The 139,220-nt window shown below is 41.5% G+C and overlaps 17 protein-coding genes and 1 non-coding gene across 38 annotated transcripts in view; 11 read left to right on the top strand and 7 right to left on the bottom strand.

The window, feature by feature from the left end:
- Positions 1–29,750: 29,750 nt before the first annotated feature.
- LOC106752048 (tubulointerstitial nephritis antigen-like) lies at positions 29,751–45,050 on the top strand. Of its 4 annotated transcripts, none has more exons than XM_014633438.1 (8): positions 29,751–29,962; positions 40,882–41,180; positions 41,553–41,616; positions 41,697–41,895; positions 42,619–42,914; positions 43,106–43,305; positions 43,949–44,103; positions 44,458–45,050. In XM_014633438.1, the coding sequence occupies exons 1-8, from the start codon at positions 29,928–29,930 to the stop codon at positions 44,575–44,577; spliced, it is 1,368 nt and encodes a 455-aa protein (XP_014488924.1). In that variant the 5' UTR covers positions 29,751–29,927; the 3' UTR covers positions 44,578–45,050. The 4 variants fall into 4 exon arrangements, with proteins under 4 accessions (XP_014488924.1, XP_014488925.1, XP_014488926.1 ...); XM_014633439.1 differs by having other exon boundaries at positions 29,752–30,096; XM_014633440.1 differs by lacking the exon at positions 29,751–29,962 and adding an exon at positions 30,325–30,534.
- LOC106752049 lies at positions 30,542–48,001 on the bottom strand. Of its 3 annotated transcripts, XR_001375112.1 has the most exons (6): positions 47,542–48,001; positions 46,850–47,034; positions 46,125–46,496; positions 45,542–45,777; positions 31,864–32,047; positions 30,542–30,659 (listed from the first exon to the last, which is right to left on the bottom strand). XR_001375112.1 is itself a non-coding variant. In XM_014633442.1 (5 exons), the coding sequence occupies exons 1-4, from the start codon at positions 47,891–47,893 to the stop codon at positions 45,544–45,546; spliced, it is 1,143 nt and encodes a 380-aa protein (XP_014488928.1). In that variant the 5' UTR covers positions 47,894–48,001; the 3' UTR covers positions 31,677–32,047; positions 45,542–45,543. The 3 variants fall into 3 exon arrangements, 2 of the variants coding, with proteins under 2 accessions (XP_014488928.1, XP_014488927.1); XM_014633442.1 differs by lacking the exon at positions 30,542–30,659 and having other exon boundaries at positions 31,677–32,047; XM_014633441.1 differs by lacking the exons at positions 30,542–30,659; positions 31,864–32,047 and having other exon boundaries at positions 45,496–45,777; positions 47,542–48,000.
- Positions 48,002–49,454: 1,453 nt separating this feature from the next.
- LOC106752075 (60S ribosomal protein L15) lies at positions 49,455–51,582 on the top strand. Its single transcript, XM_014633483.1, has 5 exons — positions 49,455–49,521; positions 49,937–50,117; positions 50,639–50,775; positions 50,980–51,090; positions 51,343–51,582. Exons 2-5 carry the CDS (start codon positions 49,946–49,948, stop codon positions 51,535–51,537), a joined length of 615 nt encoding a protein of 204 aa, XP_014488969.1. The 5' UTR covers positions 49,455–49,521; positions 49,937–49,945; the 3' UTR covers positions 51,538–51,582.
- A 75-nt stretch (positions 51,583–51,657) lies between these two features.
- Positions 51,658–53,321, bottom strand: LOC106752076 (actin-related protein 2/3 complex subunit 3). Its single transcript, XM_014633484.1, has 4 exons — positions 53,183–53,321; positions 52,644–52,820; positions 52,371–52,566; positions 51,658–52,271 (listed from the first exon to the last, which is right to left on the bottom strand). Exons 1-4 carry the CDS (start codon positions 53,186–53,188, stop codon positions 52,117–52,119), a joined length of 534 nt encoding a protein of 177 aa, XP_014488970.1. The 5' UTR covers positions 53,189–53,321; the 3' UTR covers positions 51,658–52,116.
- Positions 53,322–53,757: 436 nt separating this feature from the next.
- On the top strand, positions 53,758–56,098 carry LOC106752008 (kinetochore protein NDC80 homolog). 2 transcript variants are annotated; one of them, XM_014633351.1, is made up of 3 exons: positions 53,758–53,854; positions 53,928–54,202; positions 54,300–56,098. In XM_014633351.1, exons 2-3 carry the CDS (start codon positions 53,974–53,976, stop codon positions 56,003–56,005), a joined length of 1,935 nt encoding a protein of 644 aa, XP_014488837.1. In that variant the 5' UTR covers positions 53,758–53,854; positions 53,928–53,973; the 3' UTR covers positions 56,006–56,098. The 2 variants fall into 2 exon arrangements, with proteins under 2 accessions (XP_014488837.1, XP_014488838.1); XM_014633352.1 differs by having other exon boundaries at positions 53,758–53,858.
- A 3,841-nt stretch (positions 56,099–59,939) lies between these two features.
- LOC106752081 (E3 ubiquitin-protein ligase MSL2) lies at positions 59,940–62,476 on the bottom strand. 4 transcript variants are annotated; one of them, XM_014633490.1, is made up of 4 exons: positions 61,754–62,476; positions 61,151–61,386; positions 60,460–60,660; positions 59,940–60,313 (listed from the first exon to the last, which is right to left on the bottom strand). In XM_014633490.1, exons 1-4 carry the CDS (start codon positions 62,331–62,333, stop codon positions 60,041–60,043), a joined length of 1,290 nt encoding a protein of 429 aa, XP_014488976.1. In that variant the 5' UTR covers positions 62,334–62,476; the 3' UTR covers positions 59,940–60,040. The 4 variants fall into 4 exon arrangements, with proteins under 4 accessions (XP_014488976.1, XP_014488977.1, XP_014488978.1 ...); XM_014633491.1 differs by having other exon boundaries at positions 60,460–60,657; XM_014633492.1 differs by having other exon boundaries at positions 61,223–61,386.
- Positions 62,477–62,562: 86 nt separating this feature from the next.
- On the top strand, positions 62,563–64,668 carry LOC106752080. The gene is made up of 3 exons (XM_014633489.1): positions 62,563–62,662; positions 62,741–63,053; positions 63,339–64,668. The coding sequence occupies exons 2-3, from the start codon at positions 62,824–62,826 to the stop codon at positions 64,450–64,452; spliced, it is 1,344 nt and encodes a 447-aa protein (XP_014488975.1). The 5' UTR covers positions 62,563–62,662; positions 62,741–62,823; the 3' UTR covers positions 64,453–64,668.
- Positions 64,669–64,913: 245 nt separating this feature from the next.
- LOC106752014 (39S ribosomal protein L52, mitochondrial) lies at positions 64,914–66,208 on the top strand. The gene is made up of 4 exons (XM_014633358.1): positions 64,914–65,040; positions 65,229–65,295; positions 65,681–65,813; positions 65,882–66,208. The coding sequence occupies exons 1-4, from the start codon at positions 64,983–64,985 to the stop codon at positions 66,038–66,040; spliced, it is 417 nt and encodes a 138-aa protein (XP_014488844.1). The 5' UTR covers positions 64,914–64,982; the 3' UTR covers positions 66,041–66,208.
- Positions 66,209–67,332: 1,124 nt separating this feature from the next.
- LOC106752057 (limbic system-associated membrane protein-like) lies at positions 67,333–73,485 on the top strand. The gene is made up of 10 exons (XM_014633453.1): positions 67,333–67,498; positions 68,533–68,640; positions 69,304–69,519; positions 69,871–69,992; positions 70,274–70,415; positions 70,947–71,044; positions 71,633–71,935; positions 72,476–72,668; positions 73,088–73,147; positions 73,298–73,485. The coding sequence occupies exons 1-10, from the start codon at positions 67,459–67,461 to the stop codon at positions 73,438–73,440; spliced, it is 1,425 nt and encodes a 474-aa protein (XP_014488939.1). The 5' UTR covers positions 67,333–67,458; the 3' UTR covers positions 73,441–73,485.
- A 956-nt stretch (positions 73,486–74,441) lies between these two features.
- Positions 74,442–85,325, top strand: LOC106752058. 2 transcript variants are annotated; one of them, XM_014633456.1, is made up of 5 exons: positions 74,442–75,614; positions 76,341–76,507; positions 81,744–81,880; positions 82,527–82,703; positions 84,534–85,325. In XM_014633456.1, exons 1-5 carry the CDS (start codon positions 75,525–75,527, stop codon positions 84,689–84,691), a joined length of 729 nt encoding a protein of 242 aa, XP_014488942.1. In that variant the 5' UTR covers positions 74,442–75,524; the 3' UTR covers positions 84,692–85,325. The 2 variants fall into 2 exon arrangements, with proteins under 2 accessions (XP_014488942.1, XP_014488940.1); XM_014633454.1 differs by having other exon boundaries at positions 82,527–82,717.
- Positions 85,326–89,718: 4,393 nt separating this feature from the next.
- Positions 89,719–94,289, bottom strand: LOC106752085 (WD repeat-containing protein CG11141). 3 transcript variants are annotated; one of them, XM_014633498.1, is made up of 10 exons: positions 93,988–94,289; positions 93,195–93,427; positions 92,934–93,089; positions 92,721–92,852; positions 92,483–92,643; positions 92,260–92,395; positions 91,880–92,183; positions 91,647–91,809; positions 90,243–91,093; positions 89,719–90,146 (listed from the first exon to the last, which is right to left on the bottom strand). In XM_014633498.1, exons 2-10 carry the CDS (start codon positions 93,417–93,419, stop codon positions 90,040–90,042), a joined length of 2,235 nt encoding a protein of 744 aa, XP_014488984.1. In that variant the 5' UTR covers positions 93,420–93,427; positions 93,988–94,289; the 3' UTR covers positions 89,719–90,039. The 3 variants fall into 3 exon arrangements, with proteins under 3 accessions (XP_014488984.1, XP_014488983.1, XP_014488985.1); XM_014633497.1 differs by having other exon boundaries at positions 94,032–94,289; XM_014633499.1 differs by having other exon boundaries at positions 94,150–94,289.
- Positions 94,290–94,961: 672 nt separating this feature from the next.
- Positions 94,962–96,237, top strand: LOC106752007 (ATP synthase subunit O, mitochondrial). The gene is made up of 4 exons (XM_014633350.1): positions 94,962–95,072; positions 95,198–95,242; positions 95,466–95,576; positions 95,666–96,237. The coding sequence occupies exons 1-4, from the start codon at positions 95,052–95,054 to the stop codon at positions 96,110–96,112; spliced, it is 624 nt and encodes a 207-aa protein (XP_014488836.1). The 5' UTR covers positions 94,962–95,051; the 3' UTR covers positions 96,113–96,237.
- Positions 96,238–96,991: 754 nt separating this feature from the next.
- On the top strand, positions 96,992–98,664 carry LOC106752072 (60S ribosomal protein L17). Its single transcript, XM_014633479.1, has 5 exons — positions 96,992–97,100; positions 97,367–97,453; positions 97,949–98,108; positions 98,204–98,374; positions 98,461–98,664. The coding sequence occupies exons 2-5, from the start codon at positions 97,373–97,375 to the stop codon at positions 98,604–98,606; spliced, it is 558 nt and encodes a 185-aa protein (XP_014488965.1). The 5' UTR covers positions 96,992–97,100; positions 97,367–97,372; the 3' UTR covers positions 98,607–98,664.
- Positions 98,665–99,178: 514 nt separating this feature from the next.
- On the bottom strand, positions 99,179–121,283 carry LOC106752071 (synaptic vesicle glycoprotein 2B). Its single transcript, XM_014633478.1, has 10 exons — positions 121,098–121,283; positions 104,991–105,233; positions 103,893–103,952; positions 103,725–103,808; positions 103,325–103,649; positions 101,802–101,923; positions 101,489–101,727; positions 100,951–101,395; positions 100,051–100,338; positions 99,179–99,684 (listed from the first exon to the last, which is right to left on the bottom strand). The coding sequence occupies exons 2-10, from the start codon at positions 105,025–105,027 to the stop codon at positions 99,629–99,631; spliced, it is 1,656 nt and encodes a 551-aa protein (XP_014488964.1). The 5' UTR covers positions 105,028–105,233; positions 121,098–121,283; the 3' UTR covers positions 99,179–99,628.
- Positions 106,820–106,892, bottom strand: Trnar-ucg. Its single transcript has one exon. It is a non-coding gene; the product is annotated as a tRNA-Arg (tRNA).
- Positions 121,284–125,726: 4,443 nt separating the features above from the next.
- LOC106752039 lies at positions 125,727–128,627 on the top strand. The gene is made up of 3 exons (XM_014633410.1): positions 125,727–126,377; positions 126,612–127,073; positions 127,146–128,627. The coding sequence occupies exons 1-3, from the start codon at positions 126,135–126,137 to the stop codon at positions 127,263–127,265; spliced, it is 825 nt and encodes a 274-aa protein (XP_014488896.1). The 5' UTR covers positions 125,727–126,134; the 3' UTR covers positions 127,266–128,627.
- LOC106752035 (protein ariadne-1) lies at positions 128,352–135,254 on the bottom strand. Of its 2 annotated transcripts, none has more exons than XM_014633400.1 (8): positions 135,167–135,254; positions 133,522–133,867; positions 133,277–133,450; positions 133,093–133,158; positions 132,792–133,007; positions 132,156–132,713; positions 131,833–132,059; positions 128,352–131,711 (listed from the first exon to the last, which is right to left on the bottom strand). In XM_014633400.1, exons 2-8 carry the CDS (start codon positions 133,729–133,731, stop codon positions 131,630–131,632), a joined length of 1,533 nt encoding a protein of 510 aa, XP_014488886.1. In that variant the 5' UTR covers positions 133,732–133,867; positions 135,167–135,254; the 3' UTR covers positions 128,352–131,629. The 2 variants fall into 2 exon arrangements, with proteins under 2 accessions (XP_014488886.1, XP_014488885.1); XM_014633399.1 differs by lacking the exon at positions 135,167–135,254 and adding an exon at positions 133,974–134,065.
- LOC106752036 (serine/threonine-protein kinase ULK3) overlaps positions 134,784–139,220 on the top strand; it is an 8,026-nt gene continuing 3,589 nt past the window's right edge. For 2 of the 8 annotated variants that reach the window (XM_014633407.1, XM_014633408.1), the window contains exons 1-5: positions 135,975–136,294; positions 136,373–136,635; positions 137,661–137,812; positions 138,803–139,017; positions 139,115–139,220. The exon at positions 139,115–139,220 is cut by the window's right edge. In XM_014633407.1, the coding sequence (XP_014488893.1) occupies positions 136,549–136,635; positions 137,661–137,812; positions 138,803–139,017; positions 139,115–139,220 (560 nt within the window). In that variant the 5' untranslated portion in view covers positions 135,975–136,294; positions 136,373–136,548. Of the gene's footprint in view, positions 134,861–135,168; positions 135,249–135,657; positions 135,746–135,974; positions 136,295–136,372; positions 136,636–137,660; positions 137,813–138,802; positions 139,018–139,114 lie in introns of those variants that run through there. The other 6 variants (XM_014633404.1, XM_014633402.1, XM_014633403.1 and 3 more) reach the window with 6 other exon arrangements.

Here is a 139,220-nt window from a genome sequence, read left to right as displayed (position 1 = left end):
ATTATGCTCCGAAGAAAGATAACATTGCCTGATAAACACGTAGAACTGCGTTTTATCCTTGGAATTATTGTTACATAAGCCGAGAGGATAAGCTTTGTTCACAGCACATTGTACTTTAAAGTAAGCACGTTTTACGTGAGAAATGGGAATAATGCGCGTTTATTGCGCGCAACGGCAACATGTAGTATCCTATATTAGGCGGGATATTTCTCCGGTTTATTTATACGATGCGTGCGCGCGTGTGTGCGTGAGTTAAATTCTTGTCTACAAATTTAACGAACGCTCACGCTTCTAAAACACATTATAAACAGGCCGTTGGGATATTTGTGAAATAACGTTATTCGACACGCAACAATATTTTCTTCGCGTACGAAATGTGCAGGACTGCTGTGTTTGTTTACACTAAATTTAATAGTCCGCATACGTTTCGTTAATTTATTTTATTTCGTACAACGACGAAATTTCCGTTTTATTTATTTGCGTTCTTGATTTCATCGCGCCGGTTGCTTTTACTGTCGCCAGTTAGCTTTAATTCAAGCTGTATTTTAACCGTTTTTAATTTAACACTTCGCCTCTCTCTCTCTCTCTCTCTCTCATTTTCTATATTTTATCACTAGAATCAATTATCTCAGTTAAAGTTAAACGTTGTCAGTGAAATCGATACCATTTCCGATTCGATGTAACAAACGCCGAGCCTCGAAGGATTTTGCGAAGCATATCGTGCGGAATTCTCGTCCTTTTTTTTTCCCAACGTTATGTGCATTATTGCAATACGAGATTGCGTATTTACAAATCGGCTTTTCGAAAAGCGGCTCGCGCGATCGTATCAAGCACAATGCTCTAACGGATTTCGAGCGAGAGCTCGAATATTTATCACCGAGAAATTGCTTTCTCGTTCACTCATCGCGATGTTTCCCGTGAGAGAGAAATACAGTGGATTCACCGTGCGGGAGCACCTCGCCTCTCTTTCTCCGCCATTCTTACATTACGATCATAAGCCACAGGTAAACAATCGCACGATTGTCATATAATACACGACGATCAACGAATTCACGATACCGCTCCATCGTTTATTTTTTACCGTACATTTTGGGAGCGAGCGGAAGGACACAGGCGTCGAAACGTCTTACCAGCGGAAACTCCACTACTGTTATTCACTCGAAGTGGTAGCTCGGTAACAAAGGATACGAACATAAGTGTGGAACTTTCGTCGTACGAGGTCGAACGTACGAGATTTCCGATACGAGAGTCCCGCGCGGATCCCGAAGTTACGAGATGAAGTCGCCGAACATCGTGTACAACCGGTGTTCATCCGCCAGTTTTATCTCCCCCTCGTGTTGTTCTCGTGCGGCGTCCGTGCCGATTGATCAAAATCCGTTGCGGTGTTTATCGGAGACCTACGAAATTCCGCACGACGTGTCGCGTATCGCGTCGCAGATGGAGACAAGTCGTACGCCGCCGTCGCCATCGTCGTCGTCGGCCGGTTAAACGAATATCCCCCTACAGTCTCTCTCTCTCTCTCTCTCTCTCTCTTCTTTTTCTTTCATTCGCCGACTATTCCCTTTTTCGCGAGTAAGTCCGCGCGCCCGCTCTCTAGTTTTCTGGACCACTGGGTCTTAGACAAGCGTGATAGAATATAAAAGCAAAACGTATCTCGATCCCGTGCTCTCTCCTAGATTAAATGTCGAGCCGCGCCGCCCCCCCCCCTCACCCCTCCCCACCTTCCTTCCGTCGTTCTACTTAGCCGTCCATCCACCTACCGCGCGCCAAGTCCTCTTATCTGTCCTGTGTACCGTGGACTTTGCGCCCTGTCGTCCCCTCGCTCCCCTTCTCTTCACTTTCGCCCTTTCCGCGCCTATCCGATTTTCCTCCCTTCGCGGGACGCATCCTCGTGACGCAGCCGCCATGCAACCCAGCTCTCCTCTGCCTCCTTTTTAAAGTCTCAATTATCTCTCTCGCGCGCTCATGCATTCTCGTCATCGCCGTACGTTCCAGACGAGGCGCGCGGGGGTATGTTTTAATAAAAAGTGGAAAAATGAAAAAAAGAAAATGGGAAAGAAAGAGGGATGAAAAGAGAGGGTAGAGAGATGTAAAAAAAAAAGACGAAACATCAGGCGATCGCTCCAGCCAACGTCGTCAACGTTTTCTGGACGCTTAATACTTCCACGGTGAGGGGGCGATTCGTTTCGACGGGATCTTAAAGAACTTTCGAGCCGCGTGGAATTACGGGCGACGCGAGTCGTAGATTAAATTCACTTCCGGGCAGAAGTAATTTTTCGCTTCGCTCAGTGTCCTCGGTTTAATGCAATTTGCACCCTGATTAATACAGAGCGTCGTTTGAACTCGCCGATCGCCAGTGGTACCGCCGACCGGGGACGACGCGAGTTATATATCAATTTCGTCCGAGAAATTATTTATCTCGCGCGCAATTAGTCCTGGCCGACGCCGCACAATTGATAAATGCGTTGTTCCATCCCGCGCGCGTTACCTTGTTAACTCGAAGGGACTCGTTTCAGCGAGACACTACCTACAGTTTGAGAAAAATCTCGCGCGATTTACGCGATCCGTAAGGAAGCTGTTTTTCCTTATTACTAATGGAAACATATTTTTCTGGGAGATAAGTTATATACACGATTCGGCGTTCGTCGGATAAGTCAAGCATTATCTTTTTTTAATAATTCACAAGAACTGCTACTTGTAGAGACGTTCCTACGAATGTTGGCAACTTCTCATAAAAGACAATCACGATAGTTTTTCTATCTTTTTTCAAAAGGGTTTTCTGTGTACGTGTGCGTGTTTACAATTCAGTGAATGCAAGGAGGAACCGGAAACGGGCGATGCAGGAAGACGGGACGCGCGACGACGGTGAAAAATGCGCTGCATCCGAGATTCGCCTTGGGTCCCGAACGAGAAATTTTCTCCGCGGAAACTTTAATTACTTCCTAGGGATTCATTACTCGATGCTAATAGACACGTGTTCAGTTCCCCATTTTTAATTTTTAAAGTTGCACGTCGTGAATATTGAACGTCACGTGCCGAGTGCTTTCTTTTTACGTTTAGAAATATGTTACTGTCCGAAGAATAATTTACGACCTTGTCCAGCGGATAATTTGCGGCGAAACCGCGCGGAACCGGCCGACGAATGCTCGAGCATGGTTTGCGAATTTGATAACGCGGCGGACGAATGTAGGGCATGTCTGCTAGGAAAGTCAAAAATCGATACGGGCAGACTGGTGTGCACACACTTGGCTCGTCTAAAATTATAACTTCCTCCGTCCGAAATTACCAAGTTGAGCAATACAAAATTCGAGGTAGATATGAAGTAGTTTAATTAAATTTTATTTACTAAAAACCGGCTATCTCTAACCTTTTGCTATAAAAGGAAGGAAAAAACTGATATACAAATAGATAAAACAGAGAAGAGAGAGACGGAAAAACTCGGCATCGTAAAAAGTAAGAGGCAACGCATGAGCGACACGAAAACGTTCATCTGTATAAATAATGCAATATGCTTCATGGGGTCTCTTCGAGGGAAAAAAAACTTGCGAGTTCGCCCCGGGCAGTCTCGCAGTTGATGCATTAAAGGCGCTATTGATCGGGAAAGCGCGTGTGTTAAAGGCACGAGCTCGTTATGCGCGGTTCGAATTATCCATATTTCTCTCTCTCGGCTGGGTAATACGAATCGGGACAATCGATAGAATTACATAGCGGCCGGTACCGACGCTTAATATAGATGAGTAACGCAATCAGATAATTAAGTGGCAGTCGCATGACACTGTACAAAGCATGCCGGTCGCCACGTGTTAATAGTGAGTGCGCGTTTACAACACGCGGTCGCCGCGACGCAAACCGACGGGCTTATTGCAGCGGATAAATGATGTGTAATCGTTAGCCTACGGCTCGATATCAGCCGGCGGTCTAACGATTACGGGGCCACCGTTCATTCGCGCGAACGCTAACGTCGGACAGTCCGTGAGCGAGCGAAGTTCATGAGAAAACGATTACGATCCGAAGTGCACGGAACTTGGACATCGTAGTTCGAGAATCGAGCGCGGCCGGCTTTGCAAGCGCGACTATGAGGCGGCGTTGAGGATTGTTGTGTCCGGCGGCGATTAGTTCTTATCGGGATCCAATTCGGGCCCCGAACCGCCCTTCTGCGACGGTGCACCGACGATGGGTTTAACGATCGCATTGCCGGCGGACCGAATACGCGATACTAATCCGCAGGATTACGGTAGGTTTCATTTTTATGGGAATCGAGGATCCACTTTGCGTCACAAATAAGTACGTAATTACCTACTTGACGGCTCGAGAGAGTCCCGGGAAGATGAAAATTCAGAGCTCCCAGCAGAATTTGGCCGCTCTAAGTGGACGCTGTGGTTTTAATCGAATCGGAAGAGACCGGTTCGGTTTGTTCGAAGTATTAAGGTATCGTTAAATTTAATGTGAAAAATATGAGGTCTCAATTTCGAGTCGAATCCGGAGATACTTGCGACGCATGGCGGACCGCGCGGATGGAGTACATCACTCGGTCGCGAAAACATTCTTGAAACTCACGCACTTATAAAGCGTAAATACCTGAAGTGCTTCGTATATTATATTGTGCTTCGTATATTATATTTTCAATCGTAGTGTGAGATGGAATTGCAGCTCGCATGAGACGTTCGACGTACGACGGGCAAGCCGCGGTTGCTCCCTCGGCCGGCGGGCGGCGCAGCTCGCGAAGAAAGGGAAACGATCCGGCCACGTTTATTAATTCCCGACTGTTCGCCCGTGAAATATTGTACACTGCGCATTTGCATACTTCGATAATCCGTTATTCGCCGAAGTGCGGAGTAATAGCAGCGGGCGCGGTGATAGTCCGCATACCGCAAGTCCGATCGATCGATTTTCAATTAGCTTCAATTAGACCGCCATACCCACCGGAAATTTCACCTGGCGAGATTCCGCACGATATACATCCCCCCCTCGGCGGAAGTCAAAGATTGAAAACGCGCGCGGCGAAAGCGACGTCGCTCTCGACGGATAATTGGAGACCCGCGCGAAAAAGCGCTCGTAAGCTCGTTTCTCAAAGCGCGAAACGAGAGCCGTGGAATATCCTCTCCTCTCCCCCCCCCCTCCCCCTCGGCAGGAACAGGACCAAAAAGTTTTACGAGCGAGCATAATGAGCATTTGATATTTCGAGGCGAACGTAACATCTTAGCCGAGAAGTTAAGCGCGATTCCCTGGAATTCGCGCAGCAACATCGCAAAACTGTTACTCTTCGTACGTAGGACGTCGAACTTATTCCAGGTTTCTTTTTTTTTCGGCATACACTTCCGACGCCTGCGATCGCTTCTCGCGTTATTTCCCATTCTGCATTCTTGCTCTTGTTTCCGCCCTTCCAGATTCCACCTGTGGAACTCGCCAAATACGCGCGAGAACAGAGAGACCGATCGATTCGCGGCGTTATCGGCGATCCTATTTTTGGAGATACGTCCGAACGCGGTCGCGAGTGTCTCCTTTTTTTCAGCTATACCGATGCCGCGCTGGAACTTCGCTCCTTTTCCTTCCAACGTTCAGTTGTGCATATCTGTTTCACCCTCACGGCAAAAAGTGCCACCTGAATCGGCTGAAAAGAGGCTATTGTTTCATAACGCTTGAACTTGATTGTCCAAAGTTGTCGCAACAAACGGCCACGACACGCGATTTAGGCTCGTTAGTTGAAGGTAGAACCGTTTGAGCAATCAGCATGATATTAAAGAGCCGATAGAACGGAGAAGGAACGGAGGGGTGTGGGCTAGTTATTCGCAGTTCGACAGAGGGTTGGATGAAGTGGCACACTAGCTGCAGTTCAGATAATGGCAGGCCAAGTTCATTAGCATGGCATGGCCGAGATAGAGTGTGTGTGTGTGTGTGTGTGTGTGTGTAAGAGAGAGAGAGAGAGAGAGTCCTATCATAGTACCCTGTCCCTAGCTTATGGAGACGCCTCCTATATTCGCGGTAATAATGGGTCGCGTCCGGGTCGAACATGACTGGTTCGTCGTTCGCCCGGATTGCACCGCTAAAATATGCTCTGAGCGTTTCCGCAAATGCGCACGAAATCGCGGGATCGTTTTTCAAAGTAAATATCCCCGCCTCTTACCGCATGCGCCGAGAGCTCGCGCAAAAATACGTAGCATGGGATACGCATCGAAAAACAAACCGCTGTTTTGCTTCAATCGCCATCAAGCTTCAAATGGCTTTCGAACTGTCCTCGAGGTGCGTTCGATCGCGAACCGGACTAACCGAATGAGCGAGTTATCGTGATTCGAAATCGTCCGTTTCCAGTTGCTGTTTAACTCTCGCCGCCGCGGATCAGTCGCGGTCATTATCGATCCGCCTATGTCGCGCGGCCAATCACGAGGGGGGGGGGGGGAAGTTTTGAACGGAAAAATCAGTTTGATGGTAAATCAATCTTTACAAGCAAAACTCGCAAAAACGTTTCATTCATGATTGTGAATATTATACGTCAAAAAAGCATGAAAATAAATAAATTAATCACGCTTGATGTATTGCGCGAAAGAACCATTTGTCGCAAAATCGAAATGGGTCCGTGGTAAAAAAAAAAAAAAAACACGTTGTTCTTGTTATGAAAATCGGTCCTTGTGGAAAGTTTTGTGTTGAATTTTCAACAAAGCCGCGTGCTAATGTGATATAACGTGACTGTGTAATTTGAAGATTTTGTGTTGAACTAATATTCAATGTTCTCTCTTTTGTGTTAAAATAACATAATTTATATCTAAGCATACGTTTCGCATGAAGATTACGTAGTTTCCGGGTTATTTCTCTTTGGTAACGGTTGCCATCCGTTAAATCAACACGAAAACTTGAATGGCTTTTTTGTATTCATTTTTGACATACTATTTATGTTACTTCTTAACATATTCACCCTGCGTTAAATCAACGCGAAAACCTGAATAGATCGTTCAGAATATATGAGACATGTCAAATTTAACGCACGATGTTTCGCTGTGTAGACGCGAAGAAGGTTCCTCCGCGCTGTAAGGGTCGAACGGAGAAAGTGCGGCGGCGTTCCAGTTGACGCTTAAAATCCTGCCAAGTTCCATCCAATTTGCAGCATTCCGCGAATCAAATCGGATCTTCGGATCTTTGTAAATGAATTCCGGGGTGAATTGCAACTCGAGTTAGAAACGTTACTCATTCACTCACCCGGTCTCACTCACTCACTTACTTACTCAACTATAATTAGCGTCTCTACTTTCTCGTCGCCTGCTCGTCGTTCGCGCGGCGATACCGTCTAGAAGCCGGTAATTCGCGGATTATTATCGGATGTATGGCGCGCACTACGCGCTTGTCGTTAGATGGAAACTTCCGTGGATGCGATTAATTAACAAGAAGGATGCCTATCCATTACCCTGGCCGGGATTATGACGCACGCGTTCACATGTGTTATTGGTTATTGCGACGCGCTGCGTCTACATACTGTCGTCATGATGTCGGCGGATCCATCCCGCTCGTTTACGACGAGAGATACGTGCACCACGCTCGTATAGCGAGTGATAAATGGTTCGGCCGAGCGTTATAATAGATGCTAAGTTTCACGAGAACTCCATTTTTCACGCGAGAGAGAGAGAGAGAGGTAAAAGCATTCCGGTCGCGGCGAATTTAACGTTCGGCGCTGAAGTTGCCGGTGCCGGTACAAATGCTGCGATAGCCGGCGAGAGAATATCATAAATCGATTGCGATAGACGGAAATAAAATTACGGCGCGACGCGCCTGAATGAATCGCGTTTGGGAGTTTAAAAGGCGGCTGTATACACCGCGTGATATTCCAGCCTCTGCGTACTCGAGTCCCGGCTTCTACGATCGATCTACTTCGCGTCTCGAGTAATAATAATAATTAGCAACTAGACGATTATCGATTTAACCCTGATAGCAATATATCAGGCCAGCGACGCGTTAGTATACACGCGTTTTCTTTCGCTTGACGTTACTTCAGCGTCAAGATCGTCTTATTTTCAGGGTTGCAGAGGAGTTTCGAGGAAAAAGGAAACGAATGAAAATTCAGACCCCGGTAGAATTCGGTGACTTTAAAGAGAAGCTGGTAACGGCTTAAGAAGCAACAAGGATCGATTCGAATGTTCGAGGTATCGAAGTATCACGTGGACGTTAAACTTCAAACGCTGAGAAATTGAGGTCCGAAGCGAGAGAAAAATGTCGACGGTCGGTCTGACAGCTACGTTCGATCGGATAACGCGATTTGCAAAGAACCACGGGATCGGGATTTGATTCCCGGTTGTCCGGAACGACGAAAAGGATTCGACGCGGCGTCCATCGCAACGACGAGCTTCTTAATCGTTCACGCGTGCCTCCGCGTCGCAATATCGTCGCTCGCTCTCCTCCACCCCCTCGGGGCTGTACTTCGAGGCGCACCACCTCACAAAGGGAAACTCCGAACAATACGTTCCATCGGGGCGGAGGGGGTGACACCGTGAATCGTGTCCGGGCGTCTGTTGGACTTTTCCACTTACTGCCTCGCGTTTCTACAGGCTCCCACGAGATGCGACAGCTCGGCTGGTTATAGCGGAGTGGACAGACTCGCCTGTAGCGACGGGCTACGCTGTCGTTCCTGTAAAACGTCGCCGCGGCGCACTGTGTGCTTTGATCTACCGGCGTCGATATCACGCGCCAGGGAACGTTCTCTCTAGCCGTGCCTGTCCGCGTGCACTTTTCGGTCGCAAAGACAGGAAATAAACAATCGACGATGTAGATAAAAAGGAGCCACGGAGAAATGACGTCGGGGGAGAAACGGCCGGACGTCGGCGCGTACCCGTGTTGAAAGAGGAGGGCTTTCGCGCCGTGCGTCGCCGTCCCTGCTCAGCTGGGACCTCCCCCATCGAGCGAAAAATGAATAGTTCAGGATTAAAAGCTGTTTTTGAACTCCCAATACGTTGAAGAATTTCGAATTCGTACGTGGATGAACGTTCGCTCAGCTCCCTCGTCCCCCAATAAATCGAAATTCCCGCTTGGGGAAGAAATTATTAAAATTGTTGAATTGCGGGGATTGAGAGCTGAAAAATAGCTTTTAATTCCGAGCTGTTCGTTTTTCCACGCAGGACCGTCGCTTCATCAAGCTCGCCGCATGCGTCGATACCTTCGGCGCGCTCCCGGCCGCATCGATCTACGCATATTCCGTTCTTTCGAGAGAACGTCACGTTGTCGCGCTGCCAATAATGCGTGAAAGCGCGGCTTAAACACGCCGTCCGACGGAATCGGATCGGTATTGGACGTTTGTGATCAGCACGCTTTTCGTCACTGAAACGCCCGCGCGAAATATTCCCGCTCACAGGGGGAATACGGACGAGCGAGTTGCGCAATTATCGAGGCGATTGAAAGTTCATTTTCTTCTCGTTCCGCGTTTTGCCGCGCGTCACGATGACGCGCGACGAGGAATNAGAAGGGGGGGGGGGGTAGTCAAAGAGGCAGCGGGACCGGGAGATACCCGTTCGTTGAAAGTTTTCGCGGAACGGCGGATATCTTCGGCGGGGATTCCCGGGGAGAAGTTCTCATCCGGAAACACGGATCGAAATATCTCGCGCGAGTGCGCTCGCGCACCCGAGAATGACGCGCCACACTCCAAGTTCCAATTAGCGTTTGTACGTACGTACGTAGAGGAACGTACCATCCGCACGAGTGAACAAAACTCCTCAAAACTTGCAGCTCTCGGCGGGATAATGTCGTATTAATTAGCGCACTTTAGCCGGCGTGCGCGCGCGATCGCTCGGCGGGCGACTCGGGAAAATAAGTCGCGGGCGTTATTGCTAACCGGGAGGAACGTAAATGCAACTTTAATCACTCCGGGAAATCATCTCGCAGCGAAACTTCCGTTTCGAATTCAGATCGCGCGGGATTTAATTTGCCGGATAAGCCGGGCGGTATTAATCTTCCGCGCGCGGGGCTCGCTTTAATCGTTCGCTCTGTGGCGCGGCACGCACGCGAAACGATGTAAGTTAAACTATTCCAATATATCGCGCATTATGTTACACGGAGCGGCCCGACTGGAGCCTCTCGCATGCTCGCCGTGCGCGCGTAAAATCGCGCACTCGGCCGGCCGCGGCCGTTGATTAAAAAGAACGGCAGAGGAGTCCGGGAGACGTCGTCGACGGACGATCTACATCGGAAATGACGAGCAGTCACCGGGCGCGCCGGTGATACCTACTCGTCGAAATATAGGTCTAAAGCTTAACGAAGTATTAACAGCGGAGCACTCTGCGTAAGCCCGGGATATGCGCGATGGCGCATACAGATGCGATGCAAATTAGCGTTTAGTGTAAGCCGCGCTAACTTCACGAGCGACGCGGCACACGCTCTTTCTCCCGATTACCTTTGACCGTATCTTCGATAATGCCCGTTAACATTAAACGGCTTTCCGGATTTGTTAAATTCGTCAGGGGGGTACATGGCCTCGGCAACGTTTTACGGGAATAACCGATCCGAGCGGCGAACATATAAACCTCGTAATCGGGAGTCCTCGATACACGTCAGTGGGCTCTATTTTATCCGCGTAATCGCCCCTGGCCGTCTCTTTTCCTCCCTCCCTCCATTGCTTAAGGAATATCTCGCCCGGATTTCGCGACATTCGCGAAACGCCCGCGGGGACGTTTCACAATCGAGATTTCCGTGTGTATATATGTAGCCGGGCTTTTAATATCTTTAATATACGATAATACCTGCGCGAACATTCGTAACGTATCGAATATTACGATTTCACGCCCAACAATCATAAAGCGTCGATCTGCTGCGTAGTGCACTTTATTTAATTACATTGGCCGATGGGATTATATTGTAGTTTCGATACCGACGGTGTATTACGACTCATTACGTGTACATTTGTCACGTCTGCTTTACAATGGGAAATCCTGAAGTTTACGGGGGGACGTTCGACAAGTTTCCGCGAGATATTCAAATGACGGCGAGCCATTAGCGTAGTTTCACTAATGACATAGTTATCATATGAATACGCGTCACGGAGACTGGGTCAGTCGTGATTTCGGACGTATGTTACATTATACACAGCGCCCATATATACACACGTACACGAACGTTTACTGCAATAGTATTACATTTGCGTAACGCAGGCATGTCTACCCAAGAGCGTCTGACATGTCGTTCCTCGGAACGCTCAGGCGAAAACATTATATAATGCGTTAATTTCTGCGAGAAGCGGTATTGTAATTTCGCGTAACGAACGCGCGAAATTTACAACCAAATTACGCACGCCGTAATTACCCCATTTTTACCGTATATACGCACGCTGTAATTTATTTGAAAATTGTATGACTAATATCCCATGAATAAGAGCGAAAGGAGCGTCCGTCATGTTTATAAATTCGTTCATATTTACATGGGAGCGCGTGATGTCGCATCTTTCGTTTTATTATCCACAAATTACTGACGCGTATGAAGCGATGTTTTATCTCACTTGTGCGACATTGTGCGATAAAACGACCAAACGCGTTACTTTTCTATAAAACAATTCCCATCGATGTTCTCGATTCGGTCATGTAATGTTCTTAATCGTGACGTGAAAACGGGGTTTGTTATTCGTATTATGTGTGAAATCACGTGTCGATGTAGAATTGAGCTTTACTAACGGAAAGGGAGAGAGAGAGAGAGAGAAAGAGGAATCTCGTGCATGTCGTCCACACTCGAAAAATCGCGCGACATGGGAACGAATTGCGCAACGCATAGCTGCAACTCGGTGATATGCAACTACCGAAATACGACTTTGATGTCGTTCGCCTTTGATTTATTTTCGCGTGTACGAATCGATGGCAATGAACTTACGGGGGAAACGCTGAAAACCCGGGCAGGAAATCAGACGGCTGATTGTGCAAGGGGATATTCGGCGGAACGGGAATACCGGCGGCGGTATCGCGGCGGAAGGACGGCTCCGCAGACAACCGGCACCGCCGTAGACAATGGGACTCGTCGAATGCGAGATTGCCGAGTTTGCAGGTAGTACTTCGAGATTGGCTGCTTAATGTATATATAAGAGACAGCGCCAGGAGGTACTTACCGGCACCAACACAAAGAAATCTCCGAGCCGTCAATGTGGGCCGCGGACTATCGCGCTGGCTTGATATTTCGTCACGCGCCCAATACCGTATTTCATGACGTACGCCGCAATTTCTCATTAAAATATATTCGTACATAAATTTTACAATCTCGTATTTTACATAGGAAAATAAACGAAGAACTCTCTCTTTACCCGCATTACATCCCGTATATTTTCGCAACGGAGTCTTTATAATTAATTGTAGTTTATCAGGTACGTTTAACGCATGTATACACACAGAATAAACACAAGAATTTATGCGCATGTGCGTCATTGTTTGTTGAAAATGCGTGAAATTTTTTTGTCCACTGCGTTTACGATACAGATATGTATTATTGCCCCAACAAAGCCATGAATTTACGTCGAAACGAAACACGTACATTGACACGAACAACCAATTTCGGGCTCAATACGATTTTTATTATCTATATACGCGCATAACTTATTGCCTCTGTCGGACAATGCGAGCGGCAGAAACGGCTGCGGCCGGCGGACGGGGAGGGACTGCGCATACGTCGGTATTTCCAATTTCCCAATTGAAAAATAGGATTTCAAAATTTGCCCGACGGACGACATTGTCGAATTAGTCGCGTCTGCGTGTGCCTAGAATAACGGCACTCGATTTCGGCAAACGAGCGCGGGAAAAGCCGGACTAAAGTGATTACGGACGACACAAGTGCGCGCCGTGTGACTTTGCATTCTTGCGTCCGCTAAATTTCCAAAGCGGCGCTACAACAAAGAACGGCCGAAGCACTTTAGATAACATCCATCCCGAAATTACTATGCCAATGTAATAGGGGAATTCTACGTGCGATTCCGCAGCGAGCACGAATTTTACTATCGCTCGATTAATCTAAGTCACGTTGTCAAACAAGTATCCCATTCGCCCGGCTTCACCAGAACTTTAAAATGACACGGACGGGGGCAAACATTTTCCTAGAGCAATTACGAGGAGTTTCTAGGACGTAGATAACCCGGCCGTCGCCCCGCTCAGTCGGGAAGATCTTCCTATTCTGAACTTGGAAAAATGCGTTCGCAATTAAGAAGATTGAGAGAGAAAAAGAAGAGAAGGCCTGGAATCTATATCTAAGGTCGACGAGCGTTCATTGTTTCCCTATGATTGGTACACCGAGTGCAATGAACTTTAACGAATTAATCCTCTAATGATTTCATCATTGATTTCACCGGTAAATTGTTAGTTGCGTTGCGCGAGCTGTGTCGTATTGGTCAAGTAAATTTAGGTACGAGATTATCCAGTTTCGACAATTTTTATATGAATAAAATAAACAATACGCAACGATTTCCACTTTCACATTCAATCAAATTCGTAACTTTCTATGCACGCAGAACGCAATAGAAAAACGAATTTTTTGCATCGAGTTAATAGGAGAGAACAATAGGAGAAAACGGGGTAATACCGGTCACCTCTGTGTCTCGACTATAGTTGGTATTGAATTCAATAAGTTTCTGCCTTCTACGGCAGGTCGAAGGAAGCTTCGGACGAAACACCGCTATCTTAGCATCGTCCACGACTCAGCTGTTGCGAAAAGTTTGTCGCGTGATTTTCTGACATATGGATCGCTGCTAAACAAGCATGATAAGTCGATAAATTCATTCATGCTGAATTATTGCACGATTTTCTGCAATGTCATCAACTCACACAGCGGCGGAAGTGNGAAGGGTGGGGGGGGGGGGGGGAATTTCCGTTAAGGTGGACTCTGTCACCCCGTTCTTCTCCACATAAATATAATAATCGACACAAGTTATCGTTAACTGTTTCAGAACTAACTGCAATTGCCGGAGGATCGTGCGATCGTTCACTGGAAACCCTCGAGGACGCCACGAGTCTGCAACGCCCGCTGCAATCGCGGCTCTCAGATGATAACTGCGCCCGATGTTTGCATCCTCAGCTTTATTAATAACATCCACACAGCGCAGCCGGATGGAAAGACTCCGCATTGACGCGAACAATCGGTCGGCAGTGATAATAGTCTCCATTCAGACGGCGCGTTTAACTTCTAATGTTTGCGCCCAGAGGTTGGTTTAACTTGCAGAGCGCGGAATGCGAAGTTCGGCGCGCGCGAATCGCAGCGGATCCATTCGCGACCGCTCGCTCACGCGTTTGGCTCTCGTGATCCGTCCGCTTTTTCAAATTCGCCTTCGTCGCCACCGGCGCTCACCGGCTTCATCCGGCGGACGTGTCGCGCGACGAGGGGCAAAAAAGCGGACGGCGGAAACGCCCAATCGGAAGGGAAGAAGTTCCCGGGTATTTTTCAGAGACGCGCGAGAGCCCCCGAAAAAGTTTCGCCCGGCGAAGTGCGACGGGGGCGCAACGTNGAGCCGCGCGCATTCTCCCGCGACACGGCCGCTTGTTCCTGACACTGTCCACCGGACAAGGGAGTCGTCGTAGAGCGGAAGAACCGACGCTTTGACACCGCCCGGGGGTAACTCTGTAAACAGCGTACGCGGGACTTTCGCGACGCTGCACTTAGAAGCTGCGCGCCGGAGTTATGCCGGGAGGAAGAGGGAGGCGCGCGAGAGCACGGGCCAAGCGGCGGGGGGAGGAGGAAGGGAGGACCGCCGGTGGAGTTGAGCAAGGTAATGGATGGCTCATAACCGAGTTACTTACGTATCATGAGCTCTACGTCTTACACAACCGCCGCCGCCAGGATCGCGTTGCGGGAAGCCGGTATCCAGCGGCGTCGTCGGGGAGGAGGGAAAAATTCATATTAAAGTTCGCCCCCGCGAGATAATGTCAGTGTTTCATCTTCGTTTCACGTTGNGGGGGGGGGGGGGGGGGGGGGGGGGGGGGTGGTAGGAGAGCGCGCGTTTTATTCCACGCCGACTGCGCACTCGACGCATCACGTTGGGCGGACGACCCTCTAGAATTCCGCGATTTGATGGAGGAGCCCGCGTTTGTCCGTTCTCGAGATCGCTCGAGGTCGCGAGCATCCCGAGGATAGCCGGGCCCGTCGGCGTTGTTACGCTGAGGACACGATATTGCGCAGCAAGAGAGCGCGACTTATGAAACGTACTTATTACTTTCACAGGTTTCAGCCGGCAGCGCGAACTTTCCCCGGATCGATGGCCGCTCGCGATGAATCCGTCAGACTTGATTCGCGACCGTCACTCCTCTTCTCTCCGCGGTGGTCGGATGATTCGCGGGAGGACGCGCGACGATCCATAACGATTTTACGTTTCACGTTTTCCGAGATACCGTCTGCTTATTAAAACTTGTACACTGCGGCGCGTCGGCCGCGCGCGCCATCTATCATTGCCTCGCGTAAAACTTACCCCCGGCTCTCCGCTTTCGGGTAATGTCGCGTCTCGCGAGACGCGAAGTGACCGCGCGCGAAGGGCGCGTGAAAGGAAAGAAGCGAACGATGAAGGAGCGTGGTGCGCGCGCACCTCTAATTACGTCGAGACAATTCCATCGCCGTCCGCCCCGCGGATTTCCCGCTTTCTTTCGAAGAGGTCGGTACATTAAAAGATTGCCGTTTAATTTGCACGGCTGTGAACAAAGTTGCTTCATTAAATGAAGAGGGTCTCCGCTCTCCACCATTACCGACGCGACTTCCGGGCACATGCACACTAAGTGCCTTGTCTCTATGCAACGCGTTCCTTTCCCCCTCCCTCTCTCTCTCTCTCTCTTTCTCTCACCCTCGGCCTTTCCAGGGTCGTCTTCACGGTCGCTACCTCACTTTGCCTTCGCGAGTCGAAACTTTATCTTCCTGTTCAACATTTTTTAGGGACGTCGTGTCAAGTGCACGGCGGCGTCGCAGTTTATACGTCGCCCTCCTCCCACCCCCCTGAAACGCGTGATCACTCCCTCGAGAATGGCTGGGTTCTTCTCCATCTGTTGCAACGGGCGACCCTGTCTCCACGGTGTTTGGGTATGTGTGTGCTGTACGCACACGCACGTAACGCTACTTCCTCATGACATGTCAAAGGTGCACGGCGGCGGCGAGCAGCGGGACGGGGGAAACCGCGGAAACATGGGAGATGGTTTGTGCGAATCCCGGGTTTCGTGTCCGGCTACCTTCTGCGTATCAACCGTCGCGTTCGCGATCTGATTAATGCGCCACGAATAAAATATATCCGTAGAACGCAAGTTCGGGAATATTCGCGCGAGACGTCGCTCTTGTGAGATCGCGTTTAACGCGAATTTTTTATTATTCTTTTATTTATATCCCGATGACGTTCGTGGCGCGCGAAGTACCGAGCTTCACTTTTTTTTTATATATAAATTCCCGCGATATCGCTATATACCTTTCAATATATATGGTAATGCTGAATAAGCATACCGCAGAATTTTCATATTTCGGCTACGTATTACGGTGATGCAATTTACTTTAGTATAATGAACGCCAAACAGTTTTTATAGAACTGATCTGCATCGAGGATAAATGTCATCAATGAATTATGGATTTTTCGAAAAGCGACGCTTCATTTCGAACACTGATAGGACATTGATGTCGGCTCCTATATATCACGTGACAGCTGCAGATACGCAACGAATACGCACGCAATTTGCGCACGCAATAAATGACAATTTGAGTATTATAGAATAATGGCATGCGAAAGTATTTGTAGTCATCTTTTATGTGAACCCTATTATCGCTATTACTTTATTATTATTATCATATTCGGTTCTTTGTAATTATTTTATGTTTTGAGAGAGATGTTTATATTATTAATTTTATATTTAACATGTGAACCGTTAACACTAAATCGAGATTTGCATTTCTTTCGTTACGTTATATACTTTCTTTTGAGGCGCCAGAGTATGTTCTGCCTCGTTTCTTCTCTAAGAGGAATTGTTTCAGGAGCGCGTTTCTTAATTTTAAGTTTCCCCCAAGACGTAAAATTACGTAGGATCAGAAAATGGACGGAGGCAGGAAACTAAACGTTCGCGATACTATTATTGCGGTGATACAGTGTACGCTTTTCTCATCAGCCTCGGCGTCGGCATAGTTACCCCGATCAAGTCATAAAGTATACATAAGTCTTGTGCAGCGAGACTGTTGCTTAGATATTCAGTACGACGCCGGGAGAATTGAACGAACGATCTCTCGTATGGAGTAAACTTGTGAGTGAGCGTAGGTATGCCAAGTCGAAGTATCTCGCTAGGAGGAGATCGAATCATAAATCAATATAACAAATTGGTTGATATGAGAAAATATAACGTTCCACTGGGAAAGAAAAAGGGGATTATCTCTATACCGGTTGACTTTATACTTCGATCCAACATGCAAATGCAGCACTGTTACAATTGCGAGGGAAATAACGTTGTAACAATATCACGTTACGGTAAAGCCGTAACGATATAACGTAACGAAATAACGTTATAACGATAACAACAACAACAAAAAAAGTATTCGCTACCATACATTTCGTTTTAATTCTACGAAAAAGTGAACATTTGTCATCTTGTAAAGAAATCGTCGACGAGTTTTTTGCGCGTTGTGGAATTTTGATAATGACGCGTAATAAAACTGAATATATCAATAGTGAAAAAAGAAAAGATCAACAGACGAGTATTGAGTGAAAAAAAATATGTTTAAGAATATAACAAAGGGAAAGTACCGAGGTGTGACGAGCTACTTCACGGTCGGAAGAATAGATAGCGGGACGCCGTCGAAACTCGATTTCTTAGCAAACCTACTTTGTCTCGAGCTGGAAAAACTATTAACTGGTTGTTAAAGAGACCTCGGCGTACGCACCGACGGCGCAATATAATTTATCGCCTACTATCCGAGAGCTACTTTTTCCACCGCAGCCACCGCTACTACTACCGTTCGCCAAGTTTTTTTCCAGCGGCGCAGGTATGGAATATTAAATCCCCAATATTTCTTCATAACGCAGCGGTACTCCGATCGTAAGTTTCACCCTTTCCCTCGCCGGCACATGCAATTTGTTGAAGTTACTGTAGCATTTCTCGATGGAGGACTCGCGCGCGGCGTACGTTACTAAGTTTCGCTTAGTGCTGTAATTAATCCTGCGAGGCGAACAATTAAGAAAATTATATTCCGTTCGAGTGCGAATAGAGTAGCTGCGCGCGCGAAAGATATGAAATATCCTGTTTGATAAGTAACATATAATTGAAGCGCTATTTTATACAACGGATACTTTTAGAATTTTACATGAAAAAATTCTATTTGATAAGTAATTGAAGTGTTATTTTATGTAACGAATACTTTTTAAATTTTACACCCGAAAATATAGTCGTGTTGTCCTTTTACATTTATTGTTACTTAAGTGTTTGGAAAAAATTTCTAACAGAAAAATTATATCTTTTCGTCGACCCTTTGAACTGAAATAAGCATTGTTGTGATGCTACATAATATATATTATATTAATCGTTATTATTATATTATGAAATATATAAGACAATAATTTATAAAACATACATATAATGCAATAATAAGTTATTGCCAACTATTACATTAAATACAGTCGTAGATTATAACTACGACCGTCCGCTACGCCTCCCCCGCAAATAATATTTTAGTTGTGACAAATGCCTATTGACCTTAATGCCGCACCCTCGTCTCGTGCCTTCTGCCCCGCTCGTTCGTCACAGGGAAAAGAGGAGAAACGAGTTTAGCGAGTGTTACTCCCTAGGAGCGCCGAGGCAGATCCAACATTACGGCGGCTCCGACTCCCATTTTCATACATCAATGGAGACGCTAGCCAAGCGTCGGAGTACCTCCTAATGAAATTAATTTATGCGCCAATAGCGTTAATTATGGCCTGCGCCGGGGGTAATTATTGATTATTTAATCACTCGATCTCCGCCGACGGTAGGCGATGATAACCAATAGACCCGCTTCATCCTCGCTGCGAAAATGACTGATCGTTCGGCGCGGTGACAATAGCAAAAAAAGAAAAAACACGAAACATCGTTTCGCGTCAGCGCTTTCCGCGACTCCGGTGGTCTCTTCGTATCACACGATTCTCGTGCGTATCGCGTTGAGCGTTAACGAGGAAACGCCGAGCGGGTATTTACGAGCGGTATCATCGTATCTCTCGCAAGTAAGGGCGCCGTCGGTTCGCGCCGTGAAAAATACTCCCGCGCGAAGAATGCAATTAGCGAGCTTTAACTTTAAAGGAGAGCGAGGGCCACTAAGACGATCGTTCCATTGAAACAGCCCTCGTAGGTGCCCGCGAATTCAAGCAGCTGGCTCTGGAGCAGCTAGACACATCGCCGCAGCGGTGAGTTGGCATTCGCGGGGAATGGCGGCGTGCCGGGTATTTACTCGGAATAAATGCTGATGGTACCGGACGTCTCTTTCTACTTTCTCTCTCTCTCTCTCTCTCGCTTTTATTCCCCTTTCTTTCTCCGTTCGGGGTGTAACTCGCGAGGCAACAATGTAGCCGAGTAACCCGGCCGTAGAGACGAGATGTAGCGGTAAATCTTTACAATCTTAGCCGGATCTTAATAAGACAACCCTTCGGGCAGTGTTGACGACTACACGCGTGCACGAGAAAACGCTGGAATAAGACGAGCCGTGAGAGAGAAGACGGAACGAGTGTCGGCAGCGAGCGAAGTAGAGAGACCATTTCCCAGGCGAAGGAGCAGAAGCTTTTATCCCGTTAATTTTATGCAGACGGAGCTGGCCCTCCCTTCGATTCGACAGCGGAAGAGGAGAAGAGAGAGAAAGAAAAGGGAGAAAAGAGAGAATAAGAGAGGGAAGAGAGAGAGGGAGGGGGGGGCGGGGGAGAAAAAGTGAAAGAAAAGGGGAAAGGGGAGAACTACGGAAAATGGCTCTAACCGTTAATCCAATTGGCTTTCGCGAGAATTAAGGTCGCTCGTTCTCGCTGTCGCATACACGCACATCTCGCGCACCTACAACGCGACACGACGCGGTGCGACGTTTTTACTTAGGCGATAGTCGTGTTGTAATTAGGTGGCAATTACATGAAACATTTACAAAGGGCGCCAAGCAGAGAACGTATCTCGCGCGGTGAATGTTTTACAAAAGGTGTTACGCCGAAATAATAGCACTATTAATTTCGCCCGGCTATTTTTTTCTAATTGCGTCGGTGGTTTCGCGCGCGAATCGCGCGCTGTAGTTTGCGTCCTAGTTTACGCTGCGAATGTTTTAAAATACCGCGGAGGAGGAGGCGTCGCGCGATAAAATTATGGGGCTTTTCATTGTGGCTCGACGGTGGTGTTGTTCTTGCGATTCGCGCGCTAATAATTTTGTTACAAAAGGTTTCGGCATCGTCATCCGGCGGCGGCGTGACGACGACAAATCCGGGCGATGTTGTAACGCGGCGGGTACGTTCGATACCGTAAAATTCGGGAGGGATTTGCGGGAGTTCCGAGAAATCGCGCGAGATTAAACGACAAACTTTTAATTATTTCGCATTTCACGGCGGAATGTTTAATCAGCAGAAGCGGAACGTACAACCGTGTCGCATGACGTATTGCGCTTTTCATCACGGTTCGCAGCTTGGCGTAATGCGCTCAACTAAACGTAATTACAAATTGCAACGTGTACGTTTTAGNTTTCCCCCCCCCCCCCCCCCATTTTGTTTTCCGCAAGTTACACTTTTATGCACAGCTAAACGCGCTGTCGTCCCGAATGTTATTTACGACGCCGCGGAGACGTTGTCATCCTATTTCCTACAATGTGTCATAACAACAAGTGAAAATGCACCGCATCTAATTGTAATGAAAAAGAGACTTTGCGCGTTTTTTGTTCTCTGTATAAAGACAAGCGCGTCAATAAACGAGTTTCTCCGCAACCTACCTAGCTTTGGTAAAAGAAAGAATAATAATAACAGAATAAATGCATCACCACTACACTACCGATGAGAGTTTCCGAAGTAAAATTTTATTTCTGTCTTCGACCTCACAATTTTCCAACGTTTACATATTCGAAATAATTGCTAAATAACTATTCTAGACTTGATTATTGTGTACATTACATTTCAAATAAATAATAAATGGACAACTTGCTGTTTGAACGTTCAAAAAAGAGACTTAAAAAATGACGATTCAAAATGGAATCTAACGGCTTTAAATAAAGGCCGTAGATTAAGTAGAATCGAAGGAGGTCGGCCTGAATCTTCAGGATATCCAAGTAGTCGTTAAATTTCAAACAGTGAAAAATCGGGGTCTAAAGTAGAAGAAAAATCTCGATTCGGAAGCGTTCTTCTCGGCGGTGTTTCAATGCCTACGTTTATCCTATCCTTTTTTCCAAAAGTTAAGTGATTGCAAAGATAGGACTTTGAAGAGTTTTCCTGACATTCGCGATCGAAGGCAACGAGTTTGTAGATAAATATCTCCTACTTTCAATAAAAAAAAATTCGACTATCGAATGTGCGTACCGTTCCAGATGGGGAAGTTAATTCACTTCTCGATAAGATGAAAACTTCCAAACAACTCGACGAGAGATGTGAGAGCGAGGTTGCGTTTAGCGGAGAAAAGCAGACTCGCGTATACGTCGACTGACTGAATAGGGGCATGACGGAAAAATGTATTGGCAGCCGAAAGTTTGAACGCACGAGCGATCGATCGACGAAACTTTTAAATACCCATTAAAGCCCGTTATAATTCTTTCGTTCTGAATGTAACCGTAAAATCGAGCAAGCTCCCGACTTGTACTCGCAGGTTGCAATTATAATAGCCGATAGTTTTAGCAAAAGTTAAATAAAAATTATTACAAAATGCAGAAACTTATAAAAGCATGTATACTAGGCGCTCCCCCGCTCAAACAATCTCACCTCTTATTCATTTATATGAGCGGGCAAAAAATTAAAAATTGGAAATTATTGTTGAATTGAATGTTTCATTAGTTAAATTAAATATTTATCTTGTTAAATGGCGCGAAACTCTCGTCGGCAAAATGCAGCGCGAAATTTCAGTGCAAAAGCGTCGTACATATCTCAACTAAAATATATCAGCGGCTACCGCATTCTCTGCTCGTGTGTAGTTATAATTGAGATTTCTTTATCATAGTATTCGCGAGCGAGAACGCTCGTTTCCGGCAACCTTTGTTCGCGCAGGGTGCGGTGGAAGAGTGCCGTTATCTCGCGACTGGTAAATTTTCCTGAGTTACAGCCTCGGATCCAGTCGGACCGACCCGTTAATTAGGGACCGAAAGAAGAATTGCCGCGAGACCCGTAAATTAAGAACAATAGGGAGAAATGCGCGGTAGACACGGTCGGGTTACTAGATGGCTGCGAATTTCATCGGCCAGCGCGCATTCCTCGAAAGGGCAATACAAATTAAAAAAAGGGAATGTCGATGAATGCGCCGTGCGCGAACGCGCGGACTACGAGACCGCGAATACATGTATAGCTCGAGAGCGAATAAAAGCGTATTCCAGGCGAAACGACAGCTTTTTTGTGTTTAGCAACGACTGGAAAAAACAACGCCTAATGACAAAAGTATGTAAACCGGACATGCCGTTGATTTTACGTGTACTGCAAAAAATTACGCACGGATTACGAGGATCTGTGTATCGGTAAGCAGTTAAGTTTATATCTATATCAAAAATATATTCGCGTAAATATGGAAACGAATGTTTTATCAAAGGGAAAAATTTGCATAAGAGCGAAACATTACGTACGATGTAATCCGTAAAAACCGTTTTTACTCGAAGCTGAATACGTGATGTTAGTTTTATTAAAATACAAAGGACATAATATTTCTTTCAATGTTATATTCCTACATGTACCTGTTATGTACGTATGTAAAAGCCTGTTTATTCGAGATGTATTTATTCGAGAGAACTTGAAAAAACCCTCCCTAACTTAGTGATCTTTGCGCGCGAGTTTTATTTCACGTTGAATTTCAGTTACAATGCATAAGTTCAGCATTGAAGTTAGATTAGATTATGGGATGGATATTAAATAGAAAAAAAGTTTCTTTAGATTTAATATACGTGTTTGTTTGACTGATGTTTATTTAATGTAAAAAACATTATTTAATAAATAACATTATTTAATATCAAATATCATTTTATTTAAATGAGAATGTTGTTTCATTAAAATAAACCATGTCGTTTCATAGAAAAAACAATATTATTTAGAGGAAATAAGTTTAGTTTTGAACAAAAAATATTTCATTACATATTAAATATTGTTTCATTGAAACAAAGAAGTTCTATGGTAATATTTGAAACAAGGAAGTTCTATGATAATATTTTGATGTTACTTCTTTCAAGTGATTCGCTTGTAACAACTATTGTAATAGTCTGTGAAACAGAATATAGAATAATATATTGCGCTTTGAAAATATACTCACAAATCGCAAATCATGCGTACAAAATCGCAAACCGAAGGCTATGACGCTTTCGACAAGAGAGAAAAAAGAAAATATTCTGTTTCACGGACGATTACACTTTGTCAACAAATGAAGTTCTCGTTCGCGAGAATTTTAATTTTTGAGCGGAACAATAAATATCGCATATCGAATATAGTGGTAATTTCGAGTGAAATGAATGACGTTATAATTGGTCGTATATGAAAATTTCAGAAAATTAATGACCGCGACGATTGTAAAATTTATTACAAGCGAAATACGTGATCGTGAATTTCGCGTATAGTGGTGCAATCCTGATGCGCATTTTATAGTGCTCGGAACAATCAGAGAGACTCACATTAAATATAATAAATAATATGGTTCCGTTGAATAATTCTATATCGTGAACGAGATATAACAAACATCAAAATATTTATAGAGAAAAAAGTTTGTTAAACATTAAGATATTAAAAAAATATTAAGAATAAATATCTTTAAGAAAGAAAAATAAGAGTTATTTATTAAATAATACAAATATCTTAAAATGGCCCTCTGATTATTTTGAGCAGTCCATTTTGATAGACAATTCATATATGTACGTGCAAAACCTAAATGCAATAATGCAAACGTGCAAAAATCTACAAGATACACTGAAAGTAAAAAAATGATCAATATTTTTACCAAATCCTATTCTTTTGTTGATATAACAAAAGGAAGTATTAGCGTAATATGTATATAAGTTAATTATCATTAATACTGTAATAAAGCTTACTACAAAAATTTGTATCATATATTGTATATAGTATATTGGTTTTCCTGACTATAGTTACTTCACTGTGCAATTATGCAAAATACTTTTCTCTCGGTGTAGGTAAATCGCATTGATTTTGTTAAGATCCACGATAAACTTTTTACCGATAAACCCGTACAACGTAATAAATTGTACTAAAATTTTCCTTAATCGATTACTAAATCGGAAAAATCACGCACGACGTCTCCCGATCCGTTCATTCTCGTGCCCGGGACTGTTATAATTGCAAACTCTTAGCTACACACGAACATGTTATTCCCGTGAGATCGCTCAATTTTGCCACTTGATCATTTTCATTCTAATTAATGTTTTCAAGTGCAAAAAACACTTTAAAAATATTTTAAGAAAAAAATAGTATGCCATGTGAAAACTAGAAAGCCGAGAAACGTTCGACGGCCCACCGGAACGGAATGTGGCGAGCTAGGGTTAATTCCAATTAATATATATTTTCTTGGCAATTTTTGAAATGTTCAAAAACGTTAAAGATGAAAATCCGAATAGCCATCATTAGGCGACGCGTCGACGAAGTGCTTCGGTATCTTCCGTTCGTTTATCAACCTAGCATACCATCAACGGGAATCGCGCGCGTCCCCGGGGAGCGTTTAAAGCGCGGCAAAGAATTGTTATTTTTGCACCTGCACCGGCGCTCGGCGTTCCTCGCCGCGTCGGAATTTTCCGTAAAAGGCTCCGCGGTGTCCAACCAAATATTTATCGCGCGATGGCACCCGTGCCACCCGGGGCGAAGCGAAGCACGTGGATTAGATGCCAACGGCCGAATCAGTAAGCTCAAAGTGGGCGGGCCGTACTTTGCTATACTGTAAGCTCAGGATTACGCGCACCGCGAGCGTGAATCAAATGTGCACGGCTAACCGAATGCATCCGCAGTATTAAGTTCGCGCAGTTCGCACAGAACATCGCACGGAATGATAGCTTTTGTGCTCCGACGTAACGATATACCTGTTCAAGGGCTTTCACGACGAGAGTTCTCTCCCGGGAAACGAACGTTACGTCTTACAAGGAAACGCTGGGAGGTGTCCTTCGCCAATTTCGATAAACTTTGAATGTATCGTACTGCAGCTGAAGATAAGAGAGACATGTATTTTCTCGCATGCTCTCTCGACGACACATTCAAGGTCCATCGAGATCAGTGAGCGACACTTCCAAGCGTTTCCTCGTTGGAACAACCCGGTTCCTCAGTTGCGCGAGCGCACGTTGATTTACGAAGTCGATTTTCGACGATTCTTGGTTTATTTCGGACGGGCCTCTCGCATGCTGAAACAGTTGACTCGACAAATGGAGGAAGACGTAATATTGCGCTTACGATGTTTCAAAATTATGGATTTCGAGAGAGAATTATGTGACAGTGTAATAAGAAAGTTCTGCTTGAGATTTCGCGTGTAGATTATTCCAATAAATTTCGCAAAATGTGCAGAATACTCGCTTTCTCTCTCTCTCTCTCTCTCTTTCTCCCTTCTTTCCAGCCCGGAGCAGCTTCGGATGTATCGAGAAACGAGGAAATCGGATGATTTCTCCGTTGAGTAAGTGCGGAAGGCTGCCGGAAGACAAATATTTATCTCCTTTGTAGCTCTGCCCCTTCGACCGCGTGATATATCGAATGGAACTGCCGACGAATATTTTCGGCCAGCATTTCGAATGGAGCATCGAGAGATACTGTCGCGCGCTAAATAAATCGACACCGCGCGAATATTCAGAAACCGCCGGTAGCAAACGCACCGTACGCGCATTCTTGCGCCGACGTATTTATTATGAAAGCTAATTACCGCACCTCTCGAGAGCGAGACAGGCGTGCATGTTTGTAGGGAACGCGGAGTTAATTACACCTTAACCGTATTCAGTATTGTAATAATGTGCGGAAACACCCGGAGGATATTTGCTCGAGTTGCCAAACTACGCGAGTCGGCTAAGTATAATGAAACGCTCTATATCGTGAGATTAGGAGCGAATACCGAAAGCCATTACCCGCGATTCGAGATTATTAAGAGTCCCGGCGCCGTTATTGGAGCCGCGACGTTTACGCGTATGTGCGTGACTGCGGCGCGCCAAAAACGAAACGGTCGGTTAATTATCGGACGCGGACGATAATCGCTCGCGGAGGTCGCGACGCGCGGTAACGAGGCGGCGCTTAATCCGAACGAGATATTAGAGCGATGCGTCATCCGCGGGGTATCGCAACCCTTCGCTCCCCTTCGCAGCTGGATCTAAATTCCCATGAATTCTCTCTCGCGCGCGCGCGAGATAAAGAGACGCGCCCGCAAACAAATGACCCTGGGGGGGATTCTTTTTCCCCGGGTTTTGAGGAGTCGCGGACAAGATGTTGCGGAAGTATCAGGAAGGAAACTTCTCCGGAGAGTGGAAAGAACAACTTACAGATGCCAGGATTCTTCCGAGCCCGACGCGACGCCGGCACAAACGGATCCCTTACAAACGACGAGCGCCCGGGCAACTTTTTGACCGCGGTGTAAAACGAATTCTCGTAACTCGGTGGCGAACTCGCGGAAACCACGTTTCTTCGAGCGCGCGCCGCTGCACGAATAACGCGCGACCTCTCATTTCTAAGGGTATCATCTATTCAGAAGCCGTTAATAAACTTTACGTGTGCGGCCGCTCCGCCCGAGTCATCCGCTTTCCCCGAGGAATTTGCATTTAGAAAACGCAATAGCAAATTCATGCGATATACGGAGTGCTTCGTTCATTTTGCATTAAACTTCACGACCGTGCGGCTTGATTTCTCTCATTTGGGAACGACGACTCTGCGTTGCTCTGGGACACGGGAAGAGGGCGCTCTGGAATTTTACCCAGTCCACCCCCGACCTTTGGATCCACCTGTGCATCTTTATCGTGAGCGTGTAACAAGCGCGATATTATTTATCGAGTACCCCGTGCGGACTCGCGCGCGGCAGCATATTTCACCATTACACTGAGAGAGCCCGAGCGGCGTCCCAGGAATACAAGCGGCCGCAGCCGGCGGGTTTGATCGTCACCCTCTCGTGAACGCCTGACGCTCGCCACTTTTAGCACGCCGCGTGCGAGTACTCGGTCAGATGTCCCTGCATTATTTGTGCCCTGCGGAAGGAGCGAGAGGGCCGGGCCGGAGATCGAGGGAGATGGAACGCGCGGCAACTTCATATACGGATGTACCGGGAGTACATCGATCCGACCGCAGCCCGATTGCCAAACCACCGACTGCAATGCAGCGTCCGCCGCCGGTTGCGTCGGATCCGCAGTTGCACCGGCGTCGGGGATAGTCGGCTGTGCCATGGGAAATTTAATTTCGCCCAGGCTTTACGCTTTACGCTCGAAATGTAACCACCGCAACGATCTCTCGCGTTCGCCGCACTCGTCGCGCGCCTGATATTTCTGCGAGAGAGAGAGAGAGAGGTAAGAGCCTCCTCTCGTCGCGTTCCTCGATCCTCGAAGGAACCGTCCAAGTCGTGACTAGCACGATCGCCTCTCCTCCCTCTTCTCCTCTCCGCACCTTCGAACTTTCGATTCAGTTTAAATGCGGAAGTGCACGCTTGTCTCGGACGATTCTCCCGCAAATATCCGACGGTGCTTCCTCTCGTCTCTGGCTGCCGGCTAACGTTTACCCCGCTTTGTGATGTTCGAACAACTGCTGGCCGCGGGTAAATAGTCCGGAGCGTCCGTTGGAAATCACTCGGCGTTAACTCGAAAGCAGAAGTAGCCGGTATCCGCGAGCGTCATATTCCGGGTTTTACACACACCCGCGATGTTCGTGCTTTCGTTACCGAATTGCAATTCCGCGCGGCTCCTCTAGTCGCGAGTTCACCGCCGAACACGGTAATTCCCGCTTCGATGTTCGATACTCGTTTCAGAATTCCGCTGTAGAAACAATCGAAAAACCGCCGAAAAACTACATTATTATCAGATCGGCGCGAGGCCGACGTTATCTTTCACATCGCCCGCTGGATAAGAGTATTATTGACTCGACCGTTCTAACGAAATTTTATCCCGTATCCTCGATTTTCCGCTACCCATCCAATTCTCTCGCCGCGTATATCGCGTGTACCATTCTATACCAACAAGTTCTCGCTCCCGCTATTCTTCACATGCAAATCGGAGATACATAGTATTGCATTCAATTCGCCGCTCCTCCATTGATCGTTTTTTTTTTCGCTCTCCCCCAGCTAACAAATTTGGTCTCTCTGTACATTTATTTGCCGCCTCCATTATACATTTTACCGTCGCAACGCAGCCGTGAGCGGAATGTAAATTGTATATTTGTACAGTTCTTTAAGTGCACGACGTACAATTGCTGATTAAACCTTGCATACATCGGCAACGACAGGGATTGCATTTAACGGAATTTCGCGAAATCACGAAAGTATAGCGCGGAAGTTAAGACCAAACGTGCAAATTATTACTTGCCTATTGAAAAAGTATCACAATGCAAGAAAATAAAGTGTGAAAGGTTAGTATTATTCCCAATTTATGTGCAATATAATCTCTTTCTTTCTGAGATTTGAATATTTAACAAAAACTTCTCTTAAATTTTTCTTTACAGCGTTTCTACCGAAAAACCACGTATTCCTGCTCGTGTCTTAGGGAGGAGATACATGCTAACAACTACATCATATAAATACTTAGAAATTGGAATCAGTGTAGGACCTGCATCCTACGTGGAACTTGTTCTTGGCGATAATCGAGGCAATCATTTGATATTACCAAATGAAATCTGGAAGGAGATTATACATAGACGTGCACACATCGAACGATATGTGGCGTCATCTCATTCCTCGCCATTATGGATTCGAGATTTGTCGCTGGAATGTCGCATGATGCATGGTGATACCATTATACAGCTTACATTGTTCAACAAGTCATTGTATTTAAAACCGGAAACATTGAATAACTTATCCAATCTTGAGCAGTGTATCGATCATATGTACTCATGGCTATACAAAAATACACATATTGTTAATGCAAAGTTCCCAAAATTTGTATGTATTTTGCAACAAAATGATATTATTCGTAAATGGTACGAGTCCAAAACTACTGACTGGTCTTACGCAGCTAAAGTAATACGCGAAAGTGACGATTTCGACAGCGAGTCTCTCATCGATTGTGAGCTGGCCTTTGGCGTGCGCCTTGAAAGACTTTGTACATTATGTTCTGAATAATTAATAATAAACTATTTTAGATTCCCAAAGATTTTTTTAACTTAATATCCTCCCCCTTACCTTTCCCCATTTAGATTTAAGTAAACACGATATAGGGGCGAGTGCGCTGGAGGGGTGCGGACCTTCGCGCAACTACCGTGGGTCGTCGCGAACGGGTCGCTGGAGGGAGGGTGAGAGGAGGGGGTGCGCGAGGGTATACCGACTGTCGGAGGAGGAGGGGGTACCGACCGCCGAAGGGGGCCCTATTCGGCCGGTAAAAAAAAACAGCGCCTACCGACCGCTGCTGTTCGGTCGGTAAAAAAAATAAAAACAGCGCCAACTGCGCCAGCTGGTCTTTGCTACTCGGCCGGTAAAACAGATTCAATTGAGCCAGAACCGGCCTTTCTCATCTACTGTCGTTATCAAGGCGCGAGATGTGAGTCGGTCCCAAGCAGCGGAACTCTATTAACACTATCGCGCGCGGCTTATCGAGAACCACCGCAACCTGACGGTTCCTTCGCTCGGTGGGCGTGACGGCCGGATTAATCGCGATTCGACGATGAGATCCGCCGCGCGGAAGCCCGTCGTGCGCGAGGTGCAGTGCGATTCGCGGTGCGGTCGATGAAAGAAGGGAAGTACCCTTCCCGCGTGCGAAAGTAAGTGCGAGCAGCCGAAAAACGGAGGATTCGGAGCTTCGTATCGTAAGAGTCAGCGCGTTTCCTACCCGGCGTGCGCGACGCACCAACTTCTTACGAGGGAATCAGCGTGGCACACGGCCGGTCGCAAAGAGGTTGCGAATCTTTTTCTTTTTTTTCATAAATTTCCGTTTCCCGCGTTCGATGGGAGGATCCGTTTTCCAGTCATTCTCAGCTACGTTTTCCTGTCGGATGCGTCGCGATTCCCATTTGAGACTGAGCATACCGCGTGTGACAGCGAAAATCCCTCTCTTCGTATTCCACGTTATAGAATCAAGTCTGTTTTACGCGATTAGAGGAGAAGCACGAAAACTGATGTAAATACGATAAACCGGGAAACCTATGTTTCCCGGCTGTGGAAATCTGAACTCTGCCGGACGGAACGTGAATTTCGTCTACTGGGTACATACGGTAGTTGGAGCGGCAGTTTCCGTTTGCAAGCGCGCTCGGTTGTGTTATTAACGTTGTCTGATCTTTGTGCTGCTTCCTTTCGAAGCTATCTTTTTGTGATAATTAAAGTAAACGAATCAGCGGTAAGTAATTTATTTGACAATGCTATTTTATAGCGTGAGTTTTGAATCTTTTAAATCACTCATGCCAACCTCTATTCACTGTCATTGGGTCGTCAGTCTTGGAGCCTAGTTTGCAGAAGCGACCCCTTAAACATAAAGAGGAAATGGTTATCTGCAAAGATATATGTGATAAATTTCATAAAGCTATCATATATATTTTGATAGGGAAGTGTTGCTGCGGCTTGCATTTAAATTGTGCGTGTAAATCCTAACATTACATCTTCAACAAGGCTCCAAAACCTGAGAACAAAATGGTACGCCTTTTCCCTACGTAAAAGGAAAGAAAAAAAAAAAACAAATAGAGAGACAGTGCGCAGTGCGAACGTGTTAACAATTACGTCGTCCCGTGAACGCTCTCGTCGCGACACGTCCGCACCGCGGAAAAAGCTGGCCGATGGCCGCGCGCGCAGAAATCGAATTATGTCAAAACGGAATGCGTGCGGCGCGGTTTCACAATCACGGGAGTAGCGCGTATGCGTCAGCGTACGACGTAACCCCTGACAAGACGCCGCTCGCATGTAATTCACTTCTCGAGATCGGTATCGCGATTCCGGGCGGAGGCGCGACGGAGCGCGCCGCCAGGTATGTTTGCAATTTGCCGATAATCATCAGCTGGCAGGCATAAGGCGTTAACGAGTGTCCCGCGACGATAATTGAACGATCGTCTCGCCGATCGTGTCGAACGAACGCGACCTATTGTGCGCGCTAATGAAGCCGCGGTGTCGTGGAAATTAATCAGCTTCAAGGCGCGTAAAACGCGGAATTGCTGATCACCGATCGTCGTCGTCATCGATCGCGATTGCGCCGGGATTTGGCTGAAAATATCGGCGTGCTTTAGGGGTTAGACATTGAAATAAGAGTACCAATGCCTCGACATCTAACTTTTCTATTACCTTGATCCTTAAATATACTAAAAGAAAAAGAGAAACGCTACATTCAAGTCAATATATTTACCGAGGAGTGTATTTGGGTGATGGTTTTGCTTGAATTAAATTAATACTATTTGAGAATGTGGCACACTGAAGAAATGAAAGTGCTATATTTAAGTACGCGTTTACACTTGATCCAAGTAAAATAATTATTCCAATAGTTCTTAGCGAATGTTTACTTGAATGTAACACTTTTTTCTTTCAGTGTGCGAATATTAAAATTTTTACTAGAGAATAATCTCAATATTGAATCTATACACTAAATGAAGATATTTTATGTCGAAAGGGCTTAAATATTCGCATTTAACAATAAGAATGTTAGGTTAGAGTTGGGTGCGTATACAGGTATTTCCACTTTTACCTTAAATCGAGCGCGCTTATCGCTTGCCGTTATCATCGACACGGCGCCGTGGAACGGCTGTTGAAGAACACATGGCGATTAAACGCGTCCAATAAATCAGTTTACGATGTTAGAGAGGCGTTGATAAACGGCCGCGGGATGAGGCGCGTGTCGGACACGTGATTCGAATACTTTCTTAGATTGCCTGAAACGATTCAAACGCACGTCAAGGCAACTTCGATCGTCGCTTATCGGCAATAAGCGGGAGGGAAAGAATAGCCTTGTGAGAATAACACGCACATGGGGAGGGTGCGCGTTATTCTCGTACGATATGTTTCGGGAGATTCGTGTGTATCACGAAAGTTTACGGGGAGAAGCCTCAGAATGAGTCCCCCGAACCTGCCAATCTCGCAAGGCGAATGCAAACAACCTATAAATACCTCGGAATTTGGGCCAACTGCGGGCGCATCCACCCGCTGCTCCCCCGCGGTGCGATATGACGCGCGTATTATTTTTAGTATTAACAATTTGCAGAAGAACGCGAATAACCGAACGGTAAACAGGTTTTAAAAAGAGCCGGGGGAAGAGAGAGATTTACAGCTTGCAAAGTGGGAGAGCGGAGCGAAAGAACTCGAGACGTCGTTTATGTCAGATCCGAAATATGCAAAAGAGTCTTACGGACCGAGATTATTACGATGATTCAAAACCGCCGCGCTAATTCGAGGTTCGTCTTCTCTTTTCCCAGACGTGAACATAACGCGATTTTATCGGGTCGCGCGCGCGTTCGCCAAACGTTTTGCCGAAGCGCGAGACTGATCGTCGAAGTCGGCTCTTCAGTTCTGTGACGACAGGAAAGGAGATATCATTGTGGGGAAACGTAACGTGAGGAATATATGTAGCCGCGTAAATACGGACGCGAAAGGCTCGCGCGACCATCATCTTGTCGCGCGCGTGGTGCGAGAGCAATCTTCGCGCGGGCGATTTCGCCGCGTCTGACCACGTGTGACATTTATCGCATCGTCGTCCAGAGACGGCCATAAATCGGCTGGCACGCATCTCGATGTTGACGCGGGAAGATCTTAGAACGATCGCTGTCAGACGCGGGATTCTCCGTTTGAGAGCGATAACCATCTCCTGAGCTCCGAAAGCTCTCTCTCTCTCTCTCTCTTTTTCTATCTCACGCAGGAACAACACACAACGCGAGATTCTTATGTTGTGAAAGTTAATAATAGGGAATGTCACGTTAACAATAATCTCCCCTCCCCTTTCCTCCCGTATGGGTCTTATCAGTCGGAAGTTTGATTCACCCTCCGCGCGTTCCAGCGTCCACGACACTCATTTCCGAGGAGGTTCGACGCGGTTCGAAATCAAAATGGGCTCGACACTATTTTTCCTTTGGAAAAGGCTTGGATGAGGCGGATAGGATTTAATCGTTTCCTCCGTTCTCGCGAGTTCCCTCGGTCGAATTGCAAGGCGCATTTCTCGCCGGCCGTTGAAAAAGCACCGGCGGATCACGCGTGGGTTTTTAAATTGCAACCTCCCGATCTCGCCGAGACGCTTCCCGTCTGTAAAAATAAGCAGTGGCAGAATATAAAGCAGGGGCTCAATGCGACGGACTGTTTGTTTTTCCGATATCCGGTACCGAAATGTTCGAACGCATTCACGTCCGCACCACGGGGGCGAATTCGGTCTCTTCCCGCGGCGATCGCCACCGCCTCGAGACACAACGTTCGGAAAGTTGCATCGGACTCGTTTCATACATTGTAGTGAAAATCACAATAACAGAGGACATCTCGGCGATACTTTCAAGTTAAATTCGACGAACGAAGAAAGTCCCGAGAAGTGAATGTCACTTGGAACTTTTAGTTTTATCCTGAAGTTAAGAGATACAAAAAATAAAGTGGCACTCTTTCTTCGTTTAAACAAAATCATTTAACGTTAGCTCGTTTGATCTCGTTTGTATCAACGTAATTTTGCAAATTAATATCTCGTAATTATAGCAACTGACGACAATGAACTGGTTGGAATTTAAGTTGAATATTTAGGTTGAATTTGACCACCGTCGAGATAGACCGGTCGTCGATTCGACTTTTCACTTTTGACCGGCGAGTTACATAAGTTTCATCTCGAGATCAAGTCTGGATTCGAGATGAGAATTCGCGGGGACGGTGATGCGCAATTTTTTTCCTCGAAAGATAACGCGAGACCTGTGACCGCGAAAGAGGCGAGAGAGAAAGTTTACGCGTGGACAAGCCGGTTGTGTATGTCACCGCGGCATTGATATCGCGTTATGTCATTGCGCTTAGTGAGAGAGCGCCGCTCGATAGCCAGGCCGCCTGCCAAAGGTTACAGAAATGCGCCCTCGCCTCGTGATATCGGATATCTCATCGACTCCTGTTTAACCCCTTGGGTACGGATTTATTTGAGAAAATATTTGCATGTGGAACGGATATAATTTTTGGTTGCTTGGAGTAGTATGTAAAAGCAGTACATTTTACGTAAGAATTTATTTATTTCTAAAATATTGGTGACATATGTAGTATTAAGATGTCTTCAAGTAATTAGAATTGCAAAACAAAAATAAATTAATAACAACGAAATAAAACTAAATGAAATAAATTCAAGCTATAACAAAAAACCAATTGCTAATAATTATGCAGAGTGTGATATTTTTCAAAGCAAGTAGGTAAATGCAGTGCTACTTTGCATTGTTTGCACTGCCACGTAGTCTCTTTCCTAATATTATGCTTATAACAAAGAAATTCTTCGGCAATAGCTAAACGAAAGGAAGTAATGCCTGCCTTGGTTGTGCAGTTGATTATAGAATATAAAACATGAGCATTATAAAAGGCCATATCTATTAGATAAAAAAACATTTTCTTATAACCCTTTACACATTTTCTCATAACTGGAAAGCACGCTAGCAATTGGTCTTGTTGAATGACGTCTCTCAGACGTCAAATGTACCCAAGAGTTTAATTTTTGGTTTGACGTCTTAAACACGTCATCCGCTCCTAGGGGAAAAAAGACGTGAATGACGTGTCTCAGACGTGAAATGTACCCCAAGGGGTTAACGGAAGCAGACCCCCGCCAATATGACTTTCGAGTTTGGTCGCTTCGACAAAACCCACCGTCCTTTCGGTCCTTCGCGCGACAATCCGTGGAAAACTCGCGCCGAACAAGGAACGTCGTCACGTGAAGGTCCCTACGACTCTCCCGACGGTTACAAACGACACCGACGTGGAAAGAGTATACAAATCTGCGACGATAGCGACGAGTTAACGAATTGGGAAAGATGGAGGGGTAAGAAGTGTAGGAGAACGTATGGGGGGAGACTTCGCGAACGACGAGAGGGTCTGAGGAAAAGAACGAGCCCGACACTGGTATCCGAATCTGCATACTCGTCGGAAAGCCGGCGGACCCTTCTCTCCGAGGGGAACGAGAGGACTTCCAGGATCGCGAATAATTCGAAGGACGATCATCGGCCGACGTATACGCGGTGTCCGCGTGTGTAACCGCGCGCGAACCGCGGAGTTGTATGACTCGCGCGTGAATCACCGGAGACGAGTCGACGACGGCAGGATGACGGGACTCCTGCGAATCCCGAAAGGACACTTACCGTGGCTACGTCATCCTTGGTGACACACCACCCTACGATAAGATGTCGGCGAAACCGCCATTCGTTCCTCCGTTTCTTACCTAGCTCGACAGTTCGACGGATGCGCAGCGCGAGAGATTACCGCGCCGGTAGTTGACGCGATGCTCGTGGAATTTAATATGTAATTATGACGGAAAGGCCGCTCTTCTGGCATCAATCAGAGCCACGCGTTGCATTTAATCGCGGCTCCGTCACTCGCATCGCTACGCGCGAGTCACGTGCACGCTCACGTATCCGTCATCGCTGTCGTGTTGTAATATCGATTAGGGAACATGTGGAACTCTTCTCTGATCAGGGAGCGATTCTGGCAAGCGATAAGTGTCATGAACGAAGGTCCTGGAACTTTTCACGGGAAATGACACGAGCACCGCCACGTTAACGGCAATGACCGACTGATGAGTAACGCGGGGCGTCTGTAATAATTTCTCAAAGATACATGTTGCAATCATTTATTTATTTCGTTCTTCTGTAGGAGAGTAAATCCCTTCGGTAAATAACATTGTCGACAAAGTAAGGACAGATTATGCACAAACAAATAGTGACAATATTGTAAAAGATAGAAAAGAAAGAAGATGAGTAGATAAAGTAGGAGCAGAAGAAGTTAAAGAGGACATGAACAGAATGAGCAACTTCTGTAAGAATGAAAGGTTAATAAGAGTCGATAATTGAATGCGATAATTAAAATCTTAGCGGGAAGATCAAATTGTTAATTGTTGGTGTAATGTACCTGCCAGATTTACCTTCCGGACTTTCAACGCACGTGCGTTACACACCGTCGAACGATCCTATTAAAATTCAAATTATCGCGCTTAATATCCAGCGACGGCTTTCATTAACCTTTCACTCCCCACCGGTTCTCGTTACCTTCGGGGATTTCAATATTTTCCTTTCTTTAAATAGTTCGTGCATTCGATTTTTCCCAAATCAGACACGTTCTTCTTCCGGTTATCAGACAGAAATCAAATATTTTGGGAAAGAAAAATGCGAATCTAACGCTCGCCTACCATCGTCCAAGGTCGATTCTTCGGGTGGATCGTTGGATTTAATTACAACGTAAAGTCGATTCGAGCCAGCTATTTCGGGAAGATGACGCGACTTGTTATCAAGTGATATTAAGCAGAAGCAAATTGTTTAACTATTCACGGTCACAACTTGATCGACTCGTTCTTCGAATTCGTTTGCTTTCGTCGAAAAAGTCAGCCGCGATAATAAGCAGAAGCGATAAAGGTTGCATAGCTTTCCGTTGACAGTATTCATTGAGCAATCCCGCTCCTGACGTCACTCTCGTGCAAACGACGTTCAATCGACGTACATAATAATTTCGCGATGTAGTACTAGCGGTACCCCCTTCGCGCTTTTCACGCGGAGGTCGTCGTTAGCGTCCGTTGCATCACTGCAAGCCTTCCTAATGAGGGAACAAAGTTACGTCCGTGTTTTCCTGCTTATCGTAACGTACTACCTCTCTTTTTATAATTATACGTGAACTTTTTTGAATTTTATGGTATTGTTCAACTGTTTTGTGATAAAAAAGGATTGCTTTATATACTACACGAAAAAAAAAAGGAAAAAAAGGGAACAAGGGAGAAGAAAAAAAATATTAACTGGCTAAATTATACAATATATATATCGCAAATTTGTATATCAATGAATGGAAATCACGATTATTGTCGCGATGAGCGGCCAGATACGATTAATTAATCGCTCGAAAATAACAGAAGCGAGGATTCGCGGAAGGTTCCGTCACTACATATCTGATCCTGATCACTAACGAAGGGACGCCACGAGAAAGATGAAAGAGAGCGGACGAGTGAGAGACGGACTAAAAATACATAATCTGTCTGATCTTTCCCGAGGGAGGGATCTCAAATTCACTCTATTTTCAAGGCTGACTTTCAAGTGAGCTCGTTAATTCGGAAGCCCTAGAATAGCCGTGTCTTAACCTTGGTAACCTTAGAAATATCTCTGGAGTCGCGCCAGTTTCTGAAGCGGCCGGTTAAACGAAACTGTCTTCTCCATCAGTGTCAACTCCACTTGTATTAAGTAGCATTAACGTTCCATCGGGTTCTCGCGCGCTCTCTTCCCTCGGTCCCCCGACCAATTTTGCGTTATTTGTCCGTAAACAAGATCGTAAAGGCCCGTCGGAACGGCGAGAAGTAGGTGCCGAGTTCGTCATCAGCCTTGTACAAGTTATTAGCACGACTTGTAACACGGCGGCGCGTAGTCCGATTACGATCAAACGAAAATAGCGAGCTTTCGGGCGGGCACATATTAAAACGAATGTTTCGTCGCAAGCTGAACACGTCGTGTTCCCCTTGCCCCCCCTTCCGTGTAAACGTGCTCGCGATGCCGCACACGGTGTTAGTTGCCCAACACGTCCGGCGACTAGTCCCGATTATCGCGAAACAAATCGAGCTCTCGAGTAATGATGCAACTTTGGGACCGAGTCCAAAAACCACTCCCATAAGTTAGATCATGCGGTGCGGCCGGATGGTTGTTCATATTTTATTACCGATCATAAGGTGCGAAATGCTGGTGAAACTTCCGGCCCTGCAACGACGTCCGGACGATCCGCTCGGTCGCTCGCGCTTCCTCTATCGACACAGGTCGCGAATCCGCGCGCGAAATTTGCGTCTCAATAAGCAGGGACTAAATTAAAGTGAACGATTCTTTTCTTATTCTCTCGATTCTCAGTGTTTTAAGAAACGATCGTGAGATGGGTCACATCGGTGACGTCGCGGGTAATTCAAGCCGGAGCCGGAATTAATCTCGTCACCGTCGTCGGTTGATTCGGGCATCGGTAATTTTTGATCAACGTCGCTCAGCGCGTCACTGGGGGGGGGGGGAAACCCACGAAGTCCGCCCTTATTACGGGGTGCGACGCTGATGTCACGGGTCAGTCGTCGCCGATCCCGCAGATGCACTGAAACGTTGCGCCCGTTGCCTCCTTCTATTCAGCTTGCGAGTGTTTAATTTGAGGTTTACGGTCTTTCCTTTATTTGCTTTCGTCTTCCGCAGCGTTGATTAATATCATCCGTTTTCTTTTCTTTTTCCTTTTGTAAGAATAATCTCAGGGTGACGCTGGGGAGGGTCTATTAGGTTCCCCTAATTTCTTCGGTGGGCATGCATTGTCTCGACAAAATTCTCTCGCAATTCGGAGACCGGAACGATTTCTCCCCGAAAAGTCGCGACACATGAACACAATTTTCCTGAAGTATACAGTTGCTCCGAGAAAAGAAAACTATTATCTATAGAAAAATAAATGCATCCGGCCGTACAACAAGATGGCTGTAATATTTACGGTGAAATTGTATTTCAGAAGATCGCTTTGGTGCTTCGGTGGGTTTCGGTATTGTGACTTTTCAGGGAATTGTCCTACTTTTTCAATATCGGTGCATCTTTTCAGAGATAATGCGCGATGTTCCGCGTTATTCCTTCGCGCGGTATCGTTTTAGATTTTTGCAGCCCGCGGCAAATTAGCGTTGTATCGCGCTGACGAACAGAACGAGACACTGACGGCGCGATGGCGGCTGGAGGGAACCTCCTCGTGACGTCACAGGGAAGACGGGTCAAACGAGCGACCCACTTACGCATTCCCGTGCGGAATATTTGCATTAATTGCTCGCTCCTCAATGAACGCTCTTCAGACTCGTCCCGGCGCGGAGGCCCACGATCGAGGACAGCATAGCGATCCTTTCTCCGTTCGTCTAGAAACAGCTGCCGATGCAACTTCTCGGAAGCATGAAAGGATGAAGAATTACGTGATGCGAAGTGCGTGCGTCGGGCGGGAAGAATTTTGCGTTTGATGTGTTAAAAATACTCGGCGTACTCCAGTTCCAACCCACGTCCTGAGAGACGCCTCGTTCGAATCCCGCGTCAATTTCACCTCGACGGAAATTGCCTTCTCGGAACTTTCCGATATTTTTAATAAGACGTTGCGTAGCTCTATGCCTGGCGTCAAGTTACAGAAATTTGCTTATTAACGAGTAAACACCGCGTTTCCCTTCCTACGGGAAGTTCATTTGGTACAACATTCTCCTATCCTTGTATTTCGATTTAGCGAATTGCTCACGTGCGTATTTCGATTTAATGAAGTACCAACGGCCGGAAAATCGGTATCGTTACGCAAGCACGCGGCCTACCCAGGAAGCTGAAATCACGATCCTCGTTCCAGTCTGGTAAATTCCATCAATATTATAATGCAGCCGATTCGGGTGACACTCGTTTCAGAGTTACGTGATCCGTGATAGACGATCCGGTGTGGACCGATCGTACGTGGACGATCGGATGTTGTTAAGCGCGTCGCCGCTCCGAGAGAGAGGAGGTGACGACTGAACGTCGTCGGCGGAATGGTGTTCCGGCTGAATGAGATCCCTCATCTGTCAAGATTCCTTTTTGCGAGTCTCAAGTCGCTTCAGAACAGAGATATACGCTGATACCTCCGATATGTTCGGGACGTTTGGGGAAAGAGACGTATCTCGAACGTAGCTTGCGAGAATACGCAACGCACAAGATTCGCGGACGGAGGTCTCGTTTAAATATACGCGCGCGTTCGGCGACACAAAAGAACATGAGTGGGATGAATCAAACATTGTCCGCTCGGCGAAACCTCGGCGGAGACGTTGCACAAGTCCCGTGAAGACTTCCATCATCTTCTCGAGAATGCCGAGTGACGAATCGCGCGGCATTTAAACGGCCAAAGCCTTGAAGCCGTTCCAAAGTAGACGGAATGACGCGTCCCGCCGGTCCGCGAGAAACGTCGTGAGCTTGGCAACGTTATTGTTGCCAATTGCCAGCTGTTACCGAATACCGCATACCGGCTGCGCACACCTGGACGAGTTACGCCAACTCGTCGGTGCGTCGCGTCGATTCAAAGTTGCGTCACATTAATACTGAGTACGAGAAATAAACGAGCAAAATTTCAACTCTCAGCCGAAATACATCGCGCGCCACGGATATAAACAAACGGAAATACACGTGCGGTAAAATTTGAAATAAAACACGTTAGCGCAATACACAATAAAATATATTAATTTGCGCGTGTCTTTCTCTTCTTATAAACGTTTTTATTCGATATTTTGAAATATTTCAGGGATATGTGATTCACGCGGATGATGTGATTCTCTAGAATATTGTGGAAATATTTTGACAAATATTGAGAAACATCGAAATTATTTCTGATGATGTTATATGCGTGTGTGTATGTGTATACAACGTTAAAAGCTGCATAGCAGAGAAGGCTATTAAATATCGTTGCAATAACGTTCTTTCAATGATTTCTTGCTCACTGTTTGCGAATCGACGGTGAAAGAAACGAGAGAGAAATCAATCAGAATTAAATAAGCATCGTGACTGCTCCTCACGATTATGCCCAATCCTTTCAGGATGTGGACCGTACACTGCCAGAATTTAGTGTTCATCGCCTGTGTGTTCCTGCCCTGCCTCGTGAGAGGCATTCCGGATTATTCCGGGCTGCCACCGGGGTCATATTGCGTCTCGAGGTATCCTGCGAGCAGATGTTGTCCAGGACGTCAGGATGAATGCAGCGCGCCGATCCTTACGACGCTGTGCTACTGTGACGATTTTTGCGATCGAGAGCGTGAAGAGGACTGCTGTCCGGATTATTGGCAGCACTGCAGAGGCATCGTGCCGAACGTCACGTCGCCACCCGAGGAGCTAAGAAGTGCGTATTGATTACGAAAAAATGAGGTGTAGAAAAAATGTCTAAGACATGAAAAATATTTATTCGATGAATACTAATAACGCTTTATCGATACTAATATACATATTTTTATCCCGAAGGAAGAATTGTCTCGATTAATAAAATATACTTTTTTCCGAAATCCGTAACTTTTCCTGAGAGCAACTGTTGATTCTATTTAAATAAAAAAACTTAGATTCACGTAAAATGCGTTATTAGTACTCACCGAATAAATATTTTTATTCTTTAGATATTATATTTTCCCCTATATGTATATGTATATGTAATATAAAAGCACACGATACACATAATGCAGAAAATATATTTTTTAAGTTCGTTAATGCGTGCTTTCAGGATGCTTCTTCCAAGGGAGAGAGTACAATCATGGACAAACGTTAAGAGTTAACTGTAACACATGGTAATACTTGAGTCGCTCCTTCTGACGCGATGCCGTTGAGACGAGAGGCACAGATCGTCTAAATTTGTTTTATGTCGCAGTAAATGCTCCTCGCTCGGTAAGCGCGCCGAAGTGCTCTGCGAGGAGAACCGATGCTTGATCGAGCAGGAGTTAATGGATGAAGTCAGCTTGCAAGGACCAACCTTGGGATGGCAAGTGGGCAATTATTCCGAATTTTGGGGAAGGACACTGCGCGAAGGGGTGGAGCTACGTCTGGGCACTCTTAATCCGTCACAATCCGTAAGTATTAACACAGAGCCGCCAACGCAATTAATTCGGAAAACTCTCCTTCAAGTTAAAAACTTCACATCCACATCACGTATGTATCTTTGCGAAAACATGAAGATGCCAGAAATAGAATTGCTCGTTCATTGAAGTTGAAGGGTCGAAAAGCAAAAAAAATCGTCGTGTAAATTATCGCAAAAATATTCACAAGGTATTCTCCCGAATGTGTCTTCGTTACTTTGATAAAACGTATGATTATTATTATTATTACTGCTACTATTATTTGAGATCCAAGAGAAGATAAACTTGAGGAATAGTTTAAGATCTTCGTGGCGCGGGGACGGAACTCTCATTATAGCCCGATGAGTTCGAAGTAAGGCAGCCTTGCTCTGAAAACGCCGCGACCGTGTATAGGACGCAAAATTGCCTCGAAAGATTAGGTCAATTGCTCCGCTTGTGCAACTAAGGCTAAAGTTCCACGGCTAAAGTAATCTCTCCTGTACTTCGCTGCGGGGGTTTAATGAATAAGAGAGCGTGTGATCAACGTCGCTCGTGGGTGATGCTCGATCAAGATTGTCGGTCGAGTCTTCCGTCTTTCGCAGCTCGTGCAGCCCGAATGCCGATCTTTCCGAGTCACAAGCAAACCCCTCCTCGTTTCTATCAGCTGACAAATGAAAAAAGGTCTCTTGACCGACAAAACGGAAGTTCTCCGTCCAAAAGTTACCTCTCCGCCCGCAGATGTACAAGATGAACCCAGTGCGACGTATTTACGATCCGGACGCGCTGCCACGGGAATTCGACTCTAGGACACGCTGGCCACGCGACATATCTGACATTCACGATCAAGGATGGTGCGGCGCGTCCTGGGCCGTGTCCACCGCTGACGTCGCGTCCGACCGATTCGCGATCATGAGCAAGGGCGCTGAAGATGTGCAGCTGAGTGCGCAGCATCTGCTTTCTTGCAACAACAGAGGACAGCAAGGTTGCAGGGGCGGATATTTGGATCGTGCTTGGCTCTTCATGAGGAAATTCGGGTAATTTCTTTCAGTTTAGCACTATTGCGCCTATTACTCTCTCTCTCTCTCTCTCTTTTAAAGCTATAATATTCTTTCCGTGTAATTTTTGTCCACATCGTAGATTATATTCCATTTCATTTCATTAAATTACGTGCGAGTGGATGATCTTTTGGTGAGAGCGTGCTTTTAACAAATCGTTCTTGTCCTAGACTGGTGGACAAGGAGTGCTATCCTTGGACCGGTAAGAACGATCAATGCAGATTACACAAACGAAGCAACCTAAAGCTCGCCGGCTGCCGAAAGCCGCCGAACTCCCTGAGACAAGAATTGTACAAGGTCGGGCCGGCTTATCGTCTAGGCAACGAAACTGATATTATGCAGGAGATCCTGACTTCCGGACCTGTGCAAGGTATGTATGCCGCAGTCAGGATTTAAACGATCCTTGATTAAAATTCTGGGATACATGTTATTCGTGTTTAAAATCATTGCGCGCAAATGCAAATGCGTATGGAATATCGAAACATGAATATCTCATGACTGAAGCTTAGAATTATTATATTTATTCGGTAGTTACCGATAGTATATATTTACTTATATGTTAACTTATATATATATAATTTAAAAAAAAAGAAAAAAAAAGATTTTTTTTTTAATTGAGAATAGGTTTTTTTTCTACTGAGAAAACGTACACATTTCTTTAAAACTATACTTTTCATGAAAGTAATCGTTCATTTAAATATATTTAAATGAAAAAAAAATTAGATTTAAGTAAATTTATTATTAGCGCTTACCGAATAAATATTTTTCTCTCAGTGTAGAGACAAACTCAACTGTCTATTCCTGCGTTACTAGAGAACATGGCAAAATTGATGAGAATTTCATATAAAAAAAAGTTGTAATATTCTCCTTGTATTGTTTTTTTTTTTTATTAAATTGAAATACGTACGTATGTGAATAAACTTGTGACTTGTGTAAATGGTTTTGATTACAAAAAATTTCTCTCGTCGTAACTCTTTAGAGAAGTGTATCGAAAGTGTGGAAATTTGTTTCAGCCACCATGAGAGTCTACCAGGACTTCTTTATTTACAAGAACGGAGTGTACAGGCACTCACGGAGCGCGGAATTGCACGACTCGGGTTATCACTCGGTGAGAATAATCGGATGGGGCGAGGAGCCGTCTTATCGCGGTCCGCCACTCAAGTATTGGGTGAGTTTGCGCAACGGCACGTTTATGTAATACCGTGTCCCAATTAAGAAAAAAAGATATTACACCGACACAATATGTAATTACGCGTAATTATCTGTTGTCTGATGCGATACCGATTGTAATTTCTTGTACGATACGAATATCTAAGAACGCTTCTAATCTCTCGGGTGTTCTTCATGCGTATCTTCAGAAACAACACATGCGTATCTTTTGTACAACACTTACGTCTTTACGTCTGTGTGATTTTTACTTTTTCATTTTATTTTCCTTCCCTTTCCGCTCCATTTTATTATTTATTTTCTTTTCCCTTTCTTCTCACAACCGAAGCAATCTTCTTTTCCCTACTTGTTTCAGTTGGTTGCGAACTCCTGGGGACACGATTGGGGTGAGAACGGACTCTTCAGGATCCAAAGGGGAGCGAACGAGTGCGAGATCGAATCGTATGTGCTGGCAGTTTGGGCTAAGACAATATAAAGATCATGAAGATAAAACCAAAGTACTAGAATATCCGATTGTCATAATCACTGTTGGTGCATTTATTGAATCTCTTGGCCGGCCGGTCGATATGCAATGGCCGTGATTGCGCCGTGGACGAGGAGCGATATATCGATGCTGGAAAGTATGTGATCCATGTGCCTCCGTATACGCCTTATTACACGTAAGATCGGGAGGGTCGGGGGGTTGTTCATAGATATTTAATATAAGTACGAACTCGCACCTAATCGAAAGAGCGCCACCGTTATTCCTTCGGCCGCATTATTCGTAGACAACAGTAATCGCTTTGCACGCTCGGAGGTCGATATTTTTCATATATTATGCAAAAGAAAACGGGAAGGAAAACGGAAATCACGCGTCTCTCACGCGTAATATCGCGCGTCAGACAGTTCGGACGCGTGACGAGTATACTAAGTGCCAAACGCTTGAAATAAATTTTCTAAGTACACAAACGTTGCGAAACGTTCCCTGCATCCGTTCCTCCCATCGAACGACCTGTCATGTCGCTACACTACTACGTTGAAACGAACGTTTTACGCGATTTCAGCGAGGGTTCTTTTCGGTGAATATAAAGTAGAGCCTCGCCGTGTACTGTCGATAAGTCCTCTCCGCATTCTACTTGAAAATAAATATACGTGCGTCCTCGATACGTGTCCGAGAAGTGCCCACAAAGTAACTGGCAGTGTGACGTATATCGGTACCATGAATTGTGCCTGAATATCGGAACGTCCGATTTCGCATACGTCGAAATAATCATGCTAGGTAGACGTCGTAATTCTTCTCGGGCTCCTTCTCGGCACCGTCCTCGAAGGATCGAGTCGGTCGGGTAAACGGAATCCACATGTTGGACATTTGCGTGCACAGCACACGGTATTAGGCACTCGAGGAATGATTGTGCACGTTGCGTTACTAATCAGAGGGAACTCTCTCGCGATGACTTTACCGTTAGACCACGACGCTTCGCCGGTTGCTCTTGCAATGAGGACTGTAGACCTCCAGTTTGTCCCGTGGTGTGTTCATCGCGGAGTAATCGATAGGGAACGGTATGGTGTTACCCCGGATCAAGCAGGAGTCCGTCATGCCTAGGAAATGTTCCCCGGGACCGAAGGGACCGCGGCCGAACAAGAAGTTAGCGAACACCAACTGATACTGCACCCAGCCGAGAGGATGATCTCCATTCTGAAAGCAATTTCTTGCCTAAATCTCCCGGGCGAATTTCTCGAACGAAATAATGAAACGCGAGAGAATCGGGTGATCCTCCGTGTCCGGCGAAATTGAAAAGAGAAGGAAAAACGAATTTCCAGATCGGATGAAATTAAATTCCGCGGACTCACCTGCGCGTTTGCTGTATAATTGAAATCTTTAATTTGAAATGTAACTTTATATTTTCTTTTGGTAATTATGTGTTTAAGAAAACATGAAGAGCTGTAGGAGTTGAGGATAGAAATGTACAAGGAAAATTAATTTCTATGCTAACGTCGCGCTCACACGTGTTATGATTTTAATCAATAACTGACTTAATTTACCGAGGTCATAGAGTCGTACGCGGTATCCAGGCACTTGTTTATCCTGTCGGTGTCCAAGCCAATCACGGAGCTGTAAAAGGCCGAGAGTTCCTTCTTGCTGATCATCCCGCTTCCGGATCTGTTTATCGCGAGGAAGAACACTCGCGGCATAACTTTGATCCAAAACTGCATATCATTGTAACTGGCGCCGTCCGGCGGCGCGACGATCTGCGCCCACCAGGATAGCCAGTCGTCGAGATCGATCTTCCTGTCCGATTCCACGGGGGGTCCCTTTTTGTCCTGCAGGATCAATCCGGCGAATCCGTTCTCGATTTCCAACAGCCTCAGGTACTCCGGACCGTTCCACGACCAATCTGCGAATCTCCTCAAACGCTTTTCAGGGCAAAAGAACAATGTATTATTTTTTTATCATGAGTGCCTCTAGATTCGCCAACTACCAACCGCTAACCAATCAATAGTAACGTAACATTAATGTTATAATTTTCCACTCGACAATGTAAATGCAATATAATGTATGTGTTACGCAACGGTTATATTGCTGTGTGGGAAATTAAAACATTAATCAGCGTTTGCCCTAGATGATTTCTAGATAAAGATGGTCGATTTATTCATCTGGATGATTATTTAGATAATTTTATCTAGATACCGGCAAACACTGACATTAATGTCAAGTTAACTATTAGTTGGTGTTTATACTGGGATGGAAGTCGAATCTGTGACTTTACCTCTGAAAGTATCGCGAAGTCCTTCCTGCCGACGTAGCCGTCTCTATCGTGGTCCAAGAGATACGTGAAGAAATGCGAGAACTTATCGCGTTGTATAGGAGCTAAGGCCTGCGAGCCGTCGCTTTTACTGAACTCGTTGATCGCAGACAAACTGTCGTCGCTCGGGAAGCGGCTCACCCAAGTAGCTAATGAAAATCAGATGTATGACATAATTAACTTATAATATAACTGATTACAGTACATATACTGTATACAAAATCGTATTATTATACCATCTAATTAATTACGGCGTAATTATACATTTAAATCTAATTCAATTCAATTCAGTCAAATTTAATTAAACTCAATTCTAATATCTTAATCCGCGATAATGAAAATGACGCACAGCTGACAATGTTAATGAAAGTTACGGTGACAAAATTTAAATTCGGCCAATCATTTTATAATTAAATCTAACTAATTATTTAACCAACGCATTCGACTGATCAATCGTTGCAATACGTCGCCCAGATACTTATGTAAGTAACTATTACGTAACTATTACTTATTATTCATCGCGATTGTATATCACGCGATGCCCATGAGAACCGGTCTCCGCGAATCTCCGATAACAGATCCATCAAGGATCAAGACCAGAGGATCAACCGCAACAGAGGCTCGGCGAGACCGGCCAGGATTATTCTCATACTTACTCCAGACGTGGACACTCCAGCTGGGCTGTTCGAGTTCCGGGACGCTGACGGGCGCTGGACCGGCGATATCCTCGACGTTAGCCGCGGTCGTTCTCCATCGCTTGAGAAGATCCTTGGTGCGATCGCGCGTCCGGTCGCACGCCTGCCGCCAGTTGGCGATGAATTTGCGCGGCACCTTGAGCGAGCTGCCATCCTCCAAGCTGATCTCCTGCTGGCTGCCGAGCGAGCTGCGTTGACTCTTATCCGCTCTGTCTTCGCTGGAGCTCGCAAGCGGCACCGCCGTCCCTGGCGCGTCCTCCGTGTTCTCCGGGTAATAAATCGGGTCCTTTATGCTTCCCGAGCGACTCTCCATGACGGACTACCGCTTGCATACCTAGCGTGTCATACCCGTCGACCCGTAGCCGCGCGTATATTTCAGGGTGACTCTCCTGTTGAAAATAATCAATTCCGCCGGCCGTAGAGAGGTCACCGGGTCGCTCGATATCGCGACCGCGCCGTTTCGTCGTCGTTTCTCGACCCACCGCTTGTACCCGCGATTCGCAGCTACACTGTCTGCATTTCTCCTTTTCCCACGCGGCATAAATATTTGGGTTACGCCTTGGAGGCATGTCCATGCACATAAAGCAAGAAGGATATCTTTCGGATGTCTTTAAAATGTCTTTCGGACACTGCTGAGAGCTGTCTCCTCTTCTTTTCCGTGATTGACGACCGGTTTTTTTTTTTTATTTTGAGAGCCTAAAATGACGTGTGTAATATTTGTAAATGGAAAAGTATGTCTGTTGTCTGAAGTAAAGCTCAAGGGATGAATCGTGAGTGATCGTGCGGTGAGAAGGAAGACTGCTTGAACGAACAAAATTAGCGATTTCATGAACGAAATGCATCTCAGCAAACGCGAAGAATCCTTTGAACGAAGAGTAAGACGGAAACGGCGGGGAAAAAAGAACGATAGAAAAAGAAATTGCAGTCTTAATATCAAAAGTGAAACAGAGAGAAAAACACGTTTTACATATAAGAAAAAATTATATTTCTCTCTCTTATTATATTTAATTATATTTTATTGAGTAAATTTAATATTTTAATTTCATATATTTTTACATTTTATTTCTTATTTTATTTAATCGTATCTTTTATTTATTATTTACAGACAGATTTTTATTTTATATTTCTTGTAACTTATTCGATTGTATTTAAATAAGTTTCGGAGGAAGAATGTGAGCACGAGCGTGGCATAATAGCGCACTATAAAGATCCCGGCTTCGCTTCTCGGTAGAACCAAAATATTTGTATACACTCGTGCAAAGGGCTGCAGCGCCAAAGAAAGGAAGAATGTAATGATAAAAGTTTGTCCGGTAACATTTTCTTAGAAAACTGTAAAAGACAAAAAACCATATCATATGAGCGATACATTGAGTTATTAAACATTCAATACAAATAAACATTCTGCTATTTTGATCTTTAATCTTTAACATTTTTAATCTACCGTTTCAATCCTTCTTCTTTTTCTTCTTGTAAATACGTAATTGTAAGTAACCAAAGGTACTCGCTCTACACAAATACTATTTTGCAGATGCACGTTCTGTCTATATAATTATATATGATTTTTAGTATATACTCCAATGAAAAACGAGATCAGAGGACCGTTACTTTCAGATAGTAAAACTCAGACCCCTGGAGGTTGATCAGAAATCTCCTCCTCTAGCGTGAATGCGTGAAAAGTATAAATTCTCCAATTTGAAAACATTTGGAATTGTCATTTTTCACGTTCCCGCCTTAAGGAAAAGTCACGTGTCGATGTCCTGAGCGAATCAAATTGATCGACAAACGTTTGTGCATTTCAGGTCGCTGGTCTCAGAGGTCTCTGAGAACGATGTAGGGAGAAAACGTTGAGTTTGTCTATCTCATCCGTTATTACGTACAGCCTGCTGCCATCACGGTCGGCGAGCGGCAGCCACGTTCTTTCTCCTGCTTCGCTCGGTTGAGGTGAGTTAGTTCGTCGAAAATCGTATTATATCATTAACATCTTAGGTTTCCGCATGAATCACGACATAAGGGAGTTGAACTCTAAATTTTCCTGACCAGAATATTGTGTTATTTTTCGTATATTTTCGTAACGAACGGCCGTATATCCGGTGTAATGTATAAATGCTAACCTCGAAAATGTTTGTCCTGTGCTTGAAAACAATCATTCGTATTTTTCTCTTGTATTTTTTCTCTAAATTTCGGATGCACACGTGAATATCTCGAAATCTGCTTGTATACGCTCTTAGAGAAAAACATATATAACGATTTGTGGCTGTATACGGAGAAATTAGTATCGTATAGTATCGTATACATATAGTGCCCGCATCCTAAATAATGCACATTATTTCAAGATCCGTTGATCATTTCTGTGCAGGGATTCGCGATGGGGGCATATAAGTATATGCAAGAATTGTACCGTAAGAAGCAAAGCGATGTGCTTCGCTTCTTGCTGCGTGTTAGATGCTGGCAGTATCGCCAGTTAACAAAGATGCATCGTGCTCCTCGGCCCTCAAGACCTGATAAGGCTCGTCGTCTGGGCTACAAAGCCAAACAAGGTTAAGTTATTATCCGATTCATATTAAATTGCAGATATACTCGATAAAATTGAATATTCATGTAAAAAATATTCAAATCAGAATTTTTATCTCAAAGTAAATAACAGGTATGTTTTGTAATAATATTTTTCTTGTACAGACGCGTGCGGTGCAAAAATCTTTCTTTTGATGTATATGTGTGAAATTTGTGGCGATCGTTGATTTTCCATTCTTTCCTAAAACCTAACCTATTTATATGATGACCTGCTATGTCTCTTACTTGGGCGGGATGCGTTTAAAAAAACACAATGGTTGAGTGAGCGCTCGCTGTTATTGTATTATTCTTTTAGATTTTACCGTGAATCGTAAGGAATATGTCGATCAAAGGCAATAATCACTCAACGGTACGACTGTTGTGATTTCTGAACTCATCTTTCATGGGGATATAAACCCGAGGACTATCGCTGATCCCAGATTATTATATCATGATAAATTTGATCCCAAGAGTAGGATATAAACATGTGAACTTTTTTGCAATACAGGTTTTGTCATCTTCAGAATCCGTGTGCGTCGTGGTGGACGCAAGCGTCCGGTTCCCAAAGGAGCAACCTATGGCAAACCCAAGAGCCATGGTGTTAATCAGTTGAAGCCAACTAGAAAACTGCAGTCAGTTGCTGAGGTAAGATATTGAGTAACATGAATACAACTAAAATTACCTGAACAGCCTTATATGAATCTGAACTATGATGAACCTATGCACCACTCTTACGCTTAAATGAAGATGAATATATTATTCTGAGGAATGAAGTAATTTCAATCGTTTGTTAATCTTCGTCACTAGTATTCGTCTCTTAACAATTGTTTTGTTAACAATTTGTTTCAGGAACGTGTTGGCCGTCGTTGTGGTGGATTGCGAGTACTGAATAGCTATTGGGTGGCCCAGGATTCCTCGTATAAATATTACGAAGTCGTTTTGGTCGATCCCGCACACAAGGTAATGTATAAAACTGATCTTTGTTACAAATGTTAACTGCTATTATCTCAAAAATCACAAGCATCTCGTCACAAACATTAAATATGCGAAACTCGACATGATGACGCTTTTATACCACCAATGAGATCTAATAATAGGATAATGATTCTTTAATCCTTCCTTGGATGTCTGAAAACGAAATAAAGCTCTAACAGAATTAAGACGATTCGTTTGAATCCTAGTTCCTGATCGACACTTTTCGTTCTGTTTCAGGCAATCCGTAATGATCCGAAGATGAACTGGATATGCAATGCAGTTCATAAGCATCGTGAGCTGCGCGGTAAGACTTCCGCCGGCAGGAGCTCACGCGGTTTAGGTAAAGGACATCGTTATTCGCAGACGATCGGTGGTTCCCGTCGTGCCGCGTGGTTACGGCGAAATACATTATCTCTTCGCAGAAAGCGATAATATTATTTGTAATAATATAAAAAATAAAATTGACGATACACAAAACTGGCGGGAGAAAAAAACCCATTTTCCTTGTGCGCGCGCTATGTATAATTCACTACGGAAGCTTCTAATACCAGAGACATATATAATTCAGTTTATTTGTACTCTGTAACGTACACAATTCAAAACAATATAAAACAGATAAATAACGAGGACAGGAATAAAATCAACTGGTTTCTTGCGTTATATAAAGCAGAGCTCGGCGAGCGTTGCACATTTCAGCCGATTTTCGTCAGACTCCGTTTGTCGCTATTTTTCAAGTGCCGTTTGAAAATCAGGAACATGGCTAATGAACACAGAGGTCTCCGTATTACTTGAGATACCATTGTTTTTCATTTTTTTTTCTTTATTAAGCGATACCCTCCTGAGTCTCGAGTGGCACTTTGACTGCGTACGGGGCGATGAAGTAAAAGGAATAACGGTAGAAGCCAGCCAAAAATCGGCCGATATGTGCAACACGAACTCTGACATAAAATAATAAAATCCTTGATTCTTAAGTAATAAAGTTTAGAACATTTCAGTTTAGACGAACGAAACTCATTGCCCAGGCCCAGACAATGATTTATCCATGAACTTCTTTTTTGCAAAGCAAAGCCACCATTTGCTTGGCTTGCCATCCTCGCCATATACTTTCTCAACGATCCTAACGGCTGTTTCCTGCCTGATTTGATGGAGATACTGTCTCATAAGATCTTAAATTAAAAATATCAATTGATATAGAAACGTGTGATTGTATTCAATATAATACATTCCCAAATTATTTGATCGTTCCACTAGTTCTTAATGCTTACCAGCTTCAGCAGGACTACTTGGTTTAGCATATACAGAATTCAATGGGAAACCAGGATCACCAGGGACATCGAATTTCGAGATAGCTAGTGAAAACATCTCGTTCATAGCTTGCGGCTGGGTCGCACATTTTTGCAATTTCTTTAGACATTCGGTGATAAACAGAGTAATATAGATCAGAACTCTGTCGGCCTCGCTCTGCAACAAAGATACAATTTGATGTACATATAATTGATTCTGTTTCACAACAGTGAGTTTCTAAATAAATGCACCACCTTAATTTCGTACGTCCTAAAGAACACATTGGCTTTGAAGAAATATAATGCTTCATCAATTATATCTTGTTCCTTGTTGTTAAAAGGAGGGGCAGGACCTCGGAATGTGGTCTTGATTGGCAGAAGAGCCATGTTTCCGATGGTGCCATGGCTCTTTGTAAAACTCGAATGATACGCCTGAATATAAATGGAATTTAAATGGAACAGAAGGCTTCAGTCTAATAACGCTATGATGTTAGATTGTAATCAAATTAAACATATGACTAATCCATCTTACTGCGATGGATTTGCAAAGATACTTTCAATTTAGTAGATTATCGTATCACATGTTATTTAGAACGGAAATAACAATCCGCTGAGGTTGAATTGCATTTAATAGATGTAGTGGATGTTTGTATGTAAACGTGGTTACAAAAGTGTATTTTAAGCTGAGGAAAGGTGACATTATTCTTAGGTTACGCTACACAGACAACGCCCCGGTGATAGTACTCAGCTTGAAACGTTATTCGCTTGCGTTAGCATACGATGCAAAAACTTACAGGCATAACAGCAATATAATCTTTTCCTAAAAGTTGTCCGTTCTATCGCGATAACTCATAAATGGTTTAAACTACGAGATCTCACGAAATGTCAAAGCTAGCTCGAATAGCAGAACTTGCTTCCTGGGGAACTTGCTTTCTATAGAGAATAATATCTCTCTAGAAAACAAATTCAGCCATTGGATATGCAACAGATGTTCCGTTCTATGACGAGCCGATATCCAATAAGACAGTTCGTTTCCTAGAAACGAAGGTGCCGCTAACTGAAATCTTCAGAAAGCGGACCATTTTTATCGCGTATCGGACACGTTGCGTGCCGAAAGTCGAATGCGGTGTCGTTCACGATAAATATGAATTCTTCGAGCCGCGTTCGAAAATCTAGCTCGACGGGAAGAGTAGCATCTAATTGGCCAATGAGGACAAGAACGGCAAAAATGTTCTTTATCGTGATTGGTTAATTGATTATACTCTATCCGTCGAGCAGGATCTTGGAATGCAACGATGTTGGCTCTCTGTTTTCAAGAAGTACCTATTCGTGTTAGATTGGCGATGCTGAGTTCAACTGTAAATTCGAATTCTGTCCCGGGTTTACACGTCGAAGTTTGTGTTTAAGATATTGACGCGTGACGTTGAGGAAGGCTCGAACGTCCGCTGATCATCACAAGAGAGAAAGCAAGTAAATTCTTATCTCGTATAGTTTTGGAATGAAAGTATCGTCACGAGTAACCTTGTATACTTTTCGTAGATTGAAGACACTTGTCGAGACTACCGTTTGAAAATTCTGACGAGACATGAATCCGAACTCGGCTGGTCGAATTAGTGAACACAGATTGTCCACTAATCCCGTGAGAATATCCTTATTCGACAGGGAGGACAAGAACTCGGCGTGGAACGATCGGCGAAGGACGCAAACGAAGTCGAAGGGGCCCGGCGAGAATTCTCACATTCCCAGACCTCGTGTTCGGAGTTCCTCGAGCGAACGTGTAAGCGGCAGTAGGATATCGTATTTAAAAGTTCCAGGTAAAAACAGCACGTTGGTTCACATAAGTGAAATCTTAAAATTGACATATGTAAACATTGATACAGGGATCTTGTAATTATTAAAATATATACATAGGTAGAACCCCGCTGCGTCAACCGACAACTCCGGCTACACCTGCTAGAGCCTCTATCAAAGTTAATTTGTCAAGTTCAGCAGCTCCAAGTTCAGGCAGACTTCATGGATTAGCAATTGGTCGGTCGCCATCCGCCGAGCGTGCCAAGGGTGTCAAGAAGGACACGAGACCCTTGACAGACAAGTCCTATCAGGCCATGTTGCTTGTCAAGATAGACGATTACTTCCATGTAAATCAGCAATCTTCCATGCTGAACGGCAATGGCAGTTTGAAACCGATCACGTTGAAAATGTTCGTGGAGGTTTCCAATTATCTCGTGGAATTCTTCGAGATCAAGTCTGAACTCACGGTCATGAACTACGTCGAGCAGTTACCACAAATCGCGAAGAAGCTGCATTATCCTGGTGTGATGACCAAGTCGTGGCTGAAAACTGCCAATACGATGCATTCGTGGCCTTACGTCCTTGGCTGGATCGGCTGGTTGACAGAAGTGTGCCAAGTGCAAGCACTCGCTTCCACCATGTATCAGATAGAGACTCTGCCCTTTGTGGGAACGGAACAACAGGCGCACAACAGCAGGATAGAGCTTCTGACACTGTTGGAGTCCTATCAGGCGTGGAACGAGGAAAAACTCGACAGGGAGAATGAATTGTTGGACAAATATCTGCGAGACATCGAGATCCAATGGGGCGTCAGCGAGGAAGACGTCACTCTAGCCCGCAGAGAACTGGAAGAAGAGACTAGAAAGTTCCAAGCGATGGAGGAAGAGTCGAGGAAGGTTGACGAGGAGGTGGATCATTTGCAGACGATACTGTTCTCTTTGCAGGCCAAGGAATCGAAACAAGTAAATGATGTTATGACAAAGGAAGAATATATAAAGAGGATTACTGCTGAGACGGGCAAATTGAGTGCTGAGCACAAGACTTTGAACGAACAGATATTGCAGGCGGAGGAGCAGCACAAAGAATTGGTCTCGATCGTGAGGGACCAACCTATATCTAAGGCCGAGAAAGAGACGATTCTGAAGAAGTGCACAGAGTTACAGAATTACATACACGACTTCGACGAGCATCTCAGGGATTACCAGAAAGAGCTATATACTTTAGACATCAAATTAGCGTCCATTAGTAACAATCTCAATAAAACCGTGCTGGCGTACAACAAAGAGATCTTTATGTACATCGATAACGACGTCGGCTTGGACTTCAACGAATTGAAATTGCCAGAGGAAGGATTGCTGAATCCGGACATAATAGAGGTATTGGAAGAGAAGATTACCTTGATGAGGTCCTTCAAAGAATCGCTGAATAAGCAGTGCAGTAACACGATAGCGCTGATTCTCTCGGACACTGTGAAACTGGAGAATATACAAGAGGAGATCAATTCCCTGCCGGACGACGTGAAGTTACGCGAGGAGAAATCCCATCGCATCGACAAGATGAAGACGGAGATAAAAAAGGAGAAGGCCAAATTGATGGAGCAGATAGAGAGAGAGAGAGACGAGATAAAAGAAATTGAGGATACGACGCCGGATATACAAACGGTGCAACTCGAGATAGAGGAAGCGAACGACAAATTGGAGGCGATTATTCGAAGGATGAAGTTCCTCGAGCAATCCGGGAAACGATTCTTCGACCAATTGTATCAGGTTCTCGGTGAGCACAGAAACGAGCTTTATAGTCTGTTAACAAGAAACGAAAAAAATTAAAAAGGATATAGCATTGCGTTTCCGTATTATAAGATTTTATCATTATTATCATAAAAATATACGCGTCGCGCGTAATACGCATTTAATGTATAATTTTAGCATAGAAAAAAAAGAAAAACATTTTTTATTTCAAATAAGGCATTTAATATTAATATGTGCGCCCTAAAAGCTCCCTCTCTCACTCGTCTGTCGTGCTCTCACGCATGAATAAGATATATATATATATCTGTCATGTAGATCTACATACACACATATTCCTGTATCTCCCTTTTTTGCCAAATGATGCAAAAAAAATAATCTGTATGTAAAATAGTTTTATTCTATTTAGTTCTATATGTCATGACAATGTGCAATTCGCATTGTTTTTCTTCCCTTTTACGATACAAGATTTAACATAATCTGTCGAGTTACAGTTGAAACGACGTCATACGAACTTCATACGACCGTGATGTTACACAATACTTCGATAATCCACGAATAACAAAAGATGTTATAACGAATATTACATATGTATATGTGCTACATACAAGAGACATTACGTCTGAAATAGGAGCCATGGTATACCAACGAGCAGCGTATCTTCGTCCCGATGGTACGACAAAATGCCCCACGTACCATGGCTGTAAAAGAGATTCATCTTCAAAGAGAATTAATAATACTCTTCACATATGCTTTCGTCGCATCGCCTAATTATATCACGAGTAATTGATCTTCCATTGAGGAGTAACTTTCCAACTAGCTCTCTCTCTCTCTTTCTTTCTCTGATATTTACAGTTGTGTTTTGAATTTCGACGATTTTAACACTAACGTTAAAAAATGTTCCACTCGAGACGCAATGGAAAGGTATGGTCATACGAGTAATATGAAATAACGCTCTAACTATTGGAATGTGAACTGCACCTGTATGCTCTCTGTTACTTTTTTTTTCATGTATTGCCTTCGCTATCATTCACTGCCTATTCTGTTATTGCGGCATGAATCGGTCATAATCGTTATCACACTTCCAAAGTCACTCCTCAATTACGTTTGTGAAATGTATCGTTTACGCTATATAACTAGGTCCCACTGCCGTTTTATACCTTATTTTTAACATGTTATATACATATGAAACACAGTAAAGACAGTGTGTGTGTGTATGTGTGTGTATGTGTGTGTGTATGTGTATGTGTGTGTGCAATGTCGATAAAATGCAACATAAAGTGAAGCAACTGACACGATCGCTTTTATAAATTCGTCAGAGATTTCGTTCTTTCACTGCAAATAAAACTAAAGACAATTCAGGACAGCTCTCTTTCCCGATTGGCTCTTTTCGCTAGCTTTACATAAGACAAAATTAACGAATGAGAGATTTTTCATTCATTATTCCGTATATCCATACATCTAATTCCCCAAATTATACGTCACATTCTCAATTGAGTGAAAATAGCAGTTACACGCAACCAGATAACATTAACTTCCACATATAAAAATACAAGCATTTATTTTATTAATTTTATCTTATGTTGAGCTTTTTATATATATATATTATATATTACCTTATACATTTTTACATAATGCATACGGTTATGCATCGCTCGTTTTTGTCACTCTCTTCCGATCTAAAGAGAGATCAGCCTACACATAGCACAGCTGTCTAACTAGACGCTCGCGATCGACTATCCCGCTGTGCGTTTTTCACCGTTTTTTCACGAAAAAATAAAGAGAAAAGGAGAGCGAAGCGATCGTCTGCGAGTATGTAATTAATTCCGGCCTATACATATAACGCATGTATATTCGTTTTTATCAACGTTCCCTCCTATGATATTCTTCATTCTTCCTTATTGCGGACTATCGTCAGATAACTATGAGATCATTTACGTGTTGTGAGAATATATCTGCTTTGACTATTGAAGAGAAGATTAACGTATTCTATCTGCATCCAAGCGCTTTACATGAACAACTGTTGACGAACTGGTAGACGCTCCATGAGAGCGATCTCGTACGTAAAATTAAGAGATAACTACGTACATTTACAGTAATTTTGTACTAATACTTCGAACGCTTACAAGAAATGATTAACACACTTAATAATATATTATACTCACGTAAATAGAATATAATATTCCGTAATTCGTTACGCTTGTCGTCATCTATACTACAAAAATTTAACAGAACTATTTCTAAAAAATACGATTTAAAAGTCTTCGACGCAAGACGTCCTATATATATATAAAATCAGCTTTTTTTTTAACATGTACAGCGAAAATTGAATTAAAGGCTTTTTGATGAACAATCAAATGAAGAGAAGATAGTCCGATGAAAGCCCAAATTCTGTAATGAAATTTTAAATTTTATAATAAAATTTATTGATTAAAATTTATCATGTGCACCACACACATAAGAGTGATGGATTCATCAGAACTTAGGCTCTCTCATCGGTCCGCCCACTTTTCACCGAATGCACAGCAATATTACACCTAAACATTCGCTAAATTATGCGATTCACTGTTATGTCAAATGTCAGGCGAGTAAAAACTTACATCTGTCTCTGAACGTTTTTCTCGACTTTCCTATTTCGAAAGGAAAATATAAAAGGCTATTATATTTAGGCTATTTTCCATCAGTACTCACTTATTTCGATGCATTCTTGAACTGTACGAAGATGTAACAGTCTGTCGCTGCGCATTTGGCTTTCTAATCGTAAGGATGGTAAAAAACCAGTATGCAAAATAGATAACGGTCCTCGTATCATTGTATGTACAACTGGCAAGTTAACGAGATACCTTCGGATATATAAATGTAATATTCGCCGGCTTGTACGTTTCAATTTAACGCGTTAAATGTTCAACTTATTCTTACAGAGGCATTACATGCATATTATCTCAGCATAAACTGATGTTCACAAAAATCGTAGGACAGACATAATTTAAGATATGCAGTTCGTGTTTGTTTATATGCACACATATACATATATCAAAGGGAAAATTTGTCCCATGTGTATAAATGCATATATTCATAAGACGTGCAAGATTGTGCGATTAATGTGCATGAAACGAAGTAATAACTCTGTTATTTTTCGCTTGTTGTAATTTGATATATTGTTAATCGAATATATTCCATTAGAAAAATTAGAAGTGATTCTTTCAAACTCCGGAAGCAATCTTAACCAAGTTACGCTGCCTCACTTTTATAATCGACGAAATTTATTATTATCATTTTATTAATTTTAATAATTATTAATTTTGCAGAGATACTTAAGGTGTATCGAGTCATTGCTCCGTCTCCTGTACATATAGAATTTAAACGTGAGAAATATTTTTATATTTTTTATGAAAAACTTGCTTTTTTCNACAGATGCTAAATCACATAATTTGTTTTCAGTGACACAAATTAATCGTTAACATGATTTAAAATTTAACTAAATTTGTATATTCTTTTGTATCACGACGCAAAATATTTACAAATATTCAGGTAATAATGAATATATCATATATAAATTCCACTTGATTTTCAGTATATAATATAATAATATAATGCTTTCCTAAATGAATTTAATGTTATATATATATATATATATATATATATAATTTTGTATAATAAGAGGACTGATTACAGCTTAAACGAAATCATAAGCAGCATCGAGTAAGTGAGAAGTTACTTATTACCGTTCAGTCATTACCGTTATCCCTTTTTAGTAATAATTCAAGAGGTCATTCCTTTTGGTTGGTAACGGTTATTTTGAGAAATAACAAAGTAACGATCACGAGTTAAGAAAGTAACTCACCCGATCCTGGTTATAAATGTGCAAATGCGAACAATCAGACTCTCTTTTCTTACTGCAGTTATATATCGTAGAACTTCTTCGCTCTCTCTCTTTAATACATTACGTACTTTTGATTCTTATATTCTTGTATCCCAACATATCTGGTCGGGATNCCCCCCCCCCCTTCACCCCACATTATTTACACATTTCTTCACTCGTCACTATCTACTCTTCGGCATGAATTGCACGTTCACACGTGATCAATCGCGACGATTGTACATTTAAATACTTTGTCACACATCGATTTGTATATCGCTGTCTTCCGCCTCACTTTCAGTACTAACCATAGCGTCCTCCCCCACTAATAGCGCGGCAGGTAAGTTCTGCGGCACATTGTCAATGTCTAATCTCGGAGTGGAGTATACATTTAAAACTTGTATCGTTGTAGGGGACGTTGAAAGGCACTGCGGCACGGCTCCAAGAGGGTCTCCGCTTAGCGTGTCGCAGTCCAAAGAAGTGGATAATTGTAGTTGTAAATTATGAAGTTCAGGTATGTGTGGACGGATCTGGAAGTATATGAGATATTAGACGAGGCATGACGAGAGATACGTACAGACACTTCCCGGTCTTCATGGTTTTTATATGTATCACGCTTGACGAAATTACGCACACAGACTTTAATACGATAAATTAAATCGACACAGTGCGATACCTTCAATCCATCCGCTGTATGAGGATTTCTGCAACCTCTACATCTACATTCTACACAGGGTTTACTTTCGACGTAACAGGGACATCTTTGACCGCAACAGGTGAGTTTCCCGGGTATCGCGGTGGCGTTGCCGCACCTGCATCCTTTTCTTTTGCTCCTAGCTGAACTCGATCGTGGCTTTTTAAAGCTGCCCGACGACTGCTTCAAACAGAGCGATCGTGCGTTATCGCTGGCAATCGTGCGACCAGATGTCACAGATCAATGCAGAAGTGAGCAAACGAAATGTCAACAACAAACATTACTCTGAACGTGTACACGACGGACGAAGCGAGGGATAACGTCTGCATTAATCTTTCTTATGGGACCTAAAAGAACTCCTCGCAACTCGAAACTTTTCTAAGACTATATTAGTATGGAAACGAGAGAGCGATAATAAATAAATAAATAAATAAATAAATAAATAAATAAATAAATATATATATATATACATAATAATGTTAATCGAAAATATATATGTACACTCGACTATTGTTTATAAGTAATTGTTAATTAATGTAAGTCGGAAGAATTATTGTGTATTTTACAAGAGATGTTAAGACAAGGACAGACATCTTTAAGCATATAAATAAAGATTGCAGTACATCGTAAGTCCTGCGAGGTGTAAGATTAACCGAATATCCATTGAAATTACTTTGCTGCCCTTTGAAGATTTTTTCTGAGAGGCGGTCCCATATTTAAGGTGGGAAGACGGAATGCATTTTACCCCTCCTACAGAGCTGTGCTGACTGCCGTCTGTCTCCTGTTGTCCCATCTCCGTATCCTCCGTAGCCGCTGCCTTACGCTTTATCGTAATCTTGTTACCGGAACCAGCGTACATCACGGAATATATGGAGGAGCCGTTCGACACAGTCCGGATTGTCGGCGATTCTAGTTCAACATACAACAGAGATTACTTACATGTTACTTACAAACTAATACATATATGTATATAAAGTTTTATTCACACACACACACACACACACACACACATACATAAATATACACGTCAGTATGAATAAAATTTTGCCATAACCTTCGTTATATGCAACATAAAAGTTTTCAAGATATCTTAGAGACACCAGAAAGAAACTTCTACTTGTTTCAGACACCTTCAGGATGTTTCTAAAATATATTTTCTACCGTCTGAGCATTTATGAATCTTATTATCTTTACTTATGTTGTTATTATGATCTTCTTTATTCACAGAGACTCAACGATACGTTATGTTCAGAGCAAGTTGATTCGTCCTACACACCAGGTATACTTTGGGACATCGCCTCACTGGTCTGTATACTATTAGCCTGGGTCTGGGTGGAGGTGGTACTGGTGTAGACGCACGGTAATATACTGTACGCGGACTTGGACAGGCCAGCGTTGCTTTTGAATTCATCCTTGAAGCCTGCACCTTCCTGGATAAGCTCCATGAGGCTGCTGGCGCCGATGGTGGACGCACCATTGGTCGCGCCGCTTGCTGACACCGAGTGCAGCAAGTTGCGGTAGATGCCGGTGCTGGTGAGGTATTCGCACAGCTTCTTGTAACATTGCAACAGTATGCGGAGCTGCACATTCTCCACGTACTTCTCGTAGTCCTTGCACCAGCCGCACGACGGCTTGAGTTTCTTGCGGCCGCCGCGGCAGCCACGGCATACGTGATGTTGACAGTTGGTCTCGGTCGGGGTGTGCGGCTCGATCAGCAGGTTGGAGCACACGGTGCAGCTGAGACTCTGTCGCAGGTACGGGACTAGCCTGTAAAGGTCCGTCCAAGAGTTCAGGTCGTCGACGTCCGCCTGCAGTACCAGCCGACACGTCGACACGTACAGGCTCGTCGCGTTCATCGTCCGTGCCGATTCGCGCCCGACTCGCTCCGTTTTGCCGGGCTGCTCATGCGAGTTCTCGCACCAACGACGCGGCGTTATCGTTCACTGTGATAAAAACGCGATCGCGCACACCGCGCGTAACCATCCGCACAAACAAAACATCCGCCATGTTTCGGCCTGCGGGATCCCTCAGGTCGGATTTCCACGGCGCGACTTTCGTCGGTGCCGAAACGTCCACTATGCGAAACGCGGTGGGAGTCGTAACGCGAGCCGGAGAATCGTGTTTTCGAGTAGTACGACTCAAGTACTTGGTAGAAGCCGCTTTGTTTTCCGATTGTGCGACTGAAGTAAGAAAGTCTTTTTTATTCTTAATTAGTGTAACTTTACGATGGAAATCGGACAGATGAATTCTTTTCATTTTTCAGCTGCCCGACAGATGTGTTCAATGAACTTTTGAGGTGTATATCACAAGTATTAGGTTAGATTAGAAACGACGAAGTTAGAAAACATGTTGAATTCAGCAATGAATGTAACAAACAAAGGTGCTGCAATGGCGAATGTATTGCGTAGAATGTTTAGCAGAAGACGTAATGTGACAAACAGTCTCTCTGGTATTCGTAACAGATTGAAATTAATGAAAGAGGATGGATTAGGCGTCGAAGAAATGGATGCACAAGACATGAGCGAATTCGAGGCAGATTTTATGAATGTTTCTGAGACCCACAAGATGCATGAAAAGTATGTATTGTATATTTATATAATTTCTTTGCTGCATATTGTAATATATATTTTATCTAAATATTTACAATGTTCTATATTTCCATTTATCTTTCTAATTTGTTCAACCTGTTGTTTATGAAATTATCTTTATGGATATGATTATTAATTCAATTTTACGTCAATATTGTTTACTATACGATAATTAAACCATAAAGACATTAATATTTACGCTCTATATATAACATATATTTTTTATATCATAGAATGTTAATACATAATTTTTGTAAATACATAATTTTTCAGAGAAGTGAAGGTGAGTAAAGAACGTCTTAAACAGAAAATTGTCGCCAGAAAGTATTTTGAAGAGAACGAACCACGTTTTCTTACATTTGAAGAAAAGAAACAAATTCATACATTACATGAATCTAATCCTGAGGAATGGCCTGTTGAGAAACTTAGTGAGAGTTTTCCCGCATTACCAGAGACAATAAAGAAGATCTTACGTTCTAAATGGTCACCACAATCGATAGAAAAGATCATACGATACGATAATATGGCAGTCGAAAATTGGAAGAAGTTCCGTGCAGGAAAGCTCGTAGTAAGTCCTATTTTGCATAAACATCTGATGAAGTTTAAGGACAGGAAGATTATTATGACAGACAGAGAATTGTTGGCAAAGAAATTTGTCCAGCCTAAGCCAAAATTCAAGAAACCAACAAAGCAGTTGTTCTCTAGCATTGTACAGGGTTATTTAAACGAGCAACAGGATGATACGAAAGTGTTGTCACAAAAAGATGACCAAACTCGAATATCTGATATATCCAGTAGTTCCAACCAACATCAGAATCTACTCGCTACAAGTATTACGACCGATGATGTAGTCGCTAAGCATTCAAAGCAACTTGTTTTGAATGAGAAGGAAAATCTCACGTTAAGGTTACGATCAGATTCAGAGGAGAATGGTGTAGCGCTTTATGATGTTAATAATGAAAAAAAGCAGAACAATAATGTCAAACAATTACTTACATTCAACCAGTTTATGAAAGCTGGGCTAAAAGATGCATCTATGTCTCCGGAAGAGAGTGTTACTTTATTGAATGCATATAAAGATTACCTGTACGAAGAGGAGCAAACCAAAGAAGTTGCTGCAACATCCAACAATGTGGCAATCACTGCAGAAAGAAATTCTGCAGTTTCTGAATATGAAGATTGCGATTCGGACGTCGCAGCGAATGATAATTTGACAGATACGCGCATCAAAGTATGGAAGAAGAAAGTAGACACGCAAGGAGATTACCTTAAACCGATAAAGATAACGAAGAGTCTCTATAAACCTGGAATAACGTATCGAATTAGTGATTGTTATTACGACGATGACGGAGAATTTCTGTATCGTATACCGGGTGTACGAAGTTGATTGTTGAAATATTTCGGCCTGAACTCTCTTTTACTGATAAAAATATCTTAAATATGACTTTTCAGCCAATCAGGTGGTTTCTAAACCACTTTTAAGGAAACTTTTATCAATAAAAGAGAGTTTAGAATAGGGGTCTTTGTATTTTATGTTAAAATATATTATAATAAAATATGAAATACCATATAATGTATCAAAATAAAGATGAGAAATATTATATTTTTTCTCCTTTTTTTTTATACCTCCAGACGTAACCATTAGCTTAGCGGATTCAAATGTCTCATTTTCTTCATAGACGTGCATAATCGATTGTGTGCGTGCGTGCGTGCGTGTGTATGTAATAAGAACAAAAATTTATTATTTGAAAGTATCTAGTGATTCAATCTAGTAAGTGCCATTTTTGGAAGATTCAAGGTATCTAACAGCAATGCAGTAAGTTGGTATGAAGATTGAGACATCTAGTGTTTTTTTAACTTAACCTGCAAAAGAGACGTGTTGAGTAAAACCTGCGCTGCAGTTAATTTTACACAATAATGTCATTAAATATGATATCAACAGCTAAAGCCACGTTTTGCATTGGACGATATATAAGTTAGTATTATCAAAGAAAGAAAATTAATTATGGTTATAACTTGGTTGTTCTATCTCCATCAATATTCAGCCTGTTTGAAATACGTGTTTTCTATAATAAAATTATTTGTAATGTATAAATTGCAAGCATTTTTCAAACCGTTATTTTCATAATATTTATTACACATTTTCATAATATTTTATTACAGATTATAACTTGATGGTTAATGGATTTCATCAATCGTGTGTACGTGCAATCAAAATATGGAGAATGAAGTATGATTTTTGAAATTATCTATGTTAATCTATGAGCATGGAAAATATATATTATTTTGACATGTATCTTTTATAAATTACAGTTAATTGTTAATATATTAATTCTTTAATGGTAAGATCGGGATCAAATGTAAGTCAATGGTTTGTTTATTTTACAATATGCGCATACTATTTCTCTTCTTTTTTTAAGGAATGCTTCGTGTTATTATTTACTTTTATCCTTTGTATATTGATTACATGAAAAATGAAACACAATATGGGGAAATCCAGTTCTACTTTCCTAGATACACTGAAAATTCATCTTGCCATTAGAGAGTTAAATATTGATATGTAACACTGTTAATTTTTAAATTAGTAATTAGTTTAGTGTTATGTTTATTTTCAGACGTGGTTTAACACCTCAACCAAATAAGGACTCTCTACTAACAAATCTACCAGATTATACATTTAAAGTAGGAAAACCTACACCCCTTGGAATAAGGCAGAAAGCACGGTTGGATAAACAACGAGAATATGCAGTATGTAACAGATGAAAATTATATTGTCGTTTATTAGTTTTTAATTTATTTATTGTATTGATTTCTAGGCAAGAATTATTGAATTGGTAAAAGAAGTAGATTTCGCTGTTGAAAGGCATGCTAAAATGCAGGAAGAAAAAATGCGAAGCAGACAGGAAATTCTTAATAACAAATTGAAACCAAAGGGAGATTTATTACTTCAGATAAAAGCAAAAGAAGTGAAATAATAGCTATTTTTAAGTAAAAATAATATACTTTAATCTTATTGTATATTATATATCAGGTGTGTTTTGAAATTCACTGTTAATTTTGAAGACCTATAGTTTATGTCATGATTATTATAAATTTTCAGTATCGACAATGAATATTGAAATACAGCTATTATTGTATATTTTCTTGTTGTGTCTCTATTTATTGTTATCCTTTATTCCCTGCTATTAAAACCAATATGATATTTTAATCAAGATGTAAGAGAAAGAAATAAAATTTTCGGAAATGATATAACATGAAGAAGATGTGTTTCTGTTGTATCTTATATGTTCTTCGAGGATAAGTAAATTGGAAGATAATTCGGCATAACAATTGAGAATTTTCATTCTTTTCTTTTTGCACACTAATACGAAAATACGCAAACATGGTTATGCGTGCGTATAACGCAATAACTTTAGACTCGTGTTTCAAAAGTCAAATTATTGCGCAAACAAGAATAATTATAATTTTTTTAATGCAAAAAAATAAAGCAAAAGTTTACGAACATATAGTGGAGCAGTGTTTGCATAGGATGGGTGATTACTTTTACACCGTCTACTTCGGATATATTTCTAAAAGAGAGGCAGGAACTGTCGCTACAATTTAAGATACGTCAAAACGATGAATCGCTTATTAAATTAACAGCCTAATGGATGACTTGATGAGTGACTCTATACACGGTGCGTGTCCGTGCGTAAATTGAACAAATTATAGAAGAATGCCTTTGGTGCTTGCGTGTGGACACCCTGTGCCCGTACAGCTGTAGCAGCTTTACAATAGACAGCGATGGTTCTCAATCCAACTTATATTTTCATCGAAGGAAAAGTAAAAGTAAAATACTGCCGCACGAAACATTATCAAACGTTCTGTAATATTTTCCGATTATCATGGTAAGAAAAAAATTAACTATATTAAAAAAAAGAAACTTAAATCTCGTGTAATTCATGCAAAAAGAATTTAACATTTTGTACTTTATATTGATACTTTTATGCAATTACATGCCCTTATTATTGATTTTCTCGCATTATGAATAAAAGGGACATAAATATTTTCATTAATATGTGGGACAAAAGTGAAATATAGCTAGTAATAAGTTATAATTAGACTTTAACTAACCGACTTAGTTTGTACACAGTATGGGAATATCCCTGATTCATACAGTGGACAACTGCAATGGTCATAATTACACGCGATGATACACGTGCGTGTGTGCGTATCTGTGTGCGTTAAGACCCTTATGGGACATATATGACATCTTAAGTCGAGATCAGTGCTTCGTGAAAGACGGAAGGAATCACACGCGAGAAGGAAGACCCGAATATTCTCGGTGTATATATATTTCAAAATAAGATACAGTTCGTGTGTGTTGTTTTAGTGTAAGATATAATTACGAGAGATGATGTCTTACGTTTGGATATTTTACATCTGTATAACAGGTAATACAAAAAAAGACATAGCGTGAACGTTACTATGACATATTTGCTAGCAGAAAGAAATAGCATGATGAGCGCGCCACGTCGTTTTGTAGAAGAAAAATTGACGATACGAGAATTTTTGTGTTTATGTCCGAAGAAAAGTTAAGTCACGTCACACACACACACACACACACACACGCACATACGCGCACACATACACATACACGTACATGCACACAATAATAATAAAATTAGAGCGCGAATTCTTGCGTCTTATGCGAGAACTATTAATATTTTCTCGCCAATGTACACGTTTTAAATGTGCTCTTCTGGCATTCGAATTTTTAGTCAAATTCGCAATAAAAAAAAAGATTGCGTATGTTAAATATTTATGAAGAGGTCTTTTTCTCCTATCTTTCTCTTTTCGATTACAAATTCCGTTACGCGCGTAACAAAAAGGACAATTGATTTGATTCATTTTCACGTTATTGCTTCCTCATTTTAGATTATTGTCATGACAACAAGAAACATTCAGGCAACCTAGTTTCGTGCAATCGGAGCGTTACGATAATCGAGCTAAAATACCCTTTTACACTGCAGTATAATTACATTTCCGTATGTGAATCGATTTCTTTAAGAAAGAAAACCGCGGCCGAGAGGAAGTATAAAATTATGTTTTAAAACGGTCGCCCATGCACGCAACTTCGGCAATCGATTCTCTTATCCTAGCTCTCGTAATAGTGCGTGAGCGAAAACATAATCGCACTGTAGTTTCGTTTTCGCACGCCATGCGAAGGTTGTCATGTGTGTTATGCACACCAGTAAATAGTAATCGATCTTAAAAGGGGAGAAAAAAAGAGGCAATCTCGACTCGTGCACGTTCGAAGCTGTGTAAAAAGAAATTTTACCAAGTCATACATGCGTACGGAATAACGCAGGTTTGTTTCGATCGAATTGAAAGCAAAACCAGAACGAAAAGAAATAAAGGGGAATTTTCTGCAATGCGAATCAACACCACAATTCACTTACGTCGTCGTAATCGTTGCATGTTACAGGCATTTACGCTGGTATACGCACAAACCGCGCATTTGGAAGCCATCCAGCGACGATAAAAGTCTCTGAGAACGACACTGTTTTACTACCTTGTTACGTGGAAGATCAGGGTATGATATCGTCAATTCAATCGATTATGCGCTTCTTCCGCTCCCCGCTCGGTCACTGATGATCCCATTCATTCGTTTCACTTGCATTCATAATTCGCGTTTCGTCAACTTCTTTATGCGCGCAAACGCACACACGACAGCCTGAAAATATTACCGTTTATAAAACCGACAATTTACGGGCAATCAATCTCGTACGCTCGAGCAATAACGATGCAATGAGGATGCCTTTCGAAACATCATTATTTCTACCTATACGAGCGTGTAAAATTAAGATAAAGTAACGCGAAGAAACCTTTCTGTACTAAATTGCCGGCACACTTTATTTCACACCTAAAGCGGCGCTACAAACAGCTACTTCGTTGTGTGTTACTTGCTTGCGGAGTTTCGTTTTGTCAAAACAAGCGCTCTCGTTTAAACGAGTTTAACGAGTTTAACTCGATCATTTATGCGCAAATATCCGCAAGTATGTTTTTTCGTCAATCCATCCGTGCATGAGAAGCCCGAGAAAGAAAGGGATCTTTCGTAAGAATCTCAGTACCTATTCACCTACGGTGACCCTCGTTAGCAGTTGCACGAGTGTAAATGCTGAGTTCCGGATGTTGGTGAATGGTGAAGTGTGTTGAAGCGCACGGAAAAGGTTGTTATTCCTTGCTTGTGCTGTAGGCGTGCAAACTAGGGTGAGATGGTGGCGAGAAGAGATTCTTCTGGCTGACAGCTTTGAACAAGACAAAACATCGTCCGAAAGATACACCGTATATAGGAATGGCAGTCTACAGATCCTTCATATACAGCTGGAGGATAGGGGGGAGTATGTGTGTCAAGCGATCCGACCTGCTCCTTGGGGATATGTTACGCAAGTACGCGAGATCGAAGTGATGTGTGAGTACGATGTAAACCCCTATTATACAGCATCCCTCAACGGGGGAATTCACTGCATGCAATATCAAATAGAATCACAGCGTAGGAAAGGAGGAAAAGACTTCCGCAACATCGTAAGCGAATCTAATCGCATGTCTCTATGCACTTTTTATTCGCGCGTCCTCTTCCAACGTATCTTGTGTTAAAATCACTGTTTCCTACTTGACTCTTTTTCTCGAACGGCAATTTATTTACAGGAGTAAGTTGACTGAATTTTGCACGATCCTTCTTACGTAATTGCAGATAATTTCAAGTCGGCTCGTGATGTAAAATATCACAAATTTATTTGCCTGTTTCATGCTGTGAGTTTAGATCCACCGAGTATCAAGACGGTGCCTGCATCCGGTGAGTTGGAAGTCAATCTCGGGGAGGAGGTAGATATGCGGTGCGAAGCAAGGGGTGTGCCGTTCCCCAACATAAGTTGGAGGACGAAGGTAATCAATACTCACGATATTGTTTATGTCAATGATATTAGATAATTTGTGCGGGAGTATCCGTTACAGAAATTTAATACTGGTAAATTCCTCAGACAGCATAATGACACATCCTTAGGAAATCCTCGGGACATCTAGGACGTACTTTACGGTATATCCTCTGTGGATATCCAAATTTCATTCAAAATATACATAACAATCAATGGCGTTGCCATACAACTCTCATAATGACTATCTACTGGAATCGGGCACGTGTGAAGTGAAATATGTCTTCTTTACAGAACGAAGAAATCCCATTATTGGACGACAGATCGCAATTGAAATTTCACGCCGACAATCGGAATTTTTCCGGCAGGTATACATGCGTTGCCAATAATGGAGTCGGCGATCCAGCAGTGGCGCACATAGATTTACGTATTAAATGTGAGTTAGATGCCAGAACACACGTATATGCGCTCACGCACGCACGTAAGCACGTACATATATGCGCACGTAGCGACACATACGTATATTATTTTATTCATCATGAATGTGTGTGCAGTGTTATTTCCGCTATAATTTCTCTTATCGCGTAAATATCCGCGCGTGCTCATTTATTACAATCGCTATGAATAGGAATTTTTACAAATTGTATCGACTTGCACTTACGATTAATCAATCTCAATGCTTCTGCCCTTACAAGAAATTAATATGAGAATGACTAAGAAACTCACAATTAAATTAAATAATGGCAGTGTTTCAGTAATTTTTTGGCTAATATTTAGTCATCGATTAATATATTTCAAATTATAGACATAAGATTGTATGTGTTCTTTGATTGATATTAATTACGTCAGCTACAGGATAACGAGTAAAAGCGGAGGTTTTTACTATATCAAAATAATATGTTACCATCATCATGTGTATTTCGACCTGTAACATAGCAAAACTTGAAATTTTCAAATCGTACAACAGATAAGCCGGAAATCTACGTGAGGAAACCGTGGGTGCACACATATCCGGGAATACGAGTGAAGCTGGACTGCACGGTGACAGCTTGGCCCGAAGCGGAAGTGAGTGCCTTCCCGCAAAATCGACAACGACATATAATTGACGGCGTATCATTAATTAACATTTCGAACAATAATTAACCGATTAAAGCTCATGACTGTAGCCGTAAGATGAGCAAAAAGAAAAAAAGACATTAATTGTAAATAGGAGCTTAAACAAACTTTCAGACGTCTGAAAGACATCTTATAGTCTCGATTTTAAACGTTATGTTATTTAGGAAGACAGTGGCAGCGAAAACTTCTGCTATACATATGCGGTTGCAAGCGCGTTTTCGTTAGCTTTGCCGATTTTAAGACGGCGATCCTTCTAGTCCCAACAAAAGTGCTTCCTCCTCCATTCTTTTTCTTTAAAAAGATAGATGTCAAAATGAAACGAAGAGATATATTTCTGTAAGATTAAGTAACCGGCTCGTCTATCCCTTGCGAAGCCGATGAGAGATTGATCATTTCTACGACATCTGACAGTCTCTCTCCTTCCTCTCTCTCTCTCTCTCTGCCTCTCTCTCTCTCTCTCTCTCTCTCTCACTCAAATAATCAGGACTTCTACCAGCCTAACCATCGCTTTCAACGTTAAGCATGATCTCTTTTCAGGTTGAATGGTACTTTAAAAATGAAACGTTGAAGGACTCCCCACAAGTAATGGAGCTTAATATCGGAAACGACCACAGTCTTATAATAAAAAACGTGAAGACGACCGATTACGGTTCCTATTTCTGCAGAGCATCGAATATTTTAGGAACTACCGAAAAGACCGTCGAACTAACAGCGATCGCAAATCCGGCAGTTTTCAAAAAGGAATCACGTAGCACATCGAATACGTCTTACAATTTCATCTGGGAAGTTGACAGTTATAGTCCCATTATCGAATACCAATTTTGGTTTCGTAAATACAAGGTGAGACCTTATAGAAACGTATTCGAGAGGTACAGAGATCGATAAAAACGCAGTTTTGTGGACTCTTGGCAAGAAATCAATAAGATTAACGTGTAATAAGTCCGTATTTCCCAACTCGCAAAAATGGGGAATAGAGTCCGGATCTTGCGGATTCGTGCGTCACTCACATTACGATTTTGATGGCGGCTGCCGTGCGTGCAAAAATAGTAAAAGATGTAAAGTTTCAGTGAAAGGCAATATCTCGCTAACGTTAATAACAATCGTCCATTCTGCGACAATAATAATTGAGACCCGTAATTTCTATTTTCGATCAACAGCGGTGTTGGTAATAAAGAAAAATAAATAGGTAATAACAGAACGAGAACGTGCAGAAAGAATATAGGAAAAAAAAAGTCTAAGTTCCACGTTATAATATTTAATAGGTATTCACATTATCCTCGGTTATTACGCCCGTTTTGTTTTTCTAAAGGCTTGTTCGCAGACGAACATTATGCATAATTTTACCTATACGTTTATAATGTATCCAACTTTACGTTACAGAGGGATGTCGGTGGTAAATGGCATAAACTGTTTATACCCGATGGCACTGACGCCGTTAGCCCGGTGCATACCCGCTCTTTCAATTTAACGGGCTTAAACGCGGCGACACATTACGAAGCTGTCGTTTTGTCCAGAAATCGTTACGGATGGAGCCATCCCTCGGAGATACTACACTTTCACACTGAAGGAGCCTGTAAGTAATAGAGATAAGTCGCTCCCCCCCTCTCTCTCCTCATCCTCCCATTCACCCTATCTCCCGCCTGGCACTTCCTCTCCTCTTCTCCCTTTTTCTCTCTTTTTTTCTCGCGCGCATCGCTCTTTCTTTCTCCCTTTCTCAACATTTATATTTATCTTCCTTTTTATATTTATTCCCTTCAGTTTATTTATTTATCTTAATACCTTTCCTGATGTGATCTATGTTCTTAAGGAGTGGGCCTAGGTAGAATGTTAATAAACTCTTTCATCTATCTGTCCTTTTCTGTCTCACCCCTCTTTTGTGTGCGCACACGTTTGAACGATCGGTCGGTTTTATATAAAATAAAACGCATTCTACAAAAGATATTTTAAATTGTACCTAATATATGTAATTGTGCCATATTTTGCGTATTGCAGCCGTTGGCTATAGCGAAAATCTCGAAATAGATGACAGTCAGAAACAGAACCGAGTGCCAGGTAAATATATAACTTGATTTTCATGGCAGTTTTTAGCAAAGTTCTTGTCGATTGTAGTCCGAATTAGTTTGTATATTATTATAAGACTTTATAATGTGACACGAACAAGAAGGAAAAATAATATTTTACAGTCTCTATCTCTTTTTTTAGTCGTGAAATTGATGCCCATGTCGCAACATTATCCTTTGGCAGCCGACACAAATGGATCGTGTAATCAGACGAAGATGTTATCGTTAATTTTAAGCATACTGTGCATTATATATCTCGATTATAATGTTCGACAACAAATTTAAGTGATGTATACAAAATGAATAAAAATATAAAATGGATTATTGTAATTTATGTGTATATATGAAACAGGTATTAACAATTAATATAAAGGATATCCCAAAATTTCCTCGCGCGGAGGAAAATTTTTCATATTAGAAAACAAAACTTTTTCCTTACCAAAAATATCGGGAAAGATCATTATTATTTAGTAGTGACTTGTGACTGTTAAAAACGATTTCTATGAGAGAAATATAAAGATACGTAAAAAAAAATTAATTGCAGATGCGTTAATATCATATCAACAGCGTGCAAAGATTAATATAATTAATTGATTCTTCTCGTTATTCTATGTGTAAAAATGTCAAAGTGAAATTATAGAAAAGTGAATACTTTATCAGACATATTTCATGCTGAAAATTATCAGGATAAAATATAAAATATTTCGTGAAATATTCACTTACTAATTATCTTACTTCAATGCCTTTATATAGAGAGAATGACCTGGAGCTCAACGTATATTAAAAAAGAAAAAAAGAAAACTACGCGATTCTATTGAAAAGATTCAAAGTTGATCTTGAAATAACTTTAGAAAACATTCGTCGTAATAATATTATCATCTTATGCCGCACTTTGAGACCTTTTATCTATCGTCGGAAACATAATTTTTCGAATGATATAATAATGCATCTTTTCCGAGATAATAGCCCGTAACACTTTCTTTGATCTGTCCAGCATAAGGAAATACCCCGGATATCGTGGGTTAATGTGAAAAATAAAGACGATAACGAAAAGCGGTGTAAGATATGTTAGAAAAATTGTATTGGGAGAGGGAGAGGAGGGGGAGCAACGTTAGCGAATGAAAAGGTAGATCATATTTATTTATGCAGGGTTGCGAAGTGCCGACAGATTTCCAAGCCAGTCGCAGTAGTAGAACCTGTACGGAGTTAGGCATGCGCGCCGGCAGGGTGGCGCGAGGCAGTGAAAGAGCTCGAGAGCAAAATCTACGTTTCAGTCGGTCGCGTGTGTTGCTACGCCACATACCGCTTGTTGCAGCTCGGCTCGGTTCGCTTAGTGCTCGATCAACGATGCACCGTGGAGGTGGCTCGAGTGACAGGAAGACAGAAATAAGCGAGAGCCGCGTATGATACGTAACTGAAATCACCTGCGGTGTAAATCATCCCTCGTAATCGCTCCAAGAGCCCGACGACGCTACAAGAACCGAAGCCTTGCGCGACACTGTCATTCTTGAGTCGCCGTGCTTGGCGCTTTAAAGTCCTCTCCTCAAGTCCTGTGAGATTTTCGCCCTCTTGTCTGTTGACGTCGGCGGATCTCACGAACGTGTGCCGAATACGCGGAGAAATTCTTCTCGGGCCGAAAAATTCCAAAGATTGACTCGTAGGAGATCCTTGTTAAATGACGAGACACGCGATAGCCGTTCGCGCGCGTAACCTGACTCGCGCGATAAAATTGCGATATATATTTAGCATACGTGATATTCGTCATCCCGCGGAAAAATCTCTCCCGTGCTGAATGCGGTGGAGGAAATCTGCGTTCGCCCATTATTTTCCAAAATTCTTCAACCGAACGATGCGCGTGATCGCAATTACGATCTCGTAACTTTGCTACTTTAATTTTGGTTGTAGCGAAATTCAAATCTTACGGGGGGATATGCTCCTCGTTATGCAACAGTGCGTTTTATTAGAATATGCCGCGTGAGTCTTTAAAAAGCACACACGGGAGGGAAAGGTCAAGCATGTTGCGGCGGCTATGTCGCTCCGAGAGATGACTATACTGTTGCCAAGTTGAGAGAACGATAAGTCTATTATCAGCCAGCTTTAAGTGAGCCGAGATTGATCCATGCAAAAATAATCGCGCGACAAAAAAGGAGAAAAAAATAGAAGGAAAAGAGGATCACATGGCGGGAATACGCGCGAAGTGTACTTCACGACGGCGATTATCGATGCGCGGTACGCGATCGCGAAAACCGTGCATTCGGGGGTAACTTCCTGTGTATTTTGCGCGATCGCGTACTCCGGAAATGTTCGTAGAACTTATTGTTGTGCCGAGTGACGCAAATTGGCGAACAAATTGTTCGTAACTAGATCAGATGATGACGGATTCGCCGACACCTTCGACTAGCAAACATCACGACGATAAATGCGACAAGCCCGAGAAACCCGATAAGACAGTGTCACTGGTAAATGAATTATAACGTTAATGTACGAATTGTACATCAGAGACGCAAAGCTACCTGGTTGATAAAAATTTTACCAGCATTTATACATTAGTCGTAACCATTTCTCATATCATTGCGCCATCGAGATCTTCAATACGATATGCTATGTTTTTACTATTTTCAACCGTTTCACCGGATAGGAAGGGGAGATTTTGTTTTGTTTTGTGGGATGCGCTTGTGGGATGCATATATAAAATGATCTTGTTCAGAAATTGTTACTTCCGGTTAATTATTAATCAAGAATAATATACGCAACAAGATTTTGTATAAATAATTACAGTTATAGTTAAAATGGTTATTGAAGCGTTAGTTTTTAATTTTCATGCCTTGCTGTCTGCGGATTAGGCCTGGTATTAATTGTCCGTGATATTATCGATTTTAATATATTGTCAGTGACACAACCATTATGTATCGCTGGAATCATTTAACAATGCTTTTTGAAATGTCGAATGAATGTTGAGTTTTGCGATACATCGCAAATATATCAATATTCGCCATTTGATGAGTAAATACGAAGAAAATTGCTCGAACGAGAGGCGAAATATGATAATAGAGAATAACGAAAACAATACACACACACACACACACACACATGTATTTTGCGTTGAAGCGCATCCAGAATTTCTGCTATTCTTGCGGATAAACGAAATGATGCCGATTATAGAATTTTACATTTTTGTATTTTAGCAAATTCAAGACATAAACAGCCAGGTAGCACAGTTTCGAGATTTGCTCATTAATATCGGACAACCGCGCGACAGTCCAGAGTTACGCGAAAAAATACGAAAAATGCGTCGTAACTGTGTGGAGGCTTGCAAACACATCTCTCAACTGGTACTGCCACATGTACGAAGGTGAGTCATAGTCAATTTAAAAGTGAATCTTAAGTTCTGAAATTCACGCGAAAGCTTCAGGATGCGTAACAAGTCGAAATTTCAGTGCGCAATTGTAATAACCAAACCTTAAATAACCGTAATTTCTTCCGTCAAGCATATCTTAGTGCTATGTAAAACGTACACTTGAGTGCACGTTATAATTAATACTATAACGTGTTGGTATTAAACGAGCTATTCTGCTGGTTTCGTTCTAAACGACTCATATTTGATCAGGACATTGCCTTAGTCTCGAATAAATGCAATCAATGTACAATCGAATGTGCTTAAATTTAAGCGGTTACATTCGTCGTCCCAAAATATTAAAATCCCGAAATCTCGAAGGCATAAAGCAATGTTCCGGAAAGTCATAATCACGAAATTCGAATACCAAATCAATTTCCCGAAAAACAATTTTTCCGAAATATTCCCGAATGGGTATACAATGTCCCGAAATTCTATAAACCCGAAATTATCATATAATAAAATAATTTCCCGAAGAACAATTTTTCCGAAATACGGGAAGCAGTATGCAACGTCCCGAAAAACTATAGGAATTACACTTCGGAATTATAGTTTTTTTTTTGAATTTTCAGGAAAATTGTTTTTCATGAAATTGCGTCGATATTCAAATTTCAGGATTATGATTTTTCGGAGCCTTGCTCTGTGTTTCGAATTTCGAGTACTATTTGGTTGTAACGAGTGTCACCCTAATTAGTCCGACCGATAGACCGTGTTCATCTGTCCCGTGTTCGACGAGCGCTACTGCGTTCTAAATTAACGTATTCGGTCATACTCAGTTCTTTCTCTCGAGGATGTTCGAGATTGTGTCTTTTTAAATGCCGAGGCAACTCTGGCAATTTTCTATAGTGATAACGAGGACATTCCCGTTGACCTACGTGCGACTACGAGACTCGATGAGAGCGACATTTCTTTGCGCCAACGAATAAAAAGAGCGCGAATATAAACCGCGGAATTAACGAGAAAAGAGTACCACACGTCGTCGTATGTAGGACAAGGTTTCGCTATCTTAAACTCCGAATTCAAGTTAGTTTTCAACGACGAGAAAGAGAGGTGAAGGGGAGGGAGGGAGACTGATCCGATTTCTTACATCGCTTCCGCCTCCTCCACACGTTTCGCACAATGCAGGTCAAACGAACAACCGCGCTTGAAGAACCATGGTCGTGGGAAAAGCATCACATGCCGTTGCACCAAGTATTTCCATTAACTTTCATTCCGTAAGTTTACAGCGTGTCGCACAGCGCCGCATCCTTTATCGCTGATTTTTACGCAGAATTTCCGTTCAGAATTTTTCATTAATCTCTTAATCATCTCTTTCGACAGCTCTCGCTGCCTTGCTGAAACGAAAATAAAATAAAATGTTATATTCCCGACGACGGTTTGACTAAGAAATATAAAAAAATCGTATGTAATTGAATTATATATATTAATATTTTCAGTCAAGTCAACATTAATGGTCAATATTAGGCAGCATCTTTATCATATAAAGTCGCGCTTGCATATCGTGCATTAATTTTGCCATTTCTTGTTATCCACTTGTCTCAATTTCACAACACTAGCAGCATTACACATGACATAATCACCAAAAAAGACACATAACAAAATTGCCGCCATTCACTTCACTTCACGCGTATGCGAAGATTTGCGTACAGAAAAATATGTCATGTCGCGTACGTCACCTTGAGACTTCATTCAAGCTGTGATAACGGAAAGTTTCGCGAAAGCTGAAGCTTACAACATCGATGTTGTATTAATGGGGGGGGAGGATTGTGTTTCTCTCTCTCTTTGTTTGTTTCCGCGTATTATTTGCGCACGACTTTAACTTGCTCTTTGTGGTAAGAATATGGAATTTGCAAAGTAAAAGTTTACGACAAGTTGCGTGATATATCTCTCTCGGTAAGTGAGAGAAAACTAAACCGTTCGCGATTTCGGATCGTTTCATATGATATATATTCTCGAAACTGAACGCGACCGAGTAACGTTGAATAACAAATAGCCGAGGTAAAAGTAACGATCAGAGACGCGATAATGTTGAAAGCTCCGCATAAAAAAGAATACACGAAATAATGAAAATGACATGAAAAATATGAGTTTCAAATAAAATAACAAGAGGGTCGTTCCCATTCCGGGAGGTCGAGAAGGAATAGTCGAGCGCATAACGTTTCGTCGATGTTTGCGTATGCATGTTCTATTCTTGCGGAATAATCCCTCATCAATATTTTAATTACCATGGAGTTTCTCGCTTCTGCACCGTGCAATATTCAACATGCGTATTTTAACGTGCACGAATTGCAAGTCCGTGCAGTCGCTTTAAAACCGATTACGTAGGAGTTTCTCATAATCGCAGATTAACGTAGGCGAGCTCGGTAGGCGGCTATTGTTGATTTCTAAAAAAAGGCGCGCAAATAAAACACCGACATCGGTATATACTTTGCATAATCAATGCAGCAGCTACGTGTTCCGTCGCATGGTATGATGCACGAAGTGTTCGCACGATATATGCACGAGAACATGAATCGAGCGATCATGTGTATACAGCATGATTGAACGTACACGTAAGAATGGCCGATCGAATGAATTTTACGAAAATCATTATATAAATGCACGTACTTTCGGTATGTATCGGATCATTAAATATGAAATGTCCGATTTCGAATCGAAAGTTTGGTTCATTGTATCTCAAACAAGAAACGATATAATTAATCAAGATATGCTAAACTGTCGATACAATTTTGCCATCTTAACGGTGGTTTGTTTATGCCGGCAGCGAAGAAGCCTGAAGAGCGAGTCGCAATGAAATTCGCGAAAGACGTTTTCCACGAGCTTGAGAATTGAATATTTTCCTTGCAAGAAGTGATCCAATGCCTGGGAGAAGTGGTAATCAGTTGGTGCAAAGTCTGGTGAATACGGTGGGTGACAGAGAGTCAGTTTTCAAGTCCACCTCCTGTAGTTTGAGCAGCGTTGTTTGTGCGACATGTGGCTGAGCGTTGTCTTGCGCAAGAGGATTGTTTCTGTTGACCAATCTCGGTTGCTTGATCGCAAGCTCCCTCATCATTTCGTTCAATTTGTTGCGGCAGATCGATTTACCAGGTTTCATAAAACTGTAATGGATAATACCAGCGCTGGACCAGCAAACAGACATCATTAGCTTTTCTTTGATGAATATTCCACTTAGGACTGTGTGTTTCGGCATTTCATCTTTACCCGCGCAAACATTGCGCCGAACGCTTATAATTATCGAATAGAATCCACTTGTCATTATGTAATTTCACACATAATAATACGATGTAGAAATGCTCGCCTTTATGCCACAAAAATGTGCGTTTGGAAGAACGATGATGTACCTTCACAATAAAGAAAAACGAAGAACTGTCGAAATGAAATGACAGAGATATCGACTCTCAATCTTAATGCTTAAGGAAATCGGATATTTCATGCTTAATAACCTATATAATAAAACAGACAGATAGACGGAGAGCGAAATGAAACGAAGTAAAATAAAATAATTATTCGTAACAATTTATAGGCGAAAATGACGAAATAATTGGAAATAATTTATAACAAGTCCAATAATACATTCATTTACGAATAATCGAACTTCTGCATTGCATCGCCGCAATAAGTTAACGTAATCGAAAGAAAAGCTGTCGTATAGTTGTAATCATATTACTCTCGTACTCGTATTACTCCAAGTTTACTACAACGAAATAGCGTACGGCACTAAAGGAGATGAAGGCCACAGTGATCGTCGTCTAATAATAACTATGGCGATTCAACTTGAAAGAAATAAGACGATATATTTTCAATCAGAATAACAGCGATAACTGTTCGACGCCACACTAATTAAATATTGCTGATTGAAAATTCCCTTACACATGGTTTTACATTCTAGTTATCGTCTAATTTCGCAAATAATTATTTCCATGCTTAGATGCGTATTCCGGATATGCAAACGATTACAGCTTTAACGCTAGAATATTGACGCACATCTCCGAGCATAGATTTTTACGAATCCTTCTCTTTTTCTTCTTTTTCTATTTCTTACTTCACCTAAATAATTATTTCGTTTTAAATACAATATTTTAAATAAAAGGTGTGCAAATTAATTCGATACTTCTTTTCACAAAATTCAAAATGTATTTATAACAAATTAAATACAAGCTTAATGTTCGAAATAATCTCCACACAGAGAAAAGATTTCTTTGGATTTAACCAATTTTATTGCATCCAAGCAAATCTGATCATTGGGATGCTCCAAAGAAACTAATATGAATAACTACGATTGTTAGACTTTTCAAAGGATACATATCTTCCGATGTGTGGTTTCCGAGCTGGCGCCGCATCTTTCGAGGACGAAACTGTTTCAGATCGATCCTGAAGAAGTGAACTGAAATGTTCACGAAACGTCGGATACAAATCCTCGAAAGACGCCAACTCGGAAGCCAGATCGGATGTTTATCCACATCGCGAAAGCTTATGATTTTAAATGCACATCTTAAATAAAAAATTTGAAGCGAAAGGCATATTTTCTTCGACTTCAATGATACTTTATTATTTCATTCAACCAATACCATTATTTCATAGAAAATGTCTGAGAAAAAAGTATTTCTTGCACAAGTCCTTCCAATCTCGTAAAGTCGGTTCCCTGGATACCGATACACGATGCCGTCTTAATTTAAGCAGTTTCCTGACCGCCGGTAACCGCGAAATCTATTTGAGACATTTCGTACATGTTTTTCGATCTCGAAGCGGCGAGATAGTCTATCGTCCTATCATCCAACCTAGTACCACACCTTATGCTTAACTACGTTGATCAGACGGGTAAGCCAGTCAGTCCAACAGCACGATATCCTTAATAAGGAGGTTCGTTCAATAAACACTATATTTGCACGTCAAAGAGTACGGCATCCATAAAACCGGCTGGTATTACACCGAATGGAGAAGAAACACCGGAAAAAAAGTTGAGATACAACGTACATGAGTATTTTGCCGTTTTCATATAAAGAAAATAATATATTATTCCCCGCGAAACGGACGGCCGCGAGCCCGTTGCTTCGCGCGTGCTCAATCGTGTATCTCGATAAGGCGAATAGAAACAGAATTATAATTATATATTTTATAATTATAATTGTATTACGATTCCGGTCGAGCTAATTTTAAACAGATGAAGATCTTTTGATAATATATCTCGTTACAGCGCTATGGACATTGGAATACCGGTGGATAGCCCGAATTTGGTACTGTTGTTTTACGTGGCGCAACTCTTCTTACGCGAACTGCACAAGAGTAAAAATCTCATACGTATCGTACCCATGGACATGTCCGGATATTATGGTAAGTTATGCATATTAAAGTTACTATTTTGTAACAAAGTTATTATAATCAGCTCTAAAGCATTCGAAGAATTCATAAATAAAGGAAAAGAGCAAGAATAAGGGTGTTTTGCCTGGCTTTCTCTTTCTAACAAATTTTTCCGGTAAATCGTTATAATCTAACCGGTAAACCGATCAGATGATAGTATAGTCGTAAGCGATTTTAATCTGAAGCAAATAAGTCGATGAATAATTGCGTTAACTAAATACGATTTCATTTAGAGCCCCGGCATAAAGATTGTCAGTACTATTTCCGACAGAGTCGTAAACGTAAGTCGTAGTCGGGAGTCAAGGCGTAAGGAATGAATATGTCGCTCGCATCGCCTGTGAGATGTGACGGACGTTTACGTCAATCTTTGCTCCGACAATCTTCGTGCGGAGATTCTTATAAGTAAAAAATTCGTTATCAAATTTAAAACTCACGCGAAAGATCGAAGGAGGAACAGAAAAAAAGTTGAATGCAACGTTGTGTCATAACTGTCACTATAGTTTCTCGTCTTTCGGCTTGTGAAATACTTGCCAGTGCTGGACCGAGAATGATGATAAAACATAGCAGTGAATATAGTCTAGCAAGTCTAACCACGCACAGCCACCTTATCGCGTTACAGAGAGCCGCGCTGGTCCTTCATATATCGGCAACGTGGTTTCGCAAATCCTCCTGTGCAAACAGATCAGGCCGGACTTCAATGAAGAGGAACTCTGTAGCATTCGTAAAGACTCGGAAGAGATCAGTCAACTGATAGCGGAGCTGCAAGAATTCATGCCCCAATCCGAGGCTGACACGGGTACAATTCCGCTGGTATATTTGTTCTTATTACGCCCGAGTATTTTGCTTATTCAATGAAGATTTCCCGCTGCTGCGTGCACAACTTTCCTCGCGAATGTATCAATCACAATTTTTAAAGGGATATTTGTTAACACAACAAAGGACAATTTACAATATTTCCATTTATAAAAATCTTTCCTTTTCTCTCCCTGATACTTACCCTAGAATTGTATGCATGAAAGTAAAAAATTCTCTTCCCTCGCTGGTCTGGAGCGGGGGTAATGATAATGGAATAAATAGAACGGAAAGCCTCTCTAAAGTATAGAAACGGGGCGGATAATACTGGATTAGGCTCGATCGATATAATATGCATGATGAAAAAGTACATTGTAGGCTTCTTCCTTACGAATATATCATTAATGTATATCTCCGCACAAACGTTATGGTGAGCGCCACGCGATGGCGGACGCGCGAAACATTAGTTGACCTTAGATCCTAATAATGGGGTCATGGGCAATTCGGTTTTGCAAAATTTATTCATCCGATCCGCATTTCTACGGATCCGTGAAAAAAACATGCCGAGCGAAAGTGGCAAATGTCAGAGGACAAAGAGAGAGAGGGAGAGAGAGAGTGAGAGACGTTCGTGATACAATCCACGGTTTATTTCCACGGTCTGCATTTTAATTATATATTTGACTATAATTGAAAATAATAAATCGTATATTTTACAGTAAAAAGTCACCGTTTCATCCGAGAGATTTTATTTCACACGAGAAATTTTCTTTCAGAAAGTGTCGTAATTAAATGTAGACGAAGTTATTTCTCTTGGCTTCAGCCGAGCAATGTTTTCCACTTGACACTAAATATTAATCGATATTAACACGCGCACGGCAGGGGTCCATTTTTAAATGTACTCGCAGTTAAATTAGTAATTAGCAGTCAGTATGGTTAACACGTTTGGGAGCAAGGTCGGTGGCGTCATCCAGCTTTCGACGCATGACACACGGCGCAAGGCGACGTCAAATGGTGCAACGAGTCCGTGCGGACACGGCTTGATTATCGAGAGGAAAAGCGGCGCGTTTGACACGAAACGGGTGACACGGGTCAAGGTCGAGTCGCAAAATTCGTTTTTGCTCGATGTTCGCGAGGAAACGAGAAAGAAATGGGCACGATAAAAAGACGTGGAATTGCGCGTTCCATCTTAACGAAAGCGAAGCTATTGTGCGCGGCCGGCACAATTAGCAGGTTCGCAAATCCCCCCGGCTATTCTGAAGGCTAAATACAATCACACACCGCACATACCTATTTATCTAACTCGCGAAATATTTTATATTTACCGTTTAGATTTAATGCGCACATCGACGTCTTTCCAGAGCTACGTTCAGATCTCACGGGAATATCCCTTCCCGCCCAGAATTTCATATTCCTAACGCGGCCCACATTATCCGGGAAGATCCCGGTGGCACTGCAATTTACAGCGATCGTCACATTGAAGGAATAAAGTTCTCCTTTCAACATGATCTGGAGAAGAGGAAAACCGATACGCAGCTCTTTTCTCTTTCATCCCTTGCATCTCATTCTCATAAGACTCGAAACATATTGCTCGCCTGCTTTCATATATAACAAAACAAAAAACAAAATGGAAATTTACGTGCATACTTTTTATGTTATTTTTCAAATTCGCTTATATAAGTTATCACAATCTTTTCTTTAAGCTGCATAATATTGTGGTTCAGTATAAATGATTCTTGTTGATTTTGCTTTTCTTTAGCACAGTGATACGTATATAATACGCAATAAAGTAATGATTGAAGTCGTATACAATTTTTTGTCTTATTATTCTCCTCAGAAAAACCCATGGCCCTTCACGATTCAGGGAATAAAATCAATCGGAATAACGGGACACGGAGGATGCACCGATGGAGCAGCAACAGGGAACAACAATCGTCCTATTTCCGCAATGGTTTTAGGTTTCTATGCTGTGCCGCGAGCACGAATTACGTTTAACGTATGATCCATTTTACTTTATCCTTAAAGGTAATATTTTTATTTAAGTATGAATAATGATAGTGATTAACATAATAATTGATTAACGATATTTCGGCTTAGACATTTATCAAACAGAATGGTTGTTAAGAAAAAATTAATTTGATTCATGAAATATCCTAAGAAAGACATGTCATTTGCGAGAATTTGATGCTATCGAAAGAATTCCAAGATACTTTTCTTCTGGAAGTATTTTAATAATGCGAATAGTGCATTCATAACCCAGAGAGCGTAATGTCTAAAATAGAGATATGAGACATCTTAAAGACGTCTTTAAGGCGTCGGAATATAAGACGTTTTAAAGATATTATATGTCTTTAAGACATCTTATGTCTCGATTTTAGACATTGTATTGCATGGGATTATACAAAGGCTCGTATTCTAAACTCCCTTTTATTGACAAAAGTGTTTCTAAAAATAGTTAGAAACCATCTGATTGGCTAAGATGTCACAATTAAGATACTTATCGATAAAAAAAGAGCTTAGAATGTGGGCCAAAGTCTTGAATAAATAATCATTTGCTAAGAGATATTTACAACATCGAGAGTATAATCTTTATATATTATAGGAATGAAGAGAGAGAGGGAGAGAGAGAGAGAGAAATCGTATGAATATTGATGTAGAAATATTTTCTTTGTAAATTTTTTGTTTGTAACATGAGAATTCGTAACAAAATATTTTTAATAACATTTCACAAAACTAGACATTGCAATCCACGACATTTCAACAGAGATGTTTCTTTAGTTAAAGAAATTACTAGAAATAGTTTTCTCCTACCACTGTACAATGAGGTGCGTTAACGGAGTTTTTTCAATGTAGAATGACGTAGACATACGCATTTTTAATAGCGCATTTTTAAGCGACACGCATCCTCTCTCAGGGAGACCGTATCTATATAAACCGAGCATATCTTTAAGTTTCGTGATGACTACAGATCACAATGTATTTTGACGTTTGCACGTATTTTATATTATTATATTAAAAGACACGGGCACAATCAACGTTTTACACCAAATATTCGTGCAAATAGTACAAAAGCGGTGAGACCGGTTGTTTTGTACAATTGATTTATGACCGTCGTAATTATCACGTTGTGGTTGACATTGATCGCACAACTTGAAGACACGCTTAGGGCCATTTTCACCATTTTCCAATTAACCTAACCGACTGATTAACTCAATGGAATTAACCAATCGCATTAGCCAATTGTAGTAATAATACAACGTACGTCTTACAAAACAGTCCGGCATAAATCCGCACCAGAATAAAAATCAGTATTGTAACATCTATCCTCTATTTTTTATTCGATGACGTAATAATTAATGTAATTAATGTAATTTAACGTAAATTAGCTAAATCGATTAATGCAATTGGTCAATTCGATCGAGTTAACCGGTCGGTTGGGTTAATTGGAGTTGATGGAAAATGGTCTTTAGTTTATAGGTTCGGTCCCTCTAAGAGATACGTGTCGGGAAGTACATTAAGATGTGTTTTCGTACAAGTATTTCGTCGGTACATGAATGATCTGATGGCATGAAAATTGCAGCGATATTACGGCGATATTTTGATGCCATAAATATTTCTGCTTATTTTGCCCGAAGGAGAATGCAATTAATCTGTAATTATTACCTGGGAAACAATTTTACATATATAATTAGATACAATTAGATATAATTGGATATATAATTATATATAAGTGTATATATAATTATATATAAGGCGTCATATGTATATAAAATATGTCCACTCATACGAGGTAAAAATTATATCCCACATGGAATATGACGTCCATTAGAGGTCCAAATAATTTCCATAGCCCCATGCAACATATCTATTTCTACGGTGAAAGGTCCACATGGACCTTTAATGGAGGTCTAAATTACTATCACGATGAACATCCATCACAAATATATCATGGATGTTCATTAGACATTTATTATGAATGTATGATAGACATATATATGTTTCTAACAGAATGAATATTTAAGTTTTATTAGTAATTAACCATTTTTATTTAATTTTGAGAATATATTTGAATATTTAGAATATTTTCACACAATTATATCCTTAACACATTTTTTTAGTATATAAAAATGTTTATTTTATTTTATTTATATAATAAAACAATTTGTATTGCATTACATTTGAAATAAAAAATTGCAATTCTTCTGTACGCAATATACAATTTATGAATTATGAAAACTAAACATTTAGTCTTCATAATTCTGCAACTAAATGTAATACATTAATTTGCAAGTAAAATATGTTAGATATTAGATAATATTAATATAAAAAATATATTAATTTAATAAATAATTATAAAAATATTATAAAAGTATATTTAATAAATAAAAAAATAATTTATAAAGATATATTAGATAATATAGAATTTTAATAAATTTCGAGTATTTAATAAAAATGCTTATATATGGCACAGGAACATTTCTATGAATACTATAAAGATATAAAACTGATGGTCATAGGATATTAAAATAATATGCCAAAGATATTATGTGAAGTGAACATATAACATCAACAGAACATTCTGAAGATATTAAAAAATATTACATAACATGCTTAGGAAATGATAAAAATATTATTTTGATTTTTAATAATATTCATACAATATTCTAAGAATAGTGCTTGTTTATAGGAAATCGACAAAAAACTAGAAATAGTTGGCTAAACATCGGCCTTAACGAGTCGATTTTATGTTAACTTAAAGAAGTCGGTTATCAGTCGGCAATCAGTCGCTTGTGCTGATGTAGGAAGCGACACACGGGTAACATGACGTGTAAATGATACATTTCACCGGTGTTATAATTGTTGATGTTATAACTACTTTCTTTCTCCCTCTCTCTCTCTCTCTCTCTCTCTCTCTCTCTCTCTCTGAATTCCGGATTGCAGGCGCGTTTTTTTTCTGATTTAGCATCCGACGTTTCGTGAACATGGTTGCTCCTTATTCTAATGAAATGAATTGAGATGTTCATGAAACGTCATATTCCAAACCAAAAACAACACGGCTCCAACCACGAAGTGAAACATAGTGATACAATTTATTTATTGCAACGAAACACTACAAAAGCCTCAAATATATCTGATATACTTAGCTTTCTGAAAATTAATATTAAGAAATAATTTATTTTGCACGGATTAATACGCGTAGAAAAACTTATACATAGCGATCTGTGATAAATAGATCGTACATTTTTTGTCTTGTTTTCTGCAAATTATTCATATCACTTGTGTATTTTGCTAATATGCTGCATAATTTTCTACTTTCACTGTGTCATTTCACATATTATTTTACTTGAAGTATGAATTATTGAGCTTAATTAAATATAAAATATCGCAACACTCTCGCTGCACAACTTTGTTTTTTCTATCTGCTATTGCTAGGAAATATAAACAACTGTTTGTTCAATATTACAATAATATTCATATTTAAATATATTTCTATGTAATGCATGCATTACAATTGAAAAAAAATTCTGTTAATTTGTAATTATATATTTTTATAAGTTCATAACAATTGTTTAAATTTCCTTCATGATGGAAGAAACCACCACCTTCTCGCGGTTTCCGTCGAGCAACAACATGTACGTCGTACATTTATAAAATATAAACACGATTGGTATATTGATGTAATTAAAAATAAAGTTATTTTAATCTTGCTTTCTTTTCGTTGTTCGAAATTTTGTAATATATTTTAACAAGATACATTTATTCAAGAAAAACGTACACGTTGGCCAAGAGTGGATTTCATTATTTTTACAATTTTACATATAGTATAAGGAATACTTGCCGTTCGGAACCGGCGTTAAACTGTAGGTCCCATATACATGTATACGATCTGTGTGCGCACCACATGCATATGTAAACGGGCTGTCATGACAGCCAAGAGGGCAGCCCCCTTATCATGCTAGCTTCCGTAGGGCTAATAACCCACGTGGAGCGAAAAGTATCTATTCAGAGACAAATGAAATGCCCCGACGCTTAGCGGCACAAAGGGGAAGAAGAAGAAGAAGTATAAGGAATACGTGCTTATATATAGGAAATATTTTGACTCTGATACGATTAATTAATGATTTATTCATTACAAGATTAAAATATTCTATATATAAAGAATATATAGAAATAAAACGACGCTTTCAGCACGAAAGCGTGCGAAACTGTTTCGTCAGAATGAACGTATCACAGCAAGCTCGTCCGAAAGAGAGATAGATAGTCGTGACGTAATATATTTCCGTCTCCTTCTAAACAGCCGAAAGCGCCCGAAGTTGGGAGCGTACGCACGTGGCTTTATGTGTGCTTTTCCCTCACGTGGCTTGTAACAACGCGCTATGCTTGACTGCTAATCGGTTCACTATTGAGCGTTACGACCGGCAATATCCAACACGTGTGCGAAAAAGATTGTTCTTTTTGCCCCCTCATATTATTAGTGACATTAGATTTATTATGTCAGAGAATGAAGAATAGGGGATTAGTTTTACAATATTGATTTTCATTACAGTGAGGACTGGAACAGTTTTGTAAGACATACGTTATATTATTATTACAAGTGCGTTCTGAATGTCGTAGAAACGCAAGAAAAATCGGGAATTGGAAGAAATATATGAGACATACCCTTTAGAGAAAAGATATTTACGAAAAAAAGGGCTGGGCAAGAAGGTTCGTATACATTAATATATTTTTTTAATACTGTCTTTATTATGCATGCATCGTGTTCTAACAGAGCAAACGATTTTGTATAATATATGAGAATCGCATCTTGCATATAAATTTCAAAAATAGTGAAATAATTGTATTGACACGTTATGTTTCAATAAAATGCTACTTGTGAATTTGCACAGTATTTATATTTGATTAAATAACACAATAATATGATTATAATTTCGTGTAAAACATTCATGTAAAATTATATACATCAATTATAAACGGTTTATCAATTAAATTAAAATTGAAGCAATGACTAGTATTATTTTTCAATATCAGTAATTATAAATATATAATTTTATTTGCTAGAAAGTAACTCAACTTTTTCTTTCTTAAAGAATAAATGTGTATTATCTTGTAATCTATTTTACGTTCTTAATATCAATATTATTTTTTAAACTGTACTTATTTTAAACATGTCTATTTCGCTTAATAATTTATAATATCGTCAATTTATAATAAAGAAAATAAAAAAAAAAAGAAATAAAAGTTAACAAAGTCACTGTTGCGTATCACATAATTATCAAATTATTACTTTGTACACATATATCGATTGCAATATGTAAGAAAGAAGGCAACTTTTGTGTAGAATTCTATATTAAAACATTGTGAAATGTTGGTATATCGTCTTTAACTAAGACCCAATCTTCTTCTTCCTCTTCAGGAACAGCAGATGTGGCAGCAGATTCCTTTGCCAAAGCTCCAAATACGAAAATATTTTTTGTTATTCATCATCGTTTTATATTAATATAATATATTAACATGTAACTTTTTTGATGATTCACGAATTACCTACCATTGAATTGGACTTCTAATTCATGGCGATCTACTGGTTGCACTTGTCGAAAATTAACGAAACTGTTACCAGTTGATGTGGTATCGTCCACCTTACTTTGTAAAAGTGTCTTTCTACATTCACCAAGATCTTCCAGTCTTTTTAATTCGGTACGATAACTAACGTCTTCCTCCCCCGATTCAGTTTCAGTATGATCACTTTGTTCGGCATATTCCTTTTTCTCATTCGCACTCTGTTCTTCATTCATCATATAGTTAGGATGTACGTTACAATTGATGTACGTTATGGTATCCATACGATTAGGTATATTCGAATCACCATTGTCTATTTGACTACTCTTCATATACTTGGATAAGATTGAATCAAAATCGAGAATATTGGCTAATAGTTTTTCCTTATTTTCTACATCTCGTTGAATTCTTTCCAGATCACGATCTGATTTTATTACACGATTGTCATCTATACTCAATGACAATAATGAAGAATGGGTCGTCGTCATTGCTTCGTTGGCATTTGTGTTATTAGCACTTGAATTACTCGACGAATGATTAGCGATGGATGTCGATACGATGTGACTACTATTTTCGTTTGCCGTTTTACTATGGGATTTTCTCTGTTTCCTTTTAGGTGTGAAAACAACGTCTTCAAATTCCTGCTGACCGATTCTTCGGAATAATTCTCGACGATCATTGCTCTTTTCATCCTGCATATTTTTCCTTTTATCTTTATGTTCTAATATTGTGTTAATATGCGTTAGAAGTGGAATATTTAAATCTAACGGAACTATCGGGGGTATTTCCACAGCTTCTTCTGCGCTAATAACTGCATTGTTGTCAGTAACTGGTACAATGCTAGAATATGATTTCATTAACTTGACGATAACATTTCGAGTTGGAAAAGTTTCTCTTAAAAAGTAATTTGTTACGGTTATTCGTTATCCATTGGAAGAAGTAACTCGTTTACTATTACTCATTTTGGAAAGTAACTCGTTACGATTATTGTCGATACGAGTCATTACAGTTTCCGTGACTCTTTTTTTTTGCAAGATTCGCTGCTGCCCGTTCTACATACATACATGTATTCTACGTACAAAATAACGGTAAAAAACAGTGATTTGTTACCGTTAATAATAAAAGAAAAATAACATCGTTACTAAAGAACTTACTGAGTTGTCACTAAAGAGAGTAACTGGTAACGGCGTACAACTAACGCATTACTTTCCAATATTGGATAACATTAAAGTTTAAATTTCAATAAGCCATATGTTCATTTAGTTTCAATATGGTTTAGACACTTAAAAACAAATTCTCTTGTTAGATAAGTTCTGCGTCGAAGAAAAGTGCCCAAGCTGTACTGAAATCAAATGTACATATTTAAAATATAATTATTTTTTTGCTTACTTACTCTACAGTTTGAATAATATTGGTTGAATTAATTTTATGAAAAGGAATAGCTGGCATTACAGTACTCTCCTTTAATTTTGAAGTTAGTTCTAATAAGCCAGTAGCGACGGGTTTGCTATATTCTGCAAACGACGACAAAGGATCCATTGTGCTTCTTGTTTCTCCTGTTACGGTTAAATAATTCATTATTAATTATTTGTAATTTTATAATTACATTTTAGGAATGATGATTACCCGATATGAAAGTATTATCTTCTGGATAATGAGCGATACGCAAGATATTTCTTTCTCCTTCCAATATAAATATCTCGTCTTTAGTACAAGCTACATCGGTAACGCGCCGCAAATCAGTCACCACTGATGATATTGCAATAGTGTTTGGATTTACCACATAAATTACATCATCACTGTAAGTTACTATTAAATCATCACAAAATGGTAATACAATGCCGAAAGAAGGTTCACCGCGATTTTTTCTCAATCCTTCGGGCGCAGGATTTAATAACTCCACTTCTGTATGACCGGATCTAACTGCGTCCTGTATACAATAAATTTACAATAAGTTAAGAAAGTAGCTACCAAGGCCATTTATTGTATCGACTCGAAATTGATACCTTGAATATGAGTGTTTTCAATACAGTTCCAACTTTATCAGCTTGCCATAATCGCAAGCCTGGTCTACTAGCATAAATAACCGGTTCTTGAACATAATTCTGCCGATAACCAAATACCGCACCTAATTTACCTAATCTAAAGATATACCAAAATATTCATTTTTTCAATAACTTATATCACAATATCGCGCATATTGCGAGTATGTAATCGCAGACTACTAACGTTTTACGTTCTTTCTGGCCAACTTGTATTATTCTTCCATTTTCATTTCTATTCACTAAAATTGTACGTAATGTAGTTGAAACCAATAGCAAGCCTTGTTGGTAACTCAACTGTACCACTGAATATTTTTCATTTAATAACTGCGATGACTTCGATAAATGCTATAACAAAATAATGCAAAATATCAAATGATTTTCTTGTAAATAAGAAAAAATTACTCAAAATTTATCGTACATACCATATAAAAATCAATCTCTGTTAAAACTACTAGACCATCTTGATCTCCACTAAATAATTTCATACCATTTTTAGACCATTCAACTGCTGTTACTGCATTTTTATGTAAACCGTTTATACTGTATCTTTCAACCTTATAAATTATGGTAAGGAAATATTTGCATATTAATCTTATATAATTTTACAGGTGCAAATTTGAATTTGTAGTTGTTACCTGTTTCTTTTGTTTCGGTTTTAAACTATCTGGTAATGTATCTGGTGGACTTTTGGGAATTTGAAAAACTGTAATTACTCCATGTTCATTTCCAGCAGCAACCATATAATCAACAGTGGATATTACTTGCACACACGTGATCTTGGAATATGCATTCTACAAGAAAAAAGTATTGTCTTAATTAGTTATTCTTAATCAGTTATTGTCGCTAATCATATTTAATTAACAATATTCAGAGTTATTTAAAAGATTTTTATATACTTCACAACGAAGCCTTTGTAGATCCTGTTTCTCTCTATTATACCAGTAGACAAGCCCACGATTAGTTCCAATAGCAATAAACTCGGTAAGTGCAGCAATGCAAGTAAAACTGACATCTTGTGTAAAAATACCAGTTTGTATTCTAGCAGGTATCTGTTGTAAGAGTGTTGAAAGTGGTGCCCATTCCCTTAATGGTCCACCATCTTCACACATTGGTGTTGCCATTATTCCAACTATATATTTTGTAATAAAATATATCATTATTTATTTACAAAAATTAAATTTTATAAATAACTGAAAATAATTTTATGCGCGCGCGCGCGTGTATGTGTGTATGTGTATGTGTGTGTATGTGTGTGTGTGTGCATAAGGCAGTATAATTTCTAATAAAAAAAAACGTTATACATAATTTCACAACTATATACTTAGGCCTGTATTCTGAATTCTCTTTTATCGATGAAAGTGCTTTAACCCTTTGAGTACTGAATTATTTGTAGATTTTTATGCCCATCGGACGGATTTAATTTGTCGCTATATGGATTAATATGTAAAAGTAATACATTTTATGCCCAAGTAAGCAGATGACGAGTCTCACTCGTCAAATGTACCCAAAGGGTTAATTGTGGCTTCTCAGTTAATCAGATGGTTTCTGAACCACTTTTAGAGGCACTTTTATTGATAAAAAATATTCAAAATATAGGCATTAATTATGGTTTACGACGTTAATTGACACACAATTGCGACATGTAATGTTACATTTTAAATAAATTTTTGCAGAATATGTAAAAAATACCTTTGCATAAGAATAAACAGAGATAGATGGAAAAAATGGCTTACGGGGATCAATAAACTATATAATCCTTAGGATTTTCTTTTCAATACATCGTGACGTTTCCATTGCAAATAAGCAAATAGTTATGTATATGTTTGATATATATACAACAAATGTACGCACGCGTATCCTATCGACTTCTGTAACTGGGAGCAATAAGATTAAAAAAACACGTATCTGTCACTCCCAGCGAACTCTACACTATACTGGAAAGCTCACTAAAATGGGAGAAAATAAGAGAGGAAAGTAGAATCGTTCTGTTCTTTTCTATTGATGTATTCTTTGGCTGGTATTACATGTGTCGTACGACGAGTTTGTCGGACATGCCGATTGGCAGTCAGACAATTTCTAGGATGACTGGAGAAAAGTTTAGGGACCCTTGAAATTCTCTATATAAATATATTCCAAGTTCCAAGCGGAACGCAACCTATGAATACTGGCCTTAAGCCAGCGGCACGCGATGTTTGTTTTCATGCTGGATTGCTTGCTGGATAGAAATACTGCGTTCTGATTGGTGCATTTCCAAAAATAGATGACAATACACCAATTAAAACGCAATATTGCCATCCAGCAAGTGACCTAGCACGAAACAAGCATCGTGTGCCGCTGTCTTTATACATAAATAAATAAATACATATATATTCCAAGTTAGAATAAAAACGGCAGTATAGAAACCATACATAAAATTATTATAGTCCTGTAAACAAAATGCAAAAATGCAATAAAATCCAGATAAAATCGGCAAGTGTAAATGTTTAGTATATTTTATACAACAAACATTTTGTATACAATACATTTTTTGTCCTGGCAACACTGTTCGCGCATGGATCACGCAAGCGAGAGAGAACGCTAGGACACAAACAGAGTGCATCCTTTTCTACGTGCACCTCGACCCCTGTTTCTCAATTAAAGGCAAACGTACAGTCTAGATAGACATATCGTGTCTATGTATTATATAATAGTGGTTGGTTGAATCTGTCTCTTCGTTTTCCAACTTTAGCGAACAGTTCGCAAGACTCATAAGAATGTCTGTTAGTAGAGTAATTGTGAGTACAGATGGGTAATTTAAGACCTCGTTCAATTTTTGAGATATATTGTTTCGTCATTTGCATTATTGATATCACGTTGATTACGTAGATTGTTTGCGAGTGCCAAATAATTTTTGTTGCAGGCACGAAAATTCTCCTCGTCGGTTGTCACACAGCAATTAGTGAAGGTAATATTTTACAAGTTCTTGTGCTCTATATGAAGTACTTAGTACATGCGACAAGTTCATAAACTCGCAATAAATTTGCTGAAAGTTACCTTGCCTATTTCAGCTTCCATATTTATCGTGTCATTCAGATACAACTTCTATATAAATATAATGCCAATGTACACATAACACACGTCCATATGTGTACCCATATGCAACTTTATCTTTTTATATGTTAATATAGCCTCCAATTCAAGTTTTTGGGTTAGAAGGCAGATATGCAACAGCTCTCTACTCAGCTGCATCCAAACAAAAATCTCTTGATGCGGTGGAAAAAGATTTGGTTAATTTCCAGGTATAATTATTGTGCAAACATATATATACATGCTTATTTATATATTATTTATAAATGATTTATATTTCTCTAATGCATGTCTAAATTAGGGTTTCCTGAAAACTGATACAAAATTGGTGGACTTCATAAAAGATCCTTCGGTAAAACGGAAGGATAAAATAGAAGCCTTTAAAGCTATTGGCAGTAAAATTGGTACGAATCCAGTTACAGCGAACCTATTGACGTTGCTCGCAGAAAATGGCAGATTGGGAAAAATGAACCAAGTTATTAATCTATACAAATTAATTATGGCTGCTAATAGAGGAGAGGTTGTTTGCGAAATAATTACTGCAAAACCGCTAGATACAGATATGAAGAATAAACTAGAATCAGCTCTCAAGGGTTTCTTAAAGAAAGGGCAAACTATTTTGCTTACTACTAAAGTAGATCCTTCGATTATTGGTGGCATGCTAGTATCAATAGGTGATAAGTATGTGGACATGAGTATTGCTAGCAAAATCAAAAAGTATAGCGATCTTATCCAAAGTGCAGTGTAATTGATTCAGATATTTCTCTCTAGTGAGATAAATTAATGAAACAAACTTCATCACATATAACTGTACTTGAATGTTATATGTAAATTATTGAATAGTGAATAAAATATATAACTTCAATCTCAAAATGTGCAATGATCATTATGTGAATCAAATTGAAATATATTAACAAGAAAAATGTAAATTTGTATATTAAACTTGAACTTGTAATTTTATTTCTTTATAACTGAAACACACACATATATATATATATATATATATATATAGCATAAATAAGATATTTCAGGCATAATACATTGTTTTGTAATATGAGAAATATCTTTTTCATTAATATTACTCAAACGTATGTATCACTCTGCACTGTAATGCACGTTTGATTAATAATAATGAAAAATACACGTCACAATATCATATATAGATACATACATATAATTATATTTCATGGAATAAGATATTATTAAAGTTAATTTATTATACATATAGTTTTCGGGTAATTATGAATGGCGGATAGAGTTTTCAAAGTTCTTAACATTTTCTCTGGACACCCTAAAAATTCTCTATCCGACGGCCAATTGATATATCTGACAAACTTGTCACACGACGCATGTAATGTCAGCCGAGCGAGATCCGACATCGGTGATTGACTAATTTAACATAAAGTTTTCTAATTGTAAGAAAAACTCTATGCAGATATGTGTGCTATCGCACTATGCGCTAACGATTAGCCTTATGCCTGTGTGAGATTAGTATTGAGTTTGGATTTGTCCAATCAGAATAAGATTCACTAAACTTGAATTTAGCGAACTTTGCTCTGATTGGTTAAATTTCAATCCAATCTCGATCCGCAATATGGGCGCTCCAAAGCACTTGCAGCTCCAAGTAAATCGTAGCTTGATCTTGGTATCACTGGTTGCGTTTCACTTGAGTTGGCATTCATGAAGATATCGTTAAGTCTCGCGTGTCTTTTCCTCCGAAATCGTGTTCTTCGAAGGTACGTACGGCCGTATTCGTTATATTTTTCAGATCTGATTGCATCTAATCCTGCATTTAAATACTCGACTTACATAAGGTGATTTCTCGTATTCAAAATCTCGAGCTGTAACGTAAACACAAGATATATCATCTCCGTGTACGATAGACGATTGAAAATTACGAGTAAAATACGACGCGGGCAGACCGTAATGGGCCCCATCGCGCTTATGATCGCGAGATCATAGACTTGAGATCAAGTGTTAATTAATTTTTATGTCATTTTAGGACACAATGCCTCGTTATTCCCACGAGCCAGTTAATGCGACCAAGTCGTGTAAAGCGCGTGGTTCCAATCTGCGCGTGCATTTTAAGGTGAGTACAAAAAAATCTAACCTCAAGTGTGATTTCAAGGGTCAACGTTTAATCCAGTCTCGAGAGAACGGTGTGTTTTGTGCGCAGGTCCTTTGTTCATCGTTGTACTGCATATTTTTTTTTTTAAGCTGTTCCACGGAATACGTGCAACTTTATTCTCTTTATAGACATTTGTTAGTGGTATTGGGACATATACTTTTCCGAATGCCTATAATAATATATTGAGAGAGAGAGAGAGAGAGAGAAAGAAAGAAAGAAAGAAAGAAAGAGAAAGAGAGAATGTTTAATTCAGATTTACAATAGGCGTAATAAACCTTTAGTCCTAATAACACTTCAATCTTATAAGTTACAATATCTGCATGAATTATAATACTGCTGGGAATATTTTTTGCTGGAAATTATGTTACAATTTAGTGCTAAAAGCTAAAGGCTTACTGCATCTGTTATAAATCCAGTTTTACAGGTCATACAATTGGTTTTTCTCATATGTTACAGAACACTCATGAAACGGCACGTGCCATCAAAAATATGACTCTGCGAAGAGCGCAGAAATATTTAAAAAATGTGATGGAACACAAAGAGTGTGTGCCCTTCCGTAGATTTAATGGTGGTGTTGGCAGATGTGCTCAAGCCAAACAGTTTGGAACAACGCAAGGTATGTCAATATCTGTGTGTGTCTTGAACAATCTAATTGTCAGGTTGTTCGAAGCATAATAAGGTTTGTACAAAATGTTTGTCCGATTATCTTAGGTCGTTGGCCAAAGAAGTCTGCGGACTTTTTGCTGCAGCTGCTAAGAAATGCCGAGAGCAATGCTGATTACAAGGGACTTGATGTAGATCGCCTTGTGATCGATCATATTCAGGTGAATCACGCACCTTGCCTTCGTAGAAGGACATATAGAGCGCATGGTCGCATAAATCGTGAGTACATCATCTTAACCTTCGTTAACAGAAATACATCTTGCTGAACAATTGATTATTGTTGCAATTTTGCGATTTTTACACAGCATACATGAGCTCACCTTGCCACATCGAAGTGATCCTGACGGAGAAGGAAGACGTGGTCGCGAAGGCCACAGAAGAAGAACCATCCAAAAAAAAGCTGAGCAAGAAGAAACTTGCTCGACAAAAAGAAAAAATGTTGAGAGAATAATCTCATGTGAACGTGTTAAATACCCCGAAAAAATAAAGATCAACGTGGGTTCTGTATACTTTTTTGTATTATCTTCCTATCCAGAGAATCAGCATACAGAAAGCACCAGTAGCGTCTTCCAATTTCGACTTGACCACGTTTAGGAATGCATATATTATGTACGAATTAAAATTTCAATAATATCCAAGAAAACACGTGATATCTCGGCAATGTTGTTTCTCTGATACTTGATTCTCGCGGATTTTACAAATAGTAAAATATTCGGACGATATAGACGGATGATATACACGCTTAGAAAATATGATCAACACAAAAAATACAATAATAACGCGGTGTCATAGCTATTGAGTGAAAAAATTAAGTGATTTTGCAGCGGTTTGATTGGTGATACATGGATGTGAATAATTGAGAGAAGCTGCAAAAGTATGCACGAGTGCGTTCAAGAATATTCTACTCTCACGTTTATATTTGTAATCAACCGTTACGCACCAAATTATGCCTGATATGACATGATAATGCTCTTACATCGCATTGAATCCCCGATCGAGAGAGGATAGAAATGTATACGTTGCTTATTGAACTTTTGTTTATTGAATACTTATTTATTGAACATAGCGATTAATCACGACCTCACTGCTGTGTCTAAATTCTGTAAATCAATATCGGTACATGTATAAAATTCAACTAAGGCATTTAATTGCGGCACTCCGTATCAAATAATTCGGAAATTATGCGATAACAATTAAGCGCTAAATTCTTCTGGTCTCCTCGTCGCTCGACTAAATTTTCATGCGAGAAAATCCCGCTCTCGGAATATGTATCTCTCCGGTAGGAATTATTACGAATATATATTGAGCGGAGATTCTAATATTCTACTTTGCACGACGCGAATATCCTCTCGTCTTCGAAATTCATTTAGTAATATCGTGTTGATACTCGGGATTGGTCTAGAAAATTCGACGCTTGTACTCGACAAAAATGTGTAGATACGATCGTAGACTGTCGATCGACTTCCGCTAAGGTCAGGAAAGTGGCTCGCGCGTTGTGTTCGGTAAAAATAAACATAGCAAGCCTCCGCCTGTAAAAAATAAACGCACGTTAGAATCCTGTCAAATGAGAAGATTATTAAGACTTCCGTTTTCTCGCCGTCTTGATCAATGACGTGAAAGCAAGAAAATGTATGCCCAAAATTCCTGCAGAATATCTCGAGGATAAGGATATGTCCTTTATAAAATGATACCATGTAATCCGTAAAATTAAAGTGACGAAATTATGAGAGAAGATGGGCTAAGGAAGAAGATTGCTTCCGACGTCATCGAACAAGACGATTGTAGTGTGAGAGAGAAAGAGAGAGAGAGAGAGAGAGAGAGAGAACAGAAAGAAAAAAAAAACTTGCGTAAGGAAGAAAAGCGAAAAAGGATACGAGAGAAAGATATTCGCTTACCAATCAGGAGGGCAGCCACTATGAAAGTCGGTGCCGGACAGTACATGTCCAAAAGCTGCGCTATTACGATATTACCGATTATCCCGCCGAGACGAGCGGCCACCATCGATATGGCGATCCCTGTTGCGCGCAGTTGTGTTGGAAAAACCTCAGTGATGAGACAATCGAGCGCCGCATTGCCGCAGCTTATCGCACCGCTGAAGACCGCCGATACGATCAGATTATGATACTTGTTGTACACAAAGTATAAGCCGACCGAACACAGTCCCGATGAGAACGTGCTGAACACTGCAAAGATACGTACCCGCTGAACATACGCGTGCGACAGACGAAGAAGAAGGATAGGAAAAGGGGAAATTATGTCCGAGCGGCACAAATTGGCATCAGTAAATCTCGTGCAAATGATTAGCACACTGCTGGCATTTGCTTGTGACTTGACAATATATTATGCGGCTTTTAACTTAGACATCTGCTCGCAAGTCCTTCGCTGTACAATCCCACGTTTTGATTTTGCCGGAATTTTACGTTTCGCGAAACGAAACACAAACCTTCAGAAACGTGTATGTCTTATAGTTTTCTCAAAGAAAAAAAAAAAAAAAGAAATCTTAAAAACCACCCACCAAGAAAACGAAACGTTCCAAACAGGAATACTCCCTTGAATATAAATTTCAACGGTCCTGTTTTGTTTCTGCCGTCGTAATCCGCCATCGTACGTCGCCGGCAGATTCTGTTGTAAACTATTTTGTTAATAAACCAGGTCGATAACATTTACAGCAGATACTGTGCAAAATCCGCAGTTATCTGAATATACCACGTAAGACAGAGAGAGAGAGAGAGAGAGAGAGAGAGGGGGGTCTTCATGTATGCTGGCGATACGTCTATTTCGGCTGAAATAAGCACCTAGGAAAAATTTACGCCCGAGGCGATCCATCCCTAAGACAGCGATAATATTGGCGGGTATGGCGGACGCCACTGTGATAAGGGACTCCATGAAAACGGAGGCGCCGATCTTGTCGGAGCAAACGTTTTCGATGCTATGCGAGCCCTTGTTAACGACGTAATCGGTGACCTGGCATATCGAGGCCACCACGCCCGGCTGGTCGCGATGGTACTCGTCGAAACGATTGAACAGTTCCGGGAACCACATCATCAAGCCGTAGTAACCGATGTGGAAGGTGAAATTGATGACGATCGAGATGATCGTAAAGCGGAGAATCGGCGACACGAATAGCTGCCGGCTGTTCTCCACAATGTCGCCCAGCATGGCCTTACATTTGTTCTTCTCCTCGACGTCGACCTTGGTCGGGCTCGACTCTTGAAAGTCATCGATAATCAGTTCTTTCACCTGCGCGACAAATCACAGATATTCGGTAGCGTGCGATCGGCCGCCTCGCTGTATGTAACACATCAGCCGGTTATCGATCGGCGATTGGTTTACCGTGTAAGTGTCGCCCGGTTTGCCGGTGTTGTAGACGTATATCTTGCGAAAGATCTCGAGCGCCTCCTCGTATTTGCCGGAGGACAAGAGATACTTGGGAGATTCTGGTAGAAGCAAGAGCAGCCCGGTCACGACGAAGGACGGGACCGCGCAGATCAGCAGGAAGATTCGCCAGGAGTTGTAGGTGAACGACGAGCTCGTGACACCCATCTCGTTAGGGATGATCAACCATGCCAAGCCTGCCGAGATGCGTGTAATGTAAGAAGGGCGTGTTTTAGGGAAGAGCACCGACGAGAAAGGACGATTTACTCACCGGCGACAAAGAGGTTTCCCAGGGTCCAGAACGCCGCCATGAAGGACAGCATGGAGCCGCGTTTGGACTTCGGCTGGAATTCAGCGAAATACGACCAGATGACCGGTCCGCTACCTCCTAGCCTGGAACGTTACTAAATTATTCAACCCCTTTCGTTGCACGGATAAAGAATTTGCTTGAAATTCACCTGATAATCAACAAACCGGACGCCTCTTGTTCATTATCAGATAAATTCAACCAAACTTTCTTTTCCGCATCGTTCGCGTGTACATGTGCGTGTCATCCGTGTGTACATTTGTAATGAACGCATTCGTGATAACAAATGCGCGACAATTTATTTTATTTATTTATTAACAAAAAAAAATATATATATATATATATTGATTTATTAGTCAATATTTCGTTTACAGAAATGAATGTAAAAGAATAATCTTAACGAGCCCATTGAGATGTTCTAAGATGTTATAAAGACGTATTTGAGATCATAAGACGTCTGAACGACGTCTTTGAAACGTCTTTTAGACATACACGTTGTGTGGGAAGATTATTTTCAGGGCTGATATGACGAGAGGGCACGTAACAAATTGTGTCGGAAGGCACTCGCTGAGTTATGAAATAATTCACTCGAAATAATACTATTGAATTTTAACAATATTATAATGTTATTGCAGGATTACGACAACCCACTACAGATCACAAAATGATGATTCTGAACATAATCAATCTTGTTAGGACATTAAAAAAAATATATCAAAAAGATGAATGTATTATTTTGAGTAACTCTACATTCGAATCGATATTCGTACATTAATCTTTTCCCAACAATATGAACGATTTTCATTTTCAAAATATAAATCAGGTTTTATATCTGAAATTATCTTAGGTTAGACACTTTGTAGCAACAATAAAGCAAACTGTACAGTATAAGAAGATAAATTCAAGATGATCCTAAATATGAGATCTGGCTCTTGTGAGAGTCAGAGAGAAAATCCGAAAGCCGGAGTTGCTGAACGGGAACTCGAGATAGGCGTCTGTTCTTACCACTGAGCTATCCAGGCTCCTATTCCGTATATTCTCTTTCGTCCTCTTATGTGATGTTATTATCTCAATTTTGAAATAAGACAAAGAAATTGTTATTACAAAAGCTTTCGATGACTCAATTTAACATCATAAACTGCTTTTCCCCCGAGAATAAGACATATTTAAACGAAGGAGATGTAATTTCTCAGGTTAAAGAAATTTTAATTCTCGACTCGAAGTTGTCGTTCCTTTCTATTCAATATTCTTTACTCTCGACTCGAGGAAAATGTTTCTCGAATAACGAGAATATTATATTTTTAGTGAAAAACTATATGCAATTTCTTTATGTAAGCAAGCTCTGTCTGTTCAACGCTGTATAATCTTATTTCAACATATTGAGAATACGGATTTTCTCCAAACAAGAAAGTCCTTTTTTCCACGTGCTACATGCGGCCCAATGAAATTCAACGTGAAGAACACGTCGGAGAAGATTGCGTACTTACGCCGCGCCGTTGAGAAAACGGAAGAACATGAAAAGCTCGTAGGTCTGGCTGAAACTAGAGGCGACGATACACAGGGCGTTCATGAAGGAGATGGCGATCAGGACCTTCCGACGACCGACCGCGTCTGCCACAGATCCCCAAGCGTACGCGCCCGCCATCATCCCGATGAAGATGATCGAGTTGAGCCATCCCTTCGCCTGGGTGTTGAGCTTCAGGTCACATTGCGCACTCGGCAGGATGAAGGACATGGAAATTACGTCCATCTCCTCGCTGGTGCTGACGAAACCGCACACCGCGAGCAGGAAGTAATGGAACTTGCCATATTCTACGAAGAACAAAACGCCATGATTGACGCCCGATCGAGGAATTTCGTCGAGGTTCTTCCCCGATCGACACTCACCGCTAAGCTCGATCGCTTTCTCGAAGTCGGCTTTGTCGTACAATCCTTTCTCTGGATCAAGAGTCTTGCCCTTTAATCCGATACCTGAACAGAAGAACAATTACCGGCCGTTAATCGATCGTTTGGTCTACGCGCGAAAATATATCGATTCTCATAACTTCCACCTACGGGCGAGTTCGAGGTCCTTGGAACCGCAACCGTTTAGCCGCTCGTCTTTTACATCACACTCTGCAACGGTAAAATGAGATTCGTACACGGGACCGAAGCGACGACGATCTCTCTCAATTTCTTGGGGGTGAAATCTCACAACGAACGAGCGAAAAGTGGCAGTATTTTCGCTGGAAACAAGAGAGTGAGGATACTGCCGCATGGAAAAAGAAAACTGCAACTGAATAGAGACCAGATGAAAATTCGTTGACAAAAAATGAAAACTCGGCGACAAGAAATGAAGTCTCTATTGACCGTGACCGAGAACATTCGTGTGAATATTTAGCCAAGTTAAAATTCAGTTAAGATAACTGAGACTCGTATTAATAATCGTTACTTGAAACTCGTCTCAGGTGAAGTACTCAGATTTAAATTTAGACTAAGATATGAATTTTTTTAGTTGAATCACATTCACTAATGTGATGTATTGTATGATTCAAGTAAAAAATTCAAATCTAACTCTAAATCTAACCCGAATATCTCACTTGGGACAAATTTCAAGCGACGACTATTAATATAGGCTTGAGAGCAATTGAGTAACAAATGAACCTGCTCAAGTGATGCACCGCGCTTTCTTTCAAATTTGGCACGAATGTAGAGCTACGACAAATATTTTAACCGTATCTTTTATCATTTTTGCCCACGGTTTTACGAGCAGTTAATATCACTTCAGTTTTCACTATCAGCATCAATAAATATCATTATAATGCATAATTCAGTTACACAACAGGTTTGTTTCTTCCACGCGCTCGAAATCGCAAAAATGTATGACTCACTCAAGTTTAGAGTGATTTTGCACGAATGAATATTTCTATCGAATCATTTCAGGATGAATTTGTTCCCGCAGCGATAAGGAAAGAAAAAGACATCAAATTCGCTTTTTTCGTTTGGAATGAAAATCATTCATTCGGTGATTCAAAGTGGAAAATTCATTCGAGTGAAGAATTACTCGAATTCGAGTGACTCGGCTGTCACTCTGCTGTTTCGAGTGAAATTTCATTGCAAAAAATTCCGAGAGATCGTAACTTGCCCGACGAGAATTTTTCAGGCCATACGTACTATAATTGCGCTTTGTTTTGGGTTCACCTTCTACCATTCTACGATGTCGGCGCGTGTAGGTGAAGCAGCCTTGGTTAAAGAAGTCAGATATCGAGCCTGTGCGTTCGGCAAGAAATCTCGTCGAGTATCGGACAGTCGATACAGCTGCTGTCGATCGATAGGTCCGGGCGAAGTCTTTCTGCTGAATTTGCACTGATCTGCTGCTGCTCGTCGGCGGGGCTGGATTCTGCGCTCACTCGTGAACTGAAACAGATGCGATGAAAAAAATCAACGATCTTACAGTTGGAAATCAGAAAAATCAGGAAAATCGTACAAGACAGGCTCTATTGATATATTCAATCAATAATAAACTTCAGATAACGGGGGCCTATGCACAGGTAGTTCAGTGCGATGAAAATGAAAAAATGAAAAAAAAAAAATACAAAATGGAAGAAAAGGAAGAGACGAAGAAAAGTAATAAGAGAGGTAACTTTGATTCGTGCGAAATCGCACCGTTCGTGCGAAATCGCACGGTTGCGGCGCGACCGTCGAAAATCCCTCTTTACCGAAATGCGCTACTACACCGCGCAACGGTCCATCCGTGATAGAGCTCGGAGAAACTCGGACGAAATTATACGAATTCATCTAACAACGAGTTGAGTATGTATGATGCAATGTTTCTAAAGTACTAGTTGTTAGTTCGGCACATTAGTAGGCCGTAGACATGCGCGACTGCTTAAACGTGTAATTCCACTATCAAACTTGCGTGTATTATCGTCGATGCAAGTTTCAATGAGGTAATAATAAGACTGGTAATGACATTATTATTCTTTTCGTTAACCTTTGTGAGTCCAAACCGTGACCCACCGTAGATCCTCGATGTCCCCACAGTGCCATCGGTTATCTTCATTCCTATCGGTTATTTTCAACCCCGACAACGATTGTATCTTCGAATTTATCGTCTCGCGTGTGTGTGAGCACGCGTGCGTGCGTGTAAATTGCGTATTTAGCGCAAAATATCTGATATAACGAGGATATTACACAAAACTACCTCGAGAACGTTTGCACCACACGGTGAGAAAAAAAGAGATAGAGAAAGAGGGAGAAAGAGAGAGAAAGAGAGAAAGGGGTTAAGAGGGAGGGAGGGAGGAAGAGTGAGAAATATAAGTCAAAGTACAAATCCGTGCCGTAAGCTGCATTATTTTGCATAACTTAAACTTCTTGTTCATCATGATCGTACGATATACATTATGAACAACATTCGCGATAATCATCGTCTTCGGAGCGGTTTCGCGGGTGTCCTTGGCGCACGGAAAAAAAAGAAGAGAAACATCGAACGCGTTTTAACTATGTTAATGCGCTGTTTCGCCGATCATTTTAATTATTACTAGTTCCCACAATTCTATTATGAAACGATGTTACAAACGCCGCACATGACGCTTTTTTCTCGTGCGCTAAATCGTAGTACACGCTCGTAGTACACCGCCGTTACTGGCACTGCTGGTCATTGCTTGCGGGCAAAATAATCGTAGTTATTGAACCAAATGTCGTAAACCTCAAGCGAATCATTGTCACGGATGCATAAAGTCAACAATAAAAACATGACTCATGGCAACGTGAAATTAAAACGTTCGCGATTGAATGGAAGATAGACGCAAAATCGGAGGAGGTGGAGAAGATAATATGATTTCGTTCGAGGAGCACGGAATATTTAAAAATCTCGATTAAAGTCAGCAAAATGATACTAAATGACGACGGGTTAATTATCCGTCGTTTTAAACGTTTTAATTTGGAGAAGAGTCATGTTACACGGATGTGCTCGGTATGAAAGAGAAAAAAAAATATGATCTCGACCGTGACAGGACTCGAACCTGCAATCTTCGGATCCGAAGTCCGACGCCTTATCCGTTAGGCCACACGGTCGTTGGAAGGTTGTTTGCTGGAACAGTTTCACCACTCCCGAGGCATATCCACCCTCTGTCGGTATCGATTTCACTCGAATGTTTAATAAAAATTAATACCCGCACTTTTCGACTGACTAAAACATAGCAAGTGTCTATGTATAAGTGGCACACACAAATTATGCAATATACATAGAAAAATATCATTCTACAGCGAAGAAAAGCATTTACTCGGTTTACTTACTTTCTTTTAAGTGAGAGTTATTTTCAACAAACGATATTTTCTTAATAATATGCTACAAATACACTCGTCATAAATTTTGCAAAATCTCATTATAATTCATATTCAAGAAAAAAATGTATCCTTTTTTCAAGAATATTATAAACCTTATTGAAGAAAAGTTAAATTTTTTCGATTAATTTGAATAAGTATAAACCAAAGTTTGTTTTAATTTAATATTCTTGATTGAAGTAATAAAATTATTAGGATTCAAAATATATTTTGAATAAATGTCATGCTTATGATAAATTCATAATATATTTGCGGCTGTATAAACTTATGAAATACTTGAAATAAGTAATATTTGTTTGAATGCAGTACATATTTTTCTGTGTATAGTGTACAACAGGCATAATATAAAAATGAGATGTACATGACGTAGTTTTTAATATTTTATTATTATCTATTTTTTATTATTAGAGGGAAAGGTGGTATATTATAGCTTCCCATTTACATTTTAGATACAATAATTTTGTCAACTATTAGTATTTTAAATAAAAACTATAGCAAACTAAACGATTACATTCGTTAAAGTACTGTTTAAACGATTCTAGACCAAAAATTATGAAATATTTATTACCTAGCAGGTTATTTATAAACATTTTTTTTTCTACGTGATATGAATGCGATTTAATTGCGATTTTGTTATCGCATGATTATTTATTATTATGATTATATATATATATAATATATATATATATTTATCTATATATATTTATATATTATTATAATATATATATATAGTATATATATATAATCATAATAATAAATAATCATGCGATGACAAAATCGCATTTCCAACGAGCGGGAGAGTACTTAAAGAGCTTGACCGGCAGTTTAATATCGCCGATCCTGGTAGCTCAACGATATAATTGGGGGAGGGGGCGTTTCGCGGTTTAATGCCATTCTAGAAAACGACACGACATCCTGTACCAAATACTCCCTAATGAGCGAATATCACGCGCGCCTCTCTCTCTCTCTCTCTCTCTCTCTCTTTCTTTGACCACGACACAGAATCGGTCGCTCTACGATTAAAGTGGACCAATGGCGAATCAGACTTGACCGTCAGGTTCTTCCGGAATAAGCCGTTCGAATATTCACACGAAAGGATAAAAATAAAATAGAAAAACAAACAATCAGCGAGTAATATTCTCTTTGATGATTATAGATAAAAGCGACAAGATAGATAGATATGTACAACTATTATCAAAAATTACAAGAAGAACTATTAGCGACCCGATGTGTGCCGGCACAGTGATCGGGGGTACATAAATCTACATTCGGCCGCGAAAGCATGCATATAGAATAACGTATAATTATGAATAACTGCGTAAATGAAAAAAAAAAGGAAACACACGAAGAGCGTCGGAAACAATCGTCAATTTCGAAGCGTTCGGCTATTTACGAGCAATTTAAATAAATATGGACGAAACACAATTCCGCGGAGTATCACACTTTTACAGCTCGAGTGCTAATTTATTTTTTACGAATTATTTTTAACGAATTGACGCAACAGCGAGGACAAACAAGGATGTTGACGAGTGAGAATATTAAAACGCAGATGGGAAGACCCGTCCGGCGACAAGTCATCCATTCGGGAGATTGTGTCACGTTGAAAAGATGATGCTAATGATACGTGCGAAAGGAGGCGCGAGGTCGAGTCGTTTTTCAGTCGCTCGAATCGGCGCCAGGAGCACCGAAAGGTCAAGCTGGACTTGTAATTAATGTCAATCCGCAGGTGTTATAATTAATCTTATTGGCGATGACGAAGATAGTGAAGAAAAAAAAAAGCGGAGAGAAAGGGGGAAAGAAAAAGGCAGAGCTCCATTTGCAAGCTCGTTAGACGGCAGCGCGAGATAGAAATCGTTGCCTGAATTGAAAATTGGATGCTTTGACGCATCTCCGAATAGTTTGCGTCTACTTAAATGAAAGTTAATGGAAACTTATTTTGACAACGTTGGCATTCATTTAATTGATTAATCTCTTGAACTTTGTAGAAAAAAGAAAATTAGTTTGAACTTACTTGAAATGGACTTTCTCGTTACAAGAAACGAGCTCGGCTCATAAAGATTATAATTTTTGTTTTCTTTAACCAAAACGCGTTTGGTTTGTTTATTTCAGATAGGTTTAACCAAACTTTTGTTTTTTTGCTTCAATTCTACAGATTTCATTTCAATGCTACCTTGAACAACTTATTTTAACGCTAAAACAGTGAAAACGGAGACACTTGACACGTCATTAGAGTCAAAGTAGGAGTAAATTATATTATTCGCGCGAATTAAAATTGCGCGCACGCAAACCTACTTTGTTGCCTTAGCCTCTACTGTGCTGCGGAAATGAAGACTTAACACAGACGGAGAAAAAAATTTGGTTGAATTAACATGACAATAAACGAAGCGCTTTGATTGAGGAATTTCTGGTTGTAAGGACCGAATTCATAAGAACCACAGGGAAAAAAGTCTCACTTCCTGCAACTGCAGCAGGGATCGGATGGGAACTTCTCGGTAACAAGAAACAATAATACCTCTGTTACCGCGAGTAAGAATATTCGTGTGAACGTTCAGCTGTATTAAAACGTGGTAAAGACAACTGAGAGCAATTGGCCGAATAGAAAGCCTCTTACAGGAATTCTTTCGTTTCCACAACCGAATTTTCGCCTGGACTGCAGGTAACGGAAAATTCAGTTGCACCAACGGAATTGTTTGTCGGCGTACAGACACACACGGCCAAAAGAAAGTTTGACAGAATTTATCTCACAATAAATAAGCCCAACGCGTTTAAAATACGCTTGTTTTAAGAAACACCCATTTATTACGCTTATAATTTTAATCAAGTATTGACTAAAGTATCAAGTAGATATAAAATATCCTTATTATAGTGCAATAATTCCGAATCATTTATTATTAATTGCGTTTTCTCCCGAGCAAAGTAAGCAATAACGATATTTCTGGCATTAGAATATCGCCACAATATTGCCGGAATTTTTTCACGGCAGATCGGATGATCCTCCTCTGTATACTAACAAAATCTTTTACGCATCTTAGCATGCTCGTGCTAATCGGACGATATATGTCTATCTGGGGAGTTTGGCTCATCAGGTTAATTCAATCGCGGAACTTTTTGCCCCGCGCGGGGTCAGAATGTCGGCTCGCAGATGAAAACTCGCGTCGGAACGATCGTCACACTCGCTCTCTCGCGTCTGAGACTTACTTGGACACGGCGTATCTCATTCGAGTCCTGCGAGAGCGACGTTCTTCCGCGGAAGATGATGCCTTCCTATCTCGTGACGCTCTAAGTGACGCGCGGCGTTTCCCTCGCACCGCGCTTCTCAGGAGCTTCTCGAAGAAGAATGGGTAAAAGCGCGACCGCGGTAAACAGACCGACCGACCTCCGGCCGGGTGACGTCTTTGTGATCGCGAACACTGCGGAAACGACGGGGGTAGCCGGAGTTCTCGTCAGCGCGAGGACGATCTCCTATACGCTTCACTCGGAAGACTTATCCTACGACCGACATCTGCGGAACATCCCGTCGTTTTCGGCGATGCACCTTCGCGCGGAGTCGATCTTCTCCGAGTTCGGCGGCAGGTGTGATCGAGCAACGCACGGATGCGACAACATGGACGACAACGCGAAGGATGACTACCCTCTCGTCACGGACGGCACGGATCTCGCTTCTCTGGCACGCCCGATCTCAGCCCAACCGCGCGATTCGACATTTAATGACACTCGGACCCGCGGCAGCCGATGCTTGCGGATGAAATGAGTGTCGGCGCGTTGAAAAGAGAGCTGCTACCTACCACCTCCCACTGATATAGACCAATATACTTGGCCGGAGCGGCCACATATTCCACGTATGAGCATGATGGAGGGGCGAGGTGTGCCGATACTTGGCGCAAGGATGGCACAAGGATATCGTGTAGCGAAAAAAAGCCTGCCGAATTTACCGAGCGGAATGTTCACCAAGTGACAATATCCCGTGGATCCGAGGTAGATGACCACCGCCGACCGTTCGATCTGTATGTAGAAATGTTGGGAAATGTACATTGAGAGAAATTATAGTTGTAGGAATCGTGTACGTTCAGCCAATACCAGCGAGGTGTCAATTCGGTAGAGGAGAACGCGGGTCCATTGCGGACCATCCCAATATCTCCGCTATTACGTGGCGAATTCTAGTAATTATTGTACGAAATCATTTGTTTAGTAACCCGTCGTTACGCGACAGAACACAATTGTGTTTTGCCTAATGCGCCAAAACACAATAGTCGACATTTATTATAACGCATTTTTACTTTTGAGCATTTCGAAACGCTTCCGAAAGATACATTTTATTTTAAGTAGAGCGTCTGACGTAAGTTGTATCACTTGTAGTATAATTGTAGTTTAGACCAATGTGAGGAAAAAAGTTATTTGCACAAATTGTTCGACGAATGTAAATCGTCGCATCTGAACTATTGATTATTAACTTTGTTATTGTGCGAAATGTAAATGAGGGACTATAATACCATCTATACTGAAGTGCGGACTTCGCATTACGACAGCAATGTCTGAAATGAGTAAGAGGGGGGTCTCACTAACGTGAAGCCTAAATATTAATAGTTCACAATCGATGGTAAAAACCTGGCAAGAGGAAAACCCGAGCTCTATTCGAGTCCGCCTCCCTCCGGTGTTTTCCACTTCGTGTAACGTTAAAAATCGACATCTGTAGGTACAAACCATATTTCTGACCTTTCTTTACATTTCAGTGCGGTTGTTACATTAACAATTGTACGATAATAATCGTTACTAGGAATCGGTGCAGTATCGGAATTCGATTATTTTTGATACTTTTACAATATCGAAGAATCGGTGCAGCACTGTCTGTGCCGAGCCTTGGCCCATTGCTGTCACTCCAATATTTCACCAGTGTCAAACCGGTATTAGCACTCTCCAGTACTGTTCACTAAAAGAAAATACTGAGTAGCTTTTAAAGTACCTCGCCAACAGTTGTTTCCTGCTCAAGTATTTTACAGGCTCAACTATTTACGTTAGGCACAAAAGTAGTGACAATATGCATGTAAGGTTGTCATCACGGACACTATAGTACTACTATAGTACTTACTAAGAGAAGTGCTTCTCCCGATTATGATTCTGTGACGATTATAGTTGCAAATCTTTTTCTCACAGCTCGGTATTCGATAAAGTATGCGGTCGAACGTGTCCCTTAAGAGGTCAAGCGCGACAAAACATGTCGCGATTGGAGCAAGGACTCCGCCGGGACTGGAGCAAGGATCGTTTCTTGGCGAGACCGAAGGCCGGTATAAAAATACGACGGGTGCCTCGCGCGAGACCGAAGAAGAAGGTGCAGAAACGAGACATTAAGAGGCGACATCGCGCGCGCGATCAATCGACGGAATTATCGTCGTCGGCGCGTTCAACCCTCGATAGGCCCGATACCAAGATCTTCGGAGGCAGTTCCAACCGGTTACATAAACGCCGTAGACTAAATCGCGACGGCGGTTTCAACCGGTTACGGAATTGAAGCATCATGTCTGTGCATCGTCACCCCGACGATCACATGACGCTTCCACGATCCTTCGGCGCTCCGCGACTCTGTTTGCCGGGCCGTTTTAGATCCGGCCGCTAAACGAGAGCGCTTCTCACCCACCGACCGTCGCGACAATCGTATACGACGATCGAATCGCCGACACTCCCGCGAGGAGAGCTGCAAGAACAACGCATACACTGTCAATATTTTCGTTCCGTTCAGCAAATTGCCATCTTATCGCTTATTATCGACTCCGCCAGTTTAACGAACGGCTTCATTCGAAAAGTATGTTCACCGCGTTTTATTATTAGCCGCTGCACCTTGTCCGGACGTATATTCTCCGAAGTCTAATGCAAACCGTACGCGCACGAAGCTTCCCTCCGGGGACTCAAGTGTGTATATGAAACTTGAAAATCTTGCATATATATATAAATATGCATAGGGTATCCCATTTGCTTCCCCCAAAAACTTCTTTATTTTTAACTGTAGAAAAAATGCTTCGTGCGGAAGTTGTAGGGTTTCGAAGGAGACATAATATTGTAACCTTGAATTGTCTTTGAATGACGTTTTTCAAGGTCATTTCAAGATAAACTTTATTTTTTAATGGAATCGTATAGTTTCTTTAAGACAAATCGTTTGTTCATTCTGCGTATAAAAGTACCAGGGTGAGATTATCGAAAAGTAAATATAAAATGTTTACTTTTTTTAACATCACCTTAACATTTTTGTACATAAGAATGACAGGTCGAATTGATCATTGAAAACAAACATAAAGAAACTGTAAAAAAAATGTATTGCATTTTACAAACGCATAATATGCAATGATTAACATCAGTAAGCGATTTATATTATTATGTAAAATAGTATTAAGGTGATGTTATCGAAAAGTTAATATTTTATAAGATATTTCATATTTTGTGCTGAAATATATCAGAGTAAAAAGTATCTCGAAAAGTGTTCACTTGAAAAACGCAACCTAAATTCACGATATTGTGTCCCTTTTGAAATCACATAAATTTTATCTAAAACATTTTTTTCTACAATCAAAAATAACAGTTTTCTAGGAGTAAATTAAAATGGAACACTCTGTATATATATATAGAAAAAAAAATATAAAGATATATAGAAGAAAACTCAATTTCTGTAACCGAATACAGGTAAAGATTCGGTGACAAAGAATAAAAACTCGGCGATAAGAAATCTCTGTTATCGCAACTGAGTATGTTACAAAAATATTGTGACACTTTTTTGATTGAGTTTCACAATGCATCTCGTATGCAATAGGGAAATGTATCTCCTGAGCATTACCGAGAAACAAATTTTACTGTTGAACATGGGATGCGTTTCGAAATTAATAAAAAAAATATTACAAACGTATGTTTTGACTGACTATATATTCGTAGACATTCAGCTATATTAAAATAAATTTCAAATAACTATTACGGCTATTGATACAAGCCTGAAAACAATTAACTGAATAGAAAGCTCTTACAGGCATCTTTCTGTTCCTACAATCGAGTTTTCATCTGGCCCTCAGGCAACGGAAAATTCATACACTAACAGAATCGGTCTTCTGCATGTATATATATGTATATACAATAAAAATGTCCAATCAAAGAGTGAAAAATATTCGGGTGCGCATGATATTGAATTAATGATCTCCTCTGATTAATAATGCAACGTTTCCGCGAATATACCTGTCGAAACCGTAACCGAGTGGACGTATCACAGTCGAACTGGAATTCTCCGCCGATCGTGGAGGCAGCAGAGCGAAAAAAGCGCGATGCAATGAGCGAAAATTCGGCTGAAAGTAACACTTAACCGGCCATGTATCGCCGAAATATCGCCGAAGTATCGCCGAAGCATCGCCGTTCGCGGCGAGAGATATTAAAATGAATATATCGACTTGCCTGTGAGAAGACGAGAGGCGCGCGAGTTACTTACAGAGTGTGAATTGCCAAGCTTGGCGAAGTCGCCCGAATTGGGGAACTACCAATGCGAGGCGTGAAATCAGAAAGCTTATATAGGATGATACTAAGACACATCGAGATCCCCCACCCTGATCGCGACGAAGCACACGGTGGAGCGTTTTTTCACCAGTGCCGCGTGTCGCGTCGGAAACGAGGAAAAAGAGGAGAATGTGTGCTGCGAATCGCGAGGGTGTTTCGAGGTGACACCGAACGACGGAGCGAGCCGTCCACCTGCGCGAAAATATCGTCCTAGCGTATTTGTTTCGCGGTTGAGAAAAGATGCGCGCTCAAAGACAACGAGAGGAGCCGTGGATAACGTTTAGTTCCCGTTTAGTTCCCAACTTGTTTCGTTGGTCCGTTGCGCAATGCCTCTCACACCGCTCTCTGCCGTTTCACGGCGCCTTTATTGCACGCGCGTGCCGTAACACGCAGGTGTCAACGATATCGTCGCGCGATGCGGATATATACGGCGCAGTGATAAATTAACTCTCGGGAGAAATTAAGGTCCACGACTGCGCCGCCGTCGTTGTCGCGCGTCACGAGAGACGAGACGATGGAAACTCGGTGTTGCAATGTGGAAAATTCCCGTAGGAGGATTTCTACCCGGCCGATTGCTCTCTCGAAGCTGCTTTTTCCTAAGAGAGCTCTAACGCACCTCAGCGATCACACGAATGCTCTCCGTTCACAAGATTATTCTTTCCTGCCGTCGAACTTTAGTTTCTAGTTTAGCCGGCCCCTCTTCAGTTGCAGTAACATTTTTCCAGACATTTTTTCCAGATGCAGACAACTCGACTTATCAAATAAAAAGTCACAAAGTTACAAATCACATCGTCGTGGCGACTCGGACCTCTCACACAGATAATAAATTAATACGATCGGGTGGAAATTTCTACAAACTTTAATTGGCCGGAAATTTGAATTCGTACACAGAGAGAAAAAAGAACAATTCTGTTCTGGTGCGACTGAATTTCCCGTTGCCTGCCGACCGAACCAAAACTCGGGACAGAAAGACTTCTGTACAGAAGGCTTCTACTCAGTCAATTGCTCTCATCTTTCTTAACCGAGTTTTTACTTTAAACGCAGCTCAATGTTCACACGAATGTTCCCAGTCGCGGTAACAGAGACATCATTTCTTGCCACTGAGTTTTCATATTTCTTTGTCACCGAGTCTTATTCAGTTGCGGAACCTAGTTTCTTTTTCCGCGAGCGCGCTGTAAAGTCGCGCTGAACACTTCGAGGCTTGCTTTCACCATGGCAGGCACATTCGAATTGCGGCTGCCGAACGAAAGATACCGCCGCGCGCAATAGAAACAGGCTCGACGCTTCGAGTCCCCTGCGAAATTGCACGATCGCTTAGAGGGAAAAAAAGTGCACGCGTCACGACTGATTTATGCGGTCGATTAAAGAGTGCAGAGACGAGCTCTCGGCTGCACGCTCGGATGAAAATATGAAGTCGCTAATTGCGCTGCGACGACATCATTAATCACTTGCTGACCTGAAAAAAAGACACGTGTTGACACGACCGTGCCGAAAGGAAACGCGATAATTGCGCGAGTGTGTTTGCCGTGGATCTTACCGGGGCTTAACGGGCGCCAAACCGGGCGACCCGTATAGCCCCGACGGTAGCCCGGCTACCCGAGTTACCCTCCGTGTGAATCATCAGTTTGTAATTGTAATCGTGCCACGCCGAGATCTCACACCGAGAGAAAATATACGATATTCCGAACTATATAGCGTTGTTGGAAAAGTATAATAAAAGAAGCCAAAAATGTGGTATAAATGTTACTGTAATACAGGCTGTAATTACAACATAGGGGTAGTGTAATCAACGCATGAAGATTTTTTACCGTGAATTGTAATAATTTTAAGAGTAAAGTATAATTATGTAGAATATAGTTACAAAGAATCATATAGCACTTTATATATATATTCTCGTTTTAGATATTTATGACAACCATAAAACAGTTACACGAATGAATGTCATCGTTGTTACGATTATAAATTCAGATTCACTTTGTTATATATTGCATGCCTAAAAGAACTATAAGTGTATAGTCGAGGCTAGAACCGGTTGTAAAATATAGTGAGATTACAATTACTCAAACTATTTTCTTCCTTCGATGCATAGACAGTCGTCTTCGCGACTGATTCTCAAAATAAAACCCACGCCCCTCTCCCCCTCTCTTCCCCCTTCCATTCTGCGGGACGCGTTCACAAATTTATGATCTTCCTGCTCATCCGACACGATCAACCTCGACATGGTCAAATTTGCCTTCCGTTCGGACGATTCTAAACACACGAGATTGGGAATTCGCTAGGTACAAAAAATCCGCGAAATTTCGATAATAAAATGTCGCCTACAATGGGCAGTATATTTAGAAGAAATAAGAAATTAATCAAATCATAGTCGATTATTCTCCTCAGATTCGATTATCGATCGGTCGATTTCTTATTCTTATGAACACACTCCTACTGCTTATTGTAGAGTACGCTTAAGAGATTTGCGAAAACCACGCGGTGAAACGCGATGCGACACAGCGGCACCGCTGACGAGCGGTAAAGTGCGATCACGTTGCACTGTTTACCATTGACGTCGCAGGTGGGACTGATTGATATATGTATATATGTGCGTGTATCGATCGTGTGCGTGAGCAATCACACACGGTTTCTCGCTCACACGTATCACACATGATGCGCTGCTTTGAAACGGTTTCTCAGTAGAGTATCGGATTTTCAACGGCGATATTAAGAACAGCCTTCATAGATTAACCATTTACTGAACAAAAATATACTTTCCTCCAATTTTATTCAACTGATTTGCCTCACTAGCCCATATATGCGCTCGATTTGTCCGCTCGTCGTCCCCCACGCTCTTGTCTCTTCATTGTTTTTCGTCGGAAAATCGCTTGAGTAATTGAAACATCAACTCTTTTCTATTCCTGCTGGTAAACGTGTGTTTTAGAAGAAATTCAAAGCAGAAATTAAAAATAGGACCTCAAGGAACACATATGAAACTTTTGTCCAAACTTAGTTGCGAACATCTTGGCTTCCGTACGCTCGATCGTTTCCCAACTTCACAGACGCGCGGATCGATATGTTCGAAATTCGAAAGAATTCCCGAGATCAAGTTTCCAACTGCCTTAATTTTCCATTTCCGCGACGTTACGCGCCGCCGCGTCCGCGACATCCCGAGCAGAAATTTCACATTGTCGAGAGGGAGGTTCGAATTTGCAACGTAAAGGCGTGTTATTTACAGTGGCGTTATATAATACGACGCGTAATATTGTGCGGGCGTGCATGTGTGCATGCGAATCAACAACGTCTGTCCTTGCCGTCGCTCACGTGCGCGTTGCACAGAGATACACGTATCTTGCAGTTTTGCCACCGCGCGAAATACCCGCGCGATAACGCGATCACTTCATCATAAGACGCTCACGGCGAAGACGAGCGTCGCTTAATTAATTGTCGAGCTCGTTCGCGCGATCGTCCGCGACTCCGCGGGCCGCAGGAGACGTCGTCGCTACCGCGCGTCGTATTGTAGGCGCGATCATTATCTCTATTCCGAAATGAGGATTCCTTCCTTGTTTTTTTTCTTTCGTCTTCCTCCTATTATATACACTTTATCGCAGAACGGAGCTGTAAATAAAATCACGTGCCCAATGTGTCGTATTTCTGTTGGAAATTCCTCGCTCTCTCGCACAGACGGAGCGTGACGTCGTCGCTGTGTATCTTATTCGGTACACACATTTTGCGTTCGCGCTTAGAAAGAAGCCACGACGAAAGAGAGAGAGAGAGAGAGGTAACGCGAGAGTTAGAACTCTTGGAGAGGCCGTTATGAAATGATCTACCATCGGTTTTACCGGCATTCCCGTCTATAACAATGCGCATACATCGGCACGCATTACGCGTACGGTATACGTACGTACGCGCACGCAGGCTCGAATTGTACGTGCATGCATACGTTCTGTACATGTTCGCTGCGCGAATTAAGCGTAGTGACTCATCCAGAATGCTGACGTCATCATCAACGTGCTCGAGGGGCAATCAACCGGCAAGCAATGCAAAAACGTGTAGAGGATCGCGAGAGAGAGAGAGAGAGAGACGAGCCATACAACGAATATATCGATAAGAGTACAGAGTTCGAGAAGTAACAAGGAGATCTTCGCTTCGGATCGCAAGACACAATTGCAGGACAACAATGATGATGATCGGCTCGCTAACTTTAAAGGACTCGCGAAAGAAGGAAAGCTGCGTTCTCTCTCGACGCGTTCGTTCGTTCGCGCAAACACAAAGTTCCTCGTACATATGAGCTTACCTCGATATTTTTGTTTTTTTTATTCACATAAATAAGAAGGCAGTGGACCGTTCCTCTATGAAACAGCCGTTACGAACGTTCGAATTGCCAAAGCGAGCTGCCGCACCTGACGTCGGCGTTCGCGTCGCTAATGCAATTTCAGCCGATCGGTCCGCCCTCTCGGGTAGAACAGAAAATGACACCGAAAAGAAAATGATGGAAGAAGTGAATCTTCACGATCATTTTCGCGTCGTTTTGACTTTATCGCGATGTTCCGTTCTACCTATCAGCGAATCTAGCTGTAATTATTTAAAAGATCATCTTTCGTCTCTCCGTCCGATTGGACGAAGCGAAGACAAGATTTCCGTGTATCGTCGAGTTAAGGAAGCGTACGTTAAAGATTAAAGAGCACAGTCGAGCGGTCGTAAAAGTCGACGTAAACAGCGGGAAATATCTGCGCGGAGAGCCGCGGGAATATTTTACGACCGTCCGTATCTTCCATCGAGATGTCTGCGGTAATCACGAAGAAAACTGATAATGCCGGATGCAAAATATTTCAAGAGCGGCTGCTTCTTGAGACGTACGAAATGGGCCTTCACACGAGCTAAAATTTCCAAGTGGTCGTACACCTTCGTTGAATTTGCTCAATTCTCGTATGCGCGATTGGCTATGCGTAAAATAAGAATCCCTGCGACACCCTGATGCCATTCGACACGAAATTACTAGTCGAGCAACCTCACATGTATCACGTTTTTATCGTGGTGAAAAGTTACTTCATTAACCGAGAGCTCGCTTTTGTCATTCTGCGCTTTGAGGAACACAATCGACCCTTAGAGAGTTTCACAAGGTAGAGCAGAAAATGCGATGACGTAAAAATGACGGCAAAATGATGGAAAAATGATCGAAATAAAATAAGTTTATGTAGCCACTTTCTCGTCATTTTGATATCATTTGATCATTGATGTCAAATGACGTCATCGTCATTTTCTGTTCTATCTAGGTTGTGTTAGGTGTGTGAATTAATTCGATGCTTGCGTTGCCAAAAGTGTAAAAGATTGATTAATTAATGGAAAGTGTGTAAATCCAAACGGCACAAATCTGTAAAGGGCGTATTAAAGACATCTTAAAGATATAAGACATCTAAAAAGAATATAAGACGTCTTTTGGATATCCTTGAGACTTCCTTTAGAAATGTTTGTTATCTGGGATTTTAATTATCGGAATAATCTCCGTTTTATTACCGGTGACCTGATGCTATCTAACAGTGCAGTTTTCGAATTCCATCGCGATAGAAAATATTGAAAATTTATATTAAAAACAACGATATTAAAAATAGCACCATTTGTTCTTTTGGCCACGTGAAATTGAGCATTGCCATGAACCAGGCCTTCTCGTAATCTTTTGATATCATCTTTTACAAGTTATTCCGCGTCTTCATCAAAAGAACAAACCATTTTTGTAGCGTTCAAGTAACATTTTATAGCAGTTGGAATGCAAAGAGAATGCAGTGTATCGAATATGCTCTTTATCGATAGCAAACGCTGTTCACTACTATTTTCTGAAGTTATATCGATCATTCTGCGATGTTGTTTTGCAAACACAGGATGGCAGCTCTTTAAAACCACATTATAGAGCGGAAAAATATTCAGATTTAAAATACTATTAGAGAAATAGGTAAAGCCAGTCATCGAATTAATTTACACATCTATTTTCATCGATTTTTCATACACACACACACACACACACACACACCTTTCGTACTTTCGTCTCATGTGAATAAATACATCGATTGTCGACGGAAACGCAAAATAAGGATATGACATCCCTACGACACCGTTTGATGACATTCGACGCGAAATTACTTGTCGAGTACCCTCGCGTGAAATGTATCGCGTTTTAGTGTAAATTATCCAATCAAACGACAGTTCATCTTTCGAATTCTCATGATGCCTCGATACACACAATTGAAGTTCAGGACTATTGAAATGAAAAAGCGAAATCGGCTTGACGTTTCCTCCGCCGAGGAGAAGTCGCGGCTCAATCAGGTTCCGAGTTCCGGTGAGAATTCGTCTCGAAAATATTCCGTCGAACGCGATCGTCTCGGCATTATCTCGCTACAAAGTGTGCCTCGTCAGCGTGTTCTCTTACAACGAACTCACCTAATCATAATATCTCGAAACAGGACGGTATCGAAGCGGCGAAAGCACAATCGACAGTGCGAGATAAGGAGCGCGACTGAACCCTTTCGCAGCACTCCCTCCGGCGTCCCTTTTACTTTTTACGGTACGATGTCAAACACACGCGACTTGGCGGCGCGTCCATAGAGACATAACTAAATCACTACGGAAGGGTCAGTTCGCGGTGAGTATGTCTGTCAATCTGTTAGCAGGGTTAGTACTGCTGCCATCCCAGGGCCGTCGAAATCGGGTGAACTAAAGTGCACCGCCCAGTGTGATCAAAGTAGTTCTTTTTCCTCTCTCTTCGGGCGAATTTTCTCCGATATTTTCACAAATAACATCGAAGACCGGCATTGCTCGGGAGAACGGCCGGATATATACACCGGATCTCCCGTTGACGCGATGAATCCAAAGCAATATCGGATCGCGTCTAAACACCTCGCACATTCGGCGTCCACGCGTTCGCTTTGTGTTAATTCATCATTATGCGCAATTAATGAGACGGTTGAGGCGAGGAAAGGCGGGCGGCATGTCTGCGAAAAAAGAAAAAAACAAAGAGGAAGAGAGAGGGAGAGAAGAAGGGGGAGAGAGAGAAAGAGAGAGAGAGAGAGAGAGAGAGAAGGAGAGATGGGCCCAAGCTCTGCGTCCTGCTTGCGTTAGATTGCTGTAGAAGGCTTTATCCACTTTAGTCACCGACCGTCAAGCAATCATCCTATTGCCGTGCTGTAGTATCATGAATGACGGTAAGAAAACGCTACCGAGAGGCACGTTGCCACGAGTTCCCCTGAAATACTGCGTGCCGTTCACTCGCGCCGTCGTATTCCCACGGTCCGTTTTGCGCGACGAAAAATCGCGGCCGGCCGCCGTATCACAACGACGCATCGTCAATTCAAACAACCGTTATTTACGACAGCTGCTTCGCCGCCGTTACCGCCGCTACCATTATCGAGATTTCCGTGGCCCGCGGCCACCTCTCCTCCTCTCCCGGCGCATCCTCCACCAACTCTCCCCTTGTCGTTCTAAGGAGCGACACGGAAATAATTTGGTCCTATCAAATCTCATTCGTGCACGCGAGTCGTATCGTCAATTTATTCGTGTCCGGTGGCGACGCTTGAACGAACGTCTCGAGCGTCTCCGCTGCGCTCCTCGACGTTGAAAAGGTGAGACTTTAAGCGCGGCTAGAGCGAAGAGCACGGGAGGGGCCGCGGAGGATTCGGAAATCGGCGAGTCGCGAGCGACGAGAGCGATCGCGACATTTTCGAGCGAGTTCTTTCTTTCCCGCAGGACGACCCCGTGATCCACGCGATTGCGCTCTCCTGACGCAGAGCGACGCCTTATTCTTCGGTTGTAAAACTGTAAGGGCGGGAGGGGGGGAGGGGGGAGCGTAATACGCGGTACATTTAGCCGGTATCACGATCTGAAACTGGTTTGATCGACAGCCGGGCTCTGACGTAGCCGGGCTCTCGTTTTCTTTACCCACCTAGTATGCACACATCCGGTCGATCTGCAACTTTCCTACTTCATTCATGGACGCATTCAGTGGCCTTTGAAGGTTGCACCGTCGGCAGAAAGGAGTGGGTACCGCGATCCAGTCGCGCGCCAGGGACGAGCTAGCGCGGGGGGCGGAGAGAAGAATCACGGCTTCACGGAGGAGAGAGGTCGAGAAGGAAAGGGATGTGCCCGGGTATGTGGACGGAACAAGATTTCTTTCGTGTTGAATCGATCTAGAGAGAGAGAGAGAGAGAGATAGGTAAATATTTGGGTCTCTCTTTCGATTATTATTTTTCCTTTTAGTTAAATTTTGTCTAACGAGAAGCAGAACTTTTACGAGAGAGTTCGGGACATCCTTAAAGTGTTGCAATCTATAAGTGTGCAATGCCATGTGTAAAAATCGAGTAAAACTGAAATTATTACATGTAATAAATAATTAGGAAAAAATAGTGTCTACATATTATCTATGCAATGTTCATTACGCAGGAAGAAGTCAACGAAACTTCTCAAGTGCCTCGTGTCACATCTTGTTTCTTTCTACGATTGTCAACATGATTTTGAATCTATACTCCAGTCCAGTAGCGAACTCTTTTTTCACCGATAAAAATACCTCTAAAAGTGGCTCAGAAACCATCTGATTAGCTAAGAGGTCACATTTAAGGCACTCTTATGAATAAAAGGGAATATGGGCTTGTGTCGATGGGCATTCGTGCTGCTGTTTACGCCACTGGCGCCGCCGCTTGGTCCGGCTTAATACGCGGACCAGTTTCAGAATAATCCTTTCGTGGAAATGCACTGTGGCACCGCCGGCCGCGTGCAGTATTTGCTGAATATGCCCCACGTCGTCTCATTGTCCGCGGATTTATCCCCGTCAATCCCGGAGTCAAACCCCCGGTAGAACAGAAAGTGACGATGACGTCAAAGTGACGTCAAAATGAGAGATAATCGAGAAGTGAGTTTTCCTAGTCATTTCCTCTCCTGTCATAGGTCGGTCCCTTTTTAACTGAACTAAGTTTCTGCATTTAAAGTGAAACACAATCTAGCGTTAAAGGGAAAAGGAACGGAGCAATACAGTATTGTTTGAGCTGAGGCCTTGTGTGTGCAGCGATCATGATTCTTTTCTTCTAGCGTGAACTCGTGAAAGGTAAAAGTAATTTTCAAACGTTTTCAAATTGAAACATTGTCACTTCTCGCGAGTTCATGTCTTAGTTGATGCCAGGTGGAACAGAAAGTCGCGATAACGTGAAAATGACATTAAAATGATGAAAAAATGATCGAATGATGATCGAAAAGTGAATTATTTTCTCATTATTTTGATGTCATTTTCCGTTCAAATGCAATGGAAAGAGTAACCCTAGTAACGTACATAATTGGCTCAACATTGGTCAATGTTGGCCAATGTTGAACCAATGTAACGCCAGTAAAGTTTGCTACTAAGGAAGGAATAAGAAATTAAATATATGCATAGTTAAATAAGATATTATAAATAAGTTATTATTAGTTTAAAACACAAGAGACAAGACATGAGAACATTAAAAAATGAGATCACCATTTTTACTATTTTCTTATATACCTCAATTGATACTATCTTTGATACTTTCATCGTTTTCCTGGTAATTATAGATGGGTTCAAACTGACTTTCATTTATATTTATTATATTGACGATCATTAGACACCTCGAATTTCAATCAACCACTAAGCCCCATAAGCGCACAAATGACAAGGAATAGAATTTCAACAACGTTCCTAATCCTAGCTCTCTAGTTCTTTATTGTGGATTGAAGCACAGTTGGACCACATATATCGAGATTTAATTTCCAATCCCTAATTCCCTACATTTAATTCCACTGCGTTATGTCTCGCGATATCGGGGGCAAAGAAGATCGCTCCAAAGTACATATTACCGCCGCAGCTCTCTGCGAAACTGACTCGGAGACACCGATTCGTGGATCTCAGTCGAGCCTGCGGATGATTTTGTCTCCGATCATTTACGTGTTAGTAGTTAAGACCGAGACTTTCACCGTTCCCCGCGTTAATACTCACCGGCTGACACTGCATCTCGCGCGAGCGGCCAGTCGCGCAATTCTCTCAGGAATTCCAAGCGCGGAAAAGTTGAATGAATACGAATTTCCCAATGGCGGCGGCGGCGGGGCACGAATGAGCGACTCATACGAAGGGAAATATTAATATCACGGTAGTATCTGAAAGCAATTCTACACAGTTCCCGGATATGTCTCACTGACATCGCGGTAACGAATGACCTATATGACCAGGAATCTCCATTAATCCGAGGAATTTTCTCTCGGAGGGCGCTCTTTCCCTCTCTCTCTCTCTCTCTCTCTCCCTGCGAGTCTCGATCAAGATGCATTTAAAGACGCTCGTTAAAACTTACGCCCGGTCGCCTTACGCGAATCCATGCGAGAGGTGTGCGCTTCATCTCACGGAGGAACTCCGCGTTCCATCGAAAATTCCGTTCCTCCGCTCCGTTCACACACAGATAATCCGCTCGCTCGCGCACGTGCGTGAGAGCGCGCGCTAGAAAGGGTTATCGGCGGCGCCTCGGAGACGAGCGGGTGCGGGAGAGAGAGAGAGAGAGAGAGACGGCGACACCAACACACCGCGCGCCGCGCGTGTATGCACATGGTGCACGTGTCGGGGCGGCGCTCTGGTGGGGAGAAAACGTGAATGATCCATAGAGAGTCTGCACGGTGGTGTGCAAAGGTGTAGCACGCGCTGCGATGGTGTGAGTGCGGGGTCGACTCGGCGTTCCAGCGGCTCTCAAGCCCGTTCGATCCAGCTGGAACGGACGGAGTGACGTGAGGAGTGACGAGGAAAGTGACGGGGGACTGTAAAATCTCTCTCGATTCTCATCATCCTCTCTCGTTCACGTCGACGTCACTTCGACATCGGCGCAATTTTCTCTTCTATCTGGATTCGTGCGGACGGCACGACGAATCGGCGTGAACATCCCCGTGAGATCGTGCACAGAGTGTCGGTGAGCAATTGCCATCTATCCGGAGCAGCGGAAAGTGTTCGAGCACCGCTAAGCTACGTCACCGGCACTACGCGGCGCGCGGTGGGGTAGAGATAAGCGGTAGTGGTGGTGATGTAAAACATTCGGTGAGTCGACTGGTTGGCGGCATCGGCAGGCCAGGGAGCGGTACGGGAGAGTTAGGTGCGACGCGCGGAGCGAGAGAGGAGGGAACAGCGCGGTTTCGGCTTCTCGACATCGGCTTCGGAAATGGCCGCGGGAAAGTAGAGAGCGGAGTGTTTCGTCGGCAGGCTGTTCGTCGGTCGGTTCAAGTTTTTCGAGGGCCGCGCGCTCGTTTATCCGGCTCGTCGATCGATTCACGACGATTCCGGAGACTAGCGCGAAATGTGAGAGAGAGAGAAAGAGAGAGAAAGAGAGAGAGAGAGAGAGCGACGCGTGTGTGTCACGACGCAACGGCGGAGACGATAAGGACCGTACGACGACCTGGATAGAAGACTCGGAAGGAGACATCTCCCTCGCGTGTTCCGACTCCAGGATGGCCGGCGACGACGGAACCGTGATGAACAATGGGATCGTTGGCGCGGAGGGCGGAGAGGGGCACGGTGCCTCGGCGCGGGGGGAACTGCATTCCAGAGTGGGCGGCATTCTGGAATGCGATCCCCCCGGTAACAGGAATTCGTCGTCGAACGAGCGAGCCGCCGACGACGACGAAGACGGTGTCTGCCGATATGCGGTCGGTACTACTAACCGCGCTATGTCTTTCTTCGAAATTTGCCAGGTATCGTATATACATATATATATATATATTTTTTTCGTGTTCCGTTCTACACCGCGCGGAGCTGTCGCACCATTGTCAAATGTCAAGCATCGATTCGTTGAAATTCACATCAAGCGCGTCTTCGCGATCGTTGAATCTCTCTCTCTTTCTCTCTCGTGCGACTTCGCGCCGACGTATATCTGTGACGTACACAGCGGAACACTGTGCTCGTCTCTTACAATGAGACTTTTTCAGATTCGGCTGCAATATCTCTTCCCGCAATTGGCCCCACCCCTACGATACGATATCCACGAGGATTCCATCGAGTCGACCGCGGAGAGCCTGGCTAACGATGTGATGCGGTACTTGTTGAAGGAGGATATCTATCTTATATCTCGGGACCCGATATCGCGCAGTATGAGGCACAACGTTTATCAGATGCTCAACAAGCACAGCATCCTCTTTGCAAGTATGGTGAACCGTTTGAACGTTGTACCGGACACCGCATACGAGGCATTTATGGGAGTCGCCAACGAACTCTTCCTGCATGGCGTCATCACATGGGCCAAGATTGTTTGTCTGTACGCTTTCATGGGCAGATTAGCCTTATGGGCCCGAGATAAGAGAATGCACACTCTTAAGAAGAAGCTACCACTGTACGTTTCGAGATACGTCGGCGAGAACATGGCGCATTTCATCAAAGGCTACGGTGGGTGGGTGAGTACACACGGGTGTTTTCGAAGGATACTTTTCGCACGAAGCATACATGTCTACCTTGTGTGTTTGCAGGAGCAGTTGTGCATAGAGTATCCAGTGGCGGATGAGGTCAGTGGGGCGATTTGGAGAAGTCTGTTGATGACTGGAGCCACCCTCGGTTTAATCGCCACGATCTTGTCGGTAACTTCCTGATGGGATCTCGCGAGATCGTGCGGCCTGAGTGCGTCTCGTCCAAGAAATCTTCGCGTACTTACGTTCTACGGGAACACGCTCGAGAGGAATATGAGGAGATTCGTATAACGTACTATTACAACATTTCAACGTGGACATCGGAACGATCCAAATGGTGTACTCGCCACTGTCTATCGGGCAATATACGAGATTAACAAAAGATACTTCAACGCGTTGACACACATAATTTTCATATCAATGTCACTCGGCTTAGAATCGTCCCACATTTTATATAACTCCAGCCAATACATACATAGTATGAGCGACAGACAATGACGCTAGTTTCCTATTACAATACCTTATAAAAAAAGAAAAAAAAAAGAACTAGTGAAATTAGTAGGCAGAATATCTTATTTAATTTTACATAATAGATATTTTATATTGAAGTAATTTTTAACAATAATACTCAAAATTGTCGCTTTAGAGCTCTATATGAAACGGAGAATCTCGAAATTCTATTGAATTTAGGTAGACGTAATCTATTTATTTATAATTTATATGTATATTATATGTATGTTAGATAGGAGATATATTACATTAAATAATAAATTTTCTTTCAAACACGTTTGGGGTCAGAACTGATCGCACAGATTCTTAAACTTTAAGAGATATATGTAATACCGATAACGAATGATTATGAAATGTACCGTGATAGGCTACTTTCTTATACGTTGGTATATCCCAACTGCACTTGCAAAAATTTTTATACACATATTCAGAATAAATACTTTTGCAAAATAACGAACTATTCGTATAATCATTATCGAAACGAGGAAAAATGAGATTGTAAGAAGATAATCTGCTGAATAGTAGAGTTTATCGATCTAAATTTAGTAATTTTTTCACATGCAAAACACTATCAAATACTACTATCAATGGAAATTCACAGGGTAGAGCGTATGTTACTATTGTGAAAATTTGAGCATAATTTTATGAGAAACGTTCACACTTACTGCAAATAAACGTTCGTAAAGTAATACGGAGGCTTGTATTGATACATAATGTAAGTTTGTTTCCTGGAAAGACTTGGAGAAATACGACCTTGAGTCAATATAGAGGAGCATTTTTAATATGTCATTATAAATTATAAGCGATAAATCTTAAGATACTGTTGCATTACGTCAGAGAGGATCAGTCTTAACCACTACGAAATACTGTAAACGACGTACTTCTAATGTATATACGTTCGCAAAATAATCAAAAATAATAACTTCACATAAGATAAATATTATTCCCCCACTGCAATAAACATAATCCTCTTAACCATATCTATGTAATCTAAAGTATCAATTAACTAAGAATAAAAAGAACATTGATATTCGATACTATGTTTACCGTATGTTTGTACGCTCGAAAATAAGTAACTCTCTTCCATAAGATATGTTGTGTACAGACCAGTAGTTTTCCGAGTGGCGTAATTATTAATTTATCTCATTCGCGCGCACACTGATGATTTTATTGAAAATAACTTAACCACTTAAACAAGGTTACATTCTATATGCTTATTAAAAATATTTCGAGCTTATTGATTTTCACAATTGTGAACAATTTTAGTTATATGTATAAACATTTTGGATACACGGCTAATGTAGTGAGTATATATAATATAATATATAATAGAGGATGCTCTCTAAGGGGATAACTTGCGTCTCTTTATTTCTTAACCAAAGAAAGGGGGGTACAGTTCTGTCAAGGAAATATATTAATCGTCATTTTTCAGCATCTCAAAATCTCGTACTTTTATACTCGTTAAGGTTACCAAGTTCTATATAATTTTTAAGATTTACAATATATATATTGTAGTATTTACAATATATATTATGCATTTGTAATGTTAACAAAAGACAACACCGAACAATGATGAGAAATCTATCTAGATATCTCACGGAGATGACAGTGTGTGATATCGGTTTATAACTACAAAAGTAAAGCCACAGTTTTCCTATACTATACTACTAAAATAGTTTATCTTGTTATCGCGTAGGTTTTGCCATTTATCAAATATTCATGAATATACATATACATACATATATATATATATATATATATATATATATATATATATGCATATACCAAAGACGAATGGATGGAGAAGTCTTTGACACGAGTTTGCAACCTATGTCAAAATGCAATTAAAAGCTCGCATCACCAGTTGTAGTAGCGCCTTCTCAGATATGTTTGATGACTTGACAGCTAAATGTTCCAATTTTTATACCCGCCACGCACTACGCCTCGCAAATTCGAGGACACCGTTCAAAGTCTCAAGTTTGGTTCGTGTACAAGAAATTTTGGATACTCAGATTTCATTTTTATCGGTATTGCAAAGAGGATTTCGAATATGCTGTTGTAATTTACAAATTAAATGAAGGTAGAATATATAAAATCACAAACTAGAGCAGAACACGTGACGATTATATCTAACAATTTTCTTACATTTATCTCTTTCTAATCAAATTTTGCGACTGTACAGAAAACAACTGCATTTTAACTTTTATCGCAGACCCTAATGTGCATAATAGCAAGGATTAACAATTCTCGCTCAATAAATCTTCAAAATTCTCTACTTTTTTACTTTATCATTATTGATATTACTATATTTATTTTTATTATATATTTATATGTGAATATATAACTATGTTAACTGTACAAATGGAACTCACTTCATCTACCACTTACATTGACAATAAGTGATAATTTCATTTTAATCGTCAATCTTTAATTAGTTAGCTAATGTTATATAAAACATATCGTCAGCGTTATGCAAATGGTTTGTATAAGCAGATTAAATAAAACAAGAGAGCAAATAAAATAAAAAGGTAGATAAAGACTAAGCCATGAATTAAAAATACAATTAAAATATTAAAAATATCTGAATATATAAAATTCACGTAGGATTATAATCATTATCTTCATCGATGCTACCATACAAAATATTCCAAGGAACACTATTACGAACAGGATATTATATTTGCAAATTATATGCAGCATATTAGATTCGCGTTTAACCCTTTCGTTACGGCAGAGTCCTGAAAAACCACCTTATAGTACAGATGCCCAAGCGGCGTCTAACGTGATGTAAACAAGATTGCACATGCAGTATTTGTGTTATATCAACTAATATACTGCATCGGCATGAGTAAAATAACACCGTGTGATTGTTATGGGCCGGGCGACTGTAGTTGCTCTTAGTAACGAAAGGATTAAATAACTGTAAGCTATATCAAAGACAAATTTTGCGATTCAGCACTTATAACAACCCAATTTCTTCAAAAAAAAAAAAAAAAGTGGTGTATTTTTTTGTAATGCTTGACAACCACAGTGTTCTAATTTAACATGTAAAGATGGAGTATGGTGCATGTCAAAGATATCACAAACTTGGCCCCTTTTAACGTTGCGTGACGTCAGTATGAGTAACTAAGTAACACTTCATTTATAAAACTGTGGGGGGAAAGAGAGAGAGAGAGAAAGAGAGAGAGAGAGAGAGAGAGACAGAGAGATTTGTGAAACAAATATAAATAGGATAAAAAAACAGAACGTGTTGTATTACAGTTTCACTATCTAGCAAGATGTTCTATATTTAAGTATATATACTTTGTTCGAAGCAATACACAAGCAAGAATAGGAAGTTCTATCATTAAAGATTAATACATAGCACTGACGATACGTATATAGTAATTTAGTGTCTCTTAAAGATTGGCAGTTGTAGCCTGGACGTATCGTGGTCCAAAACAGAGCAAAACAGTGAAGATGATTCGTCTTGGTTGTACCTGATTCATTTGGGATGTTTACATCTAAAATAGCTACTTTTTTAAATAATGAGATACAGAACAAACTTATAAAATGCAAAAAAATCCTGATGTGTTACTGATAAAAGCTGGTGAAATATGTCGAATAAAATAACGAATTTTGTAGCCGAGATCCCATTCTACATCGCAACATATTGCTGAATCTAATGACGCTTGTTGTTCGTGTTAATATAACAAATATTCTTAAAATTACTTAAAACAATGGGATACTTATCAAGGATAAGAACCTGTACAATAATGAACAGCACACAGCAAGCACAAATCAAAATATTGTCAACTTGTTGATAATCTGATTGAATTTTAATAGGTCGAGTTCTCAATATTTATCATAAACGATGTTATGCGTGTCGCCACAAACTATATTATATGTGTTTTAAAGTGCATATAACGTTTATCACTTTGTGACATGCTCCATTTCTGTCTCTTGTTAGTTTTCTTAGTTTATCACAGCTGGGGCAGAAGTGGGAAGGAAGAGGATTTGTGTGTCACACCCCAAGAAGTAAAACTAGTAAAAATTCTCTATTCCTTGTAGTCCCACCATTCCTTCTCGTATCCTTCATAGACATGTTCTAAAAGTACTTTCCTTCGACTATCGCAGTATCTTAAAAAGCAAATAATATATAAAAATGATTGCAAATAAAATATATTGTTTACCTAGCAGTAAACACACACACAGATATATATATATATATATATATATATATATACTTCTACTATCTTACCTATATTTATCCTGAACCTTTTGTTTAATATCTGCAAGATTTTCACTTGTGATATCCCTTTCAAGATATTCAGATAGACACTCGGTGGCACTTTCCAAATCTTTTTGGTTATCCTCAAAAATCACAGATTGATTGTTCTTTCTCACGTAATAAGCAAAAACGTAGGTGTACATAAGTGTCTGCCTACATGAACACAGAATGTCAACCGCTTTCTTTAAGAATTGTACCTGAAAAATATGAAGAATAGTGATTACGAAAAAAATTAGTATTGAATTCGAGAAAAATCTCACTATATATTATTACTTGTTATCATATTAATATACCTCTATCCATGACATGTTATGCTGTTGCATCTCTTCCATTTTTTCCTTCACGCTGGCATACAGTTTACTCTCAAATTTGAGCGATTGCATGTGATTCATGTATCTATTGCAATAAAATAAATATCTCTGCAAAGCTGATCTGGACTTTTCTTGCGCATCCCTTGCTACTTTAGCTTCTTCTTCGTCGTAACGATTACAATTATACCAGCTAGAGCCGTGTGGTTCCCAGGGCCCGAGGCAAACCCAACAAAATTCAGTTTTACAATTCTGATTCTTACAGACCATATGATTACATCCGCCATCTTTCTCGATGGTAACATTACACTTCGGGCATTCCTTTGTGTTAGCAGCGATCCAGTTTGACGTTTCCGAGTCGTCATCGCACTTTTTAATCCATTTACGAAGTAAATGGCACTTGACAGGGTCATGCCAGTTTTCGCCGCAATAAAAGCAGAATGTATGTCCACATTTACAAGTAACCGGTCTTGATTCTACATACTGCACTTTAACAGCGTTATTACAATCGGGGGAGGGACACCATCTTAGTAACCTATTACACTTAAAAGGAAGAAAAATGTAACAAGTGCGTATACTTTGCAATATCTTATAAATGGATAATCATCAACGAATATTTACTTCAACAAAGCTATTGGTAATTAAGTGCTGATACTTCAGTTTAACTTTGGAATCTTTGACAAGCCGCATAACACTAGCATCATCAACTAAGATGTCACAAGCATGAGCAGCACATGCAATAGTTTGTCCAACTCCTTCCTCCATAATTTTAGTCGTCAAATATTCTCCCCAGCAACCGGTGCAGAAACGATGCCCGCATTCGAGACCAGTCATCATCTAACATTTTAAACAAATTTTTCCATCATATCTTCGCTTCTCTATATATACACTTTTTTAACACGTTATATCAATATAAACTTACCGAGGATGGGAGGATCATAAAACAAATTCCGCACTCTTCTGTGCCATTTGTCGACGTTCTTTTAGACTATTAGACAAACAAAAATATACAACATATACTATACAATATATATATAATATGTAATATAATTTTCCTGATCTGTGTTTAATGAGAAAAGAGTGATGCAGTTGAAATAAGTATTTACCAAAGAGCTTTGGGAAGATCGACTTCTACTTATTAAAGGACCTTTTCTGAATGGATTGATAACACGTGCTTCGGCGAAAAGCTTCTCTTGATCGCCATCATAAAAGCGCTCCATCAACTTCTCCTTATCCCACTTGAAGTGATTTAATAAAATACGTGTGGTCGTTGCTGGTATCTGCAGATTAACACACACGTAGTATGTTTATCCCATTCAGGAACAACAATTTAAGAGCTCGCATTGCTTACTTCAACAACCGTGTTGACTTCCTTTATTGAATCAACCATGTGTTGCACAATCTCTTCTGTGGAAAGCACTTCGAAGGGATAGTCATCGACATCGGTGGCTCGTTCACGCGGATTACCAGGTTCTATTTCCATGGCAAAGTCAACATCATCGCCGCTCGACTCGTTACCGGAGTCGACATCGTCGTAAATCGTTTCCTCTTCCGAATCCATTGTCGCGCAAAACAGTTCTCACACTGGTGCTTCTCCCTGGTCAATGTATGCGTCGTATCAATATGCGTAGCATTCGATGCGAGAGTCTTCGTCGGCTCGCGCTGCTCGATTAATTCTCTCGTTTACGACTGATATGCTAATACACAAGAGCACACATTAACATTAACACATGCACATTACAACAAGGTTATTACTGTATCGATGCGTGCACAAACTCGCGTACCAATCGCGGCGATACGTACACACAATTATCCGGCGGAATTTACTTTAAGGATCCCTTCAATTCGACGGTCCCGACGAGGTGTAATTTGCGATCCCGAGAACCCGACCTCACTTGCACCTGCGATTTGCGAGATGCTACGACGGAACGAGGTGAAAACAGCTTATGTTTCAGTACATGACGTCACCGTTCCTTGATACTTCCCCGAATAAAGCGCGGACGGTCCCGCGTCACCTTCGCGACGACCGACTCCCGCGATCGCGTCTCTCTCTCTCTCTCTCTCTTTCAGCAGTATGTACAGAGGCTCGCGGAATTTTCAGACGTTTCTGTTACAGGACGAGAAAGAGGACGAAATCAGCTGCCAAAACATCCGAAACGGACACTCCGGCAGCTGACGCACTGACAGCTAATGTCACGGCGTACAGAGATACAACTGCTAAACCGACAGCCGACGGTACTGTCGCCGAATGGGCGACGGATTATTAACAACGCATGCTCGCGGGATTGATATTTTACGTCGCGAGGTTTCAGTTTCGTCGAGGCCACTCTTGCGTCCGTCCCACCTTGACAGATTGTCTCTCTCTCTCTCTCTCACATACATACACAACACAAGCATGTGTGCATGTTACTACACGGTTGCGCGCTCCTAAAAGCGGACGCGATCGAAAGACTAGGATTTTTCGTCCGATATAAATATCGCGGCCGCACAAGGACGAGTGTATATTGCAACTCGGATTCGATAACCAGTGCACCAGCGCTATAATAAACCTCGAGGGAAGGATTCGACATCTCACACGGCTTGATCCCGCCGCTGTGCTTGCACACACACACAGTGTGTCATGTACGCTTCACCATTCTCATGTCTCGAAAATTGTGGACGATTTCCAGCCTCACACGAATAAACCCAAGGTCGGGGCCGTTGTAATCAAAGCCATTGTATGCTTGCCTTTATAATTAGAGTTACTCGTATGATTTCAATCTTAATCGCATAAGCTTGAAAAGCGAGTGACTTTCGATCCAGGGAATGATGAGGCATACCACGATGCAGTGTGTCGTGCGCGCGATGAAAGAAACGTCGGGAGAGAGAGAGAGAGACGGAAAGAGTGCGTTGGCGACCCGATATTTCGCTTGGCAATCGTAACGAGCGATTTTGCGGGCGAAGCCCGCGCGCGCGCACGCAGCGACGAACGAATCGGGAATAGTAAAATTACACACGATTAGCGCGACGCGATCATCGTCCTTGTTGTCGAAACGTCCTCTATCACGTCAGAGACAAAGGAAGAGCAATGCGCTGCAGGTGAGGAGAGAGTGTCCCTCTCCCAGTGCTCCTCTCCGTGTATTCGTCGCGAAACGTTTCCACTCACGAGCACCACCACAGCACAGAGCTACGAGGCCATGTTATCGCGTTATCATGCGCGCGTTCGTTCTCGCCCATTGCAACGGCGATGCGGTCGGTACGCGGCGTTACGAGTCGGACACACCGTTTGCCATGAAAGAAAACCTCGGGAGAGCGCGAGTCTATAGCCCGAGCACTGCTGCCACGTCCGTGGCGACGACGCATCGGGTGTCCCTCGACGATCGAACGCGCCGTCGTTTCCTCCCGTCGCCACCGTCGTCGAACCAGGGGGAAGAACCGTGGACACCGGCAACGAGTTCGGAAGGGACGGCGAAATTCGCGAGATATATCCTACGTCGCGCGGAGAATGAACGGATAGTGCCGAACTGCGAAGCACGCATGCACACACGTCGCGTCGTTCCGCCGGCCAGCTTGCGTCCCTGCGCCGTCGAGTCAGCGTATGTACCGCGCGCGCACGCAGCTGATGATCGGATCGCGACAAATCTGTCCTCGGCGCGATGAGATCGCGCGGATGCGAGCTTTCAGATCGCACTGTGCTTTCCAGAAAATTTGTCCCTGCGACGCTTATTGGCGCGCCACAAGCTTCTCCCGCTCTCTCCTCCNCCCCCCCCCCTCTCTCTCTCTATCTGATCACTGTGCATTGTACCCACGAAATTGTTTTAGCAGAATTAGATTGCACTTTTTGCCTTTAGAGTTAAACAAGTGTATAAATTAGCGTGAAGAGAAAAGGAACGAAGTTCCAGTGCAACCCTAGTTCAGTTAAAACAAACGGACCTACAAAAACGTTCTAAAGTGCGTTGTTGCCGCGTCGAGATACTTGAACTTTGAATCTTGAGGGTTTGTTCGCCACGAAAAGGAAGGAACATACTTGTGATTAGTTCGTGTAATGAGAGAGAGAGAGAGAGAAGGAGAGTGAATGAGAGCGGGCTCGATTCCACGTGGTCCGCGATTCTACGCGTCTTTTGTTCTGAAAAGCTGTTCCAAAGGTGACTGGCTCGTGACAGTGGCCAGCGCTCTGGAAAATTACACAAAAGGTCAATTTATTCAATATGATTTACCTCCAGATTCGTCCGCAAGACGTAGTTTTTATCTTGATGACACGTGATCACGTCTATGTCGGAGCACTTCAGTGCGCACGAGCGGCGCGTGCTGTAGCGTCAACTATACACATTAACCCCTCGCTACTTTACGGCGTGCCGGCACAAATGTCGCGGAAAGATTGAATCGTCCCGCGAGGAAAATGAGCCTACCGACCGTGAGTGATTATTGCCTGCTGGAGAAGATCGGCACCGGGAGCTATGCGAGCGTGTACAAAGCATTCAAGAAGGTACGTGCGTTGCACATTTGAGGTTCGAGTCGGAAATGGCGTGGTATCGAGCGGCAGGATCGCGGCAAGCATGCGTTTATTTACGTTGCCGATGTGTGGAACACAGAAGAACGGAAGTAGTAAACAAATTGACCAATCACAGTCGATCATTCCCGATACTGCCGAAGAATAATCACCTGTGATTGGTTAATTTGCATACCGCTTACATTTAATTACTTGTATTTTTTTATGCGACGTGGATCTTATCACACGTACAGAATGCGCTCCGATATTCATCAGAGTCAGTTCACTGAAAGTGTCCACCGTTCATGTTGCGTATATCATAGACATTTTCAGATCGAGGGTTTATTTGAGGGTGCACGTAGAAAAGGATGCACCCTGTTTTGTGCCCTTCGCGTTTTCTCTCGCTCGCGTGGCCTACGCGCGAGGAAAAGAGAACGCTAGGGGCACAAAATCATGATGACCCGTATTCTCAACACTCTTTCATCGGTAAAACTGTCTTAAAGCGTGACTTCTTAACCAATCAGCTAATCCCCAAGCCACTTTTAGAGGCATTTTTACTAGTATTAATTATGTACAATATATGATATTTTCTTCATATAAGTAGACATTTGTTTGTATATGTTAAAACAATTGTGTGACGAGTATTAAATTCGTAATATTGAGAATATACGAATTTCTCTTTAGAAAATATTTACCGCACAGAAAAGTCTACTTAAAGCCACTAGGTTTTTTCAATGCAAAAAAGAGAGCAGTATTGCGTAATTCTAATATAAATACTCTCATAAATTTTTAAGACCATTTTTATCATTCTCATCACACATCGAGCAATGTTTTAATTTATTTTCGCGCGTACTTTGTAAAAGCTTTTACAATTCTGTGCGACCGATACGACGTGTATTTTCCAGAAAAAATATCAGCGTAAGTGATACTATCGTTCTCAAGTTTGACGTTCTCCCATGAAAATGCACTTGCATCTCGCATTTCCAAAGTCGTTATCGGCCTTTTCGATGATCGGCTTGCAGGGCGGGAGTCGGGAGATAGTTGCAATCAAGTGCGTGGATAAAGGTTCACTCTCGAAATCGGCGATCGACAATCTCGTGACGGAGATCAAGCTGTTAAATGTCCTCAAGCACGAGCATATCGTAGAGATGAGAGACTTTTTCTGGGACGAAGGGTTCGTTGACATGAGACCTTACGAGATACTATGCAATAATAATAACCTCTCGCGGGGGTTCGCCGGAAAATTCCAGTAGGTGGAAAAAACCGCGGTAAACCTCGATTTTTCCTGTCCTAGACTTTATCCGATGGAATAAACTGGCAAAAACTGTAAAAAAGGCCTAATATATGATGTCCATCGTTACATTAGGTACAATAACTGTCGTATAGATTAGGCCACTCTCTGAGTAAAATAAGTTCTTCATTATTTTGCAATTAACACGCAAATTTTTGAGTTATTAATTAAAGAAAACTTTAGACATTTTCAATCGCTAATATCTCTGAAACTAGACCAATTAAGATACACACACTTCATAAAAACATTTTTGTTAAAAATGACCGATACTATGATCTCCCAGAATATTGACTTTTCCTCCTGGGGGACACTCTGTATAGTGAGATTCCAAAACAGCAAGTCGAGGTTTCAAAACATTGTTCGTCGTTATAAAATCTGAAAAAATTGACTGTCAGTGATTCGTTCGGGCCCCCGGACCAATACATTCTTCAAACGAAATGGTAGAATGATTAAGCCTCCTTGTGAAAGAAAAATCAATTTTCTGGTTTGAAAATATTTGGAATTTTCACTTTTTACATTTCCACCTTAGAGAAAAATTCCACGATCGATATCCAGATTGTTACGCGGAGGATCACAGCTAAAACCTCGGTTTGTCCGTGAATTAGAATATTCATATAAAAAGGATTTTTATTTATTTTATCGTTTTTAATAGAAAAGACCAGATTTTGCCAGTTTCTTTCCGGAAGTTACCAGATCTTACCACTGGCGTGGACTTTATCGAAAAATTCTGGAATTTTGCCGACCCTATCTCGCAGTCATCGACGAGAGTTAACGCAGACGCGCAATCTGATAGGAGATTGCACTTTCACGTTATGTAAACTATCACGCTTCTTTCTCCTGGAAAAAGATAGCAATAAGTGTGTATAAATATAGGCATATATATATCGTGATGGAATACTGCGACGGTGGGGACTTGTCAAGTTTCATAAAGAAACAGCGCCGATTGCCCGAGAACATTTGCCGCAGATTTCTGCAACAGCTCGCATTGGCGTTGCGATATCTGCGCGATCACAATGTCTGTCACATGGATCTCAAGCCGCAGAACTTGCTGCTGATGAAAAAACCCCGGCTGGTGCTCAAGGTTGGAGGTTGGTAGTCTCCCCCGCTGTCTCTCTTTTCGCAAGGAACTCGCGAGGTCTCTTCGGCAGGATGAATCGTCACGGTGTCTGTTAATCGCCTTTTCAGATTTTGGTTTCGCGCAATACCTCACGAATTCGGAACACAAGTTCGCGATACGCGGCTCGCCGCTTTACATGGCGCCCGAGATGCTGCTGAAGCACAAGTACGATGC

This window comes from Dinoponera quadriceps, unplaced genomic scaffold (assembly GCF_001313825.1).
Source record: "Dinoponera quadriceps isolate SergipeBrazil2010 unplaced genomic scaffold, ASM131382v1 scaffold424, whole genome shotgun sequence".
NCBI classification, from domain to species: domain Eukaryota; kingdom Metazoa; phylum Arthropoda; class Insecta; order Hymenoptera; family Formicidae; genus Dinoponera; species Dinoponera quadriceps.
Note: the sequence above shows the minus strand (reverse complement) of the source record. Positions and strands in the feature narration are given on the sequence as shown.

Bases quoted from the DNA above. Each gene is read 5' to 3' on its own strand.
- LOC106752048 (XM_014633437.1), top strand. From the start codon at position 31,007: ATGCGTGCGGCGCGGTTTCACAATCACGGGAGTAGCGCGTATGCGTCA. The intron at 41,181-41,552 runs GTGCGTATTGAT...GCGTGCTTTCAG, and splicing joins GCCACCCGAGGAGCTAAGAA to GATGCTTCTTCCAAGGGAGA. The intron at 43,306-43,948 runs GTATGTATGCCG...AATTTGTTTCAG, and splicing joins GACTTCCGGACCTGTGCAAG to CCACCATGAGAGTCTACCAG.
- LOC106752049 (XM_014633442.1), bottom strand. From the start codon at position 47,893: ATGGAGAGTCGCTCGGGAAGCATAAAGGACCCGATTTATTACCCGGAG. The intron at 47,035-47,541 runs GTAAGTATGAGA...GATTTTCATTAG, and splicing joins CTGGAGTGTCCACGTCTGGA to CTACTTGGGTGAGCCGCTTC. The intron at 46,497-46,849 runs GTAAAGTCACAG...TGCCCTGAAAAG, and splicing joins ACTTCGCGATACTTTCAGAG to CGTTTGAGGAGATTCGCAGA.
- LOC106752075 (XM_014633483.1), top strand. From the start codon at position 49,946: ATGGGGGCATATAAGTATATGCAAGAATTGTACCGTAAGAAGCAAAGC. The intron at 50,776-50,979 runs GTAAGATATTGA...AATTTGTTTCAG, and splicing joins AACTGCAGTCAGTTGCTGAG to GAACGTGTTGGCCGTCGTTG. The intron at 51,091-51,342 runs GTAATGTATAAA...GTTCTGTTTCAG, and splicing joins TGGTCGATCCCGCACACAAG to GCAATCCGTAATGATCCGAA.
- LOC106752076 (XM_014633484.1), bottom strand. The intron at 52,567-52,643 runs GTGGTGCATTTA...TCTTTGTTGCAG, and splicing joins TTAGGACGTACGAAATTAAG to AGCGAGGCCGACAGAGTTCT. The intron at 52,272-52,370 runs GTAAGCATTAAG...TTTTAATTTAAG, and splicing joins AAGTAGTCCTGCTGAAGCTG to ATCTTATGAGACAGTATCTC.
- LOC106752008 (XM_014633351.1), top strand. From the start codon at position 53,974: ATGAATCCGAACTCGGCTGGTCGAATTAGTGAACACAGATTGTCCACT. The intron at 54,203-54,299 runs GTAAAAACAGCA...ATATATACATAG, and splicing joins ATCGTATTTAAAAGTTCCAG to GTAGAACCCCGCTGCGTCAA.
- LOC106752081 (XM_014633490.1), bottom strand. From the start codon at position 62,333: ATGAACGCGACGAGCCTGTACGTGTCGACGTGTCGGCTGGTACTGCAG. The intron at 61,387-61,753 runs GTGTGTAGGACG...ATGTTGAACTAG, and splicing joins GATGTCCCAAAGTATACCTG to AATCGCCGACAATCCGGACT. The intron at 60,661-61,150 runs GTAATTTCAATG...CTCTGTTTGAAG, and splicing joins AATCTTCAAAGGGCAGCAAA to CAGTCGTCGGGCAGCTTTAA.
- LOC106752080 (XM_014633489.1), top strand. From the start codon at position 62,824: ATGTTGAATTCAGCAATGAATGTAACAAACAAAGGTGCTGCAATGGCG. The intron at 63,054-63,338 runs GTATGTATTGTA...ATAATTTTTCAG, and splicing joins ACCCACAAGATGCATGAAAA to AGAAGTGAAGGTGAGTAAAG.
- LOC106752014 (XM_014633358.1), top strand. From the start codon at position 64,983: ATGTCATTAAATATGATATCAACAGCTAAAGCCACGTTTTGCATTGGA. The intron at 65,041-65,228 runs GTTAGTATTATC...ATTTTATTACAG, and splicing joins TTGCATTGGACGATATATAA to ATTATAACTTGATGGTTAAT. The intron at 65,814-65,881 runs GTATGTAACAGA...ATTGATTTCTAG, and splicing joins ATAAACAACGAGAATATGCA to GCAAGAATTATTGAATTGGT.
- LOC106752057 (XM_014633453.1), top strand. From the start codon at position 67,459: ATGATGTCTTACGTTTGGATATTTTACATCTGTATAACAG. The intron at 68,641-69,303 runs GTATGATATCGT...CTTGTGCTGTAG, and splicing joins TTGTTACGTGGAAGATCAGG to GCGTGCAAACTAGGGTGAGA. The intron at 72,669-73,087 runs GTAAGTAATAGA...TGCGTATTGCAG, and splicing joins CTTTCACACTGAAGGAGCCT to CCGTTGGCTATAGCGAAAAT.
- LOC106752058 (XM_014633454.1), top strand. From the start codon at position 75,525: ATGATGACGGATTCGCCGACACCTTCGACTAGCAAACATCACGACGAT. The intron at 76,508-81,743 runs GTGAGTCATAGT...ATCTCGTTACAG, and splicing joins GTACTGCCACATGTACGAAG to CGCTATGGACATTGGAATAC. The intron at 81,881-82,526 runs GTAAGTTATGCA...ATCGCGTTACAG, and splicing joins GGACATGTCCGGATATTATG to AGAGCCGCGCTGGTCCTTCA.
- LOC106752085 (XM_014633498.1), bottom strand. From the start codon at position 93,419: ATGGCAACACCAATGTGTGAAGATGGTGGACCATTAAGGGAATGGGCA. The intron at 92,644-92,720 runs GTATGTACGATA...ATTTTGTTATAG, and splicing joins CAGAGATTGATTTTTATATG to CATTTATCGAAGTCATCGCA. The intron at 90,147-90,242 runs GTAGGTAATTCG...TCGTATTTGGAG, and splicing joins ATTAGAAGTCCAATTCAATG to CTTTGGCAAAGGAATCTGCT.
- LOC106752007 (XM_014633350.1), top strand. From the start codon at position 95,052: ATGTCTGTTAGTAGAGTAATT. The intron at 95,073-95,197 runs GTGAGTACAGAT...TTTTTGTTGCAG, and splicing joins TGTCTGTTAGTAGAGTAATT to GCACGAAAATTCTCCTCGTC. The intron at 95,577-95,665 runs GTATAATTATTG...TGTCTAAATTAG, and splicing joins AAGATTTGGTTAATTTCCAG to GGTTTCCTGAAAACTGATAC.
- LOC106752072 (XM_014633479.1), top strand. From the start codon at position 97,373: ATGCCTCGTTATTCCCACGAGCCAGTTAATGCGACCAAGTCGTGTAAA. The intron at 97,454-97,948 runs GTGAGTACAAAA...CATATGTTACAG, and splicing joins ATCTGCGCGTGCATTTTAAG to AACACTCATGAAACGGCACG. The intron at 98,109-98,203 runs GTATGTCAATAT...CGATTATCTTAG, and splicing joins ACAGTTTGGAACAACGCAAG to GTCGTTGGCCAAAGAAGTCT.
- LOC106752071 (XM_014633478.1), bottom strand. From the start codon at position 105,027: ATGGTAGAAGGTGAACCCAAAACAAAGCGCAATTATA. The intron at 103,809-103,892 runs GTAGGTGGAAGT...TCTTCTGTTCAG, and splicing joins CAAGGACCTCGAACTCGCCC to GTATCGGATTAAAGGGCAAG. The intron at 101,728-101,801 runs GTGAGTAAATCG...GCATCTCGGCAG, and splicing joins GGGAAACCTCTTTGTCGCCG to GCTTGGCATGGTTGATCATC.
- LOC106752039 (XM_014633410.1), top strand. From the start codon at position 126,135: ATGGCCGGCGACGACGGAACCGTGATGAACAATGGGATCGTTGGCGCG. The intron at 126,378-126,611 runs GTATCGTATATA...AGACTTTTTCAG, and splicing joins CTTTCTTCGAAATTTGCCAG to ATTCGGCTGCAATATCTCTT. The intron at 127,074-127,145 runs GTGAGTACACAC...GTGTGTTTGCAG, and splicing joins TCAAAGGCTACGGTGGGTGG to GAGCAGTTGTGCATAGAGTA.
- LOC106752035 (XM_014633400.1), bottom strand. From the start codon at position 133,731: ATGGATTCGGAAGAGGAAACGATTTACGACGATGTCGACTCCGGTAAC. The intron at 133,008-133,092 runs GTAAGTTTATAT...TTAAAATGTTAG, and splicing joins TTATGATCCTCCCATCCTCG to ATGATGACTGGTCTCGAATG. The intron at 132,714-132,791 runs GTAAATATTCGT...CTTCCTTTTAAG, and splicing joins TTACCAATAGCTTTGTTGAA to TGTAATAGGTTACTAAGATG.